A 144,179-nucleotide genomic window follows, 5' to 3' on the forward strand; every position below is an offset into this window, starting at 1 on the left:
AAATGTGGCATTCTTAAATAAACATAAAAAAATAAAGCATTCACAGTTGAAGTCAGAAGTTCACATAAACCTTAGCCAAATACATTTAAACTCATTTTTTCAAATTTCCTGACATTTAATCCTAGTAAAAATTCCTTGTCTTAGGTCAGTTAGGATCACCACTTAATTTGAATAATACTAGTGTGAATGATTTATTTCAGCTTTTATTTCTTAAGTTTACATACACCCAATTAGTATTTGGTAACATTGCCATTAAATTGTTTAACTTGGGTCAAATGTTTGGGGTGGCCTTCCACAAGCTTCCCACAATAAGTTGGGTGAATTTTGGCCTATTCCTCCTGACAGAGCTGGTGTAACTGAGTCAGGTTTGTAGGCCTCCTTGCTTGCACACACTTTTTCAGTTCTGCCCACAAATGTTCTATAGTATTGAGGTCAGGGCTTTGTGGTGGCCACTCCAATACCTTGACTTTGTTGTCCTTAACCCATTTTGCCACAACTTTGAAAGTATGCTTTGGGTCATTGTCCATTTGGAAGATCCAAGCTTTAACTTCCTGACTGATGTCTTGAGATTTTGCTTCAATATATCCACCTCCTTTTCTTTCCTCATGACATCATCTATTTTGTGAAGTGCGCCAGTCTCTCCTGCAGCACAGCACCCTCACAAATGATGCTGCCACCACCATGCTTCACGGTTGGAATGGTGTTCTTCGGCTTGCAAGCTTCCCCATTTTTCCTCCAAACATAGCGAAGGTCATTATGGTCAAACCATTCTACTTTTGATTTTTCAGACCAGAGGACATTTCTCCAAAAGTACGATCTTTGTCCCCATGTGCAGTTGCAAACCGTAGTCTGGCTTTTTTATGGCAGATTTGGAGCAGTGGCTTCTTCTTTGCTGAGCGGTCTTTCAGGTTATGTCGATATAGGACTCGTTTTACTGTGAATATAGATACTTTTGTACCGGTTTCCTCCAGCATCTTCACAAGGTCCTTTGCTGTTGTTCTGGGATTGATTTGCATCTTTCGCATCAAAGTACGTTCGTCTCTTGGAGACCGAATGCGTCTTCTTCCTGAGCGGTATGACAGCTGCATGGTCCCATGGTGTTTATACTTGCGTACTATTGTTTGCGCAGATTAACATGGCATTTGGAAATTGTTCCCAAGGATGAACCAGACTTGTGGAGGTCTACAATTTATTTTCTGAGGTCTTGTCTGATTTATTATGATGTCAAGCAAAGAGGCACTGAGATTGAATGTAGGCCTTTGTAACGGTTTTCTTTACTTGAAGGAGAGGCGGACCAAAACGCAGCATGGTGGTTATTCATGTTTAATTTATAAAGACACTATACATGAATAAACTAACAAAACAAGAAATGTGAAAAAAACAGCCCTATCTGGTGCAAACACAGAGACAGGAACAATCACCCACAAACACATAGTGAAACTCAGGCTACCTAAGTGGGCTGAGGGGCTGTGGGGCTCTGGCGCCTCTGTGCTGAGGGGCTCTGGCGCCTCTGGGCTGAGGGGCTCTGGCGCCTCTGGGCTGAGCGGCTCTGGCGCCTCTGGGCTGAGCGGCTCTGGCGCCTCTGGGCTGAGCGGCTCTGGCGCCTCTGGGCTGAGGGGCTCTGGCGCCTCTGGGCTGAGGGGCTCTGGCGCCTCTGGGCTGAGCGGCACTGGCAGCTCCTTGCAGACTGGCTGCACTGGCGGCTCCTTGCAGACTGGCGGCACTGGCGGCCCCTTGCAGACTGGCGGCACTGGCGGCTCCTTGCAGACTGGCGGCACTGGCGGCTCCTTGCAGGCTGGCGGCACTGGCGGCGCTGGGTAGACTGGCGGCAATGGCGGCGCTGGGCAGATGGGTGGCTCAGGCGGCGCTCGGCAGACGGGTGGCTCAGGCGGCGCTGGGCAGATGGGTAGCTCAGATGGCGCTGGGCAGACGGGTAGCTCAGATGGCGCTGGGCAGACGGGAAGCTCCGGCAACGCTGGAGAGGAAGGCTCTGGCAGCGCTGGACCGAGTAGCTCTGGCGCCTCTGGAATGAGGGGCTCTAGCCAATCTGGAATGAGGGGCTCTGACGCATCTGGAATGAGGGGCGGGAGCTCTGGCTGCGCTGGAGAGGAGGAAGGCTCCGGCAGCGCTGGACAGGCGGGAGCACCTGTAGGGATGAGATGGAGAGACAGCCTGGTGCGGGGGGCTGCCACCGGAGGGCTGGTGCGTGGAGGTGGTACCGGATAGACCGGACCGTGCAGGCGCATTGGAGCTCTTGAGCACCGAGCCTGCCCAAGCTTACCCGGTTGAATGCTCCCGGCCGCCTTGCCAGTGCGGCGAGGTGGAATAGCCCGCACTGGGCTATGCAGGCAAACCGGGGACACCTTGCGTAAGGCTGGTGCCATGTAAGCCGGCCCAAGGAGACGCACTGGGGACCAGATGCGTAGAGCCGGCTTCATGGCACTTGGCTCGATGCTCACTCTAGCCTGGCCCGATATGAGGAGCTGGTATGTACCGCACCTGGCTATGCACCCGCACTGGGGACACCGTGCGCTCCACCGTATAACATGGTGCCTGCCCGGTCTCTCTCGCCCCCCAGTAAGCACAGGAGGTTGGCGCAGGTCTCCTACCTGGCTTCGCCACACTTCCTGTGTGCCACCCCCCAAGACATTTTTGCGGCTGATTCTCGGGCTTCCATCCACGCCGCCGTGCTGCCTCCTCATACCAGCGCCTCTCCGCTTTCTTCGCCTCCAGCTCTTCTTTGGGGCGGCGATATTCTCCTGGCTGTGCCCAGGGTCCCTTTCCGTCCAATTCGTCCTCCCATGTCCATTCCTCCTCGCGCTGCTCCTGCTGCACCTTGGGACGGCGACACTCCCCTGGTTTTGCCCAGGGTCTTTTCCCGTTGAGGATTTCTTCCCAAGTCCAGAAGTTTTTATCAAGCTGCTCCTGCTGCTGCCCGTTACCACGCTGCTTGGTCATGTTGTGGTGGGGGATTCTGTAACGGTTTTCTTTACGTGAAGGAGAGGTGGACCAAAACGCAGCGTGGTGGTTATTCATGTTTAATTTATAAAGACACTATACATGAATAAACTACAAAAAACAAGAAATGTGAAAAAAACAGCCCTATCTGGTGCAAACACAGAGACAGGAACAATCACCCACAAACACACAGTGAAACCCAGGCTACCCAAGTATGATTTTCAATCAGAGACAACTAATGACACCTGCCTCTGATTGAGAACCATACTAGGCCGAAACATAGAAATACCCAAATCATAGAAAAACAAAAATAGACTGCCCACCCCAAATCACGACCTGACCATACTAAATAATGACAAAACAAAGGAAATAAAGGTCAGAACGTGACAGCCTTGAAATACATTTACAGGTACACCTCCAATTGACTCAAATTATATCAATTAGCCAATCAGAAGCTTCTAAAGTCATGGCATCATTATCTGGAATTTTCCAAGCTGTTTAAAGGCCCAGTCAATTTAGTGTATGTAAACTTCTGACCCACTGGAATTGTGATACAGTGAATTTTAAGTGAAATAATCTGTCTGTAAACAATTGTTGGATAAATGACTTGTGTCATGCACAAAGTAGATGTTCGAACCGACTTGCCAAAACTATAGTTTGTTTACAATACATTTGTGGAGTGGTTGAAAAATGAGTTTTAATAACTTCAACCTAAGTGTATTTAAACTTCTGAGTTCAACTGTACATTCAACAAATTTCATCAACAAAAAATAGTTTCCCCTCATCCACAAAACATGCCGCTCCTTCGTAAGCCCACTTCACCTCAAACAATGGGAGAACTTATATAGCCGAGAACAACTCAAAATCCACTATTATCCTCACTTTGACCAATCCCTTAATTAAAAATACATATAATACAATAAAATACATCCTGCCCATGTCCTGTGTCTGTCTCATGTTTCCTGAATGAAAATACATACTGCCCATGTCTTGTGTCTGTCTCATGTTTCCTGAAATTGACATCTTAGCTTGTCCCAAAACATATTGAGCAGTTGACATTTTCCTTTCTGTTTCTTACTATATTGACACCCCAAAATAAAAACTGTGTTATTGAAAATCTCCCCTACAGCTGTAAATAAAGACTCTAGTATTTCAAAGAGGCTTTATCCTCTCACACTCCATCAAACAGTGAAAAATAGTTTATCTTATGTTACAAAAAGAACATCCATCTCCAACATTGAGTTAATGACAGAAACATAAGCATTAACTGCAATGATGCCATGCAAAACCCTCCATTGCTTATCACCAGTACCCCTTTGTATTGGCAGCTTGTACAGTGCCCTCCATGATGGCTTTACCTTGTCATCAAGGCCCAGTTTTACCCTCCAAGGCGCGTCTTTTCTATTTTTCAATGTATCTTTACTTCAAACCTTGACACACCCCCGGTATAAATCCTTCCCATTCACCTCATCCAAACCCACCTTTTCCAACCCTCTCAAATCCAGTAATAACGTCTTTCTTTCTGACTCTGAGATATTGGGTGTAAATCCCTAGTCTTGGAAATGGAATGTTTTCATCTTGTACCTTTTTCTTGTGACTGTTGAGCATAATCCCCTCTTCTGCTGACAGAATCTTCGTGCAGCTTCCCAGCAGGTGTCTGATAATCCTTTCTGACCTTACCCCCAAATGTTCAGCCACCCTTCCTCCATCCATTAAGGTGGGCCCAGCCATGTCCATTAACTGATTTAGGGTGATGATTTTGCCCTTCACCAGAAACGTGGAATCGTTTCAGCTGTACAATCCAGTCTTGCCGCATACACCAGAGGTTCCTCCAGCAGCCAATGCACTTACTCAGCCTTAGTGCGTCTGGACACCTTCATTATACTCCAAACCCTAAGAAGGCTTGTGTAAAACGGAAGTACTCCCTCCCTAGAATTCTCTCCACTCTCAATCAAAAACAACGCTTTCTTTAATCCTCCCTACCTGCTGTCAAATAAGACCTGCCACCCCTCTCCAAACCACATTTCCAGATCCATAGAGCAACCTTTGAATAAACTGGATCCGGAAAGCCCTACTAGCAAGATGTACAAGACCTTGTCCCCCTCCTCTTTTGACAAATACAAAACACTTTGTCGAACCCAATGATATTTATCCCAAAAGAAATCTACAATAATTGCCTGTATCTCTGCCAGAAGGCCAGATGGTGGCTCTATACATGACAACCGATGCCACAGTGCAGAGGCAACCACATTGCTAACAATAATAGTGCGCCCCCTTATGACATACGTGATAACAACCACCCCCACCTCTTCATCCTCCTTTCCACCATTTCAACCACCCCATTCCAATTTTTCCCCATAATCTCCTCATCCCCAAGGTACAGTCCAAGACACTTTAAACCTCCCTTACAGCATTCCAGACCTCTTGGAAAATCCATTATCCCTCCAGACCATTTCCCAATCTGTAAAGCACAACATTTTTCCCAATTTACCTTCGCAGACGATATTCCACTAAACCGATCAACCATGAGACTAAAATTATCCACCTCCGCTTGATTTTTCACTAAAATAACTACATCGTCAGCAATAGCTGAGAGACGAATAGGAGGCATATCCTCTGAAAAGTACATCCCTTCAATGCGACTTCTAATGCTATTTAGCAGTGGCTCTATAGCGATGGAATATAACATTCCCGACAACGAACAACCCTGCCTAGTTCCTCTACACACTTTAGAAGGAGCACTCAAGCCACCGTTAACTTTCAATACACTTTCAATGTCACTATATATCACCCTGATCATGGTAATAAAACCAGAGCTGAAACCAAATGCCTCAAAGGTGCGCCATAAGTATTGATGTTCAACTCGGTCAAATGCCTTTTCCTCATCAACTGAAATTAGACCAGTATCCTAACCAATAGCACGAGAGATGTCCAAAAAAATCCAGAATTAGGGAAATGTTATCCCCTATCTCCCTGCCGGGAACACAGTAGGACTGGTCCGCATGTATGATTTGCCCCATAACCTCCCTCAGCCTGCTGGACAAAGCCTTGGACAGGATCCTATAATCAGTACATAATAAGGCCACCAGCCTCCACTTCTTCACCTCCCTAGGGTCACCCTTTTTTAACAGTAGGGTGAGGACAGCCCTTCTGCAGCTTATCAGTAGTAACCCTCCGGTCAAACAATCGTTGACTACTGCTAGCCAATCCTCTCCCAATATAGCCCAAAAAGACTTAAAAGAGTCAACAGGAAGCCCATCAATGCCCGGTGCCCTTTCATTTTCCATGCCTTTTAATGCAGTGTAGAAGGCTGATGGTGGTGTAGCTCGGGGGGCTGCTCCTTCAGCTCAGTAACCCATACCTCTAACAGAGCCAGCCTTTCTCTCAGCAGGCTGATGGTAGTGTAGCTGGGGGGGTTCCTCCTTCAGCCCAGTAACACATACCTTTAACAGATCCAGCCTGTCTTTCAGCCATCTGGAGGTGGTGTAACTGGGGGGCTGCTCCTTCAGCTCAGTAACCCATACCTCTAACAGAGCCAGCCTGTCTCTCAGCAGGCTGATAGTAGTGTAGCTGGGGAACTGTTCCTTCAGCTTAGTAACCCATACCTCTAACAGAGCCAGCCTGTCTCTCAGCAGGCTGATGGTAGTGTAGCTAGGGGGGTTGCTCCTTCAGCCCAGTATCACATACTTTTAACAGATACAGCCTGTCTTTCAGCCGTCTGGAGGTGGTGTAACTGGGGGTCTGCTCCTTCAGCTCAGTAACCCATACCTCTAACAGAGCCAGCCTGTCTCTCAGCAGGCTGATGGTAGTGTAGCTGGGGGACTGTTCCTTCAGCAAAGTAACCCATACATCTAACAGAGCCAGCCTGTCTCTCAGCAGAATGATGTTAGTGTAGCTGGGGTGCTGCTCCTTCAGCTCAGTAACCCATACCTCTAACAGAGCCAGCCTGTCTCTCAGCAGGCTGATGGTAGTGCAGCTGGGGGGCTGCTCCTTTAGCTCAGTAACCCATACCTCTAACAGAGCCAGCCTGTCTCTCAGCAGAATGATGGTAGTGTAGCTGGGGGGCTGCTCCTTTAGCTCAGTAACCCATACCTCTAACAGAGCCAGCCTGTCTCTCAGCAGTCTAGAGGTGGTGTAGCTGGGGGGCTGCTCCTTTAGCTCAGTAACCCATACCTCTAACAGAGCCAGTCTGTCTCTCAGAAGGCTGATGGTGTTGTAGCTATGGGGGCTGCTCCTTCAGCTCAGTACCCCATACCTCTAACATAGCCAGCCTGTCTCTCAGCAGTCTAGAGGTGGTGTCGCTGGGGGGCTGCTCCTTTAGCTCAGTAACCCATACCTCTAACAGAACCAGCATGTCTCTCAGCAGGCTGATGGTGGTGTAGATGGGGGGCTACTCCTTTAGCTCAGTAACCCATACCTCTAACAGAGCCAGCCTGTCTCGCCGCAGGCTGATGGTAGTGTAGCTGGGGGGCTGCTCCTTCAGCTCAGTAACGCATACCTCTAACAGAGCCAGCCTGTCTCTCAGCAGGCTGATGGTAGTGTAGCTGGGGGACTGTTCCTTCAGCAAAGTAACCCATACCTCTATCAGAGCCAGCCTGTCTCTCAGCAGAATGATGGTAGCTGGGGGGCTGCTCATTCAGCTCATTAACCCAAACTTCTAACAGAGCCAGCCTGTCTCTCTGCAGTCTGGAGGTGGTGTTGCTATGTGGGCTGCTTCTTCAGCTCAGTACCCCATACCTCTAACAGAGCCAGCCTGTCTCTCAGCAGTCTGGAGGTGGTGTATCTGGGGGGCTGCTCCTTTAGCTCAGTAACCCATACCTCTAACAGAGCCAGCCTGTCTCTCAGAAGGCTGATGGTGGTGTAGCTATGGGGGCTGCTTCTTCAGCTAGGTACCCCATACCTCTAACAGAGCCAACCTGTCTCTCAGCAGAATGATGGTAGTGTAGCTGGGGGCCTGCTCCTTCAGCTCAGTAACCCATACCTCTAACAGAGCCTGCCTGTCTCTCAGCAGTCTGGAGGTGGTGTAGCTGGGGGGCTGCTCCTTCAGCTCAGTAACCCATACCTCTATCAGAGCCAGCCTGTCTCTCAGCAGTCTGGAGGTGGTGTAGCTGGGGGGCTGCTCCTTCAGCTCAGTAACCCATACCTCTATCAGAGCCAGCCTGTCTCTCAGCAGTATGGAGGTGGTGTAGCTGGGGGGCTGCTCCTTCAGCTCAGTAACCCATACCTCTAACAGAGCCAGCCTGTCTCTCAGCAGTCTGGAGGTGGTGTAGCTGGGGGGCTGCTCCTTCAGCTCAGTAACCCATACCTCTATCAGAGCCAGCCTTTCTCTCAGCAGAATGATGGTAGTGTAGCTGAGGGGCTGCTCCTTCAGCTCAGTAACCCATACATCTAACAGAGCCAGCCTGTCTCTCAGCAAGCTGATGGTAGTGTAGCTGGGGCTGCTCCTTTAGCTCAGTAACCCATACCTCTAACAGAGCCAGCCTGTCTCTCAGCAGAATGATGTTAGTGTAGCTGGGGGCCTGCTCCTTCAGCTCAGTAACCCATACCTCTAACAGAGCCAGCCTGTCTCTCAGCAGAATGATGGTAGTGTAGCTGGGGGGCTGTTCCTTCAGCTCATTAACCCATACCTCTAACAGAGCCAGCCTGTCTCTCAGCAGTCTGGAGGTGGTGTAGATGGGGGGCTGCTCCTTCAGCTCAGTTACCCATACATCTAACAGTGCCAGCCTGTCTCTCAGCAGTCTGGAGGTGGTGTAGCTGGGGGGCTGCTCCTTTAGCTCAGTTACCCATACCTCTAACAGAGCCAGCCTGTCTCTCAGCAGAATGATGGTAGTGTAGCTGGGGGGCTGCTCCTTCAGCTCATTAACCCATACCTCTAACAGAGCCAGTCTGTCTCTCAGCAGTCTGGAGGTGGTGTAGATGGGGGGCTGCTCCTTCAGCTCAGTTACCCATACATCTAACAGTGCCAGCCTGTCTCTCAGCGTTCTCAAAGTTGTGTAGCTGGGGACTGCTCCTTTAGCTCAGTAACCCATACCTCTAACAAAGCCAGCCTATCACTAAGCAGGCTGATGGTGCTATAGCTAGGGGGGTTGCTCCTTCAGCTCAGTAACCCATACCTCTAAAAGAGCCAGCCTGTCTCTCAGCAGGCTGATGGTAGTGTAGCTGGGGGGCTGCTCCTTCCTTCGGTAATTGTGCAGTCACAAAAACACAGCTCTGTCAATGATCATTTGCTACAATTCAGAACTACAAAACTTAATTGATCCCCTCAAAATTGGCAAATATCACATTTGGTTAAAACTGAAAAAAGAACTTGTACTGACAGAAAAAGACATGTTCCTTTGCGCAATATACATCCCCCTCAGAATCCCCATATTACTCAGAGGAGATCTTCCCCACCCTCGAGGAAGAGACTTGCCATTTCCAGGCCCAGGGAAATGTGCTCAACTGTGGGGACACAAATGCGCGCACATGAACACTACCTGATGTAACAAGCACACAAGGGGACAGCTTAATTACAGGCCATAGTGTCTCTAACTGTCTTAATCTCCCCCATAGAAACAACAGTGACAGCACCATCAACAAAAATGGAAGGGATCTGTTGCAGCTCTGTAGAAGCCTGGGTCTGTACTTTGTCAATGGTAGGTTACTGGGGGGCTCTGGGGAGATTCACCTACTTCTCACCTCTTGGCCACAGCACAGTAGACTACATGATTACAGACATTGATTCTTTCTCTCGCAGCTCATTCACTGTCAGGCCAATAACACCTCTGTCCGATCACAGCCAAATGATGTTGTTCCTCAAAAGAACAGACATGGAAGTAACCACACATTCACAGCCCAGTAAGCTGTAGAAGGTCAGAAATTCATACAGATGGGCCCAAAACATCACAGAAGAATACCAGAAAGCAACCTGTAACCAAAATATCCCAAAACTCTTAGATAACTTTCTGGATACCACATTCACTCACAGTAAAGAAGGCTTCAATCTAGCAGTAAAAAGCATCAACTATATATTCAGGCAAACGGCAAAAGAAGCACAACTGAAATTGATTCAAAAAACACAACAAAAAAGACCACAGTTGACAACTGGTTTGATGCAGATAGTAAAATTATTAGCAAAAAAAATAATACTATCCAACCAAAAGCACAGAGCCCCAAACAACAGTGATTTATGCTTTCATTACTGTGAGACTCTATAAACATACTCAGAACCAAAAAAGCACAGTACCACAGCTGACACTAATTGAGGAGTCCATAAACACAAACAACTTCTGTCAAAATTGGAAAAAACTAAACAAATCAAAACAAGAGTAATTAGCAATACAAAATGGTGACATATTGACAACCCATTTTAAAACACTCTACAACACCGTTCAAATTGACACAAACACAGAACAATGCAGATTCATGAGAAGTTGAATGGATTAGAAAAAGCTATAAAGCACAATCAAAATCCACTGGACTCCCCAATTACTGACTCTGAGCTTTATAAGAAACTTCAGGCCCTCAAATTTAAAAAAGCATGCAGACCTGATGCCATCCTAAATGAGATGCTCAAACTCACTAGTGTAACATTTCAATTGGCTATATTAAAACTGTTAAATTTGATCGGAGTGTAGGTTATTCCCCTGACATCTAGAATCAAGGACTCATAACCTCAATCTTGAAGAACGGAGACAAATTTGATCCTAACAATTATAGAGGCATTTGTGTGAACAGTAACCTGGGGAAGGTTTTCTGTAGTATTATAAATGTAAGATGTAAGAGTTCTAAACTTCCTTAATAAGCACAATGTCTTGAGTAAAAGCCTAATTTAGTGGATTTACACCAAAACATCACCTGGCCGCTCATATATAGACCCTACACAACCTGATAGATAAACATGTCACCAAAATAATACCAAAATGTATGCTTGCTTTATCGACTTCCAAAATCCATTTGATTCTATTTGGCATGCAGGACTGTTCTACAAAGTTATTGAACGTGGTGTAGGGGGTAAAACATATGACATAATTAAATCAATGTATACTGGCAATACGTGCAGCATTAAAATTGGCAAGAAAATAACAGAATTCTTTAACCAGGGGTGGGGCCTTCATCAGGGTTGCAATCTGAGGCCTGCACTCTTCAATATTTACATCAACGAATTGGCCACAATTCTAGAAAAAACCTCAGCCCCTTCTGTTAGTCTCCACAATTCAGAGGTTAAATGCCTACTCTTTGCAGATGACCTATGCCTTTTGTCACCCACAGCACTTTTTCTTTGCAACTCTGCCTAGATGGCCAGTAGGCCAGAGTCGCCTGATTACTGTTGACGTTGAGACTGGTGTTTTGCGGGTACTATTTAATGAAGCTGCAAGTTGAGGACTTGTGAGACATCTGTTTCTCAAACTAGACACTCTAATGTACTTGCCCTCTTGCTCAGTTGTACACCTGGGCCTCCCACTCCTCTTTCTATTCCGGTTAGAGCCAGTTTGCGCTGTTCGATGAAGGGAGTAGTACACAGCGTTGTACGAGATCTTCATTTTCCTGGAAATTTGTTGCATGGATTAGCCTTAATTTCTCAGAACAATAATAGATTGAAGAGTTTCAGAAGAAAACCTTTTTTTCCTGGCCATTTTGAGCCTGTAATCGAACCCACAAATGCTGATGCTCCAGATACTCAACTAGTCTAAAGAAGGCTTTTATTGCTTCTTTAATCAGAACAACAGTTTTCAGCTGTGCTAACATAATTGCAAAATGGTTTTCTAATGATCAATTAGCCTTTTAAAATGATAAACTTGGATGAGCTAACACAATGTGCCATTGGAACACAGGAGTGGTGGTTGCTGATAATGTGCCTGTCACGCCCTGACCTTAGAGAGCCTTTCATTCTCTATTTTGGCTATAAATTAAACATGTGGAACTCTACTCACGCTGTGCCTTGGTCCGTTTATTACATGCGCGCCCGGGAGGAGGTGGCATCCTGGTCTTTGGAGGAGATCGAGGAGAGAATATCCTGGACTTGGAGGGAGTCTTGGCAAGATACGAAAGCCTGCCGTGGAAACAGACGACAAGAGAGAAGGAAGGACAGCAACAACGCCAGGGTTCGCGGCCACGACCTAGGCCCAAGATGCAGCCTCCTAAAAATGTTTGGGTGGAGGAACACGGGCTGGTCGGTGGAGCTGAGGGGTGAGTCAGAGACCTAGGAGGAATATTGGGATAGATTGAGTGAGGAGTGGTTGGAGATAGTTGAGGAGAGTGATGAGAGAGAGCTGTCGGTTTGGCTGGAGAGGCAAGACAGTCGCCCAGAGGAGCGTGTTAGGCGTCCGATGCCACCTGTGCTTTGAGGAGAGTGTCAGTGTTCCGTGCATCCTTTGCCAGCCCCCCGCACTTGCCGTGCGCAGGTTGTCATCTATCCAGGACACATTGTGCTCTATGGTCCAGACCTCCAGTGCGCCTCCACAGCCCAGTATGTCCTGTGCCAGCTCCACGCACCCTGTCTCCGGTGTGTCTCCCCAGCCTGGTACGACTTGTGCCGGCTCCACGCACCAGGCCTCCTGCGTGTCTCCTCAGCCCGGTACGCCCTGTGCCAGCTCCACGCACCAGGCCTCCAGCGACGGTCTGCAGTCCTGAGCCTCCAGCAACGGTTCACAGTCCGGCGCCTCCAGTGACGGTTCCCAATCCAGGCCTCCAATGATGATCCATGGCCTGGAGCCTGCAGTGATGATCCATGACCCGGAGCCTCCAGTGAAGATCCATGGCCCGGAGCCTCCAGGGACGATCCATAGCCCGGAGCCTCCAGTGACGATCTATGACCTGGAGCCTCCAGAGACGGTCCAAGGTTCGGAGCCTCCGGCGACGGTTCCCGGTCCGGCGCCTCCGACGAGGGTTCCCGGTCCGGAGCCTCCAGCGAGGGTTCCCATTCCGGAGCCTACAGCGAGGGTTCCCAGTCCAGAGCCTCCTGCGAGGGTTCCCAGTCCAGAGTCTCCTACGAGGGTTCCCAGTCTGGAGTCTCCGGCGACGATCTGCGGTCCGGAGCCTCCGGCGACAATCCATGGTCCGGTTCCTCCGGCGACGATCCACGGTCCGAAGTCTCCGGCGATGATCCACGTTCCGGTTCCCCTGGCGACAATCCATGGTCCGGAGCTTCAGGCGACGATCCCCGCTCCAGAGTTGCCACCGAGGCTAGATGCCCACCCAGACCTTCCCATATAGAGTCAGGTTTTGTGGCCGGAGTCCGCACCTGTGGGGGGGAGCCTTTTATTCTCTATTTTGGTTAGGTCGGGCTGTGACTATTTCTATGTTGACCAGGTATGGTTCCCAATCAGAGGCAGCTGTCTATCATTGTCTCTGATTAGGGATAATATTTAGGCAGCCTTTTTTCCCACTGGGTTTTTGTGGGATCTTGTTTGTTTGTGTATAGTTGCCTTGAGCACTGCATAGCTTCACGTTTGTTTCTTTCTTCTGTATTGTTTTGGTGAGTTTCATAAAATAAAAATGTGGAACTCTACGCACGCTGCGCCTTGGTCCGTTTATTACAACAACGATCGTGACAGAGCCTCTGTACGCCTATGTCAATATTCCCATTAAAAATCACCTGTTTCCAGCTACAATAGTGATTTTCAACACTAACAATGTCTACACTGTATTTCTGATCAAGTTTATGTTATTTTAATGGACAAAATGTTTTTGTTTCAAAAACAAGGACATTTCTAAGTGACCCCAAACTTTTGAACGGTAGTGGAGGTGAATCAATGCTGGGACAGAGAGACTGAAAAACACATATATCAAGGCCACCAGACTGCCATCACTAGCACATGAGAGGCTGCTGCCTATGTACATATACAGTAAGGAAAAAAGTATTTGATCCCCTGCTGATTTTGTACGTTTGCCCACTGACAAAGAAATTATGAGTCTATAATTTAAATGCTAGGTTTATTTGAACAGTGAGAGACAGAATAACAACAAAAAAAATCAGAAAACGCATGTCAAAAATGCTATAAATTGATTTGCATTTTAATGAGGGAAATAAGTATTTGACACCTCTGCAAAACATGACTTAGTACTTGTTGGCAAAACCCTTGTTGGCAATCACAGAGGTCCGATGTTTCATGTCGTTGGCCACCAGGTTTGCACACATCTCAGGAGGGATTTTGTCCCATTCCTCTTTGCAGATCTTTTCCAAGTCATTAAGGTTTCGAGGCTGACGTTTGGCAACTCAAAACTTCAGCTCCCTCCACAGATTTTCTATGGGATTAAGGTCTGGAGACTGGCTAGGACCTTAACCTCTTGAAACTCTGGGGGCGCAATTTCATTTTTGGATTAAAAACGTTCCCGTTTTAAACAAGATATTTTGTCACAAAAAGATGCTCGACTATGCATATAATTGATAGCTTTGGAAAGAAAACATATTGTCTGTGGGTGCCCTAGAACGGGAGCTACAGGCAAAACCAAGATGAAACGGCAACCAGGAAATAAGCAGGATTTTTGAGGCTCCGTTTTCCATTGTCTCCTTATATGGCTGTGAATGCGAGAGGAATGAGCCTGCCCTTTCTGTCGTTTCCCCAAGGTGTCTGCAGCATTGTGACGTATTTGTAGGCATATCATTGGAACATTGACCATAAGAGACTACATTTTCCAGGTGTCCGCCCGGTGTCCTCCGTCGAAATTGGTGCGTCATATTCAGCTGCTGGTATTTTTCCATGCGATTCTGAGGGGAAAGCATGCTTCCACGAACTGCATATCAATGAAGAGATATGTGAAAAAACACCTTGAGGATTGATTCTAAACAGCGTTTGCCATGTTTTGGTCGATATTATGGAGTTAATTCGGAATAAATTTGACGTTTTGGTGACTGAATTTTCGGTTCGTTTCGGTAGCCAAATGTGATGTACAAAACGGAGCGATTTCTCCCACACAAAGATTCTTTCAGGAAAAACTGAACATTTGCTATGTAACTGAGAGTCTCCTCATTGAACACATCCGAAGCTCTTCAAAGGTAAATGTTTTTATTTATTTGGTTATCTGTTTTTTGTGAAAATGTTGCGTGCTAAATGCTACGCAAAATGCTAAGCTAGCTTGCAATACTCTTACACAAATGATTGATTTGCTATGGTTCAAAAGCATATTTTGAAAATCTGAGATGACAGTGTTGTTAAGAAAAGGCTAAGCTTGAGAGCAGGCGCATTATTTAAATTTTATTTGCGATTTTCAGAAATCGTTAACGTTGCGTTATGCTAATGAGCCTGAGGCTTTATTCACGATCCCGGATCCGGGATGGGGAGTATCAAGATGTGCTTCTTCTTGAGCCACTCCTTTGTTGCCTTGGCCGTGTGTTTTGGGTCATTGTCATGCTGGTATGCCCATCCACGACCCATTTTCAATGCCCTGGCTGAGGGAAGGAGGTTCTCACCCAGGATTTGACGGTACATGGCCCGTCCATCGCCCTTTGATGAGGTGAAGCTGTCCTGTCCCCTTAGCAGAAAAACACGCCCAAAGCATAATGTTTCCACCTCCATATTTGACTGTGGGGATGATGTTTTTGGGGTCATAGCCGGCATTCCTCCTCCTCCAAACACGGCGTGTTGAGTTGATGCCAAAGAGCTCCATTTTGGTCTCATCTGACGACAACACTTTCACCCAGTTGTCTTGCATGGAGCCCCAGGCCGAGGGAGATTGACAGTTCTTTTGTGTTTCTTCCATTTGAGAATAATAGCACCAACTGTTGTCACCTTCTCACCAAGCTGCTTGGCGATGGTCTTGGAGCCCATTCCAGCCTTGTGTAGGTCTACAATCTTATCCCTGACATCCTTGGAGAGCTCTTTGGTCTTGGCCATGGTGGAGAGTTTGGAATCTGATTGATTGATTGCTTCTGTGGACAGGTGTCTTTTATACAGGTAACAAACTGAGATTAGGAGCAATCCCTTTAAGAGTGTGCTCCTAATCTCAGCTCGTTACCTGTATAAAAGACACCTGGGATCCAGAAATCGTTCTGATTGAAAGGGGGTCATAAACTTATTTCCCTCATTAAAATGCAAATCAATTTATAACATTTTGACATTTTTCTGGATTTTGTTGTTATTCTGTCTCTAACTGTTCTAATAAGCCTACCATTAAAATTATAGACTGATAATTTCTTTGTCAGTGGGCAAACGTACCCAATCAGCAGGGGATCAAATACTTTTTTCCCTCACTGTACTTGGAATCACTGGCCACTTTAATAATTGAACACTTGTCAATTTAACAATGTTTACATAATTTGCACAACTCATCTCATATGTATATACTGTATTCTATGCTAGTCTCCTGCATTTTCCATTGCTTATCCATAAATTTATATATTCTTAATTTCATTCCTTACTTAGATTTGTGTGTATTGTTGTGAAATTGTCTGATATTACTTGTTAGATATTACTGTACTGCTAGAAACACAAGCCTTTCGCCACACCCACAATAACATTTGCTAAACACGTGTATGTGACCAGTCCAATACAATCTGATTTGATTTGATTCACACAGGACACCAGATAAGAGGCTACAGATGGAGAGACGTAGAAGTTTGTCATACAGTGGCTGCAGCCTGCACCAGACAGAGGGATAAAGGAAAGAACTAAACACATCCAAGGCTACAGATGGAGAGACGTAGAAGTTTGTCATACGGTGGCTGCAGCCTGCACCAGACGGAGGGATAAAGGAAAGAACTAAACACATCCAAGGCTACAGATGGAGAGACGTAGAAGTTTGTCATACGGTGGCTGCAGCCTGCACCAGACGGAGGGATAAAGGAAAGAACTAAACACATCCAAGGCTACAGATGGAGAGACGTAGAAGTTTGTCATACAGTGGCTGCAGCCTGCACCAGACGGAGGGATAAAAGAAAGAACTAAACACATCCAAGGCTACAGATGGAGAGACGTAGAAGTTTGTCATACGGTGGCTGCAGCCTGCACCAGACGGAGGGATAAAGGAAAGAACTAAACACATCCAAGGCTACAGATGGAGAGACGTAGAAGTTTGTCATACGGTGGCTGCAGCCTGCACCAGACGGAGGGATAAAGGAAAGAACTAAACACATCCAAGGCTACAGATGGAGAGACGTAGAAGTTTGTCATACGGTGGCTGCAGCCTGCACCAGACGGAGGGATAAAGGAAAGAACTAAACACATCCAAGGCTACAGATGGAGAGACGTAGAAGTTTGTCATACGGTGGCTGCAGCCTGCACCAGACGGAGGGATAAAGGAAAGAACTAAACACATCCAAGGCTACAGATGGAGAGACGTAGAAGTTTGTCATACGGTGGCTGCAGCCTGCACCAGACGGAGGGATAAAGGAAAGAACTAAACACAGCAAAAAAGGGTGGATAGACACAGAGAGACATAGATCAACACTGACACTTTGTACTGTATATTGTCTGGAAATAATGGACGACTTGGTTATTTAATTTTCATTAAATCACAAGTGCAATATAGCAAAACACAGTTTAGCTTGTTGGTAATCCACCTGGCGTGTCAGATTTCAAAAGAACTTTACAGCTAAAGCAAACCAAGCGTTTATGTAAGGACATCTCTCTCTCAGCAGACAAAACATTACAAAAAGCTAGCAGCAAAGTAGATTGGTCACAAAAGTCAGAAAAGCAATAAAATGAATCGCTTACCTTTGATGATCTTTGGATGTTTGCACGCAGGAGACTCCCAGTTACACAATAAATGTTCCTTTTGTTCCATGAAGATGATTTTTGTATCCAAAATACCTCCATTTGTTTGGTGCATTATGTTCAGTAATCCACAGGCTCGACCTGCACGATGGGGCAGACGAAAATTCCAAATAGTATCCGCAATGTTCGTAGAAACATGTCAAACGTTTTTATAATCAATCCTCAGGTTGTTTTTACAATAAATAATCAATAATGTTTCAACCTGACCGTAGCTTTTTCCAAGCTGTTGCGCATGCAAAACTTTGCTGGCACCCAGCCATCCACTGACGCGAAGTGATCGTTCTCTCTAATTTTTCAGAGTAAAAGGCTGAAACTATTTCTAAAGACTGTTCACACCATGTGGATGCCAAAGGGAATGGAATCTGGTTGATATCCCTTTAAATGGAGGGAAGGCATGCAATATAACAGGGAGCTTTCAAAATAAGAGGCACTTCCTAGTTGGATTTTCCCCAGGTTTTCGCCTGCAATATCAGTTCTGTTATACTCAGACAATATTTTGACAGTTTTGGAAACTTTAGAGTGTTTGCTATCCTAATCTGACAATTAAATGCATATTCTAGCTTCTGGGCCTGAGAAATAGGCAGTTTAATTTGAATAAGTTTTTCATCCAAACATCAAAATACTGCCCCCTACACTCAACAGGTTCATTCTAGGTCAGGGGGTGACTAGGGTGGGCAATCTATGTTTTCTTTTTCTTTGTTCTTTCATGACTTGTGATTGGACGTCAACAGCTACAAGCTACATGCATACATGATACAGCATAAAATATACAAATTATTATTCTCTTCATGGGATTATTCTCTTCATAAATTATCTTTCTCTTCATGGGAAACGCAATGTAGACTATTTCACGGGTCGCATTAGCTTTCAAAAATCTTCATCAGTCGACAACAGAAGTGCAATGCTATTTGGCTAGCAGCCACACAAGTAGATTAGCTTACAATGAAAAAGCAAGGTATTTAAGAAAAAAACGATGCATGGCCATTATATTTCTAATGTTTATCATAAAATGTAGCTAGCTGTCAGGACCCGGTTACGAACCTGGGTCTCCGGAGTGAGAAACAATCACTTAACCAACTGAGCCACGAATACTCAGCAGAAACCAGAAGATGAGGCAGACACAGCAGTACTTAAGACAGTGTATTTAATAAAGTAAAAAGGAGAAGTCCTTAAATACAAAAATGGCAAATCCAAAAGGTGGTAGGAATAGCACAAAAAAGCCTCAGGAGATACTCAAAAACAAAAACAGAATTCCACAAGAGCATCCACCGGAATCGACAAGAATACACAGAACACTAGGGCTGGGTGCTAACATACAAACACAGAGCACAGAACTGAGGGAAACTAAGGGTTTAAATACAATCAGGGGAAACGAGGCACAGGTGCAAATAATAATGGGGAACAAGGGAAAAAACATAAGGTCAAAAAGCACAATGGGGGCATCTAGTGACCAAAACCCGGAACAACCCTGGCCAAATCCTGACAGAATCCCCCCTAGGAACGGCTCCTGACGTTCCTACCAGCTCTCTCAGGGTGGAGGGCCCTGAACTGACGAATGAGGTCAGGGTCCAGGATGTCTTTGGCAGGAACCCAGGAGCGCTCCTCGGGACCGTAGCCTTCCCAGTCCACCAGATACTGCCAGGACCGCTGCACCCGGCGGGAATCCAGTATCCGATGGACGGTATAAGCCGGCTGGCCTCCAATGACACGAGGCGGAGGGGGAGGTCTGTCTGCCGGGACAAGGGGAGAAAAAACAACAGGTTTTAACAATGAAATGTGAAATGTGGGATTAATCTTAAGGGATCTGGGTAAGTGTAGGCGATAAGAAACTGGGTTAACTCTCCTGGCAACCTTGAAGGGACCGATGTATTTTTGGGACAGCTTGCGAGACTCCACCCGTAGAGGTAAGTCTCTTGTGGAGAGCCAGACTCTGGCCGGGGCGCAGGGTAGGCCCGGGACGGCGACGTCTGTTGGCTTGTTGTTGGTACCTCTGTGAGGAACGCATAAGATTAAGACGGGTCTTCCTCCACATAAGCCGACAGCGTCTGACGAACTTCAAGGCTGAAGGCACTCCGACTTCTGTCTCCTGGTCCGGGAACAATGGAGGAGCATAGCCAAACTGACACTCGTGCGGGGACATACCAGTGGAGGAGGAACGCAAGGTGTTGTGCGCGTATTCGGCCCAAACAATAAAGGATGACCATGTGGACGGGTTGTCACGAGTCATACATCGGAGGGTGGTTTCCAGCTCTTGATTCATCCTCTCTGTTTGGCCGTTGGACTCCGGATGGTACCCTGAAGATAGACTGGCAGAAGCCCCCATGAGTTGGCAGAAGGCCTTCCAAAACCTTGAGGCGAACTGGGGACCTCTGTCAGAAACCATATCTTGAGGAATGCCGAAGACTCGGAAGACATGATTAATTACCAACTCAGCCGTTTCCTTGGCAGAAGGTAACTTAGTCAGAGGGACGAACCTGGCCGCCTTTGAAAACCTGTCGATTATGACTAGGATAGTAGTATTGCCATGGGATGGAGGAAGTCCAGTAATAAAGTCCAATGAGATATGGGACCAGGGTCTGTGGGGAACAGGTAAAGGGTGAAGGAGTCCTTGAGGGCGGAGGTGAGAAGATTTGCCCTGGCAGCACACGGGACAGGCATTGACGAAAGTGGCAACGTCTTCTCTTATGGTAGGCCACCAGAACTTACGCTGGATGAACTCCAAGGTGCGACCTACGCCCGGATGACAGGTGAGGCGAGAGGAGTGCCCCCACAGAAGGACCTGAGTCCTCACTGCCTTGGGGACAAACAACCGATTGGCAGGACCTCCTTTCGGGTCCGGTTCGCTAGCTTGAGCACGTCTCACGGTATCCTCAACTTGCCACGAGATCGGAGCCACAATCTTAGCAGCAGGAAGGACAGGCATGTCCGTGTCATCTCGAATGGCAGGAGCGTAGACTCGGGACAGGGCATCCGGTTTGAGATTCTTCGACCCGGGCCGATAGGTGAGGATAAACTGGAATCGATTGAAGAAAAGAGACCATCTAGCTTGTCTAGAGTTCAACCGCTTCGCCTGCTGGATATACTCCAGATTTTTGTGGTCCGTAAGCACTTGAAACGGGTGAGAAGCCCCCTCGAGCCAGTGTCTCCATTCCTTCAATGCCATCTTAACCGCTAGGAGTTCACGATCCCCACATCGTAGTTCCTCTCAGTCGGGGTAAGCCGGTGTGAGAAGAAAGCGCACGGATGAAGCTTCTTGTCTTCACCCCTCTGAGACAGGACAGCTCCAACACCAACCTCTGATGCGTCTACCTCCACCACAAATGGTTAATCCGTAGTCGGTAGTATCAGGATGGGAGCAGAGAGAACGCGCTGCTTGAGTCCTTGGAAGGCCGTCTCAGCTTCTCTTCCCCACAAAAACCTTGCATTGCCACCCTTGGTTAAAGCTGAGAGAGGGGCTGCCACCAAGCTGAAGTTCTTGATGAACTTGCGGTAGAAGTTTGTGAAGCCCAGGAAACGCTGAACTTCCTTAACGGATTTGGGGTGGGCCAATCCGCTACCGCCCCTACCTTCCTGGGGTCCATTTGGACTCGACCGGGTTCCACTACAAATCCCAGGAATTGTACTCGGGATGAATGGAATTCACATTTTTCCGGCTTAACGTACAGATGGCTGTCCAGGAGGCGTTTGAGTACTTGTCTGACATGCTTAGTGTGTTCTTGAAGGGAGCTCGAAAAGATGAGGATGTCATCCAAGTAAACGAACACAAATATGTTAAGCATATCCCTAAGCACATCGTTTATGAGCGCTTGGAACACCGCTGGGGCGTTGGTCAGGCCGAAGGGCATCACCAAGTATTCATAGTGACCAGTAGGCGTGTTGAAAGCGGTCTTCCACTCGTCACCAGGTCTGATCCGCACAAGATGGTATGCGTTCCGCAGGTCAAGCTTAGTGAAAACAACTGCTTCCTGGAGCAGCTCGAAGGCTGTGGCCATAAGGGGTAGCGGGTAACGGTTACGGACGGTTATGGCATTGAGTCCCCGGTAGTCGATGCAAGGACGTAATCCACCGTCTTTCTTGGCCACAAAGAAAAACCCTTCTCCCGCCGGGGAGGTGGATGGACGCATGAGGCCTGCTTCCAGAGCGTCCTTGATGTAGGTATCCATAGCAGCTCGTTCAGGTGGATATAGGGAAAAGATCCGACCCCTGGGGGGGCAAGTGCCCAGAAACAGGTCGATGGGGCAATCGTAAGGTCTATGGGGTGGTAGCATGGTGGCCCTCTGTTTGCTAAACACCAGTTTGAGGTCATGGTAACACTCGGGAACTCGGGTCAGGTCGATGGATTCTAAAGACTCGGGAGTAGAACTCGGGGAATTCTGGAAAATACAAGTAGCTTGGCACGTAGGACCCCACTGCTTGATAGTGCCCACAGACCAGTCGATGTGAGGGTTATGGCTGTGAAGCCAGGGGTATCCAAGGACGAGAGGGAACTCGGAACAGGAGATCAAATGAAAGTTCATCAATTCCTGGTGTTGTGAAACTGAAAGTCGCAAGGAGGTAGTGACATGAGTGACAAGTCCAGATCCCAAAGGGCTTCCATCCAATGTAGTGACCCTCATGGGTTCACTTAGAGGTTCAGAGGGAACACCATTCTCCTTCGCCCAGACACCATCCATGAAGTTACCTGCGGCTCCAGAGTCTACCAAGGCTTGAAGGTGAAGCTTGTGGTTGTCCCAGGAGAGGGTGACTGGAATGAGCAGACGGGAGTTGGACGGATGGGAGGAGGTTATGTTTCCCGTTACAGTTCCCACCGGTCTGTACAGGACAGAGCGTTACCCTGGAGCCCGGGACACGTGGAACGGAAATGGCCCAGTTTGCCGCAATATAGACAGCGTCGCTCCCTCATCCGGCGGTCTCTCTCAGCCTGGGAGATGCGTCCAATCTGCATGGGTTCCGATGGAGCCAGCGAGGATAAAGGTGGGGACTCGGAGCTGGGACTGATAGGGGCTAGAGGTCTACGGTTGAGTTCTCTCTCTCTCAGACGCTGGTCAATGCGTGAGGCCAACTTGATCAGGGACTCGAGATTGTCCGGTGGTTCCCGAGTGGCCAGATCATCTTGGATAGTGTCGGAAAGGCCTTTCAGAAAGCACACCGTGAGCGCCTCGTTGTTCCAGCCACTTGCTGCTGCCACCGTGCGGAACTGGATGGCATAGTCCGTCACGCTGCGCCAACCTTGATGGAGAGTCAGGAGCTGTTTGGCTGAGTCAGAACCACTGCTTGGGCCTTGAAACACTCGTTTGAATTCCTCAGCAAAGGCAGAGTAGCTGGCACAGCAGGAACTATGGGCATCCCACACAGCAGTAGCCCAGGCCAGGGCTTTTTCCGACAGCAGGGTGATGATATAAGCGATCTTAGACCGGTCGGTGGGAAACGACGAGGGTTGTAGCTCAAAGGAGAGAGAACATTGGGTGAGAAACCCTTTACAAGCACTTGGATCACCTGAGAACCGTTGGGGAGGTGGAAGACGAGGTTCAGCCAGGGGGTTAACTGCCATGGGTACGTGAATCTGAGGTACTGGGACGGGAACTGTTGCCGGGGTAAGACGATCAGATATTTGCTTAATGGAAGTCAGCATCTCCGACAGAAGATGAGAATGTCTAGCCATTAAGGCCTCTTGCTGAACCAGGGCGGCTTCGTGGCGTTGGACAGTCTCCTGGTGGTGGGACAGCATGGCAAAAAGGTCCTGGGAACTGGCTGCCTCTGGGTTCATTTTTGGCTGTGTGTTTCTGTCAGGACCCGGTTACGAACCAGGGTCTCCCGAGTGAGAAACAGTCACTTAACCAACTGAGCCACTAATAGTCAGCAGAACCCAGAAGATGAGGCAGACACAGCAGTACTTAAGACAGTGTATTTAATAAAGTAAAAAGGAGAAGTCCTTAAATACAAAAATGGCAAATCCAAAAGGTGGTAGGAATAGCACAAAAAAGCCTCAGGAGATACTCAAAAACAAAAACAGAATTCCACAAGAGCATCCACCGGAGTCAACAAGAATACACAGAACACTAGGGCTGGGTGCTAACATACAAACACAGAGCACAGAACTGAGGGAAACTAAGGGTTTAAATACAATCAGGGGAAAAACGAGGCACAGGTGCAAATAATAATGGGGAACAAGGGAAAAAACATAAGGTCAAAAAGCACAATGGGGGCATCTAGTGACCAAAACCCGGAACAACCCTGGCCAAATCCTGACACTAGCTGCATTTCCTAACGTTTTGCTTGAAGTCTTTCTTGCATTTTAACTTGCTACCAGAGAAAAACTATGCAGGAGGAATGTACCGGAGAAAAGTAGTCAACACATATCAGTCAGAGAGCTGTCGGTCTGGTGATCCAATGACGAGAGCAAAGATATTTCATCTGACTGGAAAAGTGAAACTGAAGCACCAAATTAGTCCTTTTCCATTCATGATTTGCAGCGAACCCTGACTGAAGCCGAGCAGAATTTACAATAAGAAGCATTTTGTTCTGCGTTTTATCTTTCCCTTTCTGCATGAAAAACGGAATCCTGCGTTAACACGACCCCTGTATAGCATTGTGAATTTACATGGAATGAATTTTTACCGGAAAACCAGCAGCTGAGAATGTAAGAGAATTTTTTTCAATTTCTCAAATCCTTAGGATATATCTGGCTCCATTAAACTGTTAATGAGATGCTTCCCCTCCAAACTGCTGTACTTTGGTTTTGTACATCTGCATTTAATTTGTCTGGTTGGACTTAATGAGGGACTTCAAACAGTTGAAATATAAATGACAAAGGAGGAAGTGGGGTTTATAGTTCTAGAAATCTATCCGCATTGGTGATCTGGAAACATGGTGCCAGGTGGCTTTAGAGGCAGTGGGGTTTATAGTTCTAGTAATCTGTCCGCATTGGTGATCTGGAAACATGTTGCCAGGTTGCTTTAGAGGCAGTGGGGTTGATAGTTCTAGTAATCTGTCCGCATTGGTGATCTGGAAACATCGGTGCCAGGTGGCTTTAGAGGCAGTGGGGTTTACAGTTCTAGTAATCTGTCCGCATTGGTGATCTGGAAACATGGTGCCAGGTGGCTTTAGAGGCAGTGGGGTTTATAGTTCTAGTAATCTGTCCGCATTGGTGATCTGGAAACATGTTGCCAGGTTGCTTTAGAGGCAGTGGGGTTGATAGTTCTAGTAATCTGTCCGCATTGGTGATCTGGAAACATGGTGCCAGGTGGCTTTAGAGGCAGTGGGGTTTACAGTTCTAGTAATCTGTCCGCATTGGTGATCTGGAAACATGGTGCCAGGTGGCTTTAGAGGCAGTGGGGTTTATAGTTCTAGTAATCTGTCCGCATTGGTGATCTGGAAACATGGTGCCAGGTGGCTTTAGAGGCAGTGGGGTTTATAGTTCTAGTAATCTGTCCGCATTGGTGATCTGGAAACATGTTGCCAGGTGGCTTTAGAGGCAGTGGGGTTTATAGTTCTAGTAATCTGTCCGCATTGGTGATCTGGAAACATGGTGCCAGGTGGCTTTAGAGGCAGTGGGGTTTACAGTTCTAGTAATCTGTCCGCATTGGTGATCTGGAAACATGGTGCCAGGTGGCTTTAGAGGCAGTGGGGTTTACAGTTCTAGTAATCTGTCCGCATTGGTGATCTGGAAACATGTTGCCAGGTTGCTTTAGAGGCAGTGGGGTTGATAGTTCTAGTAATCTGTCCGCATTGGTGATCTGGAAACATGGTGCCAGGTGGCTTTAGAGGCAGTGGGGTTTACAGTTCTAGTAATCTGTCCGCATTGGTGATCTGGAAACATGGTGCCAGGTGGCTTTAGAGGCAGTGGGGTTTATAGTTCTAGTAATCTGTCCGCATTGGTGATCTGGAAACATGGTGCCAGGTGGCTTTAGAGGCAGTGGGGTTTATAGTTCTAGTAATCTGTCCGCATTGGTGATCTGGAAACATGGTGCCAGGTGGCTTTAGAGGCAGTGGGGTTTATAGTTCTAGTAATCTGTCCGCATTGGTGATCTGGAAACATGGTGCCAGGTGGCTTTAGAGGCAGTGGGGTTTACAGTTCTAGTAATCTGTCCGCATTGGTGATCTGGAAACATGGTGCCAGGTGGCTTTAGAGGCAGTGGGGTTTACAGTTCTAGTAATCTGTCCGCATTGGTGATCTGGAAACATGGTGCCAGGTGGCTTTAGAGGCAGTGGGGTTTATAGTTCTAGTAATCTGTCCGCATTGGTGATCTGGAAACATGGTGCCAGGTGGCTTTAGTTCAAGGCAGATTAATTTTGAGAGGCGCAAGGGTGACGCCCCAGCCAATCTGCTGTTGGACAGTGTGTGTGAGAGAGGTGTACAGTGACATTGTTTTATGCTGAATAGTTAAAGGATGTGTGCTCAGTGTCAGTAAGTAGTAGGCCTAGACCAGGGATTATTTTAGTATGGCGATACTCGTTAGTGTCGTGGCAAGGAATCAAAACACAAAGCGCAATTAACGTCTTGAAGAAAATAGCCCTAATATTGGAAACAAACATCATTATGTTGTCATCCAGAGTCACCTTTACGTATTTCCCAAGCTATAGCACACAACATTTTACATACAGCAGGAGCAAATAGTTTGGACCAAATAGTTTGGTATGCTTCGTGTGAAAGCAAATTGCCACGGACATTTTTTGGATGGTATCGTCACAGCCTCGTCACGCTAATTTCATTTGGGCATTTCGCATCGTTTTAAAGTAAAAATAGCCTGTTGCTTATTAGTTATCTGTATTTTCACAGAAACTATTTTATTGCATGTTCACAGATAATCTGCAGGAAAAAAATCCTATTTTAGAAGCATTTTTATAATAGACATGATCCGAAACTCAATCAGCTTGATAAACGTAATACACTATATTTTTTTGTACATGTGGATGCGAACTTGAGAACAGTGTACAGATGCGGCCGGGAGAGGAATATGATTTGTGTTTTATGGAGAGCCCTTGGGCTGTATCCCCAGCCTCTCAGCCTCAGAGTTGCCATCAGGGCGGACTGCTCTTTGTCAAAACACCTTCATGTCAAAGACGCAACAGCATCCTGGAGGAAACATTGACTGCCGCTATGAAGTCGACAAGTGATGAAAGTCACCTAGAACTTGTCAATTAGGCAACTGGAGCCTGGACCTTATAGGTTAATGGGCAGTTTCCCCTTACAGGGTCTGCCAGGCCTTTTATAGCACAAGTTATATATATATAAAGAAATAAAAACAAGTGTAATGTCCCCCAATAAAATGTTAATTAAGACCCACTGCATAAAGCCGCGTGGAACCTCTGCAATCATGGCGGACTGTATTGTAAAGTGCCGTTTTATATAAATTGGAAGGTGGGTTTCTGATTGCCCCAGATTCTGAAACCCTTGCACTCATGGAATTTGGCCTATATGGATACAGCTAGATTTAAATATTTCTTAAAGAAATATGGAAAGAATATGCATAACCAAGGTAACAATTAAAAGGGAACAGTTTGGAGAAAATGTAAAAAGGATTAGACTATAGGTGAGTACACAACAGTTCACCTGACACAAGACTGAATCCAAACACTACACTGTTGATGTTACGTGCATTTGACATTTACTGTACTTTTCGCTGTATTTGTTGATAATGAAATCTGAAAATACTCTGGATACATTCAGTAGTAACATGATAAGAATATTCTTGGACAATGTGCGGAAGGTGCATCATAAGACAAAACAATTACAAAGGTTTGAGTGAGAGGTCTTGGTTATTCCAAGTGGCCACACACCTCTCCAAAGTGTGCACAGTTAAGTAATTTCAGTACACTTTTATGACTCGAAGAAGAGTCTTCAACTAGAACCAGGTTTCCAGCCAACCATTTCATGCGGATGAATAACCCGACGTATGAAAAGGTCACGACTGGGCTGATGGAAACAGGAAATGGCGATATATTTGTAGAAATGCCGAAAGACAATTTGTGCGTTCGACATGGTAGGATCTTTTTGTGTCTATAAAATTAATAATTTGACAAATGGCAGTGGAAACGCCTTTATGCGCCATTATTTATATTATAACCATATCGAAGTAAACATAGAGTCATGTGATATGTTGTGTGGTCCTCCCACTACGACTCTAGGAAAGCATTCAGTTAATTAGGCTACAGATGAAATAAGTTATGATGAACATCACAAGCTGATGAGATGGATGCTCCTTGCCAATAAATATCAAGGGTCTTATTCTGGTGAAATGATGATCGATGCTTGGCTGCCATTTGACAAATAAAAATAATATCGCTCTTAACCATAATAATATCATAATGTAGGTAGCCTACCCGCACTATCTGCGAGCTGTTGGCTTGAGCGCAAGTGCCAAATTCAGAGTGGGCACATTCCCTATATAACGCAACAGTTTTTGTGACAAAACCATCAGTAGAGTTGAAAATGCGATGGAAACCCATTTAACTTGTATTTTTCATTTGGTACATGGGAATTGAATGGCAATATTTATTTTTATGTGCAATACGTCATCAAGCACAGCCTTTTATCCACAATAAGTCAGTTTCATGGAAACACCTCTCTGGTGGGAAAATGTTTTATGTAGGTTGTAGAATAGTCGCACGAAAATCTGCCACCAATTGGATGAACTTCTAGTTCATAGGTCTTTTTTTAGCTCTCCAATCTGTGCTGTTGAGGAATTAGAGCATCACACTAGTAGTTGTTTTCTTTGGAACACAGCCCTACATCCCCACCTTTTACACAATTACTGTTGTTGTTTATGCAATCCAAAAACGGTCCATTATAAATCACAATCTGGGTCAGATGGGCAATTCTATCAGGGGGAGAAATTCCATAATCTGACCTTAGATCAGTGCGTAGGGGTTATTCATGGCCAGGTCACACCATCATTAGCATCTACATAAAAAAACATCCAATTCAGTCATTTGATGCTCCACTGTATATATACAAAGAGACAGGGCTTTTTGTAGTTTCTAGAGTACACTTCATTATGCTTTTAACCAGATCTTAGCAAAAGTTATGATGGTTCAAACATGCTTACAGCATCAAGTATGACTGTTGCAAGTTTCCCCCTTTATACTACAGCAAATTACATCTCCAGTATGTACATTAGAAACATTATTATCCTTTTTAGTTATTGATTGGAAATTACTTTAAAATGTTTAAAAGTATTTGTTCATGGATTTCATTAATATATATCAGGTTTTAGTACTGGGTGGTAGCCTATCTCCTGTACCTCTGTTACCGAAAATCAACAAAAGTACATGTTTGAAAAAAGTATCCAACCTAAAAACTGGAATCATCTGAAAGATACATATTAGTACATTGTTTAATATGCAAAAAAAAATATTTAATGGACACTGTTCCATCTGACCTTTTCGTGGACCGTCGTTACTGGTAGCTGACTTACCAATGTTCTGAACATGAGAATTAGAGCATTTCTACAAACTGAAATCTATGGATATCTGCTAGCATACTAGTAGATACCATAGACTGCCAGTCATTGTGGTAATGCTAGTTAGCATTGGCTTGCAAAACTACCTCTTACTTCCTTCATACTGGACACAGACATAAAAATGGCATCAACAAATTCATCTGACTGGGGAATTAGATAATGGGCCACATTTCCAAAATCCCAAAGTATCCCATTAAGGACTACACTGTTCCTCCAAATTAGGTTTAAAACAGACCAGATTTAACCTTTATTCTGTATTGATATTTTCTCAACTAAATATCCCGTATCAGATCTAGAGATTGTGTGTCTTGTGCTGCATTTCTTTTGAAAATGTTCAAAGTAAATCCTCCCATTCATGTGGTGGCTAGCAGAGTAGGGGTCAGCCTCGGCATCCCTTAGAAAAACAAATGAGCGCTGAGTAAATACCAATGTGTTGACACCTCATTTCCTCCATGATTGGGGCTGGTGGCCAGGAAGGCCAGAGGTAAACTATGTGGGCAAAATCCTGAGCTGCTCTGGAACCAGGATTGGAATAGCCGGGGTCGTGTTCATTATATCACGCCACAACTAAATGTTTCAAAATCAAACGTTTCTTATTGGACAATCTCCTTGTTTCAGAGTGTTTCGTTTCCATTAACCCCAACCCGGATTGGAAAGCAGGAGTCCAAGAAAAACTTAATAGGCCCTATTTCTGACTGTAGACCAATGTTTTTAGGCCCTCTTTCATCTGTTTACTGCTTTAACGCCAGCCCAGGGCCTGGTGAGACCAAAGTTAGCTGTCAATTGTGATGTGTGCCGCTGAAAAAAATATGAACAATTTTTTAAAAGCCAATCTCCTTTTTTTCCCCATTATAAAATATATTGAATCCAAACCGAAGATAATTTATATTTTCTGTTCGGATCAACCGTCGTGTCTCGAAAACATGATGGAGTGAAACGTCAACATCTGTGTGTGTGTTTGCGCGTACACATGTTTGCTCTGAGAAATCATTTTCCTTCCCCTTATTTTCAAGCCAGTGCATCAATAAATCACTCTATTACCTGTTGTTGACCCAAGCTAAGCTGGCCTTTGAAATGTGTTACAGAGCATTACGTTAACAGATGTTGCAGTGGGAAACAAAGCTCTTGTAGAACAGGGCTTGGGGGACCATACCAGCTGAGTAAATTTATGCTGGGGATGGGATAGTAAGAGAGAGACCGAGCAGAGAGAGAGGCCTGCACTGTCCCAAGGCATGTACACACACACACACACACACACACACACACACACACACACTGGAGGATCCATACGGCTAGCAGATGGATATCTTACCAGGGGTCCCCACAGACAAAAAAAAACAACTAGCCCCAAAAAAACTGTTGCTTGGGCTCTGGGCACCGGGGGCCTTTGATCTGTGGCAACATCCTTGGTCGAGGAGCAGAGGCTTCCTCGGAGTCTTCAGAGCCCAAGCACATGGGATCGCATCTGTACAAACAGGGTCGCCGCTGTGGAATGTGTGAACAATGAAACAAAATAATCTTATTCTGGAGAAGAACGTTGGGTGGGGTGCTCAGGCCTAACGGGGCGGTTTGTGTGGTTTAGAGATTGAGTGTCATGGTCAGATGGGGAAATATGCACAGTGTTTTTAATGATAACAAAAAAGTGGGAGATTTGTGTGTTTGGCTTAAAATGACATGCAGTGAGCCAATAGAAGTGGTGTGATGAAATTGGTGTGATGCAATCTCCTGTAATATAATATTCCTTTTCAAATTAGCCAAGACTATAGGCCTATAGCAGGGTTTTTTAACATGGGATTTTTGTGGGGGACATCTTAGCTAACATGTTATTGTGTGTAATTATTGACTAAATGTATACTACCTTTGAGTCCATTGGCTACAAATCCTCTCTGTGACTGTCTTGTTGGTTGGAGAAAAGCTTTAGCTCCAGCTCTTTGTTTTGTTCAGACACGGAACCCTTGTATGGACTGAAACATACTGTATGCTTGTATGCTACCCCTATGAGTTCTCATTGTACATTTTTACCCTAAATTGTTTGCTTAATGGTAAATTAGGCTGAATTGTAATGTTCTGTTTATAACCATCCCATTTGTTTTGAATAGTACACATTGACCTCTGCTGGGAAGGCCACCCAGTGTCGTTTGATGGCGTGAATGGAAGGCCTATTTGGTAGACCTGCATTGGAGCATGCAATGTAGGCACGATTAGCAATCTCTTTGCCTAATAGGCCCCTGAAAAAAAGCATTGGGTCAGTACAATACGTACCCCACTTAGTGGTAATTGGGTGGCAGGCAGAGTTGCGTGTGGGCTGGGATATTACTTCCAGGTTCTGTCAGTGTCTCCATCTGGATTTGCCATTAAGCACAGATCTAGGATCAGTTTATGGGTTACCTCTTCTAATTCTAACTATCAGGGGGAAAAATCCCATAAACTGACCTTATATCAGTGTCTAGGGCCAAGTCACGCCATGGATATCATCTACATAAAAAAAGAGCTAATTCAGTCAGTTGATGCTATATATACAATGAGAAAGGGCTTTTTGTAGTTTCTAGAGTACACTTCATTATGTTTTCAACTGGATCTTAGCAAAAGTTATGGTTGTTTAAACATAGTGTAACTTGCTTACAACATCAAGTATGACTGTTGCAAGTTTCCCTCTTTATACTACAGCAAATTACATCTCTAGTATGTAGATTAGAAACATTATTATTGAAAGGTTTAATGTGTAAAAAGTATTTGTTCAGGTTTTAGTACTGGGTGGGTGTGCGGTAGCCACTTCCGTTACATGTACCTCTGTTACCGAAATTCAACAAAAGTCACATTTTTGAAAACGGTATCCAACCTAAAAACTTTTTTTTATGGACACTGGACATCTGTTAACTTTTCTTGTACCCTCATTACTGGTAACGGGTACAAAGGTTTTCAACATGAGAATGTGAGCAGTTTTTTAGATATATTTTATATTTCTAAAAATACTTTTAAATCAGCCAGGTCTACAGTATTTCTCCAATATTTCTCCAATATTAAACCCAATCAGTCCGAGACTCTAGGAAAAATCAGCTTTTAATTTCTCTGCATGTCTCACAATGAAGGGTTTTACCATTGCCTTTTCAGAACAACCAGGGCTACAAGTAGAACACAAACAATTTCACGTAAATAGTTGCATTCATGAGTATTACTGACAAATGTCAATAAAAAAAGGTCCGCCAAAGCAAAAACCTGATAAAGGAATTTGTTTGAATGGAAATGAATATCCAACTAGTCAGTGACAACTGGGACAGTAACTATGAGCTTATTGTAGACACTATGAGATTTCCTATGATCTTCTATGTAGAAGAACCCCTTAACAGTATTATAGACATTATGTCCTGGGATTTCCGATGATCTTCTATGTAGAAGAACCCCTTAAGAGTATTAGAGACACTATGTCCTGGGATTTCCTATGATCTTCTATGTAGAAGAACCCCTTACAGTATTATAGACACTTTGTCCTGGGATTTCTTATGATCTTCTATGTAGAAGAACCCCTTAACAGTATTATAGACTCTATGTCCTGGGATTTCCTATGATCTTCTATGTAGAAGAACCCTTTACCTTCTAACGACTCTTGTATAGCTTATGAGTATAATAGAGCAAGTCCTTCTGTCCTTCAAGTCCTTCTGTTCACCTGATTTAGAATTCCTCACAATCAAATGTCGACCGCATTATCTACCAAGGGAATTCTCTTCGATTATAATCACAGCCGTATATATTCCCCCCAAGCAGACACATCGATGGCTCTGAACGAACTTTATTTGACTCTTTGCAAACTGGAATCCACATATCCTGAAGCTGCATTCATTGTAGCTGTGGATTTTAACAAGGCTAATCTGAAAACAAGACTCCCTAAATTGTATCAGCATATCGATTGCGCAACCAGGGCTGGTAAAACCTTGGATCATTGCTATTCTAACTTCCGCGATGCATATAAGGCCCTGCCCCGCCCTCCTTTCGGAAAAACTTAACACGACTCCATTTTGTTGCTCCCTGCCTACAGACAAAAGCTAAAACAAGAAGCTCCCACGTTGAGGTCTGTTCAACGCTGGTCCGACCAATCTGATTCCACGCTCCAAGACTGCTTCCATCACGTGGACTGGGATATTTTTCGTATTGCGTCAAACAACAACATTGATGAATACGCTGATTCGGTGAGCGAGTTCATTAGAACGTGCGTTGAAGATGTCGTTCCCATAGCAACGATTACAACATTCCCAAACCAGAAACCGTGGATTGATGGCAGCATTCGAGTGAAACTGAAAGCGCGAACCACTGCTTTTAATTAGGGCAAGGTGACCGGAAACATGACCGAATACAAACAGTGTAGCTATTCCCTCCGCAAGGCAATCGAACAAGCTAAGCGTCAGTATAGAGACAAAGTAGAATTGCAATTCAACGGCTCAGACACGAGTGGTATGTGGCAGGGTCTACAGTCAATCACAGATTACAAAAAGAAAACCAGCCCAGTCATGGACCAGGATGCCTTGCTCCCAGGCAGACGAAATAACTTTTTTGCCCGCTTTGAGGACAATACAGTGCCACTGACACGGCCCGCAACCAAAACATGCGGACTCTCCTTCACTGCAGCCGAGGTGAGTAAAACATTTAAACGTGTTAACCCTCGCAAGGCTGCAGGCCCAGACGGCATCCCCAGCCTTGCCCTCAGAGCATGCACAGATCAGCTGGCTGGTGTGTTTAGGGACATATTCAATCCATCCCTATCCCAGTCTGCAGTTCCCACATTCTTCAAGAGAACCCCCATTGTTCCTCTTCCCAAGAAAGCTAAGGTAACTGAGCTAAATGACTACCGCCCCGTAGCACTCACTTCCGTCATCATGAAGTGCTTTGAGAGACTAGTCAAGGACCATATCACCTCCACCCTAACTGACACCCTAGACCCACTCCAATTTGCTTTCCGCCCAAATAGGTCCACAGACGATGCAATCTCAACCACACTGCACACTGCCCTAACCCACCTGGACAAGAGGAATACCTATGTGAGAATGCTGTTCATCGACTACAGCTCGGCATTTAACACAATAGTACCCTCCAAGCTCGTCATCAAGCTCGAGACCCTGGGTCTCGACCCCACCCTGTGCAACTGGGTACTGGACTTCCTGACGGGCCACCCCCAGGTGGTGAGGGGAGGTAACAACATCTCCACCCCGCTGATCCTCAACACTGGGGCCCCACAAGGGTGCGTTCTGAGCCCTCTCCTGTACTCCCTGTTCACCCACAACTGCGTGGCCACGCACGCCTCCAACTCAATCATAAGGTTTGCGGACGACACAACAGTGGTAGGCTTGATTACCAACAACGACGAGACGGCCTACAGGGAGGAGGTGAGGGCCCTCGGAGTGTGGTGTCAGAAAAATAACCTCAGAATCAATGTCAACAAAACTAAGGAGATGATTGTGGATTTCAGGAAACAGCAGAGGGAACACCCCCCTATCCACATTGATGGAACAGTAGTGGAGAGTTTTAAGTTCCTCGGTGTACACATCACAGACAAACTGAATTGGTCCACCCACACAGGCAGCATCGTGAAGAAGGCGCAGTAGCGCCTCTTCAACCTCAGGGGGCTGAAGAAATTCGGCTTGTCACCAAAAGCACTCACAAACTTCTACAGATGCACAATTTTGAGCATCCTGTCGGGCTGTATCACCGCCTGGTACAGCAACTGCTCCGCCCACAACCGTAAGGCTCTCCAGAGGGTAGTGAGGTCTACACAACGCATCACCGGGGGCAAACTACCTGCCCTCCAGGACACCTACACCACCCGATGTCACAGGAAGGCCATAAAGATCATCAAGGACAACAACCACCCAAGCCACTGCCTGTTCACCCCGCTATCGTCCAGAAGGCGAGGTCCGTACAGGTGCATCAAAGCTGGGACCGAGAGACTGAAAAACAGCTTCTATCTCATGGCCATCAGACTGTTAAACAGCCACCACTAACATTGAGTGGCTGCTGCCAACACACTGACTCAACTCCAGCCACTTTAATAATGGGAATTGATGGGAATTGATGTAAAATATATCACTAGCCACTTTAAACAATGCTACTAAATTTAATGTTTACATACCCTACATTATTTATCTCATATGTATACGTATATACTGTACTCTATATCTACTGCATCTTTATGTAATACATGTATCACTAGCCACATTAAACTATGCCACTTTGTTTCCATACTCATCTCATATGTATATACTGTACTCTATACCATCTACTGCATCTTGCCTATGCCGCTCTGTACCATCACTCATTCATATATCTTTATGTACATATTCTTTATCCCCTTACACTTATGTGTATAAGGTAGTAGTTTTGGAATTGTTAGCTAGATTACTCGTTGGTTATTACTGCATTGTCGGAACTAGAAGCACAAGCATTTCGCTACACTCGCATTAACATCTGCTAACCATGTGTATGTGACGAATACAATTTGATTTGATTTGATTTGATTTTTGAGCAAAGCATGTCCATGTGAGTTTCAGATTTTCATAGATAAGTTTTAGTTTGAAGCTCAAACCATTCGGACTCTAGAGAAGTTTTCTAAAAAAGACCGACCACCAGGCCCCTTCAGGATCCATTCTTGTTTCATAAACAAAAGCTCTGGCTCCTGTCTTGTCTTTGGCTATGCCGGATTAAGTGATATGACATGCTACTCTATAAAATAATTTCTCAGTAATTAATATTACCTGATTGAGCTAATCATGTAAATGTAATTAACTATAGAGTCGGGGCACCATGAAATAATATTTATAGAACTGTTATCTTCTGAATAAAGTCTTAAAGTCCTAGTAATATTTTACATCAATAGCAGTCAATAATAATCGTCACCTTAATTCAGTCTTATCTGACAGTTGTAAATTCTTGTTTATCTTCACGAACCCTGGCTAACAAGTTGAATCAGCAATAAAAAAATTGGGTTTAATTATTTATTTACTAAATACCTAACTAATCACACAGAATTACACGTACACATAATTAATCATAACTTGATTACAAATTACGTCATAAAGGAAAACGTCCCTTGTGGGCGGAACAGATATGACAGCTTGTTACACAAATGAAAAGGGCTGGGTTTGAGTGAAATAGCGGTATCGTAAATACAGTATCTTATGCATTCTAAATTACCGCCCATTTGGAAAAGGAAAATGCAATAAATATTTACTCTGAGCTGTGCTTCGGTAGGTTGGTGATAGATGGAAGGCCGTGTTGCCCAACCGAGTCCTTTGAAGAATGTCTCTGCTGGTAAATTGGATACGTTGTTGTAACGTCGTTGTGTGGTAGACAGAATACTCTGTCTGTTCCTTCCTAACCGGCGTTTGCAGCTGCTGTTGCTAACTCAACGGCTAGGAGGTATCACTTCTGGAGTGAATAAGAGTTCAAAGTTCATACCATTCGCAACCAAAGCTCACGCTGATGTTGGCTTCGTTCTGTAGTTATTATCTGAACCATTCTGACATCGGACCGCCGTCCTCACATTCTCGGAACAGAAGGTTACATTGTCGTCAAGGCTTTATATAGGAAGGGAGAAAAGGTGTGTGTTTCATAGTTTACAACCTATGTCTCTTCACGTGGGCGGGCCACTGAGTTGGGCCTAATTCACTCATGAAAACCCAAATCTCACATTTTAGAAGCTAAAATCACATTTCATCACATCACAAATAACTTCATATTCAAACATTTAAATTGAACAACAATTCCATGTGAATCCGAAAACTCTGATGTGTAGACTTTCCACTGTAGAGTTTATGTCATCTTATCATTGATGAGAATGTCTCAGATGACAACCGAACTGACATCATATTCATTAACCTCTTTGAACCACCCATCCCGGATCCAGTATATTTGTCATCAGCAACGCTAAATAGCACAGCGCAAGAGTCAAATAATATTACTAGAAAATATTCATTTTCATGAAATCACAAGTGCAATATACCGAAACACAGCTTAGCCTTTTGTTAATCACCCTGACGTCTCAGATTTAGAAATTATTCTTTACAGCGAAAGCAATAGAAGTGTTTGCGTAAGTTTATCAATTCCTCGACAAAACAATAAGTACACGTAGCATCAGGTAACTTGGTCACGAAAATCAGAAAAGCAATCAAATGAATCGTTTACCTTTGATGATCTTCGGATGTTTTCACTCACGAGACTCCCAGTTCGACAACAAATGTTCCTTTTGTTCCATAAAGATATTTTTTATATCCAAATACCTCAGTTAGTTTGGTGCGTTATGCCCAGGAATCCACCGGAAAGAGCGGTCACGACAACGCGGACAAAAATTACAAATTATATCCATAATGTCCACAGAAACATGTCAACGTTTATTTATAATCACTCCTTAGGGTGTTTTTCAAATATCTATTCGATAATATATCAACCGGGACAGTTGGCTTTTCACTAGGACCGGGAGTAGCAATGGCCGCCCTTCTCTTTTGCGCACAACTCACTCTGAGAGCCCCCACCTGTCCACTTACGTAATGTGGTCGTTCACGCTCATTCTTCAAAATAAAAGCCTGAAACTATGTCTAAAGGCTGTTGACACCTCAGGGAAGCCATAGAAAAAGGAATCTGTTTGATATCCCTTTCAATGGGCAATATGGATGCATAGGAACACAGGGGTTTCAAAATAAGAGTCACTTCCTGACTGGATTTTTCTCAGACTTTCCCCTGCAAAATCAGTTCTGTTATACTCACAGACAATATTTTTACAGTTTTGGAAACTTTAGAGTGTTTTCTATCCTAAGCTGTCAATTATATGCATATTCGAGCATCTGGTCCTGAGGAATACTTTTAAAAATAGTGCCCCCTAGCATAAAAATAGTACCACCACATATGTTCAATTGGTCGGATTAATTTCCCCCCACCTTCTGATGTTCCCAGAATCTCTATTTTAACCAAGGTGTTTGCAAATGTAACATCAGTAGGGGAGAATGGGGAAAAAAGGGGGAAGAGGTATTTATGACTGTCATAAACCTACTCCCCAGGCCAACGTCATGACACTCCCGTTAATCACACAGACTAATGGTTGGTATCTGTGGATGCAGAAGAAATATACAAATCCAAACACACAGTGTTTAAAAGAGGTTAAAGTCCAAAATGCACTGGTGTAACGGTTGGACTCAATCGGTTAATGAGTCGCAACGTTATAGTTTAAAGCACACACTGTTTGTTGACTGAGGTGTGGTTATGTGTGGTGTGTGTGTGTGTGTGTGTGTGTGTTCATGTGCACACCTACCTGAGTGGGTCAGTGTATAGATTGCCTGAGGGATTGTGTGTGTTTGTCTTTCTATCTTTGTGTTTGTGGGTTAGTCCTGGTGTGTGCGTGTGCGTGTGTGTGTGTGTGTGTGCGTGTGTGACGTGTTAAAAAGTGTGTGCATCAAATGTGTTTGGGGATTAACATTGGTTACATTTATGGCAGTGGTTGGTAGTAGTTGCAATTCCACACCAGTCCGCATGGTGTCAGTGTTGACAATGTTCTGTGGAGAAATTTGAGGTGATTTGTTTGGTAGATTTGCTCCTCAGTTGTAGCGAGTGTCTTATGTCTCTGAATCTCTGGCTATTAATCAGAATTATTGATTGGATATCTGAGTCTGTTTGCCTGGACTGTCAAAAAGCTTCAGTACAGCAAAGTTATGCACCTGAGAAATCGTTTTCCCTGACCGAGCCGTCTTCATTTGAAGGAGTAAAAATGTAACCAACCAGTGGATGGGATGGATGGGGCCTGTATATTTTTATGGACATTGAGAGGTTGAGAGCTCAACTGGACAATACAGTTCTCTGATATGTGCCTTGGTGGACCATATCGGGGCACAATTATTTTAATGACTTTAAGGTCATGACATGGAATATTATTCTGAACTGATTACATTTTAGATTAAATAACAAGCCTACTTTACATTATATTTAAGTGTATACTATATAATTATATCCTCGCCACCCTCTTATTTTTAAACGCATGAATTTCCAATACTGTAGGCTTATATTGTATGATTAGAACAAATACTAGTCACAGGACAGGAATATTAAAATGAGGGTCTTAGCATGCAATGGTGTGCAATCCTCCTCAGTTTAATGGCCAGTTGTAAAATGAAATATTAAAAGAACATAAGCTATAAGAGGCCTGATAATAATCGGAACAGATTTCCCATGATGTAGCAGAATGTAAATTGGTGAATGGGACCCTGAGGAAGGGTGTTGGCAGTGTGTGTGTGTGGGGGGCGGGGGAGTGGTCTTAGCTATGGGGTCTGGGGCCGGTGTGTATTTGTGTGTGTACTTGCAGCAGTGTGGGTTATGTCTTCTGTACGGCCCCCCCACTGAAATAAATAGGATGGTCTAAGGCTGGGGAAGGGGACAGGGTCTGCGTCTTGACTAAAGACATTACCAGAGCTGGGGCTAATGAAGGGCTAAAAGAAAAATGGCGCCGGAGCAGAAGGCAGACGTTTTACGTGCCCCCAATTGATTGTGTTATTTTGAACGTTTATCTGCGTTGTTTGTATCTTATTTTTGTACTATTTTTGTGCATAATGTTGCCTCTACCGTCTCTTATGACCGAAAATAACTTCTAGACATCAGGACTGCGATTACTCACCATGGACTAGCAGAATCCTTTTTCTTCTTTCACGACTCTGACGAGCCCGAGGTGGAGGATGTGCGGCTCCCTCCGAAACCAACCCCGACTCCAGTATCTGCGTGAAGAGGAGGCGGAGAAAGAGAGGCCGGAGGGCGGGGTGCCTTCTGAGGAATAGGAGGCAATCTAATAAATCCCCACTCTCCTCAATTCTGTTAGCAAACATGCAATCTTTGGACAATAAAATGGACGCATTATTGGGAAGATTAAACTAGCAACTGGAAATTTAAAAACTGTAACATCTTATGCTTCACGGAGTCATGGCTAAACAACAACAATATCACCAAACAGCTGTCTGGTTATACGATGTACCGGCAGGATAGAACAGCGGCGCCTGGTAAGACACGGGGCGGCGGTCTATGTATTTTTGTAAACAACAGCTGGTGCATGATATCTAAGAAGTCTCGAGCCATTGCTCTCACAGACCTGTAACTTCTCTTTAAGAGGCTCCTCTGTCCTCCACTCGTTACCTGTATTAATGGCACCTGTTTGGACTTGTTATCAGTATAAAGGACACCTGTCCACAACCTCAAACAGTCACACTCCAAACTCCACTATGGCCAAGACCAAAGAGCTGTCAAAGGACACCAGAAACAAAATTGTACACCTGCACCAGGCTGGGAAGACTAAATCTGCAATAGGTAAGCAGCTTGGTTTGAAGAAATCAACTGTGGGAGCAATTATTAGGAAATGGAAGATATACAAGACCACTGATAATCTCCCTCGATCTGGGGCTCCACGCAAGATCTCACCCCGTGGGGTCAAAATGATGACAAGAACGGTGAGCAAAAATCCCAGAACCACACGGGGGGACCTAGTGAATGACCTGCAGAGAGCTGGGACCAAAGTAACAAAGCCTACCATCAGTAACACACTACGCCGCCAGGGACTCAACTTCTGCAGTGCCAGATGTGCCCCCTGCTTAAGCCAGTACATGTCCAGGCCCGTCTGAAGTTTGCTAGAGAGCATTTGGATGATCCAGAAGAAGATTGGGAGAATGTCATATGGTCAGATGAAACCAAAATATAACTTTTGGTAAAAACTCAACTCGTCATGTTTGGAGGACAAAGAATGCTGAGTTGCATCCAAAGAACACCATACCTACTGTGAAGCATGGGGGTGGAAACATCATGCTTTGGGCCGTTTTTCTGCAAAGGGACCAGGATGACTGATCCCTGTAAAGGAAAGAATGAACAGGGCCATGTATCGTGAGATTTTGAGTGAAAACCTCCTTCCATCAGCAAGGGCATTGAAGATGAAACATGGCTGGGTCTTTCAGCATGACAATGATCCCAAACACATCACCCAAGGCAACGAAGGAGTGGCTTCGTAAGAAGCATTTCAAGGTCCTGGAGTGGCCTAGCCAGTCTCTAGATCTCAAACCCATAGAAAATCATTGGAGGGAGTTGAAAGTCCGTGTTGCCCAGCAACAGCCCCAAAACATCACTGCTCTAGAGGAGATCTGCATGGAGGAATGGGTAAAAATACCAGCAACAGTGTGTGAAAACCTTGTGAAGACTTACAGAAAATGTTTGACCTCTGTCATTGCCAACAAAGGGTATAAAACAAAGTATTGAGATAAACTTTTGTTATTGACCAAATACTTATTTTCCACCATAATTTGCAAATAAATTCATGAAAAATCCTACAATGTGATTTTTCCAATTTTGTCTGTCATAGTTGAAGTGTACCTATGATGAAAATTACAGGCCTCTCTCATCTTTTTAAGTGGGAGAACTTGCACAATTGGTGGCTGACGAAATACTTTTTGCCCCAGTGTATATTCTTTGTAGCTGTTTACATAACACCACAGTCAGAGTCTGGCACCAAGATAGCATTGAATGAGCTGTATTCCTCCATAAGTAAACAAGAAAACGCTCACCCAGAGGCGGTGCTCATGGTAGCCAGGGACATTAATGGAGGGAAACTTAAATCAGTTTTACCTAACTTCTATCAACATGTGAAATGTGCACCACCTGTACACACACAGCGATGCATACAAAGCTCTCCTTCGCCCTCCATCTGGCAAATATGACCATAATTCTATCCTCCTGATTCCTGCTCACAAGCAAAAATTAAAGCAGGAAGCACCAGTGACTAGATCACTAAAAAAGTGGTCAGATGAAGCGGATGCTAAGCTACAGGACCGTTTTGCTAGCACAGACTGGAATATGTTCTGGGATTCGTCGAATGGAATTGAGGAGTACACCACATCTGTCATTGGCTTCATCAATAAGTTTACACTTGTGTGTATAAGGTAGTAGTTTTGGAATTGTTAGGTTAGATTACTCGTTGGTTATTACTGCATTGTCGGAACTAGAAGCACAAGCATTTCACTACACTCGCATTAACATCTGCTAACCATGTGTATGTGACAAATAAATTTGATTTGATTAAGTGCATTGATGACGTCATTCCCACAGTAACCGTATGTACATACCCCAACCAGAAACCATGGATTACAGGCAGCACCCGCACTGAGCTAAAGGCTAGAACTGCCGCTTTCAAGGAGCAGGACTCTTACCCGGAAGCTTATAAGAAATCCCACTATGCCATCCGACGAATCATCAAACAGGCAAAGATTGAGTTGTACTACACCGGCTGTGATGCTCGACGGACGTGGCAGGGCCTGCAAACCATTACAAACTACAAAGGGAAGCACAGCCAAGAGCAGCCCAGTGACACGTGCCTACAGGACGAGCTAAACAACTTCTATGCTCGCTTCGAGTCAAATAACACTGAAACATGCATGAGAGCACCAGCTGTACCGGAAGACTGTGTGATCATTCTCAATGCAGCTAATGTGAGTAAGACCTTTAGACAGGTCAACATTCACAAGGCCGAAGGGCCAGACAGATTACCAGGACGTGTACTGCAAGCTTGCGCTGACCAACTATGTGTCTTCACTGAAATTCTCAACCTCTCCCTGTCCGGGTCTGTAATACCAACATGTTTTAAGCAGACCACCATAGTGCCTGTGCCCAAGAACACTAAGGTAACCTGCCTAAATGACTACCGACCCGTAGCACTCACGTCTGTAGCCATGAAGTGCTTTGAAGGGCTGGTCATGGCTCACATCAATACCATCATCCCAGAAACCCTAGACCCGCTCTAATTTGCATACCGCCCCAACAGATCCACAGATGATACAGTCTCTATTACACTCCACACTGACCTTTCCCACCTGGACAGAAGAAACACCTACAGTTGAAGTCAGAAGTTTACAAACACCTTAGCCAAATACATTTAAAACAGTTTTTCACAATTCCTGATATTTTATCCTCGTAAAAAATTCCCTGTCTTAGGTCTGTTAGGATTCCCTCTTTATTTTAAGAATGTGAAATGTCAGAATAATAGTAGAGAGAATGATTTATTTCAGCTTTTATTTCTTTCATCACATTCCCAGTAGGTCAGAAGTTTGTATACACTCACTTAGTATTTGGTAGCATTGCCTTTAAATTGTTTAACTTGGGTTAAATGTTTCGGGAAGCCTTCCTCAACCATCCAACAATAAATTTGGTGAATTTTGGCCCATTCCTCCTGACAGAGCTGGTGTACCTGAGTCAGGTTTGTAAGCCTCCTTGCTCACACTTTTTCAGTTCTGCCCACAAATCTTCTATAGCATTGAGGTCAGGGCTTTGTGATGGCCAGTCCAATACCTTGACTTTGATGTCCTTAAGCCATTTTGCCAAAACTTTGGAAGTATGCTTGGGGTCATTGTCCATTTGGAAAATCCATTTGCGACCAAGCTTTAACTTCCTGACTGTCTTGAGATTTTGCTTCAATATATCCACATAATTTTCCCACCTCATGATGCCATCTGTTTTGTGAAGTGCACCAGTCCCCCCTGCAGCAAAGCACCCCCACAAATTATGCTGCCACCCCTGTGCTTCACGGTTGGGATGGTATTCTTCGGTTTGCAAGTCTCCCTCTTTTTCATCCAAACGTAACAATGGTCATTATGGCCAAACAGTTCTATCAGACCAGATGACATTTCTCCAAAATGTAAGATCTTTGTCCCCATGTGCAGTTGCAAACGGTTTTGGAATGATGGCTTCTTCATGCTGAAGGGCCTTTCAGGTTATGTCGATAAGGACTCGTTTTACTGTAGACATAGATTCTTTTGTATCGGTTTCCTCCAACATCTTCACATGGTCATTTGCTGTTGTTCTGGGATTGATTTGCACTTTTTGCACCAAAGTAGGTTAATCTCTCAGAGACAGAATATGTCTCCTTCCTGAGCGGTATGACGGCTGCGTGGTCCCATGGTGTTTATACTTGCGTACTACTTTTTGTACAGATGAACATGGTACCTTCAGGCATTTGGAAAATGCTCCCAAGGATGAAGCAAAGGTCTTGGCTGATTTCTGAGGTCTGGCTGATTTCTTTTGATTTTCCCATGTCAAGCAAAGAGGTACTGAGTTTGAAGGTAGGCCTTGAAATACATCTACAGGTACAACTCCAAATTACTCAAATTATGTCAATTAGCCTATCAGAACCACAGTCAACTTCTGTATGTAAACTTCTGACCCAGTGGAATTGTTGGAAAAATTACTTGTGTCATGCACAAAGTAGATGTCCTAACCGACTTGCCAAAACTATAGTTTCTTAACAAAAAATGCGTGGAGTGGTTTAAAAACAAGTTTTAATGACTCCAACCTAACTGTATGTAAACTATTGACTTTAACTGTATGTGAGAATGCTATTCATTCACTACAGTTCAGCGTTCAACACCATAGTGCCCTCAAAGCTCATTAATAAGCTCAGTACCATGTGACTAAACACCTCCCTCTGCAACTGGATCCTGGACTTCCTGGCGGGCTGCCCCCAGGTGGTAAGAGTAGGTAGCAACACATCCACCGCACTGATCCTCAACACAGGGGCACCTTAGTGGTGCATGCTCAGCCCCCTCCTGTACTCCCTGTTCACTCATGACTGCACGGCCAGGCACGACTCCAACACCATCATTAAATTTGCAGATGACACAACAGTGGTAGGCCTGATCAGCGACAACAACGAGACAGTCTATAGGGATGAGGTCAGAGACCTGGCCATGTGGTGCCAGGACAACAACCTCTCCCTCAACGTGATCAACACAAAGGAGATGATTGTAGACTACAGGAAAAAGAGGACCGAGCATGTCCCCATTCTCATTGACGGGGCTTCAGTGGAGCAGGTTGAGACTTCAAGTTCCTTGGGGTCCACATCACCAACAAAGTTACATGGTACAAGCACACCATGACAGTCGTGAAGCGGGCACGACAAACCTATTCCCCTTCAAGAGACGGAAAAGTTTTGGCATGGGTCCTCAGATCCTCAAAAGGTACTACAGCTGCACCATCAAGAGCATCCTGACTGGTTGCATCACTGCATGGTACGGCAACTGCTCCGCCTCCGACCACAATGCATTACAGAGGGTAGTGCGAACGGCCCAGTTAATCACTGGGGCCAAACTCCTGCCATCCAGGACCTCTATACTAGGCGGTGTCAGAGGAAGGCCCTGAAAATTGTCAAAGACTCCAGACCCCCTTGTCATAGACTGTTCTCTCTGCTACCGTACCGGAGCTCCAAGTCTAGATCCAAGAGTGTTCTAAATAGCTTCTACCCCAAAGCCATAAGACTCCTGAACATCTAGCCCAATGGCTACCCAGACTATTCACAGACTATGCCCCACACCACTGCCGCTCTCTATCTATACATAGTCACTTTAATTTACTCTACCTACTTGTACATACTATCTTAACTAACTGGTACCCCTGCACATTGACTCTGTTCCCGGCACCCCCCTTTAATTACTTGTTACTTTTATCCCTTATTCTTATCGTATTTTTTAAACTGCACTGTCAGTTAGCTGCTCATAAGTAAGCATTTTACTGTAAGGTCTACGCCTGTTGCATTTGGCGCAGGGCGGCAGGGTAGCCTAGTGGTTAGAGCGTTGGACTAGTGAACAGAAGGTTGCAAGTTCAAACCCCCGAGCTGACAAGGTACAAATCTGTCATTCTGCCCCTGAACAGGCAGTTAGTTAACCCACTGTTCCTAGGCCGGCATTGAAAATAAGAATTTGTTCTTAACTGACTTGCCTGGTTAAATAAAGGTAAAAAAAAAGTGATGCATTTGAAGAAGGATCAAGGGTTAGGCTAGGTTGAAGATAACCCAATCTGAAACTGCCTCCTCCCTCTACACATCACCCTGTGTTTGTATGTCACATCCTGTCTATTGTACAACTATGATACAGGCTGTGGGAACGGTGGGGTGATGTTTGTGTTTGCTTTCTTCCGTTAATATTGTATGAGAGAAATAACCCTCCTTACATTGCTGGTCGTAGCAGAAGACACACACACACAAAATCAGACACTATCAAAGGAGCCTTTAGTCAAAGGACAGTGGTGTCTCTGTGTCTGTCTCCTCATCACTCTCCTCTAGTGATGCATGCAGTGGGCCCTACGTGTCTTTAAAACATTCACTCTCTCTTCTCTCCATCCTCCCTTCATTTTCTCTCTCTCTCTCTCTCACTCCTACTCTCTCTCGCGGCTGTGTTTGTTTGTCTGCTGGATTTTGTTTGTTCATTGTTTCCAGATGGTAGACAGCATACTTATTTTGTGTGGCTTTCAAGTTTCCCAGAGAGCTTTTTACTGCCTTGGCTCAAGCACTTATCCTGTTTTGTCTAGCCGGGCTTTATGATGGCCCTTTGACTCAGCAACTGGAAACAACTGTCAGTACGAGTCTGTTAAGGGGAGAGGAGAGGAGGAAAGTCTTTCTGACACTGTACTAGGAACATCTCCATCTGGTTCCGAAGCGATGGAATAGATTTGACTACAATTACAGGCCTACACTAAAAACAAACTAGTGAGTGAGACTAATTTGAGACTTTTGTTCGTAAGACAGGACAAGTAGACAACTGATGAGTCTGGCAATATTTTCCCAAGGACCTATCTGATCTAGTCTGGGCATCATTAGTCAAGTCCCACGTAATTTATTTACAGGCACCCAGGAGGGTAGCTCTTTGTCCAAGTTAAACATGTTGGAGGACCCGCGGTTGTATTTACTCATAGGATGCGGTTTTACAACCAACCCAGACCATTAGTCAAAGCTCCCAGCTACATAAAAAGCCCCCCCTCTCAACCTTGACAGGACAGTTTCTCCCGGGCCTTGCCTTGGCTGAATGAGTGATTACCACTGGCATTCCCCCCAAAATATTTTACCTTTATTTAACTAGGCAAGTCAGTTAATTTACAATGACGGCCTACCCTAGCCAAACCCTAACCCAGACCACGCTGGGCCAATTGTGTGCCACCCTATGGGACACCCAATCACAGCCAGTTGTGATACAGCATGGAATCAAACCAGGGCAGTGACACCTCTAGCACTGAAATGCAGTGCCTTAGACCGCTGCGCCACTCGGGAGCCCCCAATCACCCTAATCCCATTTCTACTAGTGATTTCACCCAGGGCCAACCGTGGCAGAGGCGCCTCCACCATCTCTCAACCGGCTTACACCATAATTGTATTTTCTTTAAATTGATTTAAACAAGGAAATCCCATTAGGGACCAAAGCTTTTTTTACAAGTGAGCACTGTAAACAATCACACACAATCACAACATTTACATTTCCAATGCAACAAAACATGGAATTTAAGAAAAGTAACTTACAAAACATGATCATGAAAAACAAACAAGTCTTCAACCAGCTATCTGAACTGCGGCTAGCGGCACCAAAACATTCAACTTTAGAGTTCTGGTGATCACTCCACAAATAAGCTGCAAACAAACTAAATGCAGATCTAACTAACTCAGTTGATACCAAAAGTATCTCCAGAGTTAACCATCCCTGTGATCGGGTCTGGTGACTCGTATATCTGTAATTTAACAAGAAGCACTAGAAATTGACAGAGTTGAGGATCTGCATCTATTTCTCAAATGCCTGAAAAGTGGCCAATCCGCTACGCAGTTTTTCCAAGGCATTTAAAGGGTGTGTGTTTGTCAGCAAAATAGATTAAAAATAGATTAAAACAGTTTGAGAGCTAATTCAAGGTCATACATTCAGCTGGTAGAGGAAAAGTCAGAGTAATAAATATCATGAAGAAAAGCTTGTGGAGATTTTTTTAAAAACATCTGAAATATGTAACTTTTTGGACGACCGGCACAAACTCACATAACAATGTAAATGAAAGAAGTGGTAGATATTTTCTATGTGCGCTATTTCTATGCTTCCCTCTTAATTTTAATTTTTCTGTTTTTTACTTTTGGTTTTGTTCCCCAGCTTCAAACGTCTGAAAATACAAAATGTTTGGTTATTGATGATATATACAATTATTCTCTACACTACAATTGCATGTTTTGTTACAAACTGAAATAAGGCTATTAGAACTATTGGAATTTTACCAACCAGGAAATGGTGGAGCGATTTCTCCATATTGCAACTGTAATTACTCTTCATAATATATATTTTTTTATGAAATGTTTTATTTATTTCACCATTATTTAACCAGGTTGGAGAGTTGAGGACAAGTTCTCATTTACAACTGTGACATGGCCAAGATAAAGCAAAGCAGTGTGACAAAAACAACAACATGGAGTGACACATCAACAAACCTACAGTCAATAACACAATAGAAAATATAATGAAAAATCTATGTACAGTGTGTGCAAATGTAGAAGAGTAGGGAGGTAGGCAAGAAATAGGCCAAGGAGGCGAAATAATTACAATTTAGCATTAACAATGGTGTGATAGATGTGCAGATGATGATGTGCAAGTAGAGATACTGGGGTGCAAAAGAGCAAGAGGGTAAGTAATAATATGGGGATGAGGTAGTGTGCTATTTACAGATTGGCTGTGTACAGGTACAGTGATCGGTAAGCTGCTCAAGACAACAGCTTAAGTGATTTTTGCAATTCGTTCTAGTCATTGGCAGCAGAGAACTAGAAGGAAAGGTGGCCAAAGTAAGTGTTGGCTTTGGGGATGACCAGTGAAATATACCTGCTGGAGAACGTGGGTGTTGCTATGGTGACTAGTGAGCTGAGACAAGGTGGGGCTTTACCTAGCAAAGACTTATAGATGACCTGGAGCCAGTGGGTTTGGTGACGAATATGTTGTGAGGGCCAGCCAACGAGAGCATACAGGTTGCAGTGGTGGATAGTATATGGGGCTTTGGTGACAAAACTGATGGTACTGTGATAGACTACATCCAGTTTGCTGAGTAGAGTGTTGGGGGCTATTTTGTAAATGACATCGCCGAAATCAAGGATTGGTAGGATTGTCATATTTACGAGGGTATGTTTGACAGCATGTGTGAAGGAGGCTTTGTTGCGAAATAGGAAGCCAATTCTAGATTTATATTTGGATTGAAGATTCTTAACGTGAGTCTGGAAGGAGAGTTTACAGTTAACCTCTTGAAACTCCCCATCCCGGATCCGGGATTGTGACTAAGCCTCAGGCTCATTAGCATAACGCAACGTTAACGATTTCTGAAAATCGCAAATAAAATTAAAATAATGCGTTTGCTCTCAAGCTTAGCCTTTTCTTAACAACACTGTCATCTCAGATTTTCAAAATATGCTTTTGAACCATAGAAATTGACTAATTTGTGTAAGAGTATGCAAAGCTAGCATAGCATTTTGTGTAGCATGTAGCACGCAACATTTTCACAAAAGCCAGATAACCAAATAAATAAAATCATTTACCTTTGAAGAGCTTCTGATGTTTTCAATGAGGAGACTCCCAGCCACATACCAAATGCGCAGTGTTTCCTGAAAGCGTCTGTGTGTAGGAGAAATCGTTCCGTTTTCTACATTGCGCCTGGCTACCGAAACGAACCGAAAATGCAGTCACCTACAACGTGAAACTTTTTCCGGATTAACTACATAATATCGACCGAAACATGGCAAACGTTGTTTGGAATCAATCCTCAAGGTGTTTTTTCACATATCTCTTCATTGACATGCAGTTCGTGGAAGCTTGCTTCTCTCTCTGTGCCCCATGGAAAAATACTGGCAGGTGACTTTTGCGCACCAATTTCGGCGCAGGACACCGGGCGGACACGTGGTAAATGTGGTCTCTTATGGTCAATCTTCCAACGATCTGCCTACAAATACGTCACAATGCTGCAGACACCTTGGGGAAACGACAGAAAGGGCAGACTCATTCCTCTTGCGTTCACAGCCATATAAGGAGATCATGAAAGACAGAGCCTCAAAAATCCTTGTCATTTCCTGGATGCCAAGTCATCTTGGTTTTGCCTGAAGCTCACGTTAAAGGGCACGCACAAAGAAGATATCTGTATTTCTGGACACGTCAGAGTGTTTTCTTTCGAACAGTAGCAATTATATGCATAGTCGAGCATCTTTTTGTGACAAAATATCTTGTTTAAAACGGGAACGTTTTTCTTCCAAAAATGAAATAGCGCCACCATAAGTGTAAGAGGTTAAACCAGACATCTAGGCACTTGTAGTTGTCCACATATTCTAGGTCAGAACCGTCTAGAGTAGGGATGCTAGTCGGGCAGGAGGGTGTAAGCAGAAATCAGTTGAAGAGCATGCACTTCATTTTATTAGCAATTAAAAGCAATTGGAGGCCACGGAAGGAGTGTTGTGTCCAAAGAAGGGTCAGATGTGTACTGAATGGTGTCGTCTGCGTAGAGTTGGATCAAAGAATCACCCGCAGCCTGAGCGACATCATTGATATATATAGAGAAAAGAGGTGACCTGAGAATTGAACCCTGTGGCACCCCCATAAAAATGCCAGGGGTCGGGACAACAGGCCCTCCAATTTGACACACCGAACTCTATCTGAGAAGTAGTTGGCGAACCAGGCGAAGCAGTCATTTGAGAAGCCAAGTCTATTGAGTCTGCCGATAATAATGCGGTGATTGACAAATTTGAAAGCCTTGGCCAGGTCTATGAAGACGGCTACACAGTACTGTCTATTATTGATGGCGGTTATGATATCGTTTAGGACCTTGTGCGTGGCTGAGGAAACCAGATTGCATAGTGGAGAAGGTACGGTGGGATTCGAAAATGTTGGTGATCTGTTTGTTAACTTGGCTTTAGAAGATTTTAGAAAGGCAGGGCAGGATGGATATAAGTCTATAACAGTTTGGGTCTAGAGTGTCTCCCCCTTTGAAGAGGGGGATGACCGCGGCAGCTTTCCAATCTTTGGGAATCTCAGACGATATGAAAGAGAGGTTGAACAGGCTAGTTGTAGGGGTTGCAACAATTGTGGTGGATAGTTTAAAAAAAGAGTGGGTCCAGATTGTCTAGCCCAGCTGATTTGTTGGGTCTTTTAGACTATCAGCTGAAAAAAAAGCGGGGGGGGGGGCTTGGGCAAGTTGATGCAGGGGGTGTTGAGATGGTGGCCGGGGTAGGGGTAGACAGGTGGAAAGCATGGCCAGCCGTAGAAAAATGCTTGTTGAAATTATTGATTATCGTAGATTTATTGGTGGTGACAGTGTTTCCTATCCTCAGTGCAATGGGCAGCTGGGAGGAGGTGCTTTTATTCTCCATGGACTTTACAGTGTCCCAAAACCTTTTGGAATTAGTGCTACAGGAAGGAAACTTCTGTTTGAAAAAGCTAGCATTAGCTTTCCTAACTGACTGGGTATATTGGTTCCTGACTTCCCTGAAAAGATGCTCATCCCAGGGGCTATTCGATGCTAATGCAGTACGCCACAGGATGTTTTTGTGCTGGTTAAGGGCAGTCATGTCTGGGGTGAACCAAGGGCTATATCTGTTCTTAGTTCTACAGTTTTTTGAATGGGGCATGCGTATTTAAGATGGTGAGTGAAGTACTTTTGAAGAGCAACCAGGCATCCTCTACTGACGGGATGAGGTCAATATCCTTCCAGGATACCCGGGCCAGGTTGATTAGAAAGGCCTGCTCGCTGAAGTGTTTTAGGGAGCGTTTGACAGTGACGAGGGGTGGTCATTTGATTGCGGACTCATTACGGATGCAGGCAATGAGGCAGTGATCACTGAGATCCTTGTTTAAGACAGCAGAGGTGTATTTAGAGGACAAGTGGGCTATAGGGCCTGGATTAATCTCTACATCACCAGAGTAACAGAGGAGGAGTTGGATAAGAGTACGGCTAAAGGCTATAAGAACTGGTCATCTAGTGCATTCGGAACAGAGAGTAAAAGGAGCAGATGAGGTCTCCACATGTGCGGGGGTTGGAACAAAAGGGCTAGCTAAGGCATATTGAGCAGGGCTGGAGGCTCTACAGTGAAATAAGATCACAAAAATCACAAACCAAAACAGCAATAAGCAAGGCATATTTACAATAGGGAGAGGGCCGAGTGATCATAGGGTCCAGTGAGTAGCTTGGCGAGCTGGAGACACAGCGATGCAGACAGTTAGCAGGCCGGAGCTAGCAGGCTAGCAGATGTACCTCAGGGGGATGTCACAATGGAAGAGCCTGTAGAAACCCCCTGGGACGGTTACGTCGGTGGACTAGTGGTGATGGATCCAGGCCAAAAGGCAAAAGAGGTTTTGAAACCCAGGAATTGTCTGATCTCCAGGCTAGCTGGTGCTTGCTTCAGGACAGAGACGTTAGCCAGGAATAGCCACTCGGATAGCAGCTAGCTAGCTGCGATGATCTGGAGTAAAGGTTCAGAGCAGTAGGAAGCTGAAGACGTGGTAGAGAAAAAGCGGTCTGATATGCTCTGGGTTGATATCACGCTGTGCAGACTGGTAGGAATTGACCAGGCTGAGGCCGGCTGATATCCGAGTTAACGTTAATGACCGCTAGCAGAGGCTTAATGACTACTAGCTAGTAGCTAGATAGCTGGCTAGCTACTGAAGGGGGTTCCGGTTCTAAAGTATGTAAAAATAGCAGATCCGTACCACATTGGGGTAGGTGGGTTGCAGGAGAGTATGTTCAGTCTGTAGATGGAAATTGAAATTAAATTGAAATTAAAAATATTAAAAACATATTCTAAGAAAATGATACATACACAGGACAGGACAAGACAATCAAAACAGACGCCCGACTGCTACGCCATTTTGGAAAGAAAAGAGGATCAGTGTTAATTTTTTTGGTATCTAATACATGCAACAGGACAATGATCACGGAGATCATTAGCAAAGAAACCACTGGACAATTTTGCTTTGAAAATTGAAAAACTTCTCATCCAACTTTTGAGAAAATGGCCCTTGAATGTTTTGGTACACCTACTGGAGAGCTCTTCTTTGTTTACACCTATTCATCATCGTTCACACACTCTGAAGAATTAGCCCCACCCATCTCTTTAAGGATTCACATGTGAGACCATGTGCTAAACAGAGTTAGGAAGGTAGTGTAGTAAACAACCAAAATGTCAAGACTGAAAGTGGTGAAAGTAGTAGCCTACAATAAAATACACATTATCTCGTCCTTGTACTATAGCCTAATCAGACTTTGGTGCAGGTCATGTTCTCCGTCTCTGGTAAACACACACTATATCAAAAAAATCTAAGTTAATTTGTCACATGCACAAGATACAGAAGCTGGTACAGTGACATGGTTACTTGCATATTTGCATAGTAGCAATATCAAAAATCGAAAGTTTCCAGTTCAAAATATTTTATAATTGTTAGATGATGCTTACCCAGACACATTTGTCTAAATTGATGGATCATGTGAAAAAAAGGCTATAACCACCCCCCAGTCACATCTAGCTACGTGGATGTGTCACTATTGTCTAGACATGTTCACATATTCATGAAATATGAATAGATGTCCGTAATCACCCCCAGACACACCTGGCTGAACTGGCAAAGTGTAGTCTTTTGTTTAGACAAGTAGCTAGCTAGCTAAATAATGACCCAGAATCCCAACCCATGCAGTACAAACAGAATGTCATAACTAGCCACCATGCATGAAATTATGTAGTATGAATCTTCTGTTAAACCTTCTGGCCAAAAGTATGATGACACCCCTTCAAATTAGTGGATTCGGCTATTTCAGCCACAACTGTTGCTGACAGCTGTATACAATCGGCCACACAACCATGCGATCTCCATAGACATACATTTCCATGGCCCGTACTGAAGAGCTCAGTGACTTTCAATGTGACACCATCGTAGGATGTCACCTTTTCAACAAGTTAGTTTGTCAAATTTCTGCCCTGCTATAGCTGCCCTGGTCAACTGTAAGTGCTCTTAATGTGAAGTGGAAACGTCTAGGACAAAAACGTCTCAGCCGCGAAGTGGTAGGTCATCACGCTTCACCATCTGGCAGTCCAACGGACAAATCTAGGTTTGGCCAGGAGAACGCCTCTTCCTTGACTGTATAGTGCCAACTGTAAAGTTTGGTGGAGGAGGAGTAATGGTCTGGGGCTGTTTTTCATTATTCAAGTGAAGGGAAATCTTAACGCTACAGCATACAATAACATTCTAGATGATTCTGTTCTTCCAACATTGTAGCAACAGTATGGGGAAAGCCCTTTACTGTTTCAGCATGAAATATCCACCGTGCATAAAGTGAGGTACATAGAGATATGGCCCTAAACTCAACCCCATCGAACACCTTTGGGATGATTTGGAACGCCGACTGCGAGTCAGGCCTAATTGCACAAAATCAGTGCCCGACCGCACTAATGCTCGTGACTTTAAATCCCTGCAGCAATGTTCCAAAATCTAATGGAAAGCCTTCACAGAAGGGTAGAGGCTGTTATAAGAGCAAAGGGGGACCAACTCCATATTAATGTCTATGATTTTGGAATGAGATGTTCGACGAGCAGGTGTCCACATACTAGCTCAAGCTAACCAACAGGTTTATTAAATCTTAGTTAGATAAATGGCTTTCTGAGATCCAAATAATATTACTACACAGATCATACATGTAACGTTAACCAAGTTGATCATTTTAAAAGGCTAATTGATCATTAGAAAACCCTTTTGCAATTATGTTAGCACAGCTGAAAACTATTGTTCTGATTAAAGAAGCAATACAACTGTCTTTCTTAAGACTAGTTGAGTATCTGAAGCGTCAGTATTTGTGGGTTCGATTATAGGCTCAAAATGGCCAGAAACAAAGAAGTTTCTCCTGAAACCTGGCAGTCTATTCTTTTTCTGAGAAATGAAGGCAATTCCATGCGAGAAATTGACAAGAAAATGAAGATCTCGTACAGCGCTGTGTACTACTTCCTTCACAGAACAGCGCAAACTGGCGCTAACCAGAATAGAAAGAGGAGTGGAATGCCCTTGTGCACAACTGAGAACAACAAGAGGACAAGTACTTTAGAGTGTCTAGTTTGAGAAACAGACGCTCACAAGTTCTCACCTGGCAATATTCAGAATTTCCGCCTGACTGACGTGCCCAGAGTATACTGCCTATTACTCAGGCCCAGAAGATAGGATTTGCATATAATTGGTAGAATTTGATAGAAAACACTTTGAAGTTTCTAAAATTGTTAAAATACTGTCTGTGAGTATGAATAGGCATATCTGAATTGATATGCCAGGCAAAAACCTGGGAAAAGCCACAGGCTATTCCAATGCAAGACTATGGGTCTATATATAAAATACCTCCCAGAATGCAGTTCCTATGGCTTCCACTAGATGTCAACAGTCTTTATACATGGTTTCAGGCTTGTTTCTTGAAAAACGAACAAGTAATAGTAGTCTTTCCAAAGGGAGCTCAAGAGGAAAAGTAATCATTTGGCGCGTGTGAATGAGGGCGTGCTCTTCGTCATTTTCCATTCCTATTGAACAACGTTTTTTCCTGTCTTAAATATTATCCTTTACATATTAGGGTACCTGAGGATTGAATAGAAACATTGTTTGACTTGTTTGGACGAAGTTTACCGGTAGCTTTTTGGATTCCTTTGTGTGAATATTGAAGGAGTGTATTACTGAAATCAATGGTGCCAACTAAACAGACTTTTTGGGATATAAAGAAGAACTTTATCGAACATTCATTGTGTAGCTGGGACCCTTGTGATTGCAAACAGAGGTAGATTTTCAAAAGTAGGTGATTTATTTCATCATTATTTGTGATTTTGTGATGCCTGTGCTGGTTGAAAAATATGTTTGAGTGGGGGCTGTCCTCAGGTAATTGCATGGTATGCTTTCATGGTAAAGCCTTTTTGAAATCTGACAATGCAGTCAGATTAACAAGAAGTTAACAAGAACTTTTAAATTATATACAGTGGGGGGTATTTGATACACTGCCAATTTTGCAGGTTTTCCTACTTACAAAGCAATTTTACCATAGGTGCACTTCAACTGTGAGAGACGGAATCTAAAACAAAAATCCAGAAAATCACATTGTATGACTTTTAAGTAATTAATTTGCATTTCATTGCATGACATACGTATTTGACACATCAGAAAAGCAGAACTTAATATTTGGTACAGAAACCTTTGTTTGCAATTACAGAGATCATACGTTTCCTGTAGTTCTTGACCAGGTTTGCACACACTGCAGCAGGGATTTTGGCCCACTCCTCCATACAGACCTTCTCCAGATCCTTCAGGTTTCGGGGCTGTCGCTGGGCAATACGGCCTTTCAGCTCCCTCCAAAGATGTTCTATTGGGTTCAGGTCTGGAGACTGGCTAGGCCACTCCAGGACCTTGAGATGCTTCTTATGGAGCCACTCCTTAGTTGCCCTGGCTGTGTGTTTTGGGTCGTTGTCATGCTGGAAGACCCAGCCACGACCCATCTTCAATGCTCTTACTGAGGGAAGGAGGTTATTGGCCAAGATCTCACGATACATGGCCCCATCCATCCTCCCCTCAATACGGTGCAGACGTCCTGTCCCCTTTGCAGAAAAGCATCCCCAAAGAATGATGTTTCCACCTCCACCTCCTTGGGGTTGTATTCATCCTTCTTCTTCCTCCAAACACGGCGAGTGGAGTTTAGACCAATGGGAGTTTCTCCCATTCCTCCTCTGGATCTATCCAGATGGTCATTGGCAAACTTCAGATGGGCCTGGACATGCGCTGGCTTGAGCAGGGGGACCTTGCGTGCACTGCAGGATTTTAATCCATGGCGGTGTAGTGTGTTACTTATGGTTTTCTTTGAGACTGTGGTCCCAGCTCTCTTCAGGTCATTGACCAGGTCCTGCTGGGCTGATTCCTCACCTTCCTCATGATCATTGATGCCCCATGAGGTGAGATCTTGCATGGAAACCCAGACTGAGGGTGACTGACCGTCATCTTGAACTTCTTCAATTTCTAATAATTGCGCCAAGAGTTGTTGCCTTCTCACCAAGCTGCTTGCCTATTGTCCTGTAGCCCATCCCAGCTTTGTGCCGGTCTACAATTTTAGCACTGATGTCCTTACACAGCTCTCTGGTCTTGGCCATTGTGGAGAGGTTGGAGTCTGTTTGATTGAGTGTGTGGACAGGTGTTTTTTTTGGTAGGTAATCAATTACTTATGTCATGCAAAAAAATGCAAATTAATTACTTAAAAATCTTATAATGTGATTTTCTGGAATTTTGTTTTAGATTCCGTCTCTCACAGTTGAAGTCTATGATAAAAATTACAGACCTCTACATGCTTTGTAAGTAGGAAAACCTGCAAAATCGTCAGTGTTTCAAATACTTGTTCTCGCCACTGTAAGACACTTGTATGTTCTTGAATGTTTAATATTACCTATATTTATTTGAATTTGGTGCCCTACAATTTCACCGGATGTGATCTCGCTTGCGGAACCCCTAGCCCAAAGAGGATTTATTTGAAATTATACCCGCAAAACACCAGTCTCAACGTCAAGAGTGAAGAGGTGTCTGCCACCTCTGAAGAACCCCAAACACCCAGTGATTTTTCCCTCTCTGTGGGGAGTTGGTACAGCCTATCCCAACTCCCCGTGAACCCCGCTTACCTCCTCCAGAGCGATATTCGGAGAATTTTTTGAGCTACATCCATCTTCGCTTTCTTCAGACCGATCGAAGAGGGAGTATTTAATTACGCTAATGTTGGGAAGCGTGCTATCCTGAGCTACGGCAGTTTTTGAACAACAATCTGTCATTTAGAGAAATTCATGGCAGAGGTGAGAAAGGTATTTTAGTTTCCAGTATCTAGGAGAAAGGCGGCCAGCAAACTGCTTGACTTACGTCAACTCCCGTAGTGTGGCAGACTACGCGGTGGACTTTCGCAAGTTGGCTGCCGAGAGTGCCTGGAATCCAGAGTCTCTCTTCCATACCTTTCTGCATGGATTATCTGAGGAGGTTAAGGATGAGCTAGTTGCTCGGGAACAGCCGGTGGACCTCGACTCCCTTATCGCCTTTACCATTAAAATTGATGGACACCTAAGGGAACGCAAGAGTGAGAGGAGGTCTGGTCTCGGGCACACTCGTGCACCCGATATGGCGCATTCACCTCCTATGGAATCCGGAAAGTTCCGAAGGCAGCTCTTCCAAGAGGAATCGAAACCACCCGAGCTCTCTCATGAATCTATGACGGGCTGGATACTCCTGAGCCTATGAAGTTGTGATGAACTAGGCTATCAGTTTGAGAATGCTCACAGAGGATGAATAATAACTGTTGTCTGTACTGTGGAGGGGGAGGACATTTTATAGCTACCTGCCCTATTAGGAAACCCTTGTCTCTTGTACTGGTACCCACTATAGTGAGTCAGACTGGGAGTTACCTAATTCCCATCACCCGCACACCTCGTATTGCTCTTGTGCTGTGGGGGAAACCAATCTAAGTTGCTCCGAGTGCTCATTGACTCTGGGGCTGATGGAAATCTTATGGATGCCACAATAGTTTCGGAGCTTGGTATTCCCACTCAGCCTCTCTCTGTTCCCATGGATGCCAGGGCACTGGACGGCCGCTCTATATGGGAAGTCACCCATAGTAATGTGCACATTCAATTACGGGTGTCTGGTAACCACAGTGAGACAATACAGTTTCTCCTCATTGCATCTCCCCATGTTCCGGTTGTTTTGGAATTTTCCTGGCTTCAAAAGCACAATCCGATGATTGATTGGACCACAAGCTCCATCCTGGATTGGAGCCCATTTTGCCATTCCCACTGCCTTCAAGCAGCACAGCCTTCCTCATGTCATCTTCCTCAAGATGTTAGCAAGACAGTGGATGTCTCTGCTATCCCCACAGAATGCCATGACCTCCTGGAAGTGTTCAGTAAGGCACGTGCGACTTCCCTTCCCTCGCACCGTCCTTATGAGTGTGCTATTGATCTTCTCCCAGGCACTACAACACCTCAGGGTTGATTAAACCATCTGTCTGGCCCAGAGACCAAGGCCATGGAGGAGTACATAGAGGAGTCTCTGGCCACTGGGGCAGTCCGTCCATCTGCATCTCCTGCCGGCGCAGGATATTTCTTTGTGGAGAAGAAGGACAAGACACTGCATCCGTGAATTGACTACCGGGGACTTAATGACATTACTGTCAAGAATCGTTACCCCCTACCTCTCCTCTCAGCTTTTGAACCTCTCCAGGGGTCTACCATATTTTAGAAGTTGGACCTTCTAAATGCCTACCACCTGGTTTGGATATACGAAGGGGATGAGTGGAAGACAGCCTTCAACACAGCCAGTGGACATTATGAGTACTGCTGTTTTCCAGGCTTTGGTCAATGATGTGCTCCGGGACATGCTAAACCGGTTTGTGTTCGTCTACCTTGATGACATCCTGTTTTTTTCCCAATCTGCACAAGAACATGTACTCCATGTCACACAGGTCCTTCAGCGCCCCCTGGAGAACCAACTGTGTGTGAAAGCCGCGAAGTGTGAGTTCCACCGCTCTACCATCTCCTTTCTGAGATATGTCATTCTTGAGGGCAATGTTCAGATGGATCCTGGAAAGGTAAAAGCAGTGGTGGATGGGCCTCAACCTATGTCCAGGGAGCAGTTGCAACGGTTTCTTGGTTTACAAACTTCTACCGCCGTTTCATTCGGGACTACAGCACCCTGGTGGCCCCGCTCACGGCACTCACTTCTCCCAAGGTACCATTCAAATGGTCTCCAGCTGTCAACAAAGCCTTTGTGGACCTGAAGCATCGGTTCACAACAGCATCCACCCTCCTCCATCCAGACCCCTTGCATCAATTTGTGGTGGAAGTGGATGCTTTGGATGTTGGAGGGGGGCCTTCCTGTCCCAGCGATCTGCCCAGGAGCAGAAGCTTCATCCCTGTGCCTTTCTGTCCCATTGTCCCAATACTGCTACGCAGAAGACATCATTTTGTATACTTCTGGCCCTTCTTTGGACACTGTGTTAACAACCCTCCAGACGAGCTTCAATGCCATACAACTCTCCTTCCATGGCCTCCAACTGCTCTTAAATACAAGTAAAACTAAATGCATGCTCTTCAACCGATTGCTGCCTGCACCTGCCCGCCCGTCCAGCATCACTACTCTGGATGGACTTAGACTATGTGGACAACTACAAATACCTAGGTGTCTGGTTAGACTGTAAACTCTCCTTCCAGACTCACATTAAACATCTCCAATCCAAAGTTAAATCTAGAATTGGCATCCTATTTCGCAACAAAGCATCCTTCACTCATGCACTCATGCTACGATCCTCCTACCGATTCTCGACTTTGGCGATGTCATTACAAAATAGCCTCCAATACCCTGCTCAATAAATTGGATGCAGTCTATCATATACTACCCACCACTGCAACCTGTACACTCTCGTTGGCAGGCCCTCGCTTCATATTCGTAACCAAACCCACTGGCTCCAGGTCATCTACAAGACCCTGCTAGGTAAAGTCCCCCCTTATCTCAGCTCACTGGTCACCATAGCAGCACCCACCTGTAGCACGTGCTCCAGCAGGTATAGCTCTCTGGTCCTTTCCTTCCAGTTCTCGGCTGCCAATGACTGGAACGAACTACTAAAATCTCTGAAACTGGAAACACATCTCCCTCACTAGCTTTAAGCACCAGCGCACAGATTACTGCACCTGTACATAGACCATCTAGAATTTAGCCTAAACAACTACCTCTTCCCCTACTGTATTTATTTATTTTGCTCCTTTGCACCCCATTATTTATATTTCTACTTTGCACATTCTTCAACTGCAAATCAACCATTCCAGTATTTTACTTGTTATATTTTAGTTACTTAGCCACCATGGCCTTTTTTAACTTTGCCTCCCTTATCTCACCTCATTTGCTCACATCGTATATAGACTTATTTTTCTACTGTATTATTGACTGTATGTTTGTTTTACTCCATGTGTAACTCTGTGTTGTTGTATGTGTCGAACTGATTTGCTTTATCTTGGCCAGGTCGCAATTGTAAATGAGAACTTGTTCTCAACTTGCCTACCTGGTTAAATAAAGGTGAAATAAATGAAATTAAAAAATTAAAAAGGGAACGAATATTTTGGCAACCGAGTACTACTGGCGGTGAAGATGCCGTTGAAAGAGTGGAGGAACTATCTGGAAGTAGAAGAATAGCCATTCCTGCTCTGGACCGACTATAAAAATCTGGAATATCTCCGTATTTAAGCGCCTCAACTCCAGGCAGGCCCGGTGGGCCCTCCTGTTCACCTGATTAACTTCACCATCTCCTACCGCCCAGGGTCAATAAATGTGAAGCCTGATGCCCTATCCCACCTATAGACTTCGTCTGCCACACCCTCGACCTCTGAAACCATTCTCCCTACCTCATGCCTTGCTGCTACTGTGGATTGGGGTATTGAGAACCTGGTCCGTGCGGCACAGTGCTCCCAGCCTGGACCTGAAGGGGGCCCAGCCAACCAGCTGTTTGTCCCTAATCAAGTCCGGTCCCGGGTCCTGGAATGGGCTCATTCCTCCAGGGTTCCGTCGTACACTAGCCTGCCTTCGACAGCATTTCTGGTGGCCCACAATGGTCCCGGACGGCTCTGCCTTCATCACCACATGCACTGTGTGTACTCAAAAAAGACTCCGCGGCAAGCTCCTTCTGGCCTCCTGCAGCCACTACCGGTTCCTCATTGTCACTGGGCTCTCTCCGTCTGATGGCTCCCCATTTCATCCCTCTCCCCAAACTACCTTCTGCAAAGGAGATGGCCCTGCTTATGGTGCAGAATGTCTTCTGGATCCATGGACTCCCGGTAGACATGGTCTCTAATCGGCGTTCTCGTCTCAGTTCTGGAAAGCATTCTGCACCCTTAATGGATCGTCGGCCAGCCTGTCATCTGGGTTCCATCCCCAAACTAACGGTCAGTCGGACCGAGCCAACCAAGACCTGGAGACCACCTTAAGGTGCCTGGTCTCAACCAACCCCACAACCTGGAGCCGTCAACTGGTCTGGATGGATTATGCCTGGAATATTCTTCCCAGTTCTGCCACGGAACTCTCACATTTCAAGTGCTCCATGGGGTATCAGCCTCCACTCTTCCCTGAACAAGAGCTGGAGGTTAGCGTTCCCTTGGCCCAGATGTTTGTCCACCGCTGTTGGCGTACCTGGAGAAGAGCCAGGGCAGCTAATCTCAAGACCAACTCCAGGTATCGTCAACAAGCGGACCTTCGCTGGACCTCAGCTTCCCGCTATCGCAGAGGGGATGGCTGTCCACACGGAACCTGCCCCTTCAGGTAGAGTCCCGCAAGCTGTCCCCTCCCATTTTATTGGTCCTTTTCCCATCTCCAGAGTCCTGAGTTCCTGTCCGTCTCTTGTTACACTGTACCCTCCATATTCACCCTACGCTCCATGTGTCGAGAATTAAACCTGTGTCTCACAGTTCTTTGTCTTCTGTCCCTATGCCCACTCCCCCTCCCTTTGTTATTGATGGCTATCCGGCATACACAGTGAGACGTCTCCTGGGTGTTCGACCACGGAGCAGGGGTTTCCAGTATCTGGTTGACTGGGCGGGTTACGGCCCCGAGGAGAGACATCCTGGATCCAGCCCTCATCGCCTACTTCCAACGCCGACACCCCGGTCAACCAGGTATGCACCCAGGTAGGACACCAGGTGGCGCCCGGGGGGTACTGTCACACCCTGATCTGTTTCACCTGTCCTTGTTATTGTCTCCACCCCCTCGAGGTGTTGCTTGTTTTCCCTAGTGTATTTATCCCTGTGTTTCCTGTCTCTCTGGGCCAATTCATCTTGTACGTCCAAGCCTACCAGCGGTTTTCCCGTTTTCCTGCTTTGCCTTTTCTCATTTTGCTAGTACTCCCAGGTCTGACCCTTGCTTGTTTTCTGGACTCCATGCCCACCTGCCTGCCCATTCTGCCTGCACTGACCTCGAACCTGCCTGCCCTTTGGTACCTCCTGAACTCTGAACTGGTTTTGACCTTTTGCCTGTCCTACTCCCTTTGGATTTATTAAACATATTAAACTCCAACCATCTGCCTCCTGTGTCTGCATCTGGGTCTCGCCTTGTGTCATACTGCTAATGTATTTACGGTTTTCAATGCTAAGGTGTAGGAGTAGCTAATGCCTTGTGGAATGTCCATTAATGACACAATTGACACCCAAGGACATACTAGGATTCTGATTCAGAACTCGTTGGACATATTCTGCTGTAACTTAACTCTCTTAGTATTCTAACAAACTCCCAGTTCATTAATAACAATATATGTGTTTTGGGTAGCTGAATCTAAAATAGACCTACTGGAAAGAGAATTCAGAGTTTTTTTGGGGACAAATCATGATTTAGTGCATCAGCAACCCTAGATTACCTGGCAAGCTAGTCAGTAGTATTTTTAAGCAATAAGGCACGAGGGGGTATGGTATATGGACAATATACCACAAACCCCCAAGGTGTCGTATTGCTATTATAAACTAGTTATCAACGTAATTTGAGCAGTAAAAATACATGTTTTGTCATACCCGTGGAATACGGTCTGATATACCACAGCTGTTAGCCAATCAGCATTCAGGGCTCGAACCACCAACTTTATAATTGGTTTTACTTCTTTTATCATACTTTATCATACTACATGAGGACATTTGATAAATAACTGTGCTATCTCTCTACATACATTTGTATGACGTTTCTACAAGATTCTATGCAGAACTCAAAGAGAATTTGCCACGAAGCAGAGAAACAGTGATATTGATCAGCACAAATGTATCTCCTGGTATTTGTGTGTGGATAGGATATGCCCAAAGGGTCTGGGTATGATTTCAATGAGTTAGCGGAAATAATTATTATTTTTCTGTTTGCAAGCTACTACATTGTTTATTGAAAGCAGATGGCCGGGTGTGGAACAAAATCATGAAGTATCTGCAGTACTCCAGGAAAAGGGTTGCCTGCCGCTGGGCTATACTATGACCGTTGATCTATCTTTACTCAGTAGAGAAATATGGAGTAGTCCAGAGTATTTCTTGGAAAAGTAGCTGGCTGAGTTTAGAGATACTACTAACAGAAATTTGCTCTGGCAATGAGAAAGTGTCCAAGCAGATGAAGAAATTATGCCAAAAAAATCTAAATGGATATGACTGAACTGGGCAAACATGTGGAGGAGGACAAAACCAGGTTAATCCTAGAGAAAATTGCATGAGAAAAGCCCCAGAAAAGTGTGGATGGACAAAATGACAACAAACAGTGTCTACTGAAAGATTAAATGGGACGGAGGACTTCAGTAGCCGTTCAATTTTTTTTAATTTTTTTTATCTTACTAGGCAAGTCAGTTAAAAACAATTTCTTATTTTCAATGATGGCCTAGGAACAGTGAGTTAACTGCCTGTTCAGGGGCAGAATGACAGATTTGTACCTTGTCAGCTTGAGGATTTGAACTTGCAACCTTTCACTTACTAGTCCAACGCTCTAACCACTAGGCTACCCTGCCGCCCCTTTGCTTTGTGAATTTCCCTGAAAACTGTGGAACAGCCGGAATGTAGAAATTCCTGGAAAAGGTAATACCACAATTACTGGGCCAGGAGAACGTCACACGGTCTCCCACAATTGAATGAGCACACTGAATATGACGGCCCAAGAGGGTACACGAGCAGCAAATGAAGGTGCAACATCGCAAAGTTCCTTAACTCTAGGGACAAAGATACAGTTCTACGACTGGCCATCCAAGAGTGGGTGTCTGACCTTTGATGTATGAGGGCCATCGGATGTACATGAATGCCAACATGAGCAGAGATCTCTACACGAAACACCGAGAATTTGACCCCATAAAGAAAAAGTTATGGGAAAAATGAATCTTGTTTTCTTTGGTTTACCTCGCACAACTACTGGTCAAATGGAAGGAAAGAAAAATCACACTGAAATCAGGAAAATAAGCTACCCGATTCCTGGATAACTTGGACAATGAGAATGGTGGAAATGGATTAAACATATGGACTACAGGACAGCCTCTCAACAGATTGTGTACGACAGATTGTGTACTGGACTATTGAACTGCCACTGAAATGAGGTGGATGAGGGACTACTACACCCCCACCACATCAAAGACACAAAAATGTGTTGTTAATGCCTTCACTCACACGCCTATTACATAGACAATCACAGCACCCTCCAGCCAATCTGTCTAAACGAATAACACTGTAATGACTAATGGCTATGCAGCCTAAAGGACAACCCATTAATTGGTAGGCTATGGCCATGATCTATTTGTTTAAGTAACAATCTGACAAGTGAACAAGACAACATGATGATTACTATGATCTCTTCAATTCTGTTTCAATTCTCCCCAGTCGACAGGCTATAAAGGCCTGAGTGGGTGGGAAGAATTTAAATGGCCAAATGTGAAAAAAGACTAGAAGAGATCAAATGTCATACAGCCTAAGATGCTGAAATTGTAAGCACACAGCCACTTTATTTTATCCTTTGCTTTTTCTCTCCCTTCCATGTTAGTTATTTTTATTTGCCTGAATTAAGGCATGATAATGGAGAAATTGGTATATGAATTATTAATGTATACTTTAGAAAGCTCCCATGTATATCTCAGAAGGTAGAACCAGCCCTAGACAGGACTCCTTAATAATAATTCACTATATTTAATTCACAAATACTAATTATACTAGCTGACTGCACATAGCATGGACACATAGTGCTGACACTCACTCTGCAGGGGTTGAAAATGGGTGTACTGTAGGAGCGGAACACGCAGCATCCCAGAACCATCTACTGTTGGAGATTACTCATACTGACTCAAAAATAATAATCATAATTAAATAAATGGTGTTTTTTATTAAGAAAAAATAAAGTGTTTCATTTAGACCTAGTTGGACTTACCAGTCGTATTGTTATTATTATTGAAATTATTTTTCTATTTTATCATGGACCTTAATTAAAATAGGACATTGTGGTTGATTAGAGTGCATTTAAGTCTGGTGAATACTATATATACAGTGCCTTCAAAGTATTCACACCCCTAGAATTTTTCCAGATTTTGTTGTGTTACAGCCTGAATTAATACATGGCCTCACTCTGTGTGGAATAATTGTGTTTAAAACCCCTTAGAGTCTATTGACGGACCAGTGCATCAATCTAAGTAACATAATAAAAAAAGTCAGTTTAAGCAAGAGGACAGTTTTTTTTGAATGGGATACATCTGTCTACCACATCTGCCTTTCTCGCCCTTCCGCATCTGCGGTGGAAAGTGGCAGCGCTACAGCACTGTTTGTCATACCAGGAGACATCCCCAAAATCATGTTCTCATGAAAAGGACAGTTTGACCTGCTACGACTTCCACAACTGTTACAGGACATATCTGAAGGTAACCCATAAAAATGAATGGAAGTACAGAGGTAGTTTAGTGCAAAGAAAAACAAGTGTAGCAAAAAATTATATATATATATGACCTTCACTACAATAAAATATATGATAAAAACAAGGTGAAGTGTCAAAATATTCCTTATGATTTGGTTTATATGTCTTTTTAACTTTATTTTTTGACTTTTATGAATGTGTTATTCAATGTGTTTATCGGGGCTTTTGTAGTAAAGGTCAAATTCAATATTTGACCAAAAGTTTTATATATATTTTGGGGGATACCTAAAGGGGTCCCAAAATTCTAAATCAAATAACTAAAAGTATTCATAGTATAACCTTCCTAAAACAATTCCCTTTCATGATTTTTGAATGACTACCTCATCTCTGTATCTCACACATCAATTGTCTGTGAGGTCCTTCAGTCAAGCAGTGGTGTTCAAAAAAACAAAAAAAACAAGACCAGGGAGGTTTTCCAATGCCTTGCAAAGAAGGAAACTTATTCTGCCCTACCAAGCAAAAAGGCAGGAACTGTTCATAGCGTGAAACTGAGAAAAATAGCTTTTATTTATAAGTTAGGTGAATTTGGCCCAATCCTCCTGACAGAGCTGGTGTTTGTAGGCCTCCTTGCTTGCAGACGGTTTTCCAGTTCTGCCCAGAAATTGTCTAGAGGATCGAGGTCAGGGCTTTGTGATCGCCACTCCAATACCTTGACTTTGTTGTCATGAAACCATTTTGCCACAACTTTGGAAGTATTCTTGGGGTCATTGTCCATTTGGAAGACCCATTTGCAACCAAGCTTTAACTTCCTGACTGATGTTTTGAGATGTTGCTTCATTATGTCCACACAATTGTCCATCCTCATGATGCCATTTATTTTGTGAAGTGCACCAGTCCCTCCTGCAGCAAAACACCCCCACAACATTATGCTGCCACCCCTGTGCTTCATGGTTGGGATGGTATTCTTCGGCTTGCAAGCCTCCACCCTTTTCCTCCCAAAATAACAATGTTCATTATGGCCAAACAGTTCTATTTTTATTTCATCCGAACAGAGGCAATTCCTCCCAAAAATACGATCTTTGTCCCCATGTGCAGTTGAAAAACATTCACAGTCTGGCTTTTTTATGGCGGTTTTTGGAGCCGTGGTTTCTTCCTTGCTGAGTGGCCTTTCAGGTTATGTCGATATAGGACTCATTTTACTGTGGATATATATAATTTTGTACCAGTTTCCTCCAGCATCTTCATAAGGTCCTTTGCTGTTGTTCTGGGATTGATTTGCACTTTTCGCAGAAAGTGCGTTCATCTCTAGGAGACAGAACGCGTCGCCTTCCTGAGCAGCATTCTGCGTGGTCCCATGGTGTTTATACTTGTGTACTATTGCTTGCACAGATGAACGTGGTATCTTTAGGCATTTGGAAATGTCCCCCCAGTATGAACCAGACTTCAATTCGGTCTACAATTTATTTTCTGAGGTCTTGAAATACATCCACAGGTACACCTCCAATTGACTCAAATTATGATAAACAGCCGAACAGAAGCTTCTAAAGCCATGACATCATTTTCTGGAATTTTCCAAACTGTTTAAAGGCACAGTCAACTTAGTGTATGTAAACTTCTGACCCACTGGAATTGTGATACAGTGAATTAGAAGTGAAAAAAATCTGTCTGTAAACAATTGTTGGAAGAATTACTTCTGTCACGCACAAAGTAGATGTCCTACCCGACTTACCAAAACTATAGTTTGTGAACAAGAAATGTATGGAGTGGTTGAAGAACGAGATTTAATGACTTTAACCTAGTGTATGTAAACTTCTGACTTCAACTGTACTTAATGTAGCAAAAATTACATTAACTCATTTTTGACCAAATGAGCAGTGGTAGGGCTTTTTGCTTGGTAGGGCAGAACTGGTAGATGGATAAAAATAAGAAATAACAGACATTGAATTTCCCTTTGAGCATGGTGAAATTACACTTTGTATAAAGTATCAATACACCCAGTCACAACAAAGACACAGGCATCCTTCCTAACTCAGTTGCTGGAAAGAAAGGAGACCGCTCCGGGATTTCTACATGAGGCCAATGGTGAGGTTAAAACAGTTTACGGAGTTTAATAGCTGTGAAGGGAACTGAGAATGAACCAACAACATTGCAGTTACACCACAATACTAACCTAATTGAGAGAGTGAACAGAAGGAAGCCTGTGCAGCATAAAGCATATTCCAAAACATGCATCCTGTATGACACTAAAGTTAAACTCCAAAAAATGTGGGAAAGACATTAACTTTATGTCCTGAATTGAAAAGCGTTCTGTTTTGAGCAAATCCAACCAACACATCACTGAGTACCACTTGTCATATTTTCAAGTATGGTGTTGTCTGCATCATATTATAGGTATGCTTGTCATCGGCAATTGCTAGGAAGTTTTTAGGCTCAAACGTAATAGAGCTAAGCACAGGAAAAATCCTAGAGGAAAACCTGGCGCAGTCTGCTTTCCAACAGACACTGGGAGACAGATTCATCTTTCAGTAGGACTGGGAAGTTGACTTTGTTTATGGCAGATAGCCTTTAGCTTCGTGAAAATAGAGAAGAGTAACGGCCCAAGGCAACTGCAACGCAGGATACCACACTGTACATATCTGATGTTAGAGAAGCGTCCATTGAAGAATAGTCTCTGAAATCTGATGGATAATTAACTCTCCAACCATATAATGGCATGTGATGTAAAGCCTAAAACATAAATTCAAATAAATGTATACTGGAGTTGCTTACCAAGAATTAATTTAATGTTCCTCATTGGCATAGGTACAGTTTTGACTTTAATCAGCTTGAAAATCTATGGCAAGACTTGAAAATGTCTGTTGAACAATGATCAAGAATCAAATTCAAGTCAAATCAAATTGTATTCATATGCGCCAAATACAACAGTGAAATACTTACTTATACGAGCCCCTAACCAACAATGCAGTTAAAAATGGATTTAATAAGAATAAGATGATTGTAACAATTAATTAAAGAGCAGCAGTAAAATAAATAACTAATCTTTATATTTCAAGTTTAGGCAACATCTATTTGCTTGCTAACAAAGCAGAACAGTTGAATTGTTATGAACACAGCCTTCTGTAAGTCTGTTTGAGCCCAATGCTTGCCTGTCCACTTAGTTCAGATTGTTGAAATCAAGTAACCTACCTTATTTCTCAGAATGAGAATGAGTTGCCAGTTCCTTATATATTTCTGTTTTATGCTAATTGCACATTTATAAAACACAGACTAGACAGCTACTGTAACAGTCTTTGCCTAAAATGCTGCAAGAGGTATGTGGTACAGCAATGCCACGCATGACAAACTGAGCATACATTTTCCATATTCATTGATACTCCCATTTTAGTATTGTCTGCTCTGCGTGCAATTTGAGAATATAGAAGAGATAAAAAGTGAGACATAAAAAGTATCGTTAGAAAGGTTAACTTCTCCTCTATTACAGTAAAATTATGTCTCAAGCTGTTTCGGTTTCCATTTGACAGATTCTATTGGACCAAACCTGAAATGCAAATAGCTAGTTGAAACCGCTTGTCAGAGAGGAAGAAGTGATCTCTCATCTTTGTTGTTGTGAATGGCAGGGGATTGGTGTGTGTGGGTGTGTAAATGTGAATGTGCACAGTCACAACAGAATGTGTCACGCCCTGGTCTTAGTATTTTGTGTATTCTTTATTATTTTGGTCAGACCAGGGTGTGACATAGGTTATTTATGTGGTGGGTTTTGTCTTGGGGTTTTTGTAGGTTATGGGATTGTGGTATAGTAGAGTTGTCTAGTTAAGTCTATGGTTGCCTAGAGTGGTACTCAATCAGAGGCAGGTGTTTATCGTTGTCTCTGATTGGGAACCATATTTAGGCAGCCATATTCCTTGATTGTTTCGTGGGTGATTGTTCCTGTCTCTGTGTTTGTTTGCGCCAGATAGGGCTGTTTAGGTTTATTCACGGTACGTTTATTGTATTGTATCATCATTATTAAAGATGTATACAAGTAACCACGCTGCATTTTGGTCCTCCTCTCTTTCGACAGAAAACCTTAACAGAAGGAGTGAAGGAGAAGAGACCAAAAAGAAAATATGAGAACAAGCAGACATAAATGCTCATTAAAAAAGTTGATTGTTGCGATACAGGCATTCGGAATATGGCGCAAAAACATACATTCTAATTCATCGTTTGAATTTGATATATTGCCCATCCCAAACCTCAAGATTCAAAGGAACTGTTATACACTTACCCGTTGAAGCTGGAAGTCATAGACTACCTGATATGAAGATGTATTACTGGGCTGCTCAACTGCGTTCACTTAAACAATGGACAGCAGACTATCCTTGTGCATGGAGTAGTATCGAAGACATAAAAGTAATACCTTATCTAAAATATATTCACTACTTCGGGTCCAAGGCACTGAAGAAAATAACAGACAATCCAATGATTCCCAATTGCATTCGTATTTGGGAAAATGTACATCAATTCATAAGGTGAAAGAACCAATATCTCCAGGAATAAGCTCACCTTACCTCCAGTTATTAATAACAACACCTTTAAGTTCTACTGTCATTCAATCAATTACAAGAAAGATTCTGATTATCCAAGGCCAGTTTTGTTAAGTTCTCACAACTCAAAAATCTTATTCAATCACTCCAAGAGAATCTGGATGAATGTAAGGCATTAGAAGAAATACTGAAAGCTGCTACGCCAAAAAAGGTGATTTCCAACTTATATCAACGGTTGATTGAAACTCTGATAGTTTAGAACCTATAGGAAAAACATGGGAAACAAGTCTCAAGGAAGACATTGAGGAGAACCATTGGTTACAGATAATGTTCAATACCTCCTCCTACAACATAAGACCTAAACTTATTGCAATGTAAGATAATTCATAGGACTTCCTACACTCCTACCAGAATGCATGTAATGCAAAAAGCATTGTGTCTAGGAATTTATATCCATGTATCTCCACGATTATGTCTTGGGAAATGTAAATATTGGTGATCAGAGAAAGTTTTTGTAATCTAGGTCTAATTGCTGCAAAACAATGTATAGTGTGACAACCCTCCCACTCTGTCTGCCGTATTCTTTCTCTTTGCTCCTGTTTTCCTTATTAGGATGTCGGCGGGCGGAGCTGGGAGGGTCATCAGTGACATGGGACACACCTTGGCCCGGGTGTGTCCCAGGATAAATGCACCACTTCCCCACAGTGTTGCCAACTTAGCGACTTTGTCGCTATATTTAGCAAGTATTTAGACCCTTCCAGTGACACATTTTCAAAAAAGTGACTAGCGACTTTTTCTGGTGTTATTGGAGACTTTTGGAGACTGAAGTGAAAGCACGTAGTGTTCTTACTCTTTTCAACGAGCAGCGGAGCTGCCGTGGGCCCCACCCCCATCCCAAAGCACTCATAGACGTCCCAGTCCTCGCGCAGCAGTCTCTTCCAGCTGCAGTCAGAGCAGGAGATGTTCATCCTCTGTGTCCAAACTGCAAATGAATCGTGCATGCGGGAAGCTGTAGCTGGCTGAAAAATTAAGCTGAATTAGGGCAAGTTACCATCATTTTCTCACATTGCCATTGACAGTTTTTCTATTTTCACTTTTTGGTCCATTTAGATTGTTAATGTAAATTGTACACAAAAAAATGTTATGGTGAAAAATGTTCATGTTTTCTTAACCAAGTTAAGAAAATTAAACAAAAAAAAATAAAAAATAAAACAAAGAATACAAAACTAGGTAACTCAGCCAGGGTGTCTCTTTTGGGATACTTTTGCCGGTCCCAAGCCCGGATAAAGGAGTAGGGTGGGAAATTTGACATAAAAAAACAAGAATAGTCAGAAGAAAGTTAATTTGTAGTTCTAAACATATTTCATTTTTTTTATTCTCTCCCACGACATTATTCCTCTCTCCTACAGCGTCCATCACAATTACATGCACATGGCCAATTATGTAAATTTGGTGATGACGTCATTTAGCAACTTCTAACGACTTTTAGGAAAGCCAATAGCTACTTTCCTTACTGAGGAGTTGGCAACACTGCTTCCCCATTCATTGAGGAGATTCTCTCCATGCAGACACATTGATAGATTTTGGTTGTGGCTGTTTGGTTTGTTTGCGTTGTTACCTTTCAACACCCTTCATTATTACATTTATGCATGCAACCACTCACTTACACTACTGATTACTGACTACACACACCATTGTAAATTGTATTTAGTTTATTTTAGTTAATAAATATAGTTAGCTATTCCTTCTCTCCACGTTGTCTCCATTTTTGTTACGAACTTCGAGCCGGTTCGTGACAATAGCCATTAATTGGAAAGCCTCATATTCACCCTCATTAACGAACTGGAGAACTGAACTATCTAGCTACATACCGTTGGATTTTGAATATTCTACAATTAAATAAAAACCTTTCACCTTGGAGAATGTGTTGTACAGTGGGTGTTTTGTTTATGTGTTGTGTGTGGGGTGCTGTAGAAAAACAATAAACTAATTGTCAACAAAATATATACATGACTCCTAAACCTAACCCCTGACACTAATTGTAACCCTAAACCTAACCCCTGAGCCTTACAATAGCCTTTATCCTCGTGGGGACCTGGGAAATGTCCCTAGTGGGGAGTTTTACTAGCTTTGTGTGGCTTTTGGTGGATTTAGTAATAGAATAGTAATAGAAGAGCATAAAGACATACACACACACACCCAACCCTGGCAGGATATTGGACAGCGAGGGTATGTTTCATTAATTAATCAAAACCAGTACATATATCTGATTCCCTTGATGGTCCCCACTTTCGGACACCAGGGTGTAATACGGGAAGTTGCACCCTATTTTGCCGCTGTGTTGAAACTCCTTTTCATAATCGGCCTCGACATTGATATGGATGCCAAGAACCGACTTCCCACCCTTTCTTTTGCTTGCTCTCACTTTAGAGTTTAGACACACCACTGTTTCAATGTGTCTGAATGAGCCCTATGTAAACCACTCATGCCATTGAAAACAACACTAGCACAGCCTATCCTAATGAAAACATGAAATTAACAAAAAATACGTAACTCTCTTATTCCCCTATTAAAAGGGACAATGGAGTGGTTGCGTCACGTTTGATGTCCATTCCAGATGTTGCGATCGGGGTTGTTACTTCTTCCTGAAGTGCTCTAATACACATCAATAATTTCCGAGTTACGTTCAATAGAACGCCGGTGTGTGCGCGAGTGTTGAGAACTATTTTTTTTAAAGACTAAATTCTCATTCATTATCACCTAATAGCTGATGTGCCAACAAAACTAGACTAATTATTATCTCTCGATTTGGCTTCAGTGAGTTTACAAGGTGAATGATGTTAGTACCCCTGCAAAAAACACTAATGGAATAGTCTTTTAGAGAAAATAGGCCCCAGCCGAGAAGTGATTTCATAAATTAATTTGGCTAATTTTCATACAATTGTATGTTCAGCATTTCTATTAAGTGCTTGACTGTTGTTTTGTCCTGAGAGGAATGTTTTGGAGTGGTTAATTTTACAAAGCCATTTTATGAATTTGCCCCTAATCCATCCTTATTGCTGACAATGTTTGAAAGAGTGGGTATTGGTGTGGCTCAAAACATTTCTTAAATGGTTTAGCCTTATTCCAAGTCGGTCACAGCTCCAACTAAGGCCAGAAATCAGCAGTAGCACAAATAGCCTTTCGGAAAGCACTGCCTGGCTTTTCCGGGAAAAGCGCCTCTTCTCTACAGATTTTGTATTCAGTCAGCATTAGAAGGTAGGGCTATGTGTCCACCTGACTCCACTGTCTGTCTATCATCCTGGCCTGTTGGTTTAAATGTGTGGATCAACACCGGAACCCAAAGCCTTAGGACTGGGAGGCCTTAGGCATTTTCTTGTTAGATAGCCGAGTCTGGTCATCTGGTTTTGATCTATCCCAATCATAGGATTACAAAACAAGGATCAATGTACAAAAACCACAGGCGGTGCTTTTGGTTGTCTGTCAATTTGCCTGTCTGTCTGTGTCCAAATTCTGTATCCCTGAATGTGCCCTCTATGGGTAGGAGGCTTTTACACTGATTTTAGCCTGCGTTCATGTGCTATTCTCCAATTTGAAATAAGTAGCCTGCATCTTTATTTCAATATAAGTTCATCACCATCAGTAAATGTGTGTGTGCAGTCTGTGCAGGGTCGTTGCACACGACACCAGAACAGGGGAACTTTCAGACCGCATCCTTTTTGATGAGAACTAGTGCTGAGCAATTAGGGCTTTTCTAGTTTGGTTTGAGTTCGATTATTTAAAAAATAAACACTGTTTTTGATTTCGGTTTTGATAAACACATTTTAAACATTAAATGCATTATGAAATCATTACATATACATTTATTTTTTAGTTTTTTAATGGATATTCCATTGGCAGAAATAGTGAACATTAAATTACCAAAACATTTTAAATATTATGATGTCTCTGTCAGGTACACATTGGTTTTTATTTGATTACATTATCATTTTTCATTCCTTAAAAGTCATCATGTCATCTCTGCCCAGGCAGTATCAGCCAGGCAAATGTTATCTTTGTACTCCTGTCTCTGTAAACTCTAGGGGCGCAATTTCATTTTTGGATGAAAAACGTTCCCATTTTAAACAAGATATTTTGTCACAAAAAGATGCTCGACTGTGCATATAATTGATAGCATTGGAAAGAAAACACTCTGAATTTTCCAGAACTGGAAAGATATTGTCTGTGGGTGCCCTAGAACGGGAGCTACAGGCAAAACCAAGATGAAACGGCAACCAGGAAACCAGCAGGATTTTTGAGGCTCCGTTTTCCATTGTCTCCTTATATGGCTGTGAATGCGAGAGGAATGAGCCTGCCCTTTCTGTCGTTTCCCCAAGGTGTCTGGAGCATTGTGACGTATTTGTAGGCATATCATTGGAAGATTGACCATAAGAGACTACATTTTCCAGGTGTCCACCCGGTGTCCTCCGTCGAAATTGGTGCGTCTTTTTCAGCTGCTGGTATTTTTCCATGCAATTCTGAGGGGAAAGCAGGCTTCCACGAACTGCATATCAATGAAGAAATATGTGAAAAAACACCTTGAGGATTGATTCTAAACAACGTTTGGCATGTTTCGGTCGATATTATGGAGTTAATTTGGAAAAAGTTTGACGTTTTGGTGATTGAATTTTCGGTTCGTTTCGGTAGCCAAATGTGATGTACAATACGGAGTGATTTCTCCTACACAAAGATTCTTTCAGGAAAAACTGAACATTTGCTATGTAACTGAGAGTCTCCTCATTGAAAACATCCGAAGCTCTTCAAAGGTAAATGATTTTATTTATTTGGTTATCTGGTTTTTGTGAAAATGTTGCGTGTTAAATGCTACTCAAAATGCTAAGCAAGCTTAGCATCCTCTTACACAAATTAGTGATTTGCTATGGTTCAAAAGCATATTTTGAAAATCTGAGATGACAGTGTTGTTAAGAAAAGGCTAAGCTTGAGAGCAGGTGCATTATTTTCATTTTATTTGCGATTTTCAGAAATCGTTAACGTTGCGTTATGCTAATGAGCCTGAGGCTTTATTCACGATCCCGGATCCGGGATGGGGAGTATCTGTGGTCAATATGTACACAATTGTTACCCTGAGGAAAATGGGATGGTCATGCCTTTTCAATTTCAGTCAAGGTGAGGGTTTAGTATTGTTTAGTCTAGGGGAAGGTCATATAGTTTGAAATCAATTACATGTCATATTGCTCAGGGTCTACGAATTCGTTTTTGCACTGCTGGCATGGTGTATAGAAAACTAGGATACACTGCATTACACAATGGAATGGATAGGCATTCCCAATCATGAGCCCCGACCTACCCCGCTCTAGCTGATGTAAACCCTTTTGTGCTGCCTAAACAATTACTGTACTCTGTACAGTGACACTTCAGGGGGTGAGTCAAAAGCTTCTTCCACAATGTGCAAAAAATGCTATAGCTGTGTGGGTGGACTAGGTCTACTGATGTTCAGTTTGGGAGGGAGAGCACGAGGATGAGAATGAGAACGAGGACCGGAGGTAAGCTTGCTACTGCTATATTTGTTTTTTAATATAAACAATATGTTTTGTTGACCTGACAATAAGCCATGTTTCTGTAATTTACGTAACATTCAGAGATTTGTTTTGTTTTTATTTCACCTTTATTTCACCAGGTAAGCTAGTGGAGAACAAGTTCTCATTTACAACTGTGACCTGACCAAGATAAAGCAAAGCAGTGCGACACAAACAACAACACAGGGTTACACATGGAATAAACAAGCGTACAGTCAATAACACAATAGAAAAAAATAAAGTCTATATACAGTGTGTGCAAATGGCGTGAGGAGGTAGGCAATACATAGGCCATAGTAGCGAAGTAATTACAATTTAGCAGATTAACACTGGAGTGATGAATGAGCAGATGATGATGTGCAAGTGGAGATACTGGTGTGCAAAAGAGCAGAAAAGTGAACAAAAACAACATGGAGATGAGGTAGGTAGATTGGGTGGGCTATTTATAGATGGATTATGTACAGCTGCAGCGATCGGTTAGCTGCTCGGATAGCTGATGTTTAAAGTTAGTGAGGGAAATAAAAGTCTCCAGCTTCAGCGATTTTTTTCAATTAATTCCAGTCACTGGCAGCAGAGAACATAACATAACCTAATCGTTTGTGGTGCTTTCGCTGTAAAGCCTATTTGAAATCGGACACTGTGGTGGGATTAACAACAAGATTACCTTTAAAACGGTATAAAATACATGTATGTTTGAGAAATTGTAATTATGAGATTTCTGTTGTTTTGAATTTGGCGCCCTACACTTTCACTGGCTGTTGTCATATCATCCCGTTAGCGAGATTGCAGCCCTAAGAATTATTTAATCACTGTACTCCATTTTGTTTATTTTGTTTATCTGTCGGTCCCAGCCTCGAACTCAGGCCCTATGTGTAGTTAACTGACCCTCTCTGCCCATTCATCACCATTTTACCTGTTATTGTCTTAGCTGTTGATATCAAATCAAATTTTATCAAATCAAATTTGATTTGTTACATACACATGGTTAGCAGATGTTAATGCGAGTGTAGCGAAATGCTTGTGCTTCTAGTTCCGACAATGCAGTAATAACCAACAAGTAATCTAACTAACAATTCCTAAACTACTGTCTTATACACAGTGTAAGGGGATAAAGAATATGTACATAAGGATATATGAATGAGTGATGGTACAGAGCAGCATAGGCAAGATACAGTAGATGGTATCGAGTACAGTATATACATATGAGATGAGTATGTAAACAAAGTGGCATAGTTAAAGTGGCTAGTGATACATGTATTACATAAGGATGCAGTCGATGATATAGAGTACCTTATATACGTATGCATATGAGAAGAATAATGTAGGGTAAGTAACATTATATAAGGTAGCATTGTTTAAAGTGGCTAGTGATATATTTACATCATTTCCCATCAATTCCCATTATTAAAGTGGCTGGAGTTGAGTCAGTGTCAGTGTGTAGGCAGCAGCCACTCAATGTTAGTGGTGGCTGTTTAACAGTCTGATGGCCTTGAGATAGAAGCTGTTTTTCAGTCTCTCGGTCCCAGCTTTGATGCACCTGTACTGACCTCGCCTTCTGGATGATAGCGGGGTGAACAGGCAGTGGCTCGGGTGGTTGTTGTCCTTGATGATCTTTATGGCCTTCCTGTAACCTCGGGTGGTGTAGGTGTCCTGGAGGGCAGGTAGTTTGCCCCCGGTGATGCGTTGTGCAGACCTCACTACCCTCTGGAGAGCCTTACGGTTGTGGGCGGAGCAGTTGCCGTACCAGGCGGTGATACAGCCCACCAGGATGCTCTCGATTGTGCATCTGTAGAAATTTGTGAGTGCTTTTGGTGACAAGCCGAATTTCTTCAGCCTCCTGAGGTTGAAGAGACGCTGCTGCGCCTTCTTCATGATGCTGTCTGTGTGAGTGGACCAATTCAGTTTGTCTGTGATGTGTATGCCGAAGAACTTAAAACTTGCTACTCTCTCCACTACTGTTCCATCGATGTGGATAGGGGGGTGTTCCCTCTGCTGTTTCCTGAAGTCCACAATCATCTCCTTAGTTTTGTTGACATTGAGTGTGAGGTTATTTTCCTGACACCACACTCCGAGGGCCCTCACCTCCTCCCTGTAGGCCGTCTCGTCGTTGTTGGTAATCAAGCCTACCATTGTTGTGTCGTCCGCAAACTTGATGATTGAGTTGGAGGCGTGCGTGGCCACGCAGTCATGGGTGAACAGGGAGTACAGGAGAGGGCTCAGAACGCACCCTTGTGGGGCCCCAGTGTTGAGGATCAGCGGGGAGGAGATGTTGTTACCTACCCTCACCACCTGGGGGCGGCCCGTCAGGAAGTCCAGTACCCAGTTGCACAGCGCGGGTCGAGACCCAGGGTCTCGAGCTTGATGACGAGCTTGGAGGGTACTATGGTGTTGAATGCCGAGCTGTAGTCGATGAACAGCATTCTCACATAGGTATTCCTCTTGTCCAGATGGGTTAGGGCAGTGTGGTTGAGATTGCATCGTCTGTGGACCTATTTGGGCGGTAAGCAAATTGGAGTGGGTCTAGGGTGTCAGGTAGGGTGGAGGTGATATGGTCCTTGACTAGTCTCTCAAAGCACTTCATGATGACGGAAGTGAGTGCTACGGGGCGGTAGTCGTTTAGCTCAGTTACCTTAGCTTTCTTGGGAACAGGAACAATGGTGGCCCTCTTGAAGCATGTGGGAACAGCAGACTGGTATAGGGATTGATTGAATATGTCCGTAAACACACCAGCCAGCTGGTCTGCGCATGTTTTGAGGGCGCGGCTGGGGATGCCGTCTGGGCCTGCAGCCTTGCGAGGGTTAACACGTTTAAATGTTTTACTCACCTCGGCTGCAGTGAAGGAGAGACCGCATGTTTCCATTGCAGGCCGTGTCAGTGGCACTGTATTGTCTTCAAAGCGGGCAAAAAAGTTATTTAGTCTGCCTGGGAGCAAGACATCCTGGTCCGTGACTGGGCTGGATTTCTTCCTGTAGTCCATGATTGACTGTAGACCCTGCCACATGCCTCTGGTGTCTGAGCCGTTGAATTGAGATTCTACTTTGTCTCTGTACTGACGCTTAGCTTGTTTGATAGCCTTACGGGGGGAATAGCTGCACTGTTTGTATTCAGTCATGTTACCAGACACCTTGCCCTGACTGAAAGCAGTGGTTAGCGCTTTCAGTTTCACGCGAATGCTGCCATCAATCCACGGTTTCTGGTTAGGGAATGTTTGCTATGGGAACGACATCTTCAACGCACGTTCTAATGAACTCGCACACCGAATCAGCGTATTCGTCAATGTTGTTATCTGACGCAATACGAAACATGTCCCAGTCCACGTGATGGAAGCAGTCTTGGAGTGTGGAGTCAGCTTGGTCGGACCAGCGTTGGACAGACCTCAGCGTGGGAGCTTCTATTTTTAGTTTTTGTCTGTAGGCAGGTATCAGCAAAATGGAGTCGTGGTCAGCTTTTCCGAAAGGGGGGTGGGGCAGGGCCTTATATGCGTCGCGGAAGTTAGAGTAACAGTGATCCAAGGTTTTTCCACCCCTGGTTGCGCAATCGATATGCTGATAAAATTTAGGGAATCTTGTTTTCAGATTAGCCTTGTTAAAATCCCCAGCAACAATGAATTCAGCCTCCGGATAAATGGTTTCCAGTTTGCAAAGAGTTAAATAAAGTTTGATCAGAGCCATCGATGTGTCTGCTTGGGGGGGGATATATACGGCTGTGATTATAATCGAAGAGAATTCTCTTGGTAGATAATGCGGTCTACATTTGATTGTGAGGAATTCTAAATCAGGTTAACAGAAGGATTTGAGTTCCTGTATGTTTCTTTCATCGCACCATGCCTCGTTAGCCATAAGGCATACACCCCCACCCCTCTTCTTACCAGAAAGGTGTTTGTTTCTGTCGGCGCGATGCGTGGAGAAACCCGTTGGCTGCACCGCTTCGGATAGCGTCTCTCCAGTGAGCCATGTTTCCGTGAAGCACAGAACGTTACAGTCTCTGATGTCCCTCTGGAATGCTACCCTTGCTCGGATTGCATCAACCTTGTTGTCAAGAGACTGGACATTGGCAAGAAGAATGCTAGGAAGTGATATCTTAGCTAGCTCTCCCAATCAAGACCTATGATTGCTTTATGTCTCTCTCTAATGTCAATATGCCTTATATACTGTTGTTTAAGATAGCTATCATTGTTTTAGTTCACTGTGGAACCCCTAGTCCCACTCAACATGTTATGCGGAGCAACACAAGGGACCCCAAGAGCAGACTCAGATGAGGAAATAGGAATGAATGAACCAAAATATTTATTGTAAAGGGAGATATGGAGGGCAGATCCGGGGAAGCTTGGATGAGCTGCAGAAAAATCAGATGTGGAGACTGGGTTGGAGATAGCTGGTAGAACAGGGTAAACAGGTCCTGAGGGGATTCCAAGGTAGTGGTGGTGAGTAAAATCCAGAGCAAGGTAGTTGGGTGGTGAGATGTGGAACAGGAGACAGGATCCAGAGACAGAACGATAACTGCAATGAGAGGATAAACGGTGTAAGGCAGGGAAACAGGCACTGCAGAGTAACAGGATCTTGAATAATCATAAATGGCTGAAATCATGAACTGACTGAGCAGAGATTATGATCTGGCAGAGTGGAAGTGGCAGGACTGAGTATTTGTAGAGGTCTTGATTATGGAACAAGTTGCAGCTGGTAGGGATCTGTTCTGACTCCAGCACACCTGTCTCCAACCACACAGAGAGGAAGAGAGAGTGTACAGGGGGAGTAACTGCAGGTCAAGAAGACACCGGATGAACACCAGAGTGCGTAGCAGGATAAAATGTGACACAACATGCCTCAGCTACCTCTTTTGTCCCACCTCCCACACATGCGGTGAACTCACCCAGCATAACTAGTGCGTCCAGAGATGCAACCTCTCTTATCGTCACTGAATGCTTATGGTGGAGGTTTACCATCACTGTAACTGCACCCTACCATACCCCTGTCTGTACATTATGCCCTGAAGCTATCCTACCACGCCCAGAAATCTGCTCCTTTTATTCTTTGTCCCCAACGCACTAGATGACCAGTTTTGATAGCCTATAGCCGTATCCTCATCCTACTCCTCCACTGTTCCTTGGGTGATGTGGAGGTTAACCCAGGCCCTGCGTGTCCCAAGGCACTCTCATTTGTTGACTTCTGTAAGCGTAAAAGCCTGGGTTTCATGCATGTTAACATCAGAAGCATCCTCCCTAATTTTATTTTATTCACTACTTTAGCACACTCTGCCTACCCTGATGTCCTTGCAGTGTCTGAATCCTGGCTTAGAAAGGCCACCAAAAATTCTGAGGTTTCCATCCCTAGCTATAACATTTTCCGTCAAGATAGAACTGCCAGAGGGAGAGGAGTTGCAATCTTCTGCAGAGATAGCCTGAAAGGTTCTGTCATACTTTCCAGGTCTAAGCCCAAACAGTTCGAGCTTCTACTTTTAAAAATGTTTCTCTCCAGATATAAGTCTCTCACTGTTGTCGCCTGTTATAGACCCCCCCCAGCTCCCAGCTGTGCCCTGGACACCATATGTGAAATGATTGCCCCCATCTATCTTCAGAGTTTGTCCTGTCTAGGTGATCTAAACTGGGATATGCTTAACACCCCGGCCGTCCTACAAGCTAAACTAGATGCCCTCAATCTCACATAAATTATCAAGGAACCCACCAGGTACAACCCTAAATCCATAAACAAGGGAGACCTCATAGATATTATCCTGACCAATTTGCACTCCAAATACATCTATGCTGTTTTCAATCAGGATCTCAGCGGTCACTGCCTCATTTCCTGCATCCGCTATGGGTCCGCGGACAAATGACCACCCCTCATCATTGTCAAACGCTCCCTAAAACATTTCTGTGAGCAGGCCTTTCTAATCGACCTGGCCCGGGTATCCTGGAAGGATATTGACCTCATTCCGTCAGTAGAGGATGCCTGGTTGTCTTTAAAAGTAATTTCCTCACCATCTTAAATAAGAATGTCAATTTTAAAAAATGTAGAAATAAGAACAGATATAGCCCTTGGTTCACTCCATACCTGACTGCCTTCGATCAGCACAAAAACATCCTGTGGCGTACTGCACTAGCATCGAACAGTCCCCGTGATATGCAACTTTTCAAGGAAGTCAGGAACCAATACACACAATCAGTTAGGAAAGCAAAGGCTATTTTTTTCAAACATAAATTTGCATCCTGTAGTCCCAAAACTTCAAAAAGTTTAGGGACACTGTGAAGTCCATGGAGAATAAGAGCATCTCCTCCCAGCTGCCCACTGCACTGAGGCTAGTAAACACTGTCACCACCGATAAATCCACAATAATAGAGAATTTCAACAAGCAATTCTCTACGGCTGGCCATGCTTTCCTCCTGGCTACCCCAACCCCTGTCAAGAGCTCCGCACTTCCCGCAGCTACTTTCTCAAGGCTCCCCAGCTACTCCATCACCCAAATCCAGATAGCAGATGTTCTGAAAGAGCTGTAAAACCTTGAGCCGTACAAATAAGCTGGGCTAGACAATCTTAACCCTCTCTTTCTAAAATGATCCGCTGTCATTGTTGCAACCCTTACTACTAGTCTGTTCAAACTCTCTTTCGTATCGTCTGAGATTCCTAAGGATTGGAAAGCTGCCGCGGTCATCCCCCTCTTAAAAGGGGGTGACACTCTAGACCCAAACTGTTACAGACCTATATCCATCCTGCCTTGCCTTTCTAAAGTCTTAGAAAGCCAAGTGAACAAGCAGATCCCTGACCATTTCGAATCCCACCGTGCCAATCCGGTTTCCAAGCTGGTCATGGGTGCATCTCAGCCACGCTCAATGTACTAAATGATATCATAACCACCATCGGTAAAAGACAGTACTGTGCAGCCGTCTCCTTCCAAACTCATGTAAAGAATCTCCAATCCAAAATTAAATCTAGAATCGGCTTCTTATTTCAGAACAAAGCCTGCTTCACTCATGCTGCCAAAATTACCCTCGTAAAACTGACAATCCTACCGATCCTTGACTTCGGCGATGTCATTTACAAAATAGCCTCCAACACTCTACTCAGGAAATTGGATGCAGTATATCACTTCAGCGATTTTTGCAATTCGTTCCAGTCATTGGCAGCAGAGAACTGGAAGGAAAGGCAGCCAAAGGAAGTGTTGGCTATGGGGATGACCAGTGAGATATACCTGCTGGAGCACATGCTATGGGTGGGTGTTGTTATGGTGACCAGTGAGCTGAGATAAGGTGGAGCTATACCTAGCAAAGACTTATAGATGACCTGGAGCCGTGGGTTTGGGTTTGGGTTTGGTGACTAATATGTAGCGAGGACCAGCCAACGAGACAATACACACTTCGCAGTGGTGGGTAGTATATGGGGCTTTGGTGACAAAACGGATAGCACTGTGATAGACTACATCGAATTTGCTGAGTAGAGTGTCAAGGATCGAAGTCAAGGATCGGTAGTATAGTCAGTTTTACGAGGGTAAGTTTGGCAGCATGAGTGAAGGAGGCTTTGTTGCAAACTAGGAAGCCGATTCTAGATTTCATTTTGGGATTGGAGATGCTTAATGTGAGTCTGGAAGGAGAGTTTACAGTCTAGCCAGACACCTGGATATTTATAGTTGTCCACATATTCTAAGTCATAAGCGTCCAGAGTAGTGATGCTAGTTGGGAGGGCGGGTGTGGGCAGCGATCGGTTGAAGAGCATGCATTTTGTTATACTAGCATTTAAGAGCAGTTGAGGCCATGGAAGGAGTGTTGTATGGCATTGAAGCTCGCTTGGCGGTGTGTTAACAAAGTGTACAAAGAAGGGCCAGTATACAGAAGGGTGTCGTCTGCGTCCAGTTGGATCAAAGAATCACCCGCAGAAAGAGCGACATCATTGATATATACAGAGAAAACAGTCTGCCCGATAATTGAACCCTGTGGCAACCCCATAGAGACTGCCAGGGATCTGGACAACAGGCCCTCCGATTTAAAACACGGAACTATATCTGAGAGGAAGTTAGTTAACCAGGCGAGGCAGTCATTAGAGAAGCCAAAGCTGTTGAGTCTGCCGATAAGAATATGGTGATTGACAGAATCGAAAGTCTAGGCGAGGTCAATGAAGACGGCTGCACAGTACTGTCTTTAATCGATGGCGGTTATGATGTCGTTTCGGATCTTGAGCGTGGCTGAGGTGCACATGTGACCAGCTCTGAATCCAGATTGCATAGGGGAGGTTACTGTGGGATTCGAAATGGTTGGTGATTTGTTTATTCACTTGGCTTTTGAAGACTTTAGAAAGGCAGGGCAGGATGGATATAGGTCTGTAACAGTTTGGGTCTAGAGTTTCTCCCTCTTTGAAGAGGGGGATGTCCGCGGCCGCTTTTCAATCTTTAGGAATCTCAGACCTCAGATCTCAATCTCAGATCGAAAAGAGAGGTTGAACAGACTAGTATTAGGGGTTGCAACAATGGCGGCGGATAATTTTAGGAAGAGTTGGTCCAAATTGTCTAGCCCAGCTGATTTGTAGGGATCTAGATTTTGCAGATCTTTCAGAACATCAGCTGTCTGGATTTGGGTGATGGAGAAGTGGGGTGGCTTGGGCCAGTTGCTACGGGGGTTGCAGAGCTGTTGGCCGGAGTTGGGGTAGCCTGGTGGAAAGCATGCCCAGCCGTAGAGAAATGCTTATTGAAATTCTCGATTATCGTGGATTTATCAGTGGGGACAGTGTTTCCAAGTCTCAGTGTAGTGGGCAGCTTGTAGGAGGTACTCTTATTCTCCATGGACTTTACAGTGTCTCAAAACTTTTTGGAAATAGTGCTGCAGGATGCAAATTTCAGTTTGTAAAAGCTAGCATTTACTTTCCTAACTGACTGTGTGTATTGGTTCCTGACTTCACTGAAAAGTTGCATATCACAGGGACTATTTGATGCTAGTGCAGTATGCCACAGGGTGTTTTTGTGCTGGTCAAGGGCAGTCAAGTCTGGACTGAACCAAAGGCTATATTTGTTCTTAGTTCTACATTTTTTGAAAGGGGTATTCTTATTTAAGATGGTGAGGAAATTACTTTTAAAGAACAACCAGGCATCCTTTACTGACGGGATGAGGTTAATTTCCTTCCAGGATACCCGGGCCAGGTCGATTAGAAAGGCCTGCTCGCGGAAGTGTTTTAGGGAGAGTTTGACAGTGATTATGGGTGGTCGTTTGACTGCGGACCCATAACGGACGCAGGCAATGAGGCAGTGATCGCAGAGATCCTGGTTTTAAAAAATGAAATGAAAACAGCAGAGGTGTATTTAGAGGGCAAGTTGGTCAGGATGATAATTTTGAGGGTCCACATGTTTACGGATTTGGGGTTGTACCTGGTACGTTCTTTGATCATTTGTGTGAGATTGAGGGCATCTAGCTTAGGACTGTCGGACGGCCGGGGTGTTAAGCCAAATTAGGTCATCTATCAGTACCAAGTCTGATGATAGATGGGGGGCAATCTATTCACATATGGTGTCCATGGCACAGCTGGGAGCTGAGGGGGTCTAACAATTAGGGACTTATTTCTGGAGAGATGGATCTTTAAAAGTAGAAACTCTAACTGTTTGGGCATAGACCTGGAAAGTATGACAAAACTTTTCTGGCTATCTCTACAGTAGATTGCAATTCCGACCGCTTTAGCAGTTCTGTCTTTACGGAAAATGTTGTAATTGAGGATGAAAATTCTTATCCTGTCTGCGGTGAATGGCCAGCTGGATAAGACTTTGACGAAAGGGGTGTATGACTTCTTAACCACCAACTGTTTGGTCCTCTTGCAGAAGATTTGCTGGTACTGCACGTCTCCTGGAAAGACATGGTTGTGGTGTTGGCATTTTAAACTGTTTGTAGAAGGGACGTTGGGCAACACGCCTTTGTTGGTAAAGTTGTCAACCGAATGGGACTGGCTAGCATACTGTTTTGCGACAATGAGGGGACATTGGGAGCCACTTTTGAGAGGAAATATCATTCAAATGGGAAGGGGGAGGCTAAAGAGGTGAAAAGTCTTAGGAAAGCAGTTTTTACACAGTATGACTTGTTGTGTATGGGAGATTGAGGAGAAATGGCACCTTAATCGCTCTTATACACAACCATACCTGTACTGTCATTTACAGCCACAACCCTGCACAAACAAAAACCCTTTCCTTATCTCAAAGTTATGTCTGTTTACCTCTCCCAGACCATTTCGCATTGCCAGATCATTCTTATCAATAGTAGCCATTTTCAGGGAAATTTTGTAGACTTTGTATTGTGTTTTGAAAATGTGCAGAGAGAAGAATGAGGTGGTTGTGTCATTACTGTTGTAGTGTTGATTTATACCTTTCAGTGTCCCTCGCTGGTTTCTTTCCCACAATTTTGCTATGTTCCATAACCACAAGGTGTTCTTCCCTCATGCTTGTGTACCCAAAATGCTCCCACTTTAGGAAATTTTTCAGCGGGTGACTGTGGAACGACCCCAGATAATCTGTGTTTTAGAAAAAGAAAAGGTAAAAATAGAAGAGGGGTAGACTAAATTGATTGCATGGTCTGGAAGGTCCTCAGGCTACCTCTAACCAACTGTAACCCCAAAACAGAAACCATACCACCACTACAAAATTCATGTTTATACCATGCCAAGTGTAAATTGAGCTATCTTAGCCATCATTTTGTTAATATTTTGGCCAATTTACCTTCACCTTGTGCAGAGCTAGGGGTTGGATCCACATGTTTGTGGAATCAGATTCTGTACCACCTACAACAAAATACAAAACAATACACAATTTAATCATTGTATTGATCTCTATTAGACTGGCTAGCTAACCATACCCAACATGGGCATTTGAATACTGTCAGCTTGCTGTTGTCTAAGTAGCATCAGAAAACTGGCTGCAAGATTGCTAGGCAGCTGAGACTGGCTGAGAACCAACTAACCAACCATAGATGATTTATACACATTCATCATTGCTGCCAACACAAACAGAGAGTGAGTTAGGCATATCAACAATTCTATTTTATTGTTTAGTAGTGTTTTCCAAGGGTGGAATCAGGGATGCAAACTGGTGAGGGCCCAAAAAGATGACAATTTTTATTGCACTGAAACATGCAAAAAATGCCTGTATGGAGAAATGCAGGTTTTAACTAATTAAACAAAGAATATGATCTACACGATGAATCTCTGTGTGTAAAATAAAACGTGGTTAATGTGAACCTAACTCACAGCAAAAACAATGTAAAGAAAGCAATCCAATGTTATTTGTTGCCTAGACTTTACTGCAAATGACACTCAAGTCTTGAGAAAAAAACAAAACACTGATATTGCAGTTAGCCATGACAGCCTTTATAATAGAACGCTTGTGACCACACACATCTACTAGATATCGCACTTGGGGACAAAACATCTTAAAGAAGAAACAGAATGAAACAGGCATTCTATTTTTGCTCTATTATAGTGGTCACTATAGTAGATGTCGAACAAGTGCACAAGGCTACATGCCTGCAAAAATAACATTTACTGAGTAAAAAATGTAATAATCACCCCTCACTCACACACGTATTACTGTCATAGTCAAAGCAACTAAAACAATATATTTCGGCTGCTCTGCACATTATTACATTATACACTTTCTGCCTGTGGACATCTGTTCAACAACGTGCCAGCAGAGCTTGATACCCTTTGTTGGCACAATTGATCTCTTTCAGGCAGAGAGTACACCTGGCATACCCCTTTTAATCCACTGTATTGAAGAAATGAGAAAGAGGGTGTGGTATTCCTTTCAACTTTATAGTGGCTTCCAGCTTAAGCCAGGCCCAGCTCCAGCTGCACTTGATTCCTGAATTCACTTGCAAGCAATGTCTCATTTCACCTCATTATCTCTCATAACGTTAGCTGTCTGACATTATTAGCCAACTAATTTCCACACTATAAATTTAATTATTTGATCAGTTAAGTTGGCTAATGTTGCTCAACATTTCTCTGGCTAGCTAATTCAATCCAGCTATTGTAGCAAGATACTTAACAATGCAAACAATACTTGTTCCACCACCCTTTCTCCCTCACTGCAAACTTTCCAACTGCCAGTTGTTTTTCGGTTACAGCTCATGAAGTATGCTTCATCACCTTCTCACCCGTGTCTCTGTGGTCAGGCTTCTCGCCTACCTCTTCGTTATCTTCAGGGGACGTGTTGCTGTAGTTGGTAAACTGCCATTCCACTCTTTGCTCTTTCAGCGAGCTCTGATTCTGTAACTAGTAAAATTGGTTGTCTCTTCTCTCTTCAGTCGTGTGCTGCATTCTGTTGTTATGTGAACGATTGGCTGAGCCTTGGATACAGACAGTATTGCTCCAAACGCACGTCACTTGTTCGCATAAAGCCAGTTGCGATCCAAAGCCCCCCCAATTTGGCCGAAAGGTGACTGGTTTGCATCCCTGTGGAATTGATGGCTACCAAATTAATACAGAATAAGTGTAATATTAGCTAGTTTATGTTAGCTAACATCAGTCAATGATCGAATGAAAAAACAAACATGTTTACTCTGCCGAAGGTAGCTACCAGTTTAGTAGTGACAAGCATGGCATAAGTGAAATTGGTTGATGCTGATGGCTTTCAGAGTTCAATATAGAACTGTAACATTAGCTAGTTAACTCACCCAGCTAGTCCAACTAGGCTAGCAAGCTAGGCTAGTGAAGGAAATACATCAATGGTATCACTTCTCAGCTGTCTTTGAAATGGATTCCCCATCAGTTCAGCCTGAAAATCCCTCTGATAATCTTTGGTCACTGCATCATTCTTGATAGCCACAAGCAGAATCGGGGGGAATCTCTGGTAGGTAGAACGTTGAAAGGTCACACATTTTTGCATTTATTTGTAATTAGCACAGCCAGGCATAGAACATCACACAGGCATGATGACAAGCATTAGTGAAAAACAAACGTTTTCAAAAAAATCTTGCCTACAAAAGTTATGTGATTACTGTGTGTTGGTCGTTCGAAGTAAACAACGCCATTGTTCAAGTTTTTGGGCATGCCCCCTTTACCTAGCGGGTGGTGTCAGTATTCGCTATGAATTCTAGACTTTGTGGTTCACTATGAGCAGACAAATAAACAGGGAGTCGAAACATCCCGATTTGACCAGTTAAATCAGTTCTAGCTTGTGGATTGGATAATTGTGATGTTTACGATATAAACATAATGTGGTTAATATAGTAATGACTATGATATAGCAGAGCAAGAGTGAAATTCCCCTTTAAACAACAAATAACTTTTTCTCAACTTCATTGATGATCAGATACCTCAGTTGTAACGGGTTATGCTGTGCTTACATTTTAGTTCATAGACAACTTCAGCACTCTTCCAAACTTATACTTATCCTCTTCTTTAACAATAGCCTGTATAGAAATCAAAACATCTCTAGTGCTGCTACTCATTTATTGTCATACTCTGTTGTAGTATTAAAAAATATTCTGCTAGTCTTCAGTCATGTAGAATTGCCTGAAATGCGTTTATAAAAGCGTATTTTTTCTCTGACAACAAATGATGATCCATTCATTCAGTGCTTTTATTATAATGGATATACAGTGCATTCGAAAGTATCTTTCCACATTTTGTTACGTTACAGCCTTATTCTAAAATGGATTCAATTGTTTTTTCCCCACATCCATCTACAAACAATATCCAATGATGACACAGCAAAAACAGATTTTTTGAAATTTTAGCAAATGTATTAAAAAGAGATACTGTGGATATAGACACTTTTGTACCTGTTTCCTGAAGCATCTTCCCAAGGTCCTTTGCTGTTGTTCTGGGATTGATTTGCACTTGTCGCACCAAAGTACGTTTATCTCTAGGAGACAGAACACGCCTCCTTCCTGAGTGGCATGATGGCTGCATGGTCCCATGGTGTTTAAACTTGCATACTATTGTTTGTAAAGATAAACGTGGTACCTTCAGGCGTTTGGAAATTGCTCCCAAGGATGAACCAGACTTGGGGAGGTCTACAATGTTTTTCTGAGGTCTTGGCTGATTTCTTTTGATTTTCTCATGATGTCAATCAAAGAGGCACTGAGTTTGAAGATAGGGCCTCCCGGGTGGCGCAGTGGTTAAGGGCGCTGTACTGCAGCGCCAGCTGTGCCACCAGAGACCCTGGGTTTGCACCCAGGCTCTGTCGTAACCGGCTGAGACCGGGAAGTCCACGTCGTCCGGGTTAGGGAGGGCTTGGCCGGTAGGGATATCCTTGTGGCCTTGAGTTTTAGGTTATTGTCCTGCTGAAAGGGGATTTCCTCTCACAATGTCTGGTGGAAAGCATACTGAACCAAGTTTTCTTCAATATTTTTTCCTGTGCTTAGCTCCATTTAGTTTATTTTGTATCTCGAAAAACTCCCCGGATACCCATAACATGATGCAGCCAATACTATACTTGAAAATATGGTGAGTGGTACTTACTCAGTTAGGTATTGTATAGTATTTGTCCCAAAGATGACACTTTGTTTTCAGGACAAAAAGGGAGTTGCTTTGCCACATTTTTTGCAGTATTACTGTAGTGCCTTGTTGCAAACTGGTTGCATGTTTTGGAATATTTTTATTCTGTACAGGCTTCCTTCTTTTCACTCTGTCCATTAGGTTAGTATCGTGGAGTAACTACGTTTGTTCTCATCATAGCCATTTAACTCTGTAATTGTTTTGGCCTCATGGTCAAACCCCATGAGCGGTTTCCTTCCTCTCTGGCAACTGAATTAGGAAGCACGTCTGCATCTATGTAGTTACTGGGTGTACTGATTCACCATCCAAAGTGTTAATAAGAACTTCACCATGCTCAAAGAGATATTCCGTGTCCGTTTTAATTTTTTTTTTAGCCATCTACCAATAGGTGCTCGTCTTTGCGAGGCATTGGAAAACCTCCCTGGTCTTTTCGGTTGAATCTGTGTTTTGAAATTCACTGCTCGACAGAGGGACCTTAGAGATAATTGTATTTTGAACACTATTGTGGCACCCAGAGTGAGTCCATCCAACTTATTGTGACTTCTAAAGCAAATTGTTACTCCTGAAAGTATTTTGTGTCACGCCCTGACCATAGAGATCCTTTTTATCCTCTATTTTGGTTAGGTCGGGGTGTGGCTAGGGGGGGTATATCTAGGTTGTTCATTTCTATGTTGGACTGGTATGGTTCCCAATCAGAGGCAGCTGTTTATCGTTGTCTCTGATTGGGGATCATATTTAGGCAGCCATTTCCCCATTGTGTTTTTTGGGATCTTGTTTATGTGTAGTTGCCTGGGAGCACTTCCTTTACTTCACGTTTTGTTCGGTCTTTATTGTTTTTGTGCGTTTACTTCAATAAACATGTGGAACCCATATCACGCTGTGCTTTGGTCTGTATGTTATTACGACGATCTTGACATTTAGGCTTACCATAAGAAAGGGGTTGAATACTTATTGACTCAAGACATTTCCACTTTTCATTTTGAATGTAATTGTAAAACTTTTGAAAATGTAATTCCACTTTGACATTATGGGGTACTGTGTGTAGGCCAATGACCAAACTAAATTTAATAATTTTAAAATCAGGTTGTAACACAACAAAATGTGTGAAAATTCACAGTGTGTGAATACTTTCTGAAGGCATTGTATTTATTGGTGCGTATGTATGGGCAATATATGAATAGAGAAGGTGTGTAATAATAATAATAATACTATGTATATATTAGCATCTGGGACTGAGTAGGAGGCAATTTACTCTGGGCACGCTATTCATTCAAAAGTGAAAATGCTGCCCCCTATCCCAAAGAAGTTTTAAAAGCTTAAATTCTTGTTAATTGAACTACATTGTCCGATTTACAATAGGCTTTACAGCGAAAGCATACCATGCAATTGTTTCAGGACGGCTCCCCACATCAACATATTTTTCAACCAGCACAGGCTTCATGAAATCACAAATAGCTATTAAATAAATCACTTACTTTTGAAAATCTTCCTCTGATTTGCAATCCCGTCCTCTTCGTCGCTCGTCGACAGACTGATTTTCCACTGTGACTCTTTGTACCAAAACTCCAAATTCTTCCTTGTTTTGGAAGAAACAAGCCTGAAACCTTGATCAAAAACTGTTGACATACAGTGGAAGCCATAGGAATTTCAATCTTGGAGCTAGAATTGCATAGGACCCATAGCTTTCCATCGTAATAGCCTGGGAGCTAAATGTTTTTATAATTCTGGTTGGTTGTATTGTGTTATACAGTGAGGGAAAAACTATTTGATTCCCTGCTGATTTGGTACGTTTGCCCACTGACAAAGAAATGATCAGTCTATAATTTTAATAGTAGGTTTATTTGAATGACAGAATAACAACAAAAAAATCCAGAAAAACGCATGTCAAAAATGTTATAAATGGATTTGCATTTTAATGAGGGAAATATGTATTTGACCACCTCTCAATCAGAACGATTTCTGTCTCCCAGGTGTCTTTTATACAGGTAATGAGCTGAGATTAGGAGCACACTCTTAAAGGGAGTGCTCCTAATTTCAGTTTGTTACCTGTATAAAATACACCTGTCCGCAGCTACAAGACCATCGCCAAGCAGCTTGGTGAGAAGGTGACAACAGTTGGTGCGATTATTTGCAAATGGAAGAAACACAAAAGAACTGTCAATCTCCCCCGCCCTGGGGCTCCATGCAAGATCTCACCTCGTGGAGTTGCAATGATCATGAGAACGGTGAGGAATCAGCCGAGATCTACACGGGAGGATCTCAGGCAGCTGAGACCATAGACACCAAGAAAACAATTGGCAACACACTACGCTGTGAAGGACTGAAATCCTGCAGCGCCCGCAAGGTCCCCCTGCTCAAGAAAGCACATATACATGCCCGTCTGAAGTTTGCCAATGAACATCTGAATGATTCAGAGGACAACTGGGGGAAAGTGTTGCGGTCAGATGAGACCAAAATGGAGCTCTTTGGCATCAACTCACCTCGCCGTGTTTGGAGGAGGAGGAATGCTGCCTATTACCCCAAGGACACCATCCCCACCGTCAAACATGGAGGTGGAAACATTATGCTTTGGGGTGTTTTTCTGCTAAGGAGAGAGAACAACTTCACCACATCAAAGGGACGATGGACGGGCCATATAATGTCAAATCTTGGGTTAGAACCTCCTTCCCTCAGCCAGGGCATTGAAAATGGGTCGTGGATGGGTATTCCAGCATGACAATGACCCAAACACACGGCCAAGGCAACAAAGGAGTTGCTCAAGAAGAAGCACATGAACTTCTTGACGCTACCCATCCCTTTAGCGGGATCATTTTCGTCAGCAACCGCTGAATAGCATAGCGCCACAGTCAAATAATATTACTAAAAAATATTCATATTCATGAAATCACAAGTGCAATATTGCAAAACACAGTTTAGCCTTTTGTTAATCCACCTATCGTCTCAGATTTAGAAATTATGCTTTACAGCGAAAGCAATCCAAGCGTTTGTGTAAGTTTATCGATAGCATAACATAACATTATGTACACTAAGCATTAAGTAGCTAGGTCACGAAAATCAGAAACGAAATCAAATTAATCGTTTACCTTTGAACTTCGGATGTTTTCACTCACGAGACTCCCAGTTACACAACAATGTTCCTTTTGTTCCATAAAGATTATTTTTATACCCAAAATGCCTCTGTTATGTTCAGAAATCCACAGGAAAGACAACGCAGACGTATTATATTCCAAATAATATCCATAATTTCCACAGAAACATGTCAAGCGTTTTTTATAATCAATCCTCAGGTTGTTTTTAAAATATATATTCGATGACATATCAACAGGGTGTGTAGGTTTTTTCAATAACACCGGGAGAAACAATGGCCACTTTACTCTGTAGCACAAAAACTCACTCTAAGAGCCCCCACCTATCCACTTACGCAATGTGAACTGTCATGCTCATTTTTCAAAATAAAAGCCTGAAACTATGTCTAAAGACTGTTGACACCTTAGGGAAGCCATAGAAAATGAATCTGGTTGATATCCCTTTAAATGGAGGATAGGCATGCATAGGAACAGAGAGGTTTCAAAATAAGAGGCACTTCCTGATTGGATTTTCCTCAGGTTTTTGCCTGCAATATCAGTTCTGTTGTACGCACAGACAATATTTTTACAGTTTGGGAAACTTTAGTGTTTTCTATCCTAATCTGACAATTAAATGCATATTCTAGTTTCTGGGGCTGAGCAATAGGCAGTTTCAAATGGGTACGTTTTATTTTTTGCCAAAAACAAAAATACTGCCACCTACACGCAAAAGGTTAAGGTCCTGGAGTGGCCTAGCCAGTCTCCAGTCCTTAATCCCATAAAAAAATCTGTGGAGGGAGCAGAAGGTTTGAGTTGCCAAACGTCAGCTTCAAAAACTTGATGGCTTGGAGAAGATCTGCAAAGAGGAGTGGGACAAAATCCCTCCTGAGATGTGTGCAAACCTGGTGGCCAACTACAAGAAACATCTGACCTCTGTGATTGCCAACAAGGGTTTTGCCAACAAGTATTAAGTCGTTTTGCTGAGGGGTCAAATACTTATTTCCCTTATTAAAATGCAATGATTTTTGTTGTTATTCTGTCTTTCACCATTACAATTATAGACTGATCATTTATTTGTCAGTGGGCGAACTGTAGTCTCATACATTATTTTAACATTTCCACAAACTTCAAAGTGTTTTCTATCCAATCCTACCAATTATATGTATATCCTGGCTTCTGGGCCTGAGTAACAAGCAATTTACTTTGGGCACATCAGTCAGGTGGAAATTCAGGAAAATAGACCCTAGATCTAAGAAGTTTAACTATCCTCTCAAAGCACTTCTTGGTGACAGAAGTGAGTGCTACGGGCAATAGTCATTTAGTTCAGTTGCTTCACAAACTCTGTTTTGGAGACTTTTTATAACACAGTCCCATCCTAAAGACAACACTCTTTGCCCTTTAGAGTCTGAGCACAGGCGCCTGTGTCCTGTCTGCCCACATTAACCACAGGGACAGATCTAGCCAATCAGAAGGCAGCGTAGCCCGGGACACGGGTGAATCGCAATGCCTTTTAGTGGCGTCTGCAGCGATGCGCTACTTCCTCTCTAGGCTTCTGTCTCCTTTTGCGCCACAGCTGTCGGGATAGGTGACTCTTCACGCTCCCCAACCAAAAACCTGCGGACACACGCTGCTAACCCCCCAAACACTTAATAGCAGCATTAGACACACCGTGTTAAGGGGCTGCTGGTATGGGGGGCTATGGCTGAGAGTGCGTGTCCTGACCTGGTGCTGGGGGACAAGACACACACACAGACACACACACAGACAGACACACACACACACGGTCACACTCTTATTTGTCTGTCTCTCTTTCTCTTTTCTGTCACGCACACAAACTCCCCTGGGTCTGTCTGGAAAGATCAACGGTACATCAGTGTGAAAGAGCCACACACACACGCACACGCACCATTATGTCTCCCATTTTAGAGCCACCACATCACTCTGTATTCTCTTTGTCCATCCACAGGCCATAAACAGTAATTTAGATATTCCACTTCATTTTGAAGCATAGTGCCCCTTTGTCTCATGTTTGACTTCCGCTCTCTCTGCTGTTTGATGTGTCATTACGCTGCCCCTCAACTTGTCATGTCCTCGTCTTTGTACCCCTGTTGACTTCCCTGCTCGCCCTCCCCCTGCCCTCGGCTCCTCCTCACCCCAACTACAGCACAGCTCAGCGCTGCGAAAATACCCACAAGGCCAATCTGCACATATGTAGTGTTGCAGATTTTTTATTATGCACCAGCAGCATCACACCCCAGCAGGGTATATCCAAACATGCAAATTAATTCACAGCTAAATGCTGCTATATGCAGTCGGAGAGCGCAGAGGGGAGAGGAGAAATCAACCACAGGTTTACACTAGTGAGCATACAACGAGAGAAGGGGAGAGAGAAGGAGCCCTACAGGCACTTCGAGTTACCTTCATTAATGTGCTAAGGAAATGGAATAGTAAAAATGATAATACCACCACTGCTATGAATAGAGAGGAAAGAAGCCTTTGATTGCGGGGTGAATTTCAATGGGCATAAGAAATTGACCTATATAAAATATATGTAAAATATTCTTTGTGCAACTGATAAAAAATATTTTTCATGAAGCAAAATCATAAAATAAACTTAATGAGTTGGAATTATAAGCAGAGTTGAGCTCTCTCTGGAAAAGGAACATTGATCAGCTCAGAATGAGAAAGTTTGGCCAAAGGCTGGTCAAAATAGGCATCTGAAGGCTATTGTATGAACTGTAGTTTACCAGGAGCATTATTACATGATATTTTATGTTTGGGCAACACATCTAGAGACTGATAGGAGCAACGTAGATGCAACTTCTATCCATAGTCCATCCAGTGTATTGTAAAATGTCCGATTTCCCTTGCCAAGCACTTTGGTCTGGATAGAAATATACAGTATCTTGTGTTCACCTGTCAAATCCTCTCTGTGTTCAGAGAGCCTATATCCTCCTGACGGCCTCTGATAAGCTCTGAGTCATCGTTTTCCTGATAAAACCAATGTCTGGAGTGTAAAAAGACAAGACCTGCTCATGCTTTTGAAGTAGTGAAAGCCTGTCCAAGTAGCCTCTAACAGCCTAGCAGGAGTTTACCTTACTAGCCATCCTTCGAGCCTAGTTGTAATGAAAGTACTTGAGCATGACTTTGAGTTGGAATGCACCCATCTGGCCTTTAAAAGGTGATAATTGGAAAATACAGGATGCAGCCGGAGTCAGGAGGAGGGACCTTCGCGTTCCACTGAGTTAGCCGATAGAGGACGGATGGACGGACAGACAGACGGGAGGGGGGCGGGGGATTTGTGATCTTTGTAGAGTAGACTCTGAAATTCACAATTTAGATTGGAGTGGTGGTTTAAAGAGAGCTCTTTTACAAATAGGCCAATGTCTTATTGAGAATGGCTTGATACTTTGCTTAGCTCTGCAGTACAAAGATCAGATCAAAATGCGTACAAGGTACACACCTGTCGTTCTACCCCTGAGCAAGGCAGTCAACCCACTGTTCTCCGGGCGCCAATGACTAGGATGTTGATTGGAGTAGTAGGATGGCGCCGGAGGAGATGGCTGCCGCTTTACAGTCCCTTAACCAGTTGTGCTATTTTGTGTGTTTTCTCGCATTATTTCTAACCTATTTTGAACGTAATGTTTTTGCCACCATGTCTTATGACCGAAAAGAGGCCCTCATCACCATCATTTGCATGAGAAAGAGATGGAGATATCGGGGATGAAGGTCTGGGAGCCTTGTAAGGATCTGACGGTGAGTGGGTAAACTCCCTTTAATCAATGGAAAATAAAATAGACAAACTACGATCACGTACAGTGGGGAGAACAAGTATTTGATATGCACATTTATTATTTAAAAATCATACGATGTGATTTTCTGGATTTTTGTTTTAGATACCATCTCTCACAGTTGAAGTGTACCTATGATAGAAATTGCAGACCTCTACATGCTTTGTAAGTAGGAAAACAAGCAAAATCGGCAGTGTATCAAATACTTGCTCTCCCCACTGTATATCCTACCAACAGGACATTCAAAACTGTAATATCTTGTGTTTCACTGAGTCGTGGCTGAGCGACGACATGAATAACATACAGCTGGCAGGTTTTACATTTTTTTCATCAGGATAGAATAGCGGCCTGGTTAGACAAGGGATGGTCTATGCATATTTGTAAACAACAGCTGGTGCACGAAATCTATGGAAGTCTCAAGGTTTTGCTCGCCCGAGGTAGAGTATCTCATGATAAGCTGTAGACCACACTATTTACCGAGAGAGTTTTCTTCTGTATTCTTCGTAACTGTCTATTTAACACCACCAACCAATGCTGGCATTAAGACCGCACTCGATGAGCTGTAATGGCCATAAGCAAACAGGAAAACCCTCCTCCAGAAGCGGCACTCCTAGTGGCCGGGGACTTTAATGCAAGGATACTTAAATCAGTTTTACCTCAATTCTACCAGCATGTTAATATTTTTGGGATAGGGGGCAGCATTTTCTGGATGAATAGCGTGCCCAGTGTGAACTGCCTCCTACTCTGTCCCAGATGCTAATATATGCATATTATTAGTATTGGATGGAAAACACTCTGAAGTTTCTAAAACTGTTTGTATGATGTCTGTGTGTATAACAGAACTCATATGGCAGGTGAAAACCTGAGAAAAATCCAACCAGGAAGTGAGAAATCTGAGGTTTGTAGTTTTTCAACTCAGCCCCCATTGAAGATACAGGGTGATATTCGTTATGTTTCACTTCCCAAGGCTTCCACTAGATGTCAACAGTATTTAGAACCTGTTAAGAGGATTCTACTCTAAAGAAGGGGCTCATAAGGGCTCTTTGAGTGAGTCTGGCAGAGTGCCACATCCTCGGTCTGGCGCGCTCACGTGAAAGGGTAGATACCTTCCACTTCATTTGAACAGACAAAGGAATTGTCCGGTTGGAACATTAACCTCTTGAAACTCTGGGGGTGCTATTTCATTTTTGGATGAAAAACGTTCCCGTTTTAAACAAGATATGTTGTCACAAAAAGATGCTCGACTATGCATATAATTGATAGCTTTGGAAAGAAAACACTCTGACGTTTCCAGAACTGCAAAGATATTCTCTGTGGGTGCCCTAGAACGGGAGCTACAGGCAAAACCAAGATGAAACGGCATCCAGGAAACCAGCAGGATTTTTGAGGCTCCGTTTTCCATTGTCTCCTTATATGGCTGTGAATGCGAGAGAAATGAGCCTGCCCTTTCTGTCGTTTCCCCAAGGTGTCTGCAGCATTGTGACGTATTTGTAGGCATATCATTGGAAGATTGACCATAAGAGACTACATTTTCCAGGTGTCCGCCCGGTGTCCTCCGTCGAAATTGGTGCGTCTTTTTCAGCTGCTGGTATTTTTCCATGCGATTCTGAGGGGAAAGCAGGCTTCCACAAACTGCATATCAATGAAGGGATATGTGAAAAAACACCTTGAGGATTGATTCCAAACGACGTTTGCCATGTTTCGGTCGTTATTATGGAGTCAACCTCTTGAAACTCTGGGGGCGCTATTTCATTTTTGGATGAAAAACGTTCCCGTTTTAAACAAGATATTTTGTCACAAAAAGATGCTCGACTATGCATATAATTGATAGCTTTGGAAAGAAAACACTCTGACGTTTCCAGAACTGCAAAGATATTCTCTGTGCGTGCCCTAGAACGTGAGCTACAGGCAAAACCAAGATGAAACGGCATCCAGGAAATCAGCAGGATTTTTGAGGCTCCGTTTTCCATTGTCTCCTTATATGGCTGTGAATGCGAGAGGAATGAGCCTGCCCTTTCTGTCGTTTCCCCAAGGTGTCTGCAGCATTGTGACGTATTTGTAGGCATATCATTGGAAGATTGACCATAAGAGACCACATTTACCAGGTGTCCGCCCGGTGTCCTGCGCCGAAATTGGTGCGCAAACCTCAGCTGCAAGTATTTTTCCATGGAATTCAGAGAAGAAAGCAGGCTTCCACGAACGATATATCAATGAAGAGATATGTGAAAAAACACCTTGAGGATTGATTCCAAACAACGTTTGCCATGTTTCGGTCGATATTATGGAGTTAATTCGGAAAAAGTTTGACGTTGTTGGTGACTGAATTTTCGGTTCGTTTCGGTAGCCAAATGTGATGTACAAAACGGAGCGATTTCTCCTACACAAAGATTCTTTCAGGAAAAACTGAACATTTGCTATGTAACTGAGAGTCTCCTCATTGAAAACATCCGAAGCTCTTCAAAGGTAAATGATTTTATTTATTTGGTTATCTGGTTTTTGTGAAAATGGTGCGTGCTAAATGCTACTCAAAATGCTAAGCTAGCTTTGCATACTCTTACACAAATGAGTGAATTGCTATGGTTCAAAAGCATATTTTGAAAATCTGAGATGACAGTGTTGTTAAGAAAAGGCTAAGCTTGAGAGCAGGTGCATTACTTTCATTTTATTTGCAATTTTCAGAAATCGTTAATGTTGCGTTATGCTAATGAGCCTGAGGCTTTATCCACGATCCCGGATCCAGGGTGGGGAGTATCAAGAGGTTAAGAAGCCTTTAAGAAGAAAAAGAAACACAAACCTGATGAAGACAGCTTGGCTGTCGAAACGTTGGTATTATATTTTTGCATCTGAGCTCCTAAAGTGTGCGGCTCTCTTTTATTTTCAAGAAGCCTTTCAGACCTAGACTTGGTGCTCCGGTACCGCTTGCTGTGCAGGAGCAGAGAGAACAGTCTGACTAGGGTGGCTGGAGTCTGACAATTTTTAGGGCCTTCTATACTGACTGGTATAGAGTTCCTGGATGACAGAAAGCTTTGCCCCAGTGATGTACTGGGCTGTACGCACTACCCTCTGTAGTGCCTTGCAGTCAGAGGCAGAACAGTTAACATACCAGGCAGTGATGCAACCAGTCAGGATGCTCTCGATTAGGCAGCTGTAGAACCTTTTTAGGATCTGAGGACCCATCTCCTGAGCGTGAATAGGAATGGTCGTGCCCTCTTCACAGCTGTCTTAATGTGTTTGGACCATGATAGTTTATTGATGATGTAGACACCAAGCAACTTGAAGCTCTCAACCTGCTCTATTACAGCCCGGTCGATGAGAATGGGAGCGTGCTCGTTCCTCCTTTTCTTGTTTTCCACAATCATCTCTTTTGTTTTGATCACATTGAGGGAAAGGTTGTTGTCCTGGCACCACACGGCCAGGTCTCTCTGAGGGACCCCCGTGTTGAGGATCCGCATGGCGGATCTGTTATTACCTACCCTTACCACCTGGGAGCGGCCCGTCAGAAAGACTCAGTCAGGGAGAGGTTGAAAATGTCAGTGAAGACACTTGCCAGTTGGTCAGGGCATGCTCGGTGTACATGTCCCTGAAATCCATCTGGCTCTGTGGCCTTTTGTATGTTGACCTGTTTAATGGTCTTACTCACATCGACTACGTAGAGCGTGATCACACAGCCATCCGGAACCCCCCCACAATAGCCAGTGAAAGTGCCGGGCGACATATTCAAAACAACAAAAATCTCATAATTAAAATTCCTCAAGCATACAAGTATCTGGTTTTTATGAAAATGTTGCGTGCTAAATGCTACTCAAAATGCTAAGCTAGCTTAGCATACTCTTACACAAATTAGTGATTTGCTATGGTTCAAAAGCATATTTTGAAAATCTGAGATGACAGTGTTGTTAAGAAAAGGCTAAGCTTGAGAGCAGGCGCATTATTTTCATTTTATTTGCGATTTTCAGAAATCGTTAACGTCGCGTTATGCTAATGAGCCTGAGGCTTTATTCACGATCCCGGATCCGGGATGGGGAGTATCAAGAGGTTTTAATGAAGTTTTCTGTTAACAACATCCTAAAGATTGTTTCCACACCGAGGTTGGCATGTATCTACAGGCTGTAACGGAACTTCGGCGCGACCTAAACGCGCTTTTGGATTTTTTTACCAAACGCCCTAACAAAAGATATTTGGATAATGGTGTAACTGGGATTCCTGGGAGTGCATTCTGATGAAGATCATCAAAGGTAAGTGCATATTTAAAATGCTATTTCTGAGTAATGTTGACTACCCAATATGGTGGCTATCTTTTTGGCTGCTTTGTTGTCTAAAGGCTGTACTCAGATTATTGCATGGTTTGCTTTCTCCGTAAAAAATAAATTGAAATCTGACACAGCGGTTGCATTAAGGAGAGGTTTATCTAAAGTTCCATGTATAATAGTCGTATCTTTATCAATGTTTATTATGAGTATTTCTGTAAATTGATGTGGCTCTCTGCAATATCACCGCAAGTTTTAGAACTACTGAACGTAACGCGCATATGTAAACTCAGATTATTTTATATAAATATGAACTCTATCAAACAAAACATACATGTATTGTGTAACATAAAGTCCTATAAGTGTCATCTGATGAATATCATCAAAGGTTAGTGATTAATTTTATCTCTATTTCTGCTTTTTGTGACTCCTCTCTTTGGCTGGAAAAAATGGCTGTGTTTTTCTGTGGCTTGGTGGTGACCTAACATAATCGTTTGTGGTGCTTTCGCTGTAAATCCTTTTTGAAATCAGACACTATGGCTGGATTAACGAGAATGTTATCTTTAAAATGGTGTCAAATACTTGTATGCTTGAGGAATTTTAATCATGAGATTTTTGTTGTTTTGAATATGTCGCCCGGCACTTTCACTGGCTATTGTGGGGGGGTTCCGGATGGCTGTGTGATCACGCTCTACGTAGTCGATGTGAGTAAGACCATTAAACAGGTCAACATACAAAAGGCCACAGAGCCAGATGGATTTCAGGGACATGTACACCGAGCATGCCCTGACCAACTGGCAAGTGTCTTCACTGACATTTTCAACCTCTCCCTGACTGAGTCTTTCTGACGGGCCGCTCCCAGGTGGTAAGGGTAGGTAATAACAGATCCGCCATGCGGATCCTCAACACGGGGTCCTCAGAGAGACCTGGCCGTGTGGTGCCAGGACAACAACCTTTCCCTCAATGTGATCAAAACAAAAGAGATGATTGTGGAAAACAAGAAAAGGAGGAACGAGCACGCTCCCATTCTCATCGACCGGGCTGTAATAGAGCAGGTTGAGAGCTTCAAGTTGCTTGGTGTCTACATCATCAATAAACTATCATGGTCCAAACACATTAAGACAGCTGTGAAGAGGGCACGACCATTCCTATTCACGCTCAGGAGATGGGTCCTCAGATCCTAAAAGGTTCTACAGCTGCCTAATCGAGAGCATCCTGACTGGTTGCATCACTGCCTGGTATGTTAACTGTTCTGCCTCTGACTGCAAGGCACTACAGAGGGTAGTGCGTACAGCCCAGTACATCACTGGGGCAAAGCTTTCTGTCATCCAGGAACTCTATACCAGTCAGTATAGAAGGCCCTAAAAATTGTCAGACTCCAGCCACCCTAGTCAGACTGTTCTCTCTGCTCCTGCACAGCAAGCGGTACCGGAGCACCAAGTCTAGGTCTGAAAGGCTTCTTGAAAATAAAAGAGAGCCGCACACTTTAGGAGCTCAGATGCAAAAATATAATACCAACGTTTCGACAGCCAAGCTGTCTTCATCAGGTGTGCGTTTCTTTTTCGTCTTAAAGGCTTCTTAACCTCTTGATACTCCCCACCCTGGATCCGGGATCGTGGATAAAGCCTCAGGCTCATTAGCATAACGCAACATTAACGATTTCTGAAAATCGCAAATAAAATGAAAGTAATGCACCTGCTCTCAAGCTTAGCCTTTTCTTAACAACACTGTCATCTCAGATTTTCAAAATATGCTTTTGAACCATAGCAATTCACTCATTTGTGTAAGAGTATGCAAAGCTAGCTTAGCATTTTGAGTAGCATTTAGCACGCACCATTTTCACAAAAACCAGATAACCAAATAAATAAAATCATTTACCTTTGAAGAGCTTCGGATGTTTTCAATGAGGAGACTCTCAGTTACATAGCAAATGTTCAGTTTTTCCTGAAAGAATCTTTGTGTAGGAGAAATCGCTCCGTTTTGTACATCACATTTGGCTACCGAAACGAACCGAAAATTCAGTCACCAACAACGTCAAACTTTTTCCGAATTAACTCCATAATATCGACCGAAACATGGCAAACGTTGTTTGGAATCAATCCTCAAGGTGTTTTTTCACATATCTCTTCATTGATATATCGTTCGTGGAAGCCTGCTTTCTTCTCTGAATTCCATGGAAAAATACTTGCAGCTGAGGTTTGCGCACCAATTTCGGCGCAGGACACCGGGCGGACACCTGGTAAATGTGGTCTCTTATGGTCAATCTTCCAATGATATGCCTACAAATACGTCACAATGCTGCAGACACCTTGGGGAAACGACAGAAAGGGCAGGCTCATTCCTCTCGCATTCACAGCCATATAAGGAGACAATGGAAAACGGAGCCTCAAAAATCCTGCTGATTTCCTGGATGCCGTTTCATCTTGGTTTTGCCTGTAGCTCACGTTCTAGGGCACGCACAGAGAATATCTTTGCAGTTCTGGAAACGTCAGAGTGTTTTCTTTCCAAAGCTATCAATTATATGCATAGTCGAGCATCTTTTTGTGACAAAATATCTTGTTTAAAACGGGAACGTTTTTCATCCAAAAATGAAATAGCGCCCCCAGAGTTTCAAGAGGTTGACTCCATAATATCGACCGAAACATGGCAAACGTCGTTTGGAATCAATCCTCAAGGTGTTTTTTCACATATCCCTTCATTGATATGCAGTTTGTGGAAGCCTGCTTTCCCTCAGAATCGCATGGAAAAATACCAGCAGCTGAAAAAGACGCACCAATTTCGACGGAGGACACCGGGCGGACACCTGGAAAATGTAGTCTCTTATGGTCAATCTTCCAATGATATGCCTACAAATACGTCACAATGCTGCAGACACCTTGGGGAAACGACAGAAAGGGCAGGCTCATTTCTCTCGCATTCACAGCCATATAAGGAGACAATGGAAAACGGAGCCTCAAAAATCCTGCTGGTTTCCTGGATGCCGTTTCATCTTGGTTTTGCCTGTAGCTCCCGTTCTAGGGCACCCACAGAGAATATCTTTGCAGTTCTGGAAACGTCAGAGTGTTTTCTTTCCAAAGCTATCAATTATATGCATAGTCGAGCATCTTTTTGTGACAAAATATTGCGCTTAAAACGGGCACGTCTTTTTATCCAAAAATGAAATAGCGCCCCCATAGCATCAAGAGGTTTTAACATCTTCTACCTCCAAGCCTTTAGACTCCTGAGCAGCTAATCAAAGGGCTATGCAGACTGTTTGCATTGCCCCACTCCCCTCTTTACGCTGCTGCTACTCTCTTATCTATGCATAGTCACTTTAACTCTATCTACATGTACATATTACCTCAATTACCTCAACTAACCGGTGCCCCCACACATTGACTCTGTACCTGTACCCCCTGTATATATCCCTGCTATTTACTGCTGCTCTTATTTGTTATCTCTTTCTTTTTTTAAAGTATTTTCTTAAAAAGGCATTGTTGGTTAAGGGCTTGTAAGGAAGCATTTCACTGTTGTGTTTGGTGCATGTGACAAATAGCATTTGATTTGATTATTAAGGCAGCCCCCTACACCTCTCTGATTCAGACTGGTTGGTTTAAACGTGGAAGACACATTTCAGTTGAATGCATTCAGCTGTACAATTGACTAGTTATCCCCCGTTCCCTTTTCCATACTGTAAAGCCTGGCACAGCATTCCTTCAGTTACTGGGTATGAATTGGCTAGTGAGGTCGAGAGGCGTGGGCCGGGATCGCTTCTCTTTACAAGGCTCAGTTGAAAGCGCAAATGAGCTAGTGCTAGACTAGCATAAGCCTCTGAAGCCAGACTCTATTAGCGCATCCTCCTTTGAGTGGACATAACAGTCTCTCAAGCCCGGTGCGTCCTGTGCCAGTTCCACGCACTCGGCTTCCAGTGACGGTCCCCAGTACGAAGCCTGCAGCGACGGTCCCCAGTACGAAGCCTGCAGTGACGGTCCCCAGTCCGAAGCCTGCAGCGACGGTCCCCAGTCCGAAGCCTGCAGCGACGGTCCGCAGTCCAGAGCCTGCAGCGACTGTCCCCAGTCCAGAGCCTGCAGCGACTGTCCCCAGTCCGGAGACAGTGATCTACGGTCCGGAGTCTCCCGGTGCGGGACAGAGATGAGTTGGAGGGGGGGGGGGTACTGTCACTCCTTAACCTTGGAGAGCCTTTCCTATTCTCTATTTTGTTAGGTCAGGGTGGGCTATTTTTCCTATTTCTTTGCTGGCCTAGTATGGTTCCCAATCAGAGGCAGCTGTTTATTGTTGTCTCTGATTGGGGATCATACTTAGTCAGCCCTTTTTCACAACTTTATTTGTGGGATCTTGTTTTTGTGTAGCTGCCTGTGAGAAGCCCAGAACGTCACATTTCGTTTGTGCATGTTTGTTTTTGTTTGGTGAGTATCGATTTATTAAAATATGTGGAACTCTATGTACGCTGCGCATTTTGTCCACTCATTTCAACGACCGTGACAGTAGGTTGTGATACATGGACTGAAAGTGACATTCAACACTGCCTTGCACACTACTGCCTGCATCTAGCTGATATAGGGTGTAATCATTCGTCCAACAGCAGCTTTGTATTCCTTCTCACATCTTAACCCTCCTCCTCACAGCTGCCCATGTCCCTTAAAGTTGATGATGTGGTTATTACTGACAAGAAGCATGAGCTCTTTAAATCACCACTTCATTAACTCAGGATTCTTATTTGACTCAGCCATGCCTCCTTGCCGTTCCAACATTTCCTCATCTCCCACCCCTTCTGATGAGACAATCCCGATGCTTCTCCCTCTTTTTCCCCTGCCCCGCTACAAAGTTTCTCCCTGCAGGGAGTCACTGAGTCTGAGTTGCTAGAGGAGGTCCTGAAACGTGGGTTTAGACCCTTTCATACCTTAAGGGAACATTTTGAAATTTGCCATATGGTTAGTGAGAAAGTCGACATTGCAAATGTACGGTCCCTTGCTAGACGTCCGACAACCTTTCTAAAATTCGCGGACGGTGTCGGGCCGTGCGACAGGGCAGGATCTTCCAGGAAGTCAACAAGCAAACTCTCTCGGCCATCGGTTTCCGTTTTACAAAATGTTCACATTTTGGTCATTTTTCCACTCTCCTGGTAAATCCCACAAGAGGGCGAATGGAATCATATTGCAAATGTTCAAAAACATCAATCACGACGTGGCCTTATCTCCTAAACGGAAAAGATTTCAAAGACAAAACTTGGTGAGCATAGTTTTGGCATAATGGGAAGTTGAACCCTGAACAAGATGCCGTCTAGGCCTCAACGGTTTTTGAGTTCTGGACTTTTTTCTGGGATTAAAGGTGAAAATAGAGCAATAAGTTTGCGCTTCACGTCAAAGTAAATGAACCTACGGTGTCAAAAAAAGAACCAGCCATTTATCTATCGTCATTTAAGAGAAATCGTACAATGTCAAATTGGTGATGTTCAAAAAATATATATTTTTTTAGTTACAGATCCAGTTGCAACGTGTTCATACAAATCTTTTTAAAGTGTGCTTCGGGGGTCTACTGTCAGGACCCGGTTACGAACCCGGGTCTCCGGTGTGAGAAACAGTCACTTAACCTCTTGAATCTATAGGGGCGCTATTTCATTATTGGATAAAAAAAACGTGCCCGTTTAAAGCGCAATATTTTGTCACAAAAAGATGCTTGACTATGCATATAATTGACAGCTTTGGAAGGAAAACACTGACGTTTCCAAAACTGCAAAGATATTATCTGTGAGTGCCCCAGAACTGATGCTACAGGCGAAACCAAGATAAAACTTCAAACAGGAAATGAGCAAAATTTTTGAAGCTCTGTTTTCCAATGTCTCCTTATATGGCTGTGAATGCGACAGGAATGAGCCCACAATTTCTGCCGTTTCCCCAAGGTGTCTGCAGCATTGTGACGTATTTGTAGGCATATCATTGTAAGATTGACCATAAGAGACTACATTTGCCAGGTGTCCACCCGGTGTCCTTATAAGCTTCCTGGAACAACCATGATTATAAGCTTCCTGGAACAACCAGAAGTGGTTAAAATCACCCTGAAAGTGTTTTTCCATACCCAACCAGCGGTTTGTGATAAATAGTGCATTCAAACCTCTGTAAATCGCTTAGTTCTTAACGTAAACACTTACAACTCAGGATTCTGTAAAGGCATACCCCAATCAGGATATGTGTTTACTTATAGCTTCCTGTGCCAACCGGAAGTGCCTTAAATGGTGTCATAGGGGCTGTTTTGAAGGGTTAAAAAGATCAGATATTTTCAAAACATCATATGTGTGATTAGGCAACCCCCATGAACTGTAAATCAGTCATGTCTCCCAAACAATTTCCAAGAAAAAAATCACACACACACACACACACACACACAGCTAGGACAGAGGGACACAGTGTGGTGCGTAGAGACAGACAGTGCTTGCAGTAGTTACCTTTGTTCGAACTAAAAAATAAGCGTCAGACCTAGTGTTCTGAAACTTTAGAAACCTGTTCGAGGCCTCAGGTCGATAGTGCTTGGTGAGTTATGTGGCTCTAGAAGGTCCTCGGACCGAGAAACAGCCTCGTACTTTTGTAATGACTTCAATTCCTTTTGACCATTACGAAAATGACGAAATTTACAAATGTCCCAGAGGCGCAAGACTAGGTGCATTGAAACCGGCTCGGCCCATAGAGACGGAACCCAACGTTTCTGTCAGATAGCCCATTCAAGGTCCCTGTAGCAAGGCATGGAAAAAAGTGGATTTTCAGCACCAATTAAGGTCTTGCTCGGGCACCGAATGAACTATCGAGACGAAACTTGGGATTCAGGGATCGCCTCAGCTAGGCCTGTACATAATGTCAGAACTGGACCCGCAGCTAGAACGTAACTATGTGTGGTTCATTTTTATTAGGGTTTGAACAGAAGGCGCTGTGAATTTTTGGCCTGCTCTGAAATATGTGATAGTTGGCTTCTAAGCGAGTTGGAAAAAGTGGGTGTGGTGTCAGAATGACATCTAATTGACTGATGGACGGTGACTTGCTGGCTGACTTTTGACCATTCGCAATATGTTTAAACAGTGAGGTACCATGACCAAAATGACAGTCTGAAATCAACACCAACGAGCGATGGAGAGGAACCAGAAACACTGCCCGGCCATCCCGAGTTCATCGGGCCAGTCAATTTCGCATTGCTGTAGTAATTTTGAGCATGACAAATTCGTGATGGTAAATGCCCATTGAAACATTTTGCAAATGCACAGTGCATTTGCAATATGATTCAACAGTGAAAAACATCACCAAATGGACATGATTAAATCAACACAACAAGCGATGGAGAGGAACCACTATCACTTCCTGGCCATCCCGAGTTCATTAGGCCAGTCAATTTACTATTTCTGCAGTATTTTTGAGGCTGTCAAATTCTTGATGGTACATGGTAAATGGACATAAAATCCTGATTTGGCACCTTCAAATCATTCATATTGCATTTGGACATTTCTTATGGCATTTGGCCCCAAAAAAAGTGACTTTTGACTTTGACTTTTGACTTCCTATGAAATCATATTGCAAATGGACAAAACATGTGCCTTATGCACAAGTTAAAAAAATAAAATAAAAATAAAAAAGATGATAATAAAATATGACCAAATTATGTTGATACAGTTCTTATACATGTGTAATTGACCAAAAAAATTTAACATTTTCGAAAAACGGTCCAGAAAGCACTATTTTAACGTTTTAGTTTTTTTTTTAGTTTTTCAAAATTTTACTTTTGGGTCTTGACTTGTTACATTTGCAATTTGAAAAATCACGGTGGAGTGCACTCACCATCTGTTGGATTTTTTGGCAGTGTTACATTTGCCATATGGCATTTGCAATCAACTTTGAATGAAACAACGCTGAATTGAGTGGTATTGGACACTGTGTATATGGTTTGTACAGTGCCAATGACTTTCCATTCATTTTTGTATATTTCAGGGGGGTGTTCCCTTACTTCTTTAGGGTTGCTGTCCCTATCATCGCCAAGCCTATCTTCGACCATTTTAACCTGTCTCTCCTTTCTGGAGAGGTTCCCATTGCCTGGAAGGCAGCCATGGTTCGTCCTTTCTTTAAAGGGGGAGATCAAGCTGATCCAAATGTTATAGGCCTATTTATATTTTGCTCTGTTTTTATCAAAAGTGTTGAAAAAACTTGTCAATAATTCACTGACTGGCTTTCTTGATGTCTATGGTGTGCTCTCAGGTATGCACTATGGTTTCCCCTTAAATTATCGATGTGTCGCCGCAACCTTAAAGGTCCTGAATGATGTCACCACTACCCTTGATTCTAAGCAATGTTGTGCCGCTATTTTTATTGACTTGACTGAAACTTTTGATAGGGTAGACCATTCCATTCTTGTGGGCCGGCAAAGGAATATTTGTGTCTCTGAGCAGTCTTGGCCTGGTTTGATAACTACCTCTCTCAAAGAGTGCAGTGTATAAAGTCAGAAAATCTGCCGTCTCAGCCACTTCCTGTCACCAAGGGAGTACCCCAAGGCTCAATCCTAGGCTCCACGCTCTTCTCAAGTTACATCAACAACATAGCTCAGGCAGTAGGAAGCTCTCTCATCCATTTATATGCAGATGATAGTCTTATACTCAGCTGGCCGCTCCCCGGGTTTTGTGTTAAATGCTCTACAACATAGCTTTCTTAGTGTCCAACAAGCTTTCTCTACGCTTAACCTTGTACTGAACACCTCCAAAACAAAGGTCATCTGGTTTGGTTAGAATAATTCCCCTCTCCCCACAGGTGTGATTACTACCTCTGAGGGTTTAGAGATTGAGGTAGTCACCTCATACAAGTACTTGGGAGTATGGCTAGATGGTACACTGTTCTTCTCTCAGCACATTTCAAAGCTGCAGGTTAAAGTTATATCTCGACTATCATAATCGCTCCTCTTTCACCCCAGCTGCCAAACTAACCCAGATTCAGATGACCATCCTACCCATGCTAGATTACGGAGACATACTTTATAGATCAACAGGTAAGGGTGCACTCGAGCGGCTAGATGTTCTTTACCATTCGGCTATCAGATTTGCCACCAATGCTCCTTATAGGACACATACCTGCACTCTATACTCCTCTGTAAACTGGTCATCTCTGTATACCTGTCGCAAGACCTACTGGTTGATGCTTATTTATAAAACACTCCTAAGCCTCACTCCCCCTCACTCCCGCTATCTAAGATATCTACTGCAGCCCTCATCCTCCACGTGCAACACCCGCTCTGCCAGTCACATTCTGTTATTGAAGGTCCCCAAAGCACACACATCCCTGGGCCGCTCGTCTTTTCAGTTCGGTGCAGCTAGCGACTGGAACGAGCTGCAACAAACACTCAAACTTGACAGTTTTATCTCAATCTTTTCATTCAAAGACTCAATCATGGACACTCTTAATGACAGTTGTAGCTGCTTTGCGTGATGTATTGTTGTCTCTACCATCTCATAATGTTTGTACCGTGTTTTGTGCTGCTACCATGTTGCGCTGCTACCATGCTGTGTTGTCTTAGGTCTTTCTTTATGTAGTGTTGTGTTGTCTCTCTTGCCATGATGTGTGTTATGTCCTATATTTGTATGTTATTTCTTGATATTTTATTTACTTTTAATCCCATCCCCCCGTCCCCGCAGGTCTTTTGCCTTTTGGTAGGACGTCACTGTATATAAGAATTTGTTCTTAATTAACTGACTTAACAATTAAAGAAAGTTTAAAGATCTATGCACTCTCCTCCTTGCAACTCTTCCCTTCACTTGTGGACTTCAGTGCAAAACACATCAGCTGTATGTGACCAGTCAAAAACAACTTTCCAAGCCAAACCTCTACACACAGCGTGTCGTTGTCACCATATTAGCTAAAGTAACGTCTTAGCTAGCATAGCTAATAGAACTAATGCGTTAGTAAATCCACTTCAATTATGCAGTACCATTACAGTGTACAGTCAGTAAGCAGTTACACCGGGGACCCAGGTGGCAATACATTTGTGAAACCAAAAGCTTACCTTGACTCAGAAGAGTTTCAATGTTGTGTTGGATAGTCATAGCCAGCTAGCTAACATAGCATCCCTCTGTTTGAACAGGGTGTTTCAGTAGGCTAAATTAGCTAGCTGCATTTGCTAGCTGAGTAAGTGAAACTGAAGGTGAAAAAAATGACACTCCATTTATCTTGCTTCTCCTTAATTTTGGAATAAATTCATTTGTATTTCTATTGTAATGAACTATTGTATTTCTCTCTTTGATTGAACTACTCAACACATATTACGCACAGCAGTGCAAGCTAGCTGTAGCTTATGCTTTCAGTAGTACATTCATGCTCTGATCCTTTGCTTGGGTGGACAACATGTCAGTTTATGCTGCAACAGCTCTGACAGGTTGGAGGACGTCCTCGGGAAGTTGTCATGATTACCATGTAAGTCTATGGAAGGGGGTGAGAACCATGAGCCTCCTAGGTTTTGTATGGAAGTCAATGTACTCAGAGGAGGACGGAAGCTTGCTGTCATCCGGCTACCATGGTGCTACCCTACAGAGTGCTGTTGAGGCTACTGTAGACCTTTAGGTATCCCCCTTTCCCTTTCCCACTTGGCAATTCATGTTGTCATTCAAAATGTCTAGAATAATGGAAGGGAAAATATTGTTGTCTGTTGTGCAATAGCCTATACACAATTGTGCACAGTGGACTACATTAGGTGTCCAATCCAAAGCACAGAAAAATATGAAAACATGAACTCGTTACCTTTCTTACTATAACCTGCTATAAATAAAGCAGACAATAGCACTTTAAATCACTCGACTGATTCAGAAAATTATTTTCTCAATCAGCTGAAGATTGTTGAAAATGTCCCCATCAGCTGGATGCCTAATTTGCATCCAACAAGTGCTATTTGTATTTATTGAAGAAGCACATTGATTGGATTAGATAAGATTATATTACATTTTATTGTCATTGAACAAAAACAAGTACAGTATAATGAAATGCAGTTAGCATCTGACCAGAAGTGCAAATAAAAGTGTAAAACAATTAAGTACAATGTATGTTATTAAGTGGGATGTGTAAATGTGCAATGAAGGAAAATAAATGGCAAGTACAAATGACAAGTATAAATGTGCAAGGAGGCACATTAAAAGTGCAAGGAGGCATGCAACGGAAATTTAGGGATAGCAGCAATGAGGTCACCGAGGTAGACATGTACAACTGAATGTCCTTAATCAGACCTCGCAAAGCAATGTCAGAGTCCAGTAGGACCGTGAAGATTCCAAAGAGAGTAGTGCAACAAGGTCCCTGAGAGGCAGTACTAAGCGGTGGATATGGCTAGTGCCGTGTCACAGAGTTCAGCAGAGTTACAGTAGCTGGAAAGAAACTCCTCTTGAGCCTGCTAGTGCGGGAACATAGAGACCTGTACTGCCTGCCTAAGGAGGGAGGGCAAACAGTTTGTGTCACACAGACATTGCTTGCATTGGAGGTCTACGATGGCAGGGAGCTGGGCACCAGTGATGTGCTGGGCGGTTTTGACCACCCGTTGCAGGGCCTTCCAGTCGGCCACGGAGCATCCGCCAAATCACATTGGGGGGCAGTTAGTCAGAAGGCTCTCGACTGTGCAGCAGTAAAAGTTCACCAGGATCTTGGGATACAGGCTGGCCTCCTCGAAGTTGGTGGATATTGGATGGAACACGATGTCGTACACGTCGATCCAGAGCATCCCAAACATGCTCAATGGGTGAGTATGCAGGCCTTGGAAGAACTGGGACATTGTTAGCTTCCAGGAATTGAAACTTTTCATTTTTTACTTTTAATAACCATTTGATCAAAACTCTGCATTTAACAAATCTACCAAGTTTTACTGATGTCCTTGTTCAACTTTTTCAGTCAACTTTCTCACTCCGGACGCTTTATAAATCCAGTTAAGCATTAGGGTGTGCTATTAAAATTTTTGGAAGAAAACGTTCCCGGTTTAAACAAGATATTTTGTCACGAAAAGATGCTCGACTCTGCATATAATTGACAGCTTTGGATAGAAAACACTCTGACGTTTCAAAAACTGCAAAGATATTGTCTGTGAGTGCCACAGAACTGATGTTACGGGTGAAACCCAGATAAAAAAAAATTGATACCGCCTCATGCCAATGATTCCTTATATGGCTGTGAATGAGCTACGAATGAGCTACGAATGAGCTTACGTTTTCCATGTATTCCCCAAGGTGTCTACAGCATTGTGACGTCTTTTTACGCATTTTCATTGAAGAATAGCCGTAAGGGACCACATATAGCAAGTGGTCCCATGGTGTCTCCCGCAGAAAATCATGCGTAAAATACTGAGGTAGCCATTTTTTCAATCGCTTCTTATGAGAAACCAATTGCCTCAACGGCTATATTATTGACTATATATATGTTAAAAACACCTTGAAGATGGATCCTGAACAATGTTTGCCGTGTTTCTGTCGATATTATGGAGCTAATTTTGAAAAATGTTTGGCGTTGTAGTGGTAGCATTTTCTGGTTTATTTCTCAGCCAAGCGTGATGAACAAACGGGAGCTGTTTCGCCTACAAAAATGAATCTTTTTGGAAAAAAGGAACATTTGCTATCTAACTGGGAGTCTCCTGAGTAAAAGCACCTGAAGTTCGTCAAAGGTAAATGATTTAATTTGGTTGCTTTTCTTATTTTTGTGAAAATGTTGTCTGCTGCCAGCAGAGCCTAGCATAGCATTATGCCATGATAAACTTACACAAATGCTTGTCTAGCGTTGGCTGTAACGCATATTTTGAAAATCTGAGATGACAGTGTTGTTAACAAAAGGCTAAGCTTGTGTTTGAATATATTTAATTCATTTCATTTGTGATTTTCATGAATAGGAAAAGTTTCTAGCTGTATTTATGTCCACTGCGTTATGCTAATTCGTTTGAGGCTATGATTACGATCCCGGATCCGGTATTGCTAGTTTCATTAACATGGTTCTACAGGACCTCCACCAGCCAATAAAGCGTTAACATTAACGATATGCCATGTCATTTCTGTAGCTGTACTCATAATATTCAGGAGAACTATCTCCTTATGGTGAAGATAGCTGAGTTGCAAGCCCAGCTTCAGATGCAAGCAATAGGCAAGGGCAATTTAAGTGTAGGAAATAATGAAACAGTGTCTGTGCCAGCAGTAAGTACAGATAGAAAAATAAATCCACCTGCACAGTCTCAAGGCTTCTAGAAAGAAATGCTGTCGGCATGCTCAACCAGCCATTGCCGCTCATTCAGCCGACAAACTGTCAACGGATTCTCCCCTTCACCTTTTTATAGCTGCAGGGGCAGTATTGAGTAGCTTGGATGAAAAGGTGCCCATTGTAAACGGCCAGCTCCTCAGTCTCAGTTGCTAATATACAGTGCCTTGCGAAAGTATTCGGCCCCCTTGAACTTTGCGACCTTTTGCCACATTTCAGGCTTCAAACATAAAGATATAAAACTGTATTTTTTTGTGAAGAATCAACACCAAGTGTGACACAATTATGAAGTGGAACGACATTTATTGGATATTTCAAACTTTTTTAACTAATCAAAACCTGGAAAATTGGGCGTCTAAAATTATTCAGCCCCTTTACTTTCAGTGCAGCAAACTCTCTCCAGAAGTTCAGTGAGGATCTCTGAATGATCCAATGTTGACCTAAATGACTAATGATGATAAATACAATCCACCTGTGTGTAATCAAGTCTCCGTATAAATGCACCTGCACTGTGATAGTCTCAGAGGTCCGTTAAAAGCGCAGAGAGCATCATGAAGAACAAGGAACACACCAGGCAGGTCCGAGATACTGTTGTGAAGAAGTTTAAAGCCGAATTTGGATACAAAAAGATTTCCCAAGCTTTAAACATCCCAAGGAGCACTGTGCAAGCGATAATATTGAAATGGAAGGAGTATCAGGCCACTGCAAATCTACCAAGACCTGGCCGTCCCTCTAAACTTTCAGCTCATACAAGGAGAAGACTGATCAGAGATGCAGCCAAGAGGCCCATGATCACTCTGGATGAACTGCAGAGATCTACAGCTGAGGTGGGAGACTCTGTCCATAGGACAACAATCAGTCGTATATTGCACAAATCTGGCCTTTATGGAAGAGTGGCAAGAAAGCCATTTCTTAAAGATATCCATAAAAAGTGTCGTTTAAAGTTTGCCACAAGCCACCTGGGAGACACACCAAACATGTGGAAGAAGGTGCTCTGGTCAGATGAAACCAAAATTGAACTTTTTGGCAACAATGCAAAACGTTATGCTTGGCGTAAAAGCAACACAGCTCATCACCCTGACCACACCATACCCACTGTCAAACATGGTGGTGGCAGCATCATGGCTTGGGCCTGCTTTTCTTCAGCAGGGACAGGGAAGATGGTTAAAATGGATTTGAAGATGGATGGAGCCAAATACAGGACCATTCTGGAAGAAAACCTGATGGAGTCTGCAAAAGACCTGAGACTGGGACGGAGATTTATCTTCCAACAAGACAATGATCCAAAACATAAAGCAAAATCTACAATGGAATGGTTCAAAAATAAACATATCCAGGTGTTAGAATTGCCAAGTCAAAGTCCAGACCTGAATCCAATCGAGAATCTGTGGAAAGAACTGAAAACTGCTGTTCACAAATGCTCTCCATCCAACCTCACTGAGCTCGAGCTGTTTTGCAAGGAGGAATGGGAAAAAATTTCAGTCTCTCGATATGCAAAACTGATAGAGACATACCACAAGCGACTTACAGCTGTAATCACAGCAAAATGTGACGCTACAAAGTATTAACTTAAGGGGGCTGAATAATTTTGCACGCCCAATTTTTCAGTTTTTGATTTGTTAAAAAAGTTTGAAATATCCAATAAATGTCGTTCCACTTCATGATTGTGTCCCACTTGTTGTTGATTCTTCACAAAAACATACAGTTTTATATCGTGATGTTTGAAGCCTGAAATGTGGCAAAAGGTCGCAAAGTTCAAGGGGGCCGAATACTTTCGCAAGGCACTGTATGCATATTAATAATAGTATTGGATAGAAACCACTCTGAAGTTTCTAAAACTGTTTGAATTATGTCTGTGAGTATATCAGAACTCACATTGCAGGCAAAAACCTGAGAAATTCCACTTCCTGTTTGTATTTTTTCTGGCGGTGGCAGATTTTCAACCAAACTCTCATTGAAATTACCGCAAGATATGGATGAGTTTTCACTTCCTACTCCTTCCACTAGATGTCAATAGTCAATAGAACTTTGATGACTCTAATGTGAAGGGGGGGGGGGTCGAATGAGACAGGAAATAGTCACCACTGCCACAAGTTGACCATGCATTCACCATGCGTGTTCACAGGGGAAGGACCTGCATTCTAATTCTCCGGTTGGAACGTTATTCAAGATATATGTAAACAACATTCTAAAGATTGATTCAGTACATCGTTTGACATGTTTCTACTGACTGTTACGGAACTTTTGGACATTTTGTCACGTTATAGTGGACACGCTTTGTGACTTTGGAATTGTTTACCAAACGCGCCAACCAATGTAATTAAGTGGACATAAATAACGGACATTTTCGAACAAATCAAGCATTTATTGTGGACCTGGGATTACTAGGACTGCATTCTGATGAAGTTCATCAAAGGTAAGGAAACATATCATGTATTTTCTGGTTTCTGTTGACTCCAACATGGGGGCTAATTTGGCTACTGTTCTGAGCTCCGTCTCAAATTATTGCATGGGTTGCTTTTCCCGTAAACTTAAAAAAGAATCTGACACAGCGGTTGCATTAAGGAGAGGTATATCTATAATTCCATGTGTATAACTTGTATTATCATCTACATTTGTGATATTTCTGTATTTCTGTTGAAACGATGTGGCTATGCAAAATCACTTGATGTTTTTGGAACTAGTGAATCTATTACGCCAATGGAAACTCAGATTCTTTGATATAAATATGAACTTTATCAAACAAAACATGCATGTATTGTGTAACATGAAGTCCTATGAGTGTCATCTGATGAAGATAATTCAAGGTTAGTGATTAATTTCTCTATTTCTGCTTTTTGTAAATGCTATATTTTGCTTGAAAATGGCTGTGCTTATTGTGGTTTGGTGGAGACCTAGCATAATCGCTTGTAGCTCTTTTGCTGAAAAGCATATTTGTAATCGGACACTGTGGTAGGATGAACAACGATTAATAATAGCTTTAAAATGGTATGAGACATGTATGTTTGAGGAATGTTAATTATGAGATTTTTAATGTTTTGAAAATGGCACCCTACACTTTGACTGGCTGTTGTCAAATTGCTCCCATTTTTTTTAACCTTTATTTTACTAGGCAAGTCAGTTAAGAACAAATTCTTATTTTCAATGACGGCCTAGGAACAGTGGGTTAACTGCCTGTTCAAGGGCAGAACGACAGATTTTGTACCTTGTCAGCTCAGGGATTTGAACTTGCAACCTTTTGGTTACTAGTCCAATGCTCTAACCACTAGGCTACGCTGCCGCCCGATAATGAGATTGCTGCCATAAGAAGTTAAGCAATGAGTCGGAATCAGAGGACGTGCCTTGTTTGGGCGGCAGGTAGGCGAGTGGTTACCGACAGTTTGCTGGATCGAATCCCAGAGTCATTCTACCCCTGAAATCTGTCATTCTGCCCATTAACAAGGCAGTTAACCCACTGTTCCCCGGTAGGCTGTCATTGTAAATAAGACTTTGTTCTTGACTGACTTGTCTATTTAAATAAAAGGTCAAATACAACATAAAAAAAACTCATCAGGTCTCTCCTTTACCCATTATGGGATGTGAGCCGCCGAAGCCTCCTACCATTTGCTCTGACAAATTGAAAACATTAGTCATTGGCGACTCCATTACCTGCAAGATTTGATGTAAAAAGAATAATCCAGCAATTGTAAACTGTTTACCAGGGTGCAGGGCTACCGACGTAATGGCTAATCTGAAGATGGTGCTGACTATGGCTAAACCTGGCGAGTGTAGGGATATTGTTATCCACGTCGGCAGCAACAATGTTAGGATATAACAATCAGAGGTCACCTAGCGCAGCATAGCTTCAGTGTGAATATAAATTAGAAAAGTGTGCTGGCATCAAGTAATTGTGTCTGGCCTCCCAGTTAAGGGGACTGATGAGCTCTACAGCAGGCTCACAACTCAATCGCTACGGTTTTCTGCCCCTCCCAAAAGATAGAATTTGTAGATCATTGACCAACTTTCTGGAAGTCAGCCACAAACAGGACCAAGTCTTGTCTGATGAGGTGTGACAGCATATGTTAGGACAAGGATCATGAAATCAATAAAATAGATGACCAATCAGCCTATCACCAACCCGTAGTAAACTTTCTTTTATTTTTTATTTGACCACACACTATGCTATTTTACTCTAAACAAATTGACAACAGAATTTCAGCAAGCTTGTAGGGAAGGATAGTCAACAAGCATGCCACTTACATAAATTATTTTTGGCTGAGCGAAATTGATAAAAACATTGTGGGAGCTGTTTTGTTAGACTTCAGTGTGGTTTTTTGACATTATCGATCATAGTCTGTTGATGAAAAAACATAAGTGTTATGGCTTTACACCCCCTGCTATATTGTGGCTAAAGAGTTACTTGTGTAACAGATTAGAAGGTGTTCTTTAATGGAAGCCTCTCCAACATAATCCAGGTAGAATCAGGAGTTCCCCAGGGCAGCTGTCTAGGCCCCTTTACTAATGACATACCACTGGCCATGAGTAAAGCCAGTGTGTCAATGTATCGTGTTCAGTCATCGGATTACATGTCAGCTACTACAGCGACTGAAATCACTGCAACACTTAACATAGAGTTATGGTTGGGAAGGAATACATGTGTCCTAAATATTTCTAAACTAAAAGAATTGGGACAAATCATTCACTAAACCAAAAACATTATCTAAAACTTCTAATTAATTACATGGAAATTGAACAAGTTGAAGTGACTAAACTGCTTGGAGTAACCCTGGAATGTAAACTATCATGGTCAAAACATGTCGATACAACAGTAGCTAAGATAGGGAGAAGTCTGTCCATACGAAAGCGCTACTCTGCCTTTTTAACAAAACTATCAACAAGGCAGGTCCTACAGGCTCTAGTTTTGTCGCACCTGGACTACTGTTCAGTCGTGTTGTCAGGTGCTACAAAGGCAGACTTCTGAAAATTACAATTGGCTCAGAACAGCACCACTGGCCCTTAAATGTACACGGAGAGCTAACATTAATAATATGCACGTACATTTCTCATGGCTAAACGTTGACTCCATCATTACTTGTTTTTGTAAGAAGTGCGATCATTGTGAATGCACCGAGGTGTCTGTTTAAAGTACTAGTACACAGCACAGACACCCATGCATACCCCACAATACATGCCACCAAAGGTCTTTTCACAATCCCCAAGTCAAGAACGGACTATGGAAGGCACACAGTACTATATAGAGCCATGTCTACATGGAACTCTATTCCACATCAGATAACTGATGCAAGCAGTAGAATCAGATTAAAAAACTGATAAAAATACACCTTATGGAAGAGGGTGAAGAGACACACACAGGCATACAGAGATATACACATGATAAGACATGCACTCGATACACGTGTACACATGGAAATATGTGTTAGTGGAGTAGAGGCCTGAGGAAACACACTAAGTGTTTTTTTGCATAAGTGTTCTGAAATGTAATGTTGTGTAATATTTTAAATTGTATACAACTGTCTTAATGTTGCAGGACCCCAGGAAGAGCGGGATCCTGAATAAATACAAATCCTAGCTGTAGGGGTGCTTTAATCTTATCTATCAAAGTAGACAGGGCTCTTCCTCTAGCTCCACAATGAGATAGGGTACAGGCTGTTAGCCAGCCAGCTTAGTGGAGTCTGCTGCTAGCACAGTCAGTGTAGTAGTCAGCTTAGTTTTCCACATTGAGACCGTGTCTGTGCCTCGATCTAGGTCAGGAAAATCTAAACATGGTGCTATTTGCTTTAGCAATCTCACTGGAATAAGAGTCTGTGATAATACCTCAACTCAAAATAGGACTACTTAATGTTAGATCCCTCACTTAGTCAATTGACTAACTGAGTCAATTAACTAATCACTGATCATAAGCTTGATGTGATTGGCCTGACTGAAGCATGGCTCAAGCGTGATGAATTTACTGTGTTAAATGAGGCCTCTCCTCCTGGTTATCTTGTTATGGCTGCAGGGGCAGTATTGAGTAGCTTGGATGAAAACGTTCCCATTGTAAACGGCCAGCTCCTCAGTCTCAGTTGCTAATATATGCATAGTATTATTAGTATTGGATAGAAAACTGTAAAGTTTCCAAAACTGTCAAAATATTGTCTGTGAGTATAACAGAACTGATATTGCAGGCGAAACCCAGAAGAAAAACAAAACAGGAAGTGGCTTCTGTTCCATAGCCTCCATTGCTGGATTTAAAGGGATATGAACCAGATTCCTTTTCCTATCGCTTCCTCAAGGTGTCAACAGTCTTCAGACATAGCTTCAGGATTTTATTTTGAAAAATGAGCCAGAACGATAACATTGTATCAAGTGGTCACATGAGCTTTGCTCGCGCAACAGAATTTGAACAGTTATTGTTTTTCCCTCTCCTGCTGTGAAAGACATTTCCGGTTATATATATATATATATATATTATCGATTATATATTTTAAAAACAACCTGAGGATTGATTATAAAAAACGTTTGACATGTTTCTGTGGAGATTATGGAAACTATTTGGAATTTTCGTCTGCGTTGTCGTGACCGCTCCTCCTGTGGATTTCTGAACATAATACCTCCGTTTGTTTGTCGTGTTTTGAATATAAAAATCATCTTTATGGAACAAACGGGAGTCTCGTGAGTGAAAACATCCGAAGATCAAAGGTAAAATATTAATTTGATTGCTCTTCTGATTTGTGACCAAGCTTCCTGATGCTAAGTGTACTTAATGTTTTGTAGTGCGATCGATAAACTTACACAAACGCTTGGATTGCTTTCGCTGAAGTATAATTTCAAAATCTGACATGGCAGCTGGATTAACAAAAGGCTAAGCTGTGTTTTCCTATATTGCACTTGTGATTTCATGAATATAAATATTTTAGTAATATTTTTTTAATGTAGCTATGCTATTCAGCGGTTGTTGTTGTCAATTATCCCGATATTGGGATTGCAGCCATAACAAGTTAACAACCTAAGGATCTAAATTTAACCTTGTGTAATGCCTTAGATGTGGTGGCACCTCTAAAAAAAATTCTCACAAGAAGTTAGCTCCCTGGTGTACAGAAAATTCACAAGCACTGAAGTAAGCTTCCAGAAAAATGGAACGCAAATGGCCACCACCAAACCGGAAGTCTTCTGACTTGCTTGTAAAGACTGTACCGTGCAATTTCGAAGAGCCCTCACTGCTGCTCGGTCAGCCTACATTTCAAAGCCGATTGAGGAGAATAAAAACAATACCAAATTGCTTGTTTGATACAGTCGCAAAGATAACTAAAATGCAACATTCCAAGAGAAGATGGCATTCACATTAGCAGTGATGAATACATGAGCTTCTTTAACAAAAAGATCATGATCAGTAGAAAGCAAATTATGGACTCCTCTTTGAATCTGCCCATTTCTCGACAACTCAGTTGTCCTGAGTCTGCAAAGAACTACCAGGACCTAAAATCCATGTAGACACACTAGCTTTTAATCATGTTTCTCTTGAAATAGTCATGGCCTTTAAACCTTTCAGACCCCATTCCAACTAAAATGCTGAGCTACTCCTGTGCTTGGCCCTCCCATGTTGAACATAAATGGCTCCCTATCATCCGGAAGTGTACCACACTCATGAATATAGCCTCCTGAAAAGCCAGACCTTTACCCAGAAAATGTTAGACTATCGGCCTATATCAAATCTCCCGTTCCTTTAAAAAAAAATTGAAAAACTGTTGCGCAGCAACTCACTGCATACCTGAAGACAAATAATGTATACGAAATCCTTCAGTCTGGTTTTCGACCCCATCATAGTACTGAGACTGCAATCGGCAAGGTGGTAAATTACCTTTTAGGGTACCTGAGGTTTGATTATATTGTTTGACTTGTTTGGAGAAGTTTATTGGTAACGTTTGGGATTCATTGTGAAAGAGGGAAACGGTGGATTATTGAATGAAGTGCGCCAGCTAAACTGATTTTGGGATATAAAGAAGGATTTTATCGAACAAAAGGACCATTTGTGATGTAGCTGGGACCTTTGAGTGCCAACAGAAGAAGATCTTCAAAGGTAAGGCATTTATTATATTGCTATTTCTGACTTTTGTGGTGCACCTGCCTGGTTGAAAAATGTTTTTCATTCTTTTGTATGTGGGGTGCTTTCCTCAGATAATCACATGGTGTGCTTTCGCCGTAAAGCCTTTTGAAATCTGACACAGCGGTTGGATTAACAAGAGGTTAACCTCTTGAATCTCCCCATCCCGGATCCGGGATCGTGACTAAAGCCTCAGGCTCATTAGCATAACGCTATTTCATTTTTGGATGAAAAACGTTCCCGTTTTAAACAAGATATTTTGTCACAAAAAGATGCTCGACTATGCATATAATTGATAGCATTCGAAAGAAAACACTCTGACGTGTCCAGAAATACCAAGATATTCTCTCTGCGTGCCCTAGAACGTGAGCTTCAGGCAAAACCAAGATGAGATGGCATCCAGGAAATGACAAGGATTTTTGAGGCTCTGTTTTCCATTGTCTCCTTATATGGCTGTGAATGCGAGAGGAATGAGCCTGCCCTTTCTGTCGTTTCCCCAAGGTGTCTGCAGCATTGTGACGTATTTGTAGGCAGATCATTGGAAGATTGACCATAAGAGACCACATTTACCAGGTGTCCGCCCGGTGTCCTGCGCCGAAATTGGTGCGCAAAAGTCACCTGCCAGTATTTTTCCATGGGATACAGAGAGGAAAACAAGCTTCCACGAACTGCATATCAATGAAGAGATATGTGAAAAAACACCTTGAGGATTGATTCCAAACAACGTTTGCCATGTTTCGGTCGTTATTATGTAGTTAATCCGGAAAAAGTTTTACGTTGTAGGTGACTGAATTTTCGGTTCGTTTCGGTAGCCAGACGCAATGTAGAAAACGGAACGATTTCTCCTACACACAGACGCTTTCAGGAAAAACTGCGCATTTGGTATGTAACTGAGAGTCTCCTCATTGAAAACATCAGAAGCTCTTCAAAGGTAAATGATTTTATTTATTTGGTTATCTGGTTTTTGTGAAAATGTTGCGTGCTAAATGCTACTCAAAATGCTATGCTAGCTTTGCATACTCTTACACAAATTAGTCAATTTCTATGGTTCAAAAGCATATTTTGAAAATCTGAGATGACAGTGTTGTTAAGAAAAGGCTAAGCTTGAGAGCAGACGCATTATTTTCATTTTATTTGCGATTTTCAGAAATCGTTAACGTTGCGTTATGCTAATGAGCCTGAGGCTTTAGTCACAAACCCGGATCCGGGATGGGGAGTTTCAAGAAGTTAACTGACTTGCCTAGTAAAATAAAAAATAAATGCTTGACAAGCATTTGAGTAAGTTTATCATGGCATTATGTTCTGCTAGTCTCTGCTGGCAGCAGGCAACATTTTCACAAAAATAAGAAAAGCAACCAAATTAAATAATTTACCTTTGAAGAACTTCGGATGCTTTCACTCAGGAGACTCCCAGTTAGATAGCAAATGTTTCCAAAAATATTATTTTTGTAGGCGAAAAAGCTCCCGTTTCTTCACCATGCTTGGCTGAGAAATCGACCGAAAAATGCTTTAACTATAACGCCAAACCTTTTTCAAAAGTGCAAAGACGCCAAACTTTTTTTCATAATATCGACAGAAACACGGCAAACGTTGTTTAGGATCCATCCTCAAGGTGTTTTTAACAAATATATTCGATAATATATCCGTCGAGGCAGTTGGTTTCTCATAAGAAGCGATTGGAAAAATGGCTACCTCAGTATTTTACGCAAGGTTTTCTGCGGGAGACACCATGTGACCACATGCCATATATGGTCCCATAAAGCCATTCTTCAAGGGAAATGCCTAAAAAGATGTCACAGTGCTGTACACACCTTGGGGAAAATGTGGAAAACATAAGCTCATTCACAGCCATATAAGGAGTCATTGGCATGAGGCGGTTTCAAAAAATGTGGCACTTCCTGGTTGGATTTTTATCTGGGTTTCGCCTGTAACATCAGTTCTGTGGCACTCACAGACGATATCTTTGTAGGTTTGGAAACGTCAGAGTTTCTTCTTTCCAAAGCTGTCAATTACATGCATAGTCGAGCATGTTTTTGTGACAAAATATCTTGTTTAAAACGGGAACGTTTTTCATCCAAAAATTAAAATAGCACCCCCTAAATCCAACTGGTTAAGGCTAGTGCTTGTTGATTTCAAGATTTTACTGCTAACCTACAAAGCATTACATGGAATTGCTCCTACCTATCTCTCAGATTTGGTCTCGCCATACATACCTACACATATGTTATGCTCACAAGACATAGGCCTCCTTATTGTCCTTGGAATTTCTAAGCAAACAACTAGTGGCAGGGCTTTCTCCTACATATATAGCTCCATTTTTATGGAATGGTCTACCTATCCATGTGAGAGGTGCAGACTCTGTCTCAACCTTTAAGTCTTTTTTGAAGACTCATCGCTTCAGTAGGTTCTTTGATTGAGTGTGATCTGACCCAGGGGTTAATGGCAAGGCACTGGGCCGACTCCCCTCTCTCCACTGGGATTCTCCTCTGAACCTATTATGGGGGCTGTGTCACTGGCTTACTAGTGCTCTTACATGCCGACCCTAGGAGGGGTCCGTCACGTCGTCCCAGGCTTTTTACGTTATACTCGACGTGAGTGGGTTGAGTCACTGATGAGATCTTTGTGGGCTATACTCAGCCTTGTCTCAGGGTAGTACGTTATCCCTCTAGTGGTGTGGGGGCTGTGCTATGGCAAGGTGGGTGGGGTTATATCCTGCCTGGTTGGCGTTGGACGGGGCCGCACTGTCCCCCTCAGTTGAAACCAGGATTCATCCTTGAAGAGCACAGTGTGTCAGTGGCCATCAAAGGTGGGCATTTGCCCACTGCAGTTGGTTACAACGCAGAACTGCAGTCAGGTCAAGACCCTGGGTAGGATGATGAGCACACAGATGAACATCCCTGAGATGGTTTCTGACAGTTTGTGTAGAAATTATTTGGTTGTGCAATCCCACGGTTTCATCATCTATCCGGGTGGCTCGTCTTAGACGATCCCGCAAGTGAAGAAGCCAGAAGTGGAGTTCATGGGCTGGTATGCTTACACATGGTCTCAGGTTGTGAGGACCGTTGGACGTACTGCCAAATTCTCTAAAAACTACGTTGGAGGTGGCATATGGTAGATAAATTAACATTAAATTATCTGGCAACAGCTCTGGTGGACATTAATGCCAATTGCACACAAGATGCACCTGTGTAATGATCATGCTTTTTAATCGGCTACTTGGTATGCCACACCTGTCAGGTGGAAGGATTAGCTTGGCAAAGGAGAAATGCTCACTAACATGGATGTTACAAATTTAAGAGAAATAAGCTTGTTGTGCGTATGGAACATTTCTGGGATCTTTTATTTCAGCTCATGAAACATGGGATCAACATTTTTCATGTTGCATTTATATTTTTGTTTAGTCTACATCTAAGTATGGCCTCCTAAAACTAGAAGCGTCTTTTGGGAATTTAACATCTAACTAAAACTCTGCAAGGCCATGGGTCTTACTTCTTCTAACACATCGTGCCAATGGAACACAGGAGTGATGGTTGCTGATAATGGGCCTCTGTACACCTGTGTAGATATTCTATTAAAAATCTTCAGTTTCCAGCTACAATAGTCATTTACAACATTAACAATTCCTACACTTCTGTACTTCTGATCAATTTGATGTTATTATTTGACAAAACAAATGTAATTTTCTTTCAAAAACAAGGACATTTACAAGTGACCCCAAACGTTTGAACGGTAGTGTACATACCCTAACCAGAATCCATGGATTACAGGCAACATCCTCATTTAGCTAAATGGTATAACTGCCGCTCTTAACCTCTCTGGGATCGTTCGGGACGCTAGCGTACCACCTCGCCAACAGCCAGTGAAATTGCAGGGTGCCAAATTCAAAACAAAAATCTCCCAATTATAATTCCTCAACCATACAGGTATTGTACACCATTTTAAAGATACACTTCTCGTTAATGCAACCATGGTGTCCGATTTCAAAAAGGCTTTTCGACAAAAGCAGAACATATCATTATGTTAGGTCAGCAACTCGTCACAGAAAGCATTCAGCCATTTTCCAACCAAAGAGAGGTGCCACAAAGGCAGAAATATAGATCAAATTAATCACTAACCTTTGACGATCTTCATCAGATGACACTCCCAGGACTCAATGTTACACAATACATGTATGTTTTGTTCGATCAAGTTCATATTTATATCCAAAAACCTCAGTTTACATTGGCGCCATGTTCAGAAATGTCTCCAAAACATCCAGAGAATTTGCAGAGAGCCACATCAAATAACATAAATACTCATCCTAAACTTTGATGAAAGATACATGTTTTACATAGAATTAAAGATAAACTTGATCTTAATGCAACCGCTGTGTCAGATTCCAAAAAAGCTTTACAGCAAATGCACAATATTCAATAATCTGAGAACAGCATTCAGCCTCAAAAGAAAGCCATGCAGTTACCCGCCAAATTGTGGAGTCAACAAAAGTCATAAATAGCATTATAAATTTTCACTTACCTTTGCTGATCTTCATCAGAATGCACTCCCAGGACACAAGAAATGTTTGTTTTGTTCGATTATGTCCATATTTATGTCCGAATACCTCAGTTTTGTTTGCGCGTTTAGTTCACTATTCCAAAGACAAAATGCGCGAGCGCAAAATCCAGACGGAATGTCAAAAGAGTTCCATTACAGTTTGTAAAAACATGTCAAACGATGTTTACAATATATCCTTAGGGTATTTTTATAAAAAATCTTCAATAATATTCCAACCGAACAATAGCGTATTCATTACAGAGGAAAAAGAAGGAACGGCACACCCGCGTGACTGCGCAGTAAACAACTGATTGTCCACAGCCTAGTCCACTTGTTGAAACAGTTCTTATTCGACACCCTTCCACAATAGAAGCCTCAAACAACATTCTAAAGACTGTTGACATCTGCTGGAAGTCTTGGGAAGTGCAATCTGGCCCCATAGACACAGCATATTGGATATGCAATCACTTAAATGAAACTACAAACCTCAGATTTCCCACTTCCTGGTTGGATTTGTCTCAGGTTTTTGCCAGCCATATGAGTTCTGTTATACCCAGACATCATTCAAACAGTTTTTGAAACTTCAGAGTGTTTTCTATCCAATACTACTAATAATATGCATATATTAGCATCTGGGACAGAGTTGCAGGCAGTTTACTCTGTGCATCTTATTCATCCAAGCTACTCAATACTGCCGCCCTGTCACCAAGAAGTTAAATGAGGGGGACTCTAACCCGGAAGCTTATAAGAAATCCTGCTATGCCCTCCGACGAACCATCTAACAGGCAAAGCAGGACAGGACTAAAAACAAGACAAAAATCTAATCATACTACAACGGCTCCGATGCGCGTCGGATGTGGCAGGGCCTGCAAACTATTACAGACTACGAAGGGAAGCACAAACGAGAGCTGCCCAGTGACACGAGCCTACCAGACGAGCTAAATTACTTCTATGCTCGCTTCGAGGCAAGTAATACCGAAACATGCATGAGAGCATCAGCTGTTCTGCTCTCAGCTGTTCTGCCAAAGTGAGTAAGACCTTTAAACAGGTCAACATTCACAAGGACGCAGGGCCATACGGATTACCAGGACGTGTACTCCGAGCATGCGCTGACCAACTGGCAAGTGTCAGTTTCAACCTCTCCCTGTCTGAGTCTGTAATACCAACATGTTTCAAGCAGACCACCATAGTCCCTGTGCCCAAGAACACTAAGGTAACCTGCCTAAATTACTACCGACCGTAGCACCCACATCTGTAGCGGTGAAGTGCTTCGAAAGGCTGGTCATGGCTCACATCAACAACATTATCCCAGACACCCTAGACCCACTCCAATTTGCATACCGCCCCAACAGATCCACAGGTGATGCGATCTTTATTGCTCTCCACACTGCCTTTTTCCATCTGGACAAAAGGAACACCTATGTGAGAATGCTATTTGTTGACTACAGCTGAGCGTTCAATACAATAGTGCCCTCAAAGCTCATCACTAAGTTAAGGACCCTGGGACTAAACACCTCCATCTATAACTGGATCCTGGACTTCCTGACGGGCTGCCCCCAGGGGGTAAGGGTAAGGGTCAGTAAAAACACGCTGATCCTCAATACGGGGATCAGTTCCCTTCTGTACTCCCTGTTCACTCATGACTGCACGGCCAGAAACGACTCCAACACCATCATTAAATTTGCTGGTGACACAACAGTGGTAGGCCTGATCATCTTCAATGACGAGACAGCCTATAGCGAGGAGGTCAGAGGCCTGGCCATGTGGTGCCAAGACAACAACCTCTCCCTCAACATGATCAAGACAAAGGAGATGATTGTGAACTACAGGAAAAAGAGGGCCGAGCACGCCCCATTCTCATCGATGAGGCTGTAGTGGAACAGGTTGATAGCTTCAAGTTCCTTGATGTCCAAATCACCAACAAACTGGCATTGGTCCTCGGATCCTCAAAAGGTTCTGCAGCTGCACCATCAAGAGCATCCTGATGTGTTGCATCTCTGCTTGGATTGGCAACTGCTCTGCCTCCGACCGCAAGAAACTACAGAGGGTACTGTGTACGGCCCAGTTCATCACTGGGGCCAAGCTTTCTGCCATCCAGGACCTCTATACCAGGCGGTGTCAGAGGAAGGCCCTGAAAATTGTCAAAGACTCCAGCCACCCTAGTCAGACTGTTCTCTCTGCTACCACACAGCAAGCGGTATCGGAGTGCCAAGTATAGGTCCCAAGAAACTTCCAAACAGCTTCTACCCCCAAGACATAAGACTCTTGACCATCTAATCAAATGGCTACCCAGACTATTTGCATTGCCCCACCCCCATCTTTTACGCTGCTGCTACTCTCTGATATTATCTATGCATTCTCACTTTAATAACTCTACCTACATGTACATATTACCTCGACTAACCGGTTGACTCTGTGTCGGTACCCCCTGTACATAGCCTCGCTATTGTTATTTTACTGCTGCTCTAGCATTTAGGTATTTTTCTTAAAACTGAATTGTTGGTTAAGGGCTTGTAAGTAAGCATTTCACTGTAAGCTCTACTCCTGTTGTATTCGGCGCATGTGACAAATAACATATTATTTGATTTGATGAATTCATTCAACACCAGAGTCCGAACCTGCCCCAGAGGCACCAGGGAACCAAGGAACTTTGTAGGCTATTCCATTAATGTGGGGCACTAAAACTTAAGGAGGCTTTACCTACATTGGTCAAGACCAGAGTGACCTCAACAGTTATCCAATCCCGGGGAGCAGTGTGGGTACCTCATTCCTTTGTACGTTAGCAACAAAGTTAGGCATGTTGGAAGTTTGTGTAGTAGGGCTTTCTAAACAAAAGGGGAGCAATTAATTGATCTACGGGACTTTAATGATCTACAGGGCTTTAAGTATTCATTATTATCTATAGCCTATTGAAGGCTATTAGCTATGTTTGTATGGTTTGTTGATCAGATGTAACAAAGTCTAAATTGACTGATCTGGCTAGGTTCACCAAGTGTCCAGTAGAGGGCGCAGCTACTCCAGCAATCCAGTCAACTCATAAAGCCGTTGCAGATGGTGAGAGCTGGTTCAGAATGAGTAGGTCCAGTATATACTGGAAAGTGAACATTTAAGAACACAGTACTCTGCTTTCTTGAATATATTCACAAATGGATCTAAGGATCCTAAAACAGGGATGACAGTTGCAGTTTGTAGAGTTCCTGCTTTTAAGGGGGCACTGACAAAAAGAGCAAATGGATAATGTATCTGTTTACACCAATGGAGTTGCTGGCCATACTCTTGGCTGCAGAGTGTGGAAGAGGTGACAAAAGACAAAGTAGTTATCTGCTTTGACTCCTGTACAGCACTGAAGAGCTTAAATTAATTTGTGTCTCAGAGCAGACAAATGTATTGATTCAGATTTTGCCCCTGCCTGTATAGGGTGAGACAGATGGTGGTATTTGTGATGTTCCTCTGGGTACCAGCTCATGTGGGAGTAGAGGGGAATGAGGAGGTGGATGTTCTCGCCAAGCGGGCACTCAAACATCCTAATGTTGAAATAGGAAGCGGAAGCTGGATGCTATATTACTATTGAAATCAAATCTACATAAAAAACATACATGGCAAGAATTGAGACTCTTATTTTGAAATTGGAAAGGCAGGATTTATTTTGGCATGACAAAGCAAGGGACTCATATTTTGAAGTGTGTTGCATCCAGCATCCTGGATGTAACTCTGAGGTTGATGCTGTAAGAAACTCTGAGCTGGATGCTGGATGTTAATCAGAGCCTGATGCTGGATGTATCTCTGAGCTGGACGCTGGATGAAACTGTAATCTGGATGCAGGATATAACTCAGCGCCTGATGCTTGATGTAACTCTGGGCCGGATGCTGGATGTAACTCTGAGCCGGATGCTGGATTTTTCCCTGAGCTGGATGCTGTGCAGGATGTTTTAACTCTGAGCTGGATGCTATATTGGCAGGGTTGGGTAGGTTACTTTCTAAATGTAATCCATTACAGTTATCTGTCCAAAATTGTAATCAGTAACATAATCTGATTACTTTCTGCTACTTTTAGATTACTTTTCCCTTAAAGGGAAACTTCACCTCTAGATGCTATTTGGGGTGTTTATCCAGTCTCCCGACATAATTCTGAGTGATGAGAGGGTGTTCACATATTTATGCACTACAGCTGTATTTTTTTTTCAAGCCGGGAGAGTTCAATCAATGACGTAGTTGGTTGATTGAGCTTGCTGTCTGATCTAAGAATGAGTGGGATCATGTTTTGTAGCAATTGTTGTGGCCTTTGTGTTTCGCCGATTGCACGATCATGCTAGCAGTGAGTAGATATAGTTGTCCTTGTTCAACAGAGGCATTGCAGGATATCTAGGTTGCCTCATTTTCCCTAACGTTGTAAAGAATACAGCCTGGCAGGAGCCATACTTCCTTGTTCTCACCCTTGAAGGCAGGCTTTTCAAAATGGGGTAAATGCTAGTTTACAGGTTCACTAGAGAATGTTACCATGCACTGTCTATCCGAGATTGCTGAATAACTAGCTACAATGGCTGCTTCTGCAAGATAAGATGGATGACTAAACATTATTTGATGTTCTTTTACAGCCCTATTTATTTGAGCCGGAAGAGGAGTTGAGACAGCGAGAAAAATAATTGCAAGACCAGCAAGCAGGAGTGGCAGCCTAGGGAATGACAAACGAGTAGGAACAGACACATGTCCAAAGATATTATTTGTTAGGAAAACAACAATGATGGCAATGCGAGTGCCAGCCAGAATATGTGGCAGAGGGTAGAAGTCTGCATACTTGATCACTGGAGGTGCTTGGGCTCTCATTGAGAGAGAAGTTTGTCCAGCTCAGTAAAGCCACAAACATAAATTGTCCACAACAGTGAAATGGGCTATTTACACCTCAATACAAACTGTGGTAAGAAAATTAAACTTAATAGAAAATCATTTGTAATTGAAAGTTGAAACATAGCCAAAAGATAATTAGCAGGCAGTGTGTCTTGAGGGCAGCACAGGTTTACAATCACATTTTGGAAAATTAGGTGCATTCTGATATCACATGCATAAAAAACTATGCTTACTACAGCATGCACGCGCATGTGTCCATGTGTGCCATTGCACCCATGTTGATTTTGTCCATCCACACCAGACACGATTGGATACCATGAAATTGGGGAGAAAAAGGGGTAAAAAAATAACAAAATAAAAACTAATATGTAAAAATAACAGTCTGTCAGATTTTTAGTCTTTCCAATTAATTGAATACCCCTTTGACCTTCAAGAATAGGACTTTGAAATATGGACATATAGATTAGCCAAATTGTTTTACCTCAGCATAACCCAAAAATGAAGGACTAATTAGCCAACGGATGACTGATTGGGCACGTTGCGTAATGTTGAAAAATAAATGCTGCTCTTGGAATGGCATGCTTTGAGTACTAACAAAAAGTGCTATTTGCATGTGAAAAATGTTTTCCATGTGCTGCATTTGCCATAGGCCTATTGTTTGTTGACACTTTGATATCTCGATAAGTTGCAGCTGTTGAAAACTATCAAAAGTGTACGAGTTTGAGTATGTGTCCTTTAGGCCTACGGATTTTGGGGGGGAATCAGCACAAATTAGATTGAGGAATAAAAGCCCAACCTGTGGTCTTCTTAAATTAAACTTGTTTTTGACAATATCGAGCACAATACCACGGAGGAGTTTAGAAGGGAGGAACTCAAAAACTGCATTCAGGAAGGGAAGAACTCAAACATTTATTCCATAGGCTGGGATCCGCACAATGCAGCTGTTGCAAGAGCACATTTTTCACTGGTTGCCCACTGTCCATGATACAAGTTACTTGCATACTACAAACTTGGGAAAGGTTGGCTTTTAATCAATGTCCCCACACAGTGTTTTGTTCTGGGTGGAGGAGAGAGGAGAGGAAAAGAGGAGGGGGAGAGAGGAGGAGTAGGGAAGAAAGGGGGAGAAGTTGGAGGAAGAGAGGTATAGAGTGGACAGTATAGTAGAGGGAGAAGAGATGAAATGAGGATTGTAGGAGGGATGGTGAGAGGAACAGGGGGAAGGAGGGACCATGGGGGTGGGGACGTTGCCAATGGATTTTGTACCAGTGTTTTGGGGGGGATTTGGTGGGCTGTGCCATCAGGAAGAGAAGAACTCAAACATTTATTCCATAGGCTGGGATCCGCACTATGTAGCTGTTGTAAGAGCACATTTTTTCACTGGCTGTCCACTGTTCAAAACGTTTCTTAAATGGAAGCAAAACGGGAAGGGACCTACCTTAAGTGAAACAAAACGGGAAGGGACCAACCTATCTCTGATAGAAAGGTAGGTCCCGCCATTTGGTTCTTAAATGGTAAACGGTTTCCGTAATGAATACACCCCTGATCGCAAAAAGACTGATTGAAAGGCAGTTTAAACTTCTTAAATTCAATCATTATTGGGTCAAATACACATAGATTTGTGAACAGCCACCCACAACAACCACAATCCGTAAGGTGCAAATGGCTAAATGAGAGAGCAGCAGTGTATTTGTAATTATTATGGATCCCCATTCTCTTCCTGGGTCGTGTCCTTTTTTTGTAGCACCTGACAACGTAACTGAACAGTAGTCAAGGTGAGACAAAACTAGGGCCTGTAGGACCTGCCTTGATGATAGTGTTGTTAGGAAGGCAGAGCATCACTTTATTATAGACAGAGTTCTCCCCATCTTAGCTACTACTGCATCAATATGTTTTGACCATGACAGTTTACAATCTAGTGCCACTCCCAGTAGTTTAGTCATGTCAACTTGCTCAATTTCCATATAGTTTATTACAAGTTTGTTCCCAAATTCAATGCTTTTAGTTTTAGAAATACTTAGGGCTAACTTATTCCTTGACACCCACTCTGAAACTAACTGCAGCTCTTGGTTGAGTGTTGCAGTCATTTCTGTTACTCTAGTAGCTGAAGTGTATAGTGTTGAGTCATGCGCATGCATAGAAACTCTGGCTTTACTCAAAGTCAGTCGCATGTCGTTAGTAAAAATGGAAAAAGCAAGGGGCCTAAACAGCTACCCTGGGGAATTCCTGATTCTAACTGGATTATAATTGATAGGCTTCCCTGAAAGAACACCCTCTGTGTTCTGTTAGACAAGTAACTCTTTATCCACATTATAGCAGGGTGTGTAAAGCCATAACACATATGTTTTTACAGCCCCAGAATATGGTCAATAATGTCAAAGCTCCACTGAAGTCTAACAAGATAGCCCCCACAATCATTTTATCATCAGTTTCTCTCAGCTAACCATCAGTAATCTGTGTAAGTGCTGTGCTTGTTTAGTGTCCTTCCCCATAAGCATGCTGAAATTCTGTGGTCAATTTGTTTACTGTGAAATAGCATTGTATCTGGTCAAACACAATTTTTTCCATAAGTTTACTAAGGGTTGGTAATAGGCTGATTGGCGGCCATTTGAGCCAGTAAAAGTGGCTTTACTATTCTTTGGTAACGGAATTACTATAGCTTCCCTTCAGGCCTGAGGGAATAAGCTCTCTAATATGCTAAAATTGAAGATGTGGCAAATAGGAGTGGCAATATCATCTGCTATTATCCTCAGTAATTTTCCATCCAGATTGTCAGACCCCGGTGGCTTGTCATTGTTGATAGAGAGCAATAATTATTTCACCTCTTCCACACTGACTTTACAGAATTAAAAAGTACATTTATTGTCTTTCATAATTTGTTCCGATTTACTTGGATGTGTAGTGTCAGCATTTTTGTTGCTGGTATGTCATCCCTAAGTTTTTCTTATCTTGCCAATGAAAAAATTATTAAAGTAGTTTGCAATATCAGTGGGCTTTGTGATGAATGAGCCATCTGATTCAATGAATGAAGGAGCCGAGTTGGCTTTTTTCCCCCAAAATTAATTTAAGTGTGCCCCAAAGCTTTTTACTATCATTCTTTATATAATTGATCTTTGTTTCATAGCGTAGTCTTTTGCCATACCTTTTTCCTCATCCCTCTCAAGCATACGATTTTTCAATTCCTCATCAATTCAAGGGGATTTAACCATTTTTAAAGTCATGTTCTTAAAGACTGCTGTACTTTCACAAATAAGGGCAACACATATTATACAAGTTACTTGCATAGCACAAACCTGGGAATGGTTGGCTTTTAATAACTGTCCCCACACAATTTTATTTTGGTCTGGGTGGAGGAAGGAGGAGAGGAAAAGAGGTAGGGGAGAGAGGAGGAGTAGGGGAAGAAAGGAGGAGGAAGAGAGGTATAGAGGGGACAGTATAGTAGAGGGAGAAGAGATGAAAGAAGGATTGTAGGAGAGCTGGAGAGAGGAAGAGGGGGATGGTGGGACCATGAGGATGGGGGAGCTGCCAATGGATTTTTCACCAGTGTTGTGGGGGATTTGATGGGCCGGGCCTTCAGGAAACTCCCTGGTGTGACAGGAGCAATGGGGCCTAAGCCAATATTAATTAAAGACAGTGGTTGGGCTGGAGTCCACAGCAAAACGGCTAAAAAAAGAACTGAGGTATTTGTCCTACAGTGCCTTCAGAAAGTATTCACACCCCTTGACTTTTCCACATTTTGCTGTGCTTCAACCTGAATTGAAAATTGATGAAATTGAGATTGTTTTGTCTTTGGCCTACATTTTTTACAAATTCATTAAAAGTGTAAAGCTGAAATGTCTTGAGGCAATAACTACTCAACCCCTTTGTTATGTCAAGCCTAAATACAGTGCCTTGCGAAAGTATTCGGCCCCCTTGAACTTTGCGACCTTTTGCCACATTTCAGGCTTCAAACATAAAGATATAAAACTGTATTTTTTTGTGAAGAATCAACAACAAGTGGGACACAATCATGAAGTGGAACGACATTTATTGGATATTTCAAACTTTTTTAACAAATCAAAAACTGAAAAATTGGGCGTGCAAAATTATTCAGCCCCCTTAAGTTAAGACTTTGTAGCGCCACCTTTTGCTGCGATTACAGCTGAAAGTCGCTTGGGGTATGTCTCTATGAGTTTTGCACATCGAGAGACTGAAATTTTTTCCCATTCCTCCTTGTTTTTAAAAGTTATTAATGACTACTTCATCTCTGGATCCCACACATACCATTATCTCTAAGGTCCCAAAGTCAAGCAGTGAATTTCAAAACACAGATTCAACCACAAAGAATAGGGAGCTTTTTCAATGCCTTGCAAAGAAGGGCACCTATTGGTAGATGGGTAAAAATGAAGAAGAAAAAGCAGACAACGAATGTCCCTTTGAGCATGGTGAAGTTATGAATTACACTTTGGATGGTGTATGAATATACTCAGTAGACAAAGAGGCCAATGGTGATTTTAAAACAGTTTAATGACTGTTTTAGAAGAACACTGGGTAATGGATCAACAACATTGTAGTTACTCCACAACACTAACCCAATTGACAGAGTGAAAATAAGAAAGCCTGTACGGAATGAAAAAAATTCCAAAACATGCATCCTGTTTGCAACAAGACACTAAAGTAATATTGCAAAGCAATTACAGTTTTGTTCTGAATACAAATTGTTACTGTATGTAATGTTTGGACCAGATCCAACACAACACATTACTGAGTACCACTCTCCATATTTTCAAGCCCGGTGGTGGCTGCATCATGTTATGGGTATTGCTTGTAATATTTACATTTTCCTGGATAAAAAAAGCAACGGAATTGAGCTAAGCACAGGCAAACCTGAGGTGGGTGTAGAGTTTATTCTGGACAGGACAGGGCCTAACTATACTGGCCCAATAAGCAGATGTTCTAGAGATATCCCTTAATTAAAACCTCTTTGGGCTAGGGGGCAGTATTTTCATGTCCGGATGAAAAGCGTGTCAAAAGTATACTGCCTGTTACTCAGGCCCAGATATTAGGATATGCATAGGCATGGTAGTATTGGATAGAAAACAATCTAACGTTTCTAAAACTGTTAAAATAATGTCTGTGAGTATAACAGAACTGATTTGGCATGCGAAACCCCAAGGACAAACCATCAAGGGAAATAAAAATTGAGGTCATTGTGTTTTCCAAAATTTTCTATAGGAAAACTGATTTATTTGGGACCCGATTGCAGTTCATATGGTTTCCACTAGATGTCAACAGTCTGTAGAAATTGTTCAATGTTTTTCTTTTGAGAAATGAAGAAGTAGACCTATTCTTTCCATGTCTCACTCAGATGGACTCGAGCCTTGTGGTGTTCCAGAACAGGAGCACGCTCGTTTTTCTACAGTATTGAAAACAGGTTATTCCGTCTTAAATTTATTCCGTCTTAAGCTACGTAAGCTTAACTTTCTGAACATTCGAGACGTGTAGTCCACTTGTCATTCCAATCTCCTTTGCATTAGCGTAGCCTCTTCTGTAGCCTGTCAACTATGTGTCTATCTATCCCTGTTCTCTCCTCTCTGCACAGACCATACAAACGCTCCACACCGCGTGGCCGCGGCCACCCTAATCTGGTGGTCCCAGCGCGCACGACCCACGTGGAGTTCCAGGTCTCCGGTAGCCTCTGGAACCCTCCTCAACCCTCCTCTCTTCCCTTTCTGCATCCTTTGACTCTCTATGCCCCCTATCCTCCAGGCCGGCTCGGTCCTCCCCTCCCGCTCCGTGGCTCGACGACTCATTGCGAGCTCACAGAACAGTGCTCCGGGCAGCCGAGCGGAAATGGAGGAAAACTCGCCTCCCTGCGGACCTGGCATCCTTTCACTCCCTCCTCTCTACATTTTCCTCCTCTGTCTCTGCTGCTAAAGCCACTTTCTACCACTCTAAATTCCAAGCATCTGCCTCTAACCCTAGGAAGCTCTTTGCCACCTTCTCCTCCCTCCTGAATCTTCCTCCCCCTCCCCCCCTCCTCCCTCTCTGCAGATGACTTCGTCAACCAATTTGAAAAGAAGGTCGACGACATCCGATCCTCATTTGCTAAGTCAAACGACACCGCTGGTTCTGCTCACACTGCCCTACCCTGTGCTCTGACCTCTTTCTCCCCTCTCTCTCCAGATGAAATCTCGCTTCTTGTGACGGCCGGCCGCCCAACAACCTGCCTGCTTGACCCTATCCCCTCCTCTCTTCTCCAGACCATTTCCGGAGACCTTCTCCCTTACCTCACCTCGCTCATCAACTCATCCCTGACCGCTGGCTACGTCCCTTCCGTCTTCAAGAGAGCGAGAGTTGCACCCCTTCTGAAAAAACCTACACTCGATCCCTCCGATGTCAACAACTACAGACCAGTATCCCTTCTTTCTTTTCTCTCCAAAACTCTTGAACGTGCCGTCCTTGGCCAGCTCTCCCGCTATCTCTCTCAGAATGACCTTCTTGATCCAAATCAGTCAGGTTTCAAGACTAGTCATTCAACTGAGACTGCTCTTCTCTGTATCACGGAGGCGCTCCGCACTGCTAAAGCTAACTCTCTCTCCTCTGCTCTCATCCTTCTAGACCTGTCGGCTGCCTTCGATACTGTGAACCATCAGATCCTCCTCTCCACCCTCTCCGAGTTGGGCATCTCCGGCGTGGCCCACGCTTGGATTGCGTCCTACCTGACAGGTCGCTCCTACCAGGTGGCGTGGCGAGAATCTGTCTCCTCGCCACGCGCTCTCACCACTGGGGTCCCCCAGTGCTCTGTTCTAGGCCCTCTCCTATTCTCGCTATTCACCAAGTCACTTGGCTATGTCATCACCTCACATGGTCTCTCCTATCATTGCTATGCAGACGACACACAATTAATCTTCTCCTTTCCCCCTTCTGATGACCAGGTGGCGAATCGCATCTCTGCATGTCTGGCAGACATATCAGTGTGGATGACGGATCACCACCTCAAGCTGAACCTCGACAAGACGGAGCTGCTCCTCCTCCCGGGGAAGGACTGCCCGTTCCATGATCTCGCCATCACGGTTGACAACTCCATTGTGTCCTCCTCACAGAGCGCTAAGAACCTTGGCGTGATCCTGGACAACACCCTGTCGTATTCAAACTAACATCAAGGCGGTGGCCCGTTCCTGTAGGTTCATGCTCTACAACATCCGCAGAGTACGACCCTGCCTCACACAGGAAGCGGCGCAGGTCCTAATCCAGGCACTTGTCATCTCCCGTCTGGATTACTGCAACTCGCTGTTGGCTGGGCTCCCTGCCTGTGCCATTAAACCCCTACAACTCATCCAGAACGCCGCAGCCCGTCTGGTGTTCAACCTTCCCAAGTTCTCTCACGTCACCCCGCTCCTCCGCTCTCTCCATTGGCTTCCAGTTGAAGCTCGCATCCGCTACAAGACCATGGTGCTTGCCTACGGAGCTGTGAGGGGAACGGCACCCCAGTACCTCCAGGCTCTGATCAGGCCCTACACCCAAACAAGGGCACTGCATTCATCCACCTCTGGCCTGCTCGCCTCCCTACCACTGAGGAAGTACAGTTCCCGCTCAGCCCAGTCAAAACTGTTCGCTGCTCTGGCCCCCCAATGGTGGAACAAACTCCCTCACGACGCCAGGACAGCGGAGTCAATCACCACCTTCCGGAGACACCTGAAACCCCACCTCTTCAAGGAATACCTAGGATAGGATAAAGTAATCCTTCTCACCCCCCCCCCCCTTAAATGATTTAGATACACTATTGTAAAGTGGCTGTTCCACTGGATGTCAGAAGGTGAATTCACCAATTTGTAAGTCGCTCTGTATAAGAGCGTCTGCTAAATGAGTTAAATGTAAATGTTAAATGTAAATTTGATCAATTATTTACATATTAGGTTACCTGAGGTTGGATTAGAAACGTTGTTTGAAATGTTTGGACCAAGTTTACAGGTAATTTATTAGATATTGTCAGGACTTTGGCCTGGGGGTAGGTTTATGACAGTCATGAATTCCTTTTCCCCCCTTTTTCCTCTCTCTACCCTACTGATGTTACATTTGCAAAACCCATGGTTAACATAGAGATTCTGGGAACATCAGAAGGTGGGGGGAAATGAGCTGTATTCTGGTAATCCGACCAATTGAAAATATACGGTGGTACTTTTAATGAATATGATGTCAGTTCGGTTGTCATCTGCGACATTCTCATCAATGATAAGATGACAAACTCTACAGTGGAAAGTCTACACATCAGAGTTATCGGATTCACATGGAATTGTTGTTCAATTTAAATGTTTGAATATGAAATGATTTGTGATGGGATGAAATGTGATTTAAGCTTCTAAAATATGAGATTTGGGTTTTCATAAGTTTAGGGCTCTGCTCAATCAGTGGCCCGCCCCTGTGAAGGGACATGGGCTATGAAACTTTTCAAACACGCCCTCCTCTCCCTTCCTATATAAAGCCTTGACGACAATATAACCTCCTGTTCCGAGGATGTGAGGACGACGGTCCGATGTCAGAATGGTTCAGATAATAACTACAGAACGAAGCCTACATCAGCGTGATCTTTGGTTGTGAATGGTATGAACTTTGAACTCTTATTCACTACAGAAGTGATACTTCCTAGCCGTTGAGTTAGCAACAGCAGCTGCAAATGCAGGTTAGGAATGAACAGACAGAGTATCCCGTCTACCACATAACAACGTTACTACAACGTAACCAGTTGACCAGCAGAGACATTCTTCAAAGGACAAAGGACTCGGTTAGGCAACACGGCCTTCCATCTACCACCAACCTACCAAAGCGCAGCTCAGTAAATCTTCATTGCATTTTTCTTTTCCAAATGAGCGGTAATTTAGAATGCATAAGATTCTGTATTTACGATAGCACAGCTTCGCCCTTTGTTCCTCAGTCTTCCCGCTCTTTCACTCAAACCCAGCCCTTTTCTTTTGTGTAACCAGCTGTCATCTGTTCCGTCCGCTAGGGACGTTTTCCTTTATGACGTAATTTGTAATCAAGTTATGATTTAATTATGTTTATGTGTAATTCTGTGTGATTAGTTAGGTATTTAGTAAATACATAATTTAAACCAATGTTGCATTGCTGATTCAATTTGTTATCCAGGGTTCATGCAGATAACCAGGAATGTACAACTTTCAGATGAGACTGAATTAAGATGACGATTAATATTGACTGCTATTGATGTAAAATATTACTAGGTCTTTAAGATTTTATTCGGAGGATAACAGCTCTATAAATACTCTTTCGTGGTGCCCCGACTCTCTAGTTAATTACATTTACATGATTAGATCAATCAGGTAATATTAATTACGGAGAAATTATTTTATAGAAAAGCACGTCATATCACTTAATCCGGCATAGCCAAAGACACGACAATACTTTGTAGTCATGTTGAGCGGTTTGGAACCGGTGTGTTTCTAATTCAAAAGCGCCAAATAAATTGACATTTTGGGGATACAAAGAAGTAATTTATCGAACAAAACGACCATTCATTGTGTCACTCAGACATTTGGGATTGCAAAAAGATGAAGATCTTCAAAGGAAAGGCATTTATTATATCGCTATTTCTGACTTTTGTGTCGCACCTGCATGGATGAAAAATGGTTTTCATGTTTTTGTATGCGAGGCGCTGTCCTCAGAAAATCACATGGTGTGCTTTTGCCGCAAAGCCTTTTTAAAATCTGACACAGTGGCTGGATTAACACGAAGTTAAGCTTTATTTTGATGTATTATGAATGTTGTTGTGATGAATGTTAAATATTTGTATTTCTCTAGTTTGAATTAGGCGCCCTGCAATTTCACCGGATGTTGTCAAATCTATCCCGCTAGTGGGATTTGAGCGTTAATGGATTCCTAAGAGGTTTTAACTGGACAGTGATTTGGGAATTTGTCTTTGTTGCTGGTGGCTGTGGGTTGAGACAGGCTAGGGGTATCACCCTCTCTCACATTCCAGACAAATCCTTTTCTGTATGACAAATTATTACCAATATTAATAATACAGATTTCAAAAAATAAATATCAAAGAGAATAACAACACACACTTTAATCAAATTTTTTTCTCTCCAAATTTGTTATACTCCCCTATCATCTTGGCGCTCTCACTGCAGAGTTACAGTTTAGGGAAATATAATTAATTCTTAGGGAGAACTTCCGACCATCCAGCAGACCCAATCTGTTGAGATTTGATATTGTAGCAAGACATAAACAAAGAAAAGAAAACAACAAGAGCAATACACATATAACACTTGGTGTGGGGAAAACTTAAATCCATTTGGACTAAGTGTCAAGCAATACCAACATATCTTTGCTCTTTTTGCAAGCAGGAATGTGAAGAAAATAAATGTGCATATTTATCAATGGGCCCCAGTGGAATGGTAATTCCCCCTTTGGAGACATTAATCATATCGTTATTCATGTGGCCCAACAAAACAACACCACTGCCTGTTAAATTAAAAATAAACAAATCAGAATAACAAATCAAATTAGAATTACAACTCTTGATAACTCCATGACAAAATAATTGTATTCCATAAGGTAATGGTAAAATAGACTAGATACAGGTGTCCTTCATTCAGGGGCAGCACACTCTCTCTGACCTTCTCGTGGTTCAAATCACACCTGGTACAATTGAAAAATTATAAACTTATTCTAAATATTAGCACATTTAAATTTGACCCAATGTCTCCAGTCTTTCTAGTGAGGGTGATCAGGCCTCACCAGCAAGTCAGAACAGAGGTCAAAGGTCAGTCAGCCCTATTAAGTGAGTGTTTATTTTCCTGTACCTCAGACATTATTTAAAGATATGTCAAACATTTTGTGCATCAGGAAATGTCTTCTAATCAAGAGTTTTGGGTGCATCCAAAACTGACAAAGAAACCTAAACATTTAATTTGTGTACAGCATCCAAAAACCAAAATAAAGAGAACATACACAATAAATCAAACAGAGTATTAACTTCTTAAAGTATAGGGGGCAGCATTGTCACTTTTGGATAAAAAGTGTGCCCGATTTCAACTTCCTGCTACTCATGCAAAGTATATAAGATATGCATAGTATTAGTAGATTTGGATAGAAAACACTCGGAAGTTTCTAAAACTGTTTGAATCATGTCTGTGAGTATAACAGAACTTATGTAGCAGGAAAAAGCCAAAGGACTAACCTTTCAGATTTATTTTTTTGAGGTCTCTGTCTGTTCAGTGGTTTCTCATTGGGAAACGATATTTCTTAGGAACTTGTTTTCATTTCCTACCGCTTCCACTGGATGTCACCAGTCTTTGGAATTTGGATGAGGTTATTCCTTTGTGCAATGAAGAATTACGGCCATCTAGGAACTGCGTAACAATGTTGAGAGTTGCGCAAGACTTGAAAAGAAGCTTGATTTGTTGTCTTCCTGTATTGAACACGGATAGACCCATCTTCAATTTGATCGATTATTAACGTTTAAAAATACCTAAAGTTGTATTACAAAAGTAGTTTGA

The sequence above is a fragment of the Oncorhynchus masou genome, chromosome 10 (genome assembly GCF_036934945.1).
Source record: "Oncorhynchus masou masou isolate Uvic2021 chromosome 10, UVic_Omas_1.1, whole genome shotgun sequence".
NCBI classification, from domain to species: domain Eukaryota; kingdom Metazoa; phylum Chordata; class Actinopteri; order Salmoniformes; family Salmonidae; genus Oncorhynchus; species Oncorhynchus masou.